Source organism: Tursiops truncatus, chromosome 20 (genome assembly GCF_011762595.2).
Source record: "Tursiops truncatus isolate mTurTru1 chromosome 20, mTurTru1.mat.Y, whole genome shotgun sequence".
NCBI lineage: Eukaryota > Metazoa > Chordata > Mammalia > Artiodactyla > Delphinidae > Tursiops > Tursiops truncatus.
Window position 1 is genome coordinate 39,641,016 of NC_047053.1, and position 139,148 is coordinate 39,780,163.

At 45.7% G+C, this 139,148-nt stretch overlaps 9 protein-coding genes, 1 long non-coding RNA gene, 1 other non-coding gene and 1 pseudogene across 40 annotated transcripts in view; 8 read left to right on the forward strand and 4 right to left on the reverse strand.

Annotated features, from left to right (window-relative positions):
- Positions 1-3,646: 3,646 nt before the first annotated feature.
- PTGES3L (prostaglandin E synthase 3 like) lies at positions 3,647-23,325 on the reverse strand. 8 transcript variants are annotated; one of them, XM_073797678.1, is made up of 18 exons: positions 22,951-23,294; positions 22,465-22,578; positions 22,278-22,344; positions 22,075-22,173; positions 18,830-18,919; positions 17,868-17,921; positions 13,350-13,484; positions 13,068-13,199; positions 11,135-11,294; positions 9,602-9,659; positions 9,039-9,195; positions 8,826-8,942; positions 8,464-8,594; positions 8,092-8,158; positions 7,812-7,903; positions 7,103-7,157; positions 5,874-5,968; positions 3,647-3,987 (listed from the first exon to the last, which is right to left on the reverse strand). In XM_073797678.1, exons 1-18 carry the CDS (start codon positions 22,956-22,958, stop codon positions 3,852-3,854), a joined length of 1,767 nt encoding a protein of 588 aa, XP_073653779.1. In that variant the 5' UTR covers positions 22,959-23,294; the 3' UTR covers positions 3,647-3,851. The 8 variants fall into 8 exon arrangements, 6 of the variants coding, with proteins under 6 accessions (XP_073653779.1, XP_073653781.1, XP_073653780.1 ...); XM_073797680.1 differs by having other exon boundaries at positions 22,465-22,625; positions 22,951-23,288; XM_073797679.1 differs by having other exon boundaries at positions 22,465-22,757; positions 22,951-23,073.
- On the forward strand, positions 13,478-15,332 carry LOC141277353 (uncharacterized). The gene is made up of 2 exons (XR_012328614.1): positions 13,478-13,761; positions 14,120-15,332. It is a non-coding gene; the product is annotated as an uncharacterized lncRNA (long non-coding RNA).
- Positions 15,211-15,282, forward strand: TRNAG-UCC (transfer RNA glycine (anticodon UCC)). The gene has a single exon. It is a non-coding gene; the product is annotated as a tRNA-Gly (tRNA).
- On the reverse strand, positions 18,926-22,067 carry LOC101333266 (large ribosomal subunit protein eL21-like; annotated as a pseudogene).
- A 127-nt stretch (positions 23,326-23,452) lies between the features above and the next one.
- Positions 23,453-31,259, forward strand: RUNDC1 (RUN domain containing 1). Of its 3 annotated transcripts, none has more exons than XM_019939441.3 (6): positions 23,453-23,983; positions 27,098-27,256; positions 28,258-28,456; positions 28,927-29,046; positions 29,439-30,340; positions 31,117-31,256. In XM_019939441.3, exons 1-5 carry the CDS (start codon positions 23,489-23,491, stop codon positions 30,302-30,304), a joined length of 1,839 nt encoding a protein of 612 aa, XP_019795000.1. In that variant the 5' UTR covers positions 23,453-23,488; the 3' UTR covers positions 30,305-30,340; positions 31,117-31,256. The 3 variants fall into 3 exon arrangements, with proteins under 3 accessions (XP_019795000.1, XP_033703789.1, XP_019794999.1); XM_033847898.2 differs by having other exon boundaries at positions 29,439-30,353; positions 31,117-31,245; XM_019939440.3 differs by having other exon boundaries at positions 29,439-31,259.
- Positions 31,260-35,487: 4,228 nt separating this feature from the next.
- RPL27 (ribosomal protein L27) lies at positions 35,488-38,086 on the forward strand. 2 transcript variants are annotated; one of them, XM_033847968.2, is made up of 5 exons: positions 35,488-35,566; positions 35,806-35,888; positions 36,852-37,021; positions 37,644-37,754; positions 37,867-38,086. In XM_033847968.2, exons 2-5 carry the CDS (start codon positions 35,808-35,810, stop codon positions 37,913-37,915), a joined length of 411 nt encoding a protein of 136 aa, XP_033703859.1. In that variant the 5' UTR covers positions 35,488-35,566; positions 35,806-35,807; the 3' UTR covers positions 37,916-38,086. The 2 variants fall into 2 exon arrangements, with proteins under 2 accessions (XP_033703859.1, XP_033703860.1); XM_033847969.2 differs by lacking the exon at positions 35,488-35,566 and adding an exon at positions 35,679-35,699.
- A 1,623-nt stretch (positions 38,087-39,709) lies between these two features.
- IFI35 (interferon induced protein 35) lies at positions 39,710-49,848 on the forward strand. Of its 2 annotated transcripts, none has more exons than XM_004312204.4 (7): positions 39,710-39,874; positions 47,991-48,080; positions 48,445-48,592; positions 48,663-48,769; positions 48,871-49,057; positions 49,153-49,259; positions 49,496-49,848. In XM_004312204.4, exons 1-7 carry the CDS (start codon positions 39,872-39,874, stop codon positions 49,685-49,687), a joined length of 834 nt encoding a protein of 277 aa, XP_004312252.1. In that variant the 5' UTR covers positions 39,710-39,871; the 3' UTR covers positions 49,688-49,848. The 2 variants fall into 2 exon arrangements, with proteins under 2 accessions (XP_004312252.1, XP_019795001.1); XM_019939442.3 differs by lacking the exon at positions 39,710-39,874 and adding an exon at positions 40,518-40,649.
- Positions 49,849-50,000: 152 nt separating this feature from the next.
- On the reverse strand, positions 50,001-56,860 carry VAT1 (vesicle amine transport 1). Of its 2 annotated transcripts, none has more exons than XM_033847931.2 (6): positions 56,396-56,860; positions 53,252-53,459; positions 52,679-52,849; positions 52,485-52,574; positions 51,685-51,926; positions 50,001-51,527 (listed from the first exon to the last, which is right to left on the reverse strand). In XM_033847931.2, the coding sequence occupies exons 1-6, from the start codon at positions 56,804-56,806 to the stop codon at positions 51,444-51,446; spliced, it is 1,206 nt and encodes a 401-aa protein (XP_033703822.1). In that variant the 5' UTR covers positions 56,807-56,860; the 3' UTR covers positions 50,001-51,443. The 2 variants fall into 2 exon arrangements, with proteins under 2 accessions (XP_033703822.1, XP_073653785.1); XM_073797684.1 differs by having other exon boundaries at positions 56,600-56,859.
- Positions 56,861-56,902: 42 nt separating this feature from the next.
- RND2 (Rho family GTPase 2) lies at positions 56,903-62,463 on the forward strand. Of its 2 annotated transcripts, XM_033847946.2 has the most exons (5): positions 57,865-59,131; positions 59,610-59,697; positions 60,512-60,621; positions 61,298-61,432; positions 61,641-62,463. In XM_033847946.2, exons 1-5 carry the CDS (start codon positions 59,030-59,032, stop codon positions 61,905-61,907), a joined length of 702 nt encoding a protein of 233 aa, XP_033703837.1. In that variant the 5' UTR covers positions 57,865-59,029; the 3' UTR covers positions 61,908-62,463. The 2 variants fall into 2 exon arrangements, with proteins under 2 accessions (XP_033703838.1, XP_033703837.1); XM_033847947.2 differs by lacking the exon at positions 61,298-61,432 and having other exon boundaries at positions 56,903-59,131.
- Positions 62,464-74,442: 11,979 nt separating this feature from the next.
- BRCA1 (BRCA1 DNA repair associated) lies at positions 74,443-138,088 on the reverse strand. Of its 12 annotated transcripts, none has more exons than XM_019939446.3 (23): positions 137,940-138,088; positions 136,557-136,669; positions 128,874-128,927; positions 120,203-120,280; positions 119,158-119,246; positions 118,002-118,141; positions 116,051-116,156; positions 115,060-115,105; positions 112,641-112,717; positions 108,101-111,505; positions 107,602-107,690; positions 101,412-101,583; positions 94,748-94,874; positions 92,924-93,111; positions 90,663-90,973; positions 88,261-88,348; positions 85,972-86,049; positions 85,439-85,479; positions 82,589-82,672; positions 78,569-78,623; positions 76,960-77,033; positions 76,521-76,581; positions 74,443-75,679 (listed from the first exon to the last, which is right to left on the reverse strand). In XM_019939446.3, the coding sequence occupies exons 2-23, from the start codon at positions 136,634-136,636 to the stop codon at positions 75,534-75,536; spliced, it is 5,589 nt and encodes a 1,862-aa protein (XP_019795005.2). In that variant the 5' UTR covers positions 136,637-136,669; positions 137,940-138,088; the 3' UTR covers positions 74,443-75,533. The 12 variants fall into 12 exon arrangements, with proteins under 12 accessions (XP_019795005.2, XP_019795007.2, XP_019795004.2 ...); XM_019939448.3 differs by lacking the exon at positions 137,940-138,088 and adding an exon at positions 137,595-137,833 and having other exon boundaries at positions 94,748-94,871; XM_019939445.3 differs by lacking the exon at positions 137,940-138,088 and adding an exon at positions 137,595-137,831.
- LOC109550589 (NADH dehydrogenase [ubiquinone] 1 alpha subcomplex subunit 6) lies at positions 95,556-95,963 on the forward strand. Its single transcript, XM_019939299.3, is given in 2 exon segments — positions 95,556-95,826; positions 95,829-95,963. Coding segments are annotated over 2 exon segments (375 nt in total). The 3' UTR covers positions 95,933-95,963.
- Positions 138,089-138,121: 33 nt separating the features above from the next.
- Positions 138,122-139,148, forward strand: part of NBR1 (NBR1 autophagy cargo receptor) — a 27,213-nt gene continuing 26,186 nt past the window's right edge. For 4 of the 6 annotated variants that reach the window (XM_073797671.1, XM_004312198.4, XM_019939455.3 and 1 more), the window contains exon 1: positions 138,616-138,767. The gene's annotated coding sequence lies outside the window, so the exon portion shown is untranslated. Of the gene's footprint in view, positions 138,419-138,615; positions 138,768-139,148 lie in introns of those variants that run through there. The other 2 variants (XM_073797672.1, XM_019939454.3) reach the window with 1 other exon arrangement.

Below are 139,148 nucleotides of genomic sequence, written 5' to 3' on the forward strand. Positions count from 1 at the left end.
CGGGTTTGATCCCTGGTAGGGGAACTAGGATCCCACAAGCCATGCAGCCAAAAAACAAACAAACAAACAACTCCCTCCTCAAAAAAAAAGAATTCCCTTGGGTCTCTGTTCAAGGGAATCCTGCCTGAGTCCTTCTCTAAGTAGGAACCCTTCTGTGAAGCAAATAATACTTCCCCGTTTCTCATCAACGATTCCATTTTGTACTGCCTAACTTTTACACTATGGTTTTGTTTTAAAACACGATGCTCATTTAATTGAGGAAAGCAAGATGCAGAGGCGTGTACATTATGTTTCAAAAGAGGGGAGATCTATACACATCTATGAAAAAAATACTGCCAGAGGATATATAAGAAATTAGTGGCTGTCTCTGGCAAGGAAAATTGGGCAGAGGCAGGGCTGGAGAAAAAAAATTTTTAAATACGTTTTTTAGGGACTTCCCTGGAGGTCCAGTTGTTAAGACTCCCTGTGTCCACTGCACGGGGCGCAGGTTTGATCCCTGGTCGGGGAACTAATATCCCGCATGCTGTGTGGTGCAGCCCAAAATTTTTAAAACACATTTTTTAATTTACTTTTAAAATTTAATTTATTTAATTAATTTATTTAAATTTATTTAAAATAAAATAAAAATACATTTTAAAAATATCTCTCGATGCCTTTCATACCCCCTCCGCAGCCTACTGATGCAACGTCAATGCCTAAATTTTGCCTCAGAAACTCAAATTTCTCTTCCCTCTGGCCACCTGCCTGCAGCCCAGCTCTCCCACTCATCCTCCTCCTGGCTCCAGCTGAAGTCTCAGACTCTGGACTTCTGTCCCTGCCAAGTAGGCTGCCTTGTGGCTTTCAGTCTTACCAGACAAGCTGTTTTAGCTTCTTTCACTTTGGGAGAAAACTAACTGGACACCGTCATTCTCTCCTTAGGAGCTCTTGACACAGGAGGAAAAAATGATTCCACACCAGAGCGGTATCCACCCTGAACTTCTATATCACATGCACATGTAAGCACATAACCTCATCCGGAGACCCAGGATTCAACCATAAGTTTGATTTATAGGACCAGCACAAACATCAAAGCTGACATGCCCTGTGAGGGAGAACACAGGGGCTATTGGGGAGAATTGGTCTATACTTTGAAATGGAATGGCACATCAAAAAATACTTGTTAAGGGCTTCCCTGGTGGCGCAGTGGTTGAGAGTCTGCCTGCCAATGCAGGGCACATGGGTTCGTGCCCCGGTCCGGGAGGATCCCACATGCCGCGGAGCGGCTGGGCCCGTGAGCCATGGCCGCTGAGCCTGTGCGTCCGGAGCCTGTGCTCCGCAACGGGAGAGGCCACAACAGTGAGAGGCCCGCGTACCAAAAAAAAAAAAAAAAAAAAAAAAAACTTGTTAAATGTGAAGCTAATCTTTTTAACTACCTTGGATGCTTATTGCCCTATGGTACTATTACTAATCATATACCCATTGGCACCTACCTTCCCTGAACCTTCTCATCTATAAAATAGTTACACTACATCAGTGGTTTCCAAATGGTGCCCTGTGGCTCCATGGGGGTACCTCAGGGCCCTCTAAGCTCCTGCAAAACTCCAAGCCTCCACTCCTTTTTCCAACCAGATCAACACAGCTTTCATCCATTTCTGAATTGGGCTGTTATATGTAAGACTCATGAAGAAAAGCTTCCTTTAAATTGAAGACAAAAGTTTGAAAGCCACTACAGTAGGTAACCACTCAATTCCATCCAGCCAAATTCTATGAAGCCACGCTCCCTGCCTGCCTCAGTTTCTCTAGCAGGAACGCAGCAGAAATTCCTCATGTGGGAATTTTACCTGAATAAAGTCCTTGTGTGAACAAGGAGACAGACATCTAATCTGAAGCTATTCACCGGTAGCTGCTGGGTTCAAGAGACGCCTCCCTTGGCCTCAATCATAGCTCCAAAATAACCTGAGGAAGCATAGGAGGTGCCTGCACACACGTCCATCCACAGCGGCACTGCCCAGGGATGCAGCTCACCTGGAGGTGGCAGAAGTGCAGCCACTCCTGCTGTTACAACCCATCCTCGATTCGCAGGTAAAGAGGAACTGAACATTAGGTAATCAAAAATACCCATTCTAGGTCATCTCCAGGAATCCAGTGTTTTCTTGAGCACTTACAGTTGAATATGTTACTTCCCAACACCACAGAGATTGAGGCACCCCCATTACTGCCACGTCACCAGTGAGGAAAGTGAAGGTTGAAAAAGCAAGATAACTCTCCCAAGTGAGTAAACAACAGAACCAGATTTTTTTTAAGTTGTATTCTTAAATTGTGAAATATAACCTCATGGAATAAATCATCAATGTAGGCTACAATGCGTAATCACAGAGCAAAGCCCGATGTTTACCTGTCACCCAAGTCAAGAAACAAAACACTGCGGGCACCCCGGAAACCACCCTCCCACCCCCATCTTGGGTCCCTTCTTCGTCCTGCTTCACTCCCCCCCAGAAGTATCAATAAATGTTGTCCTTTTAAAATCAATCCCTCGCTTTTTGTTATATAGTTCTACCACCTATAGATGCACGAAGCCAGGACTACTCAGGTCTGTGAAACTCCAGTCTATGCTCTTAACCTTGAGATAATGCTTCCTCTTGTTCTATCAGCTGCTGAAAGATGACTTTAAATCTTCCATCAACTATGGATTTGTTTCTCCTTTTAGATCTGTCAATGTCTGCTTTATGTATTTTGAGGCTGTTATTAGATACCTATAAATTTAGAACTATTTTATCTTCCTTTTATCACCACACGTCTCTCTTGGTCTCTAATAATGATTCTTTTTTTTTTTTTGGCCATGCTGTGCAGCTTGTGGGATCTTACTTCCCCCACCAGGGGTTGAACCCAGGCCACAGCAGTGAAAGCACCGAGTCCTAACCACTGGACCGCCAGGGAATTCCTTTTTTTTTTTTTCCTGGGGGGGCGGAGCCAATAATGATTCTTAAAGTGTTACAGCTTTAAACTCTCATTTACCTCATATTAATAATGCCCCCAGCTTTCTCTGGGTTAGTCTTGCCTGGTATCTTTTTCCATCCTTTTCCTGCCTCAATAGCAGACTTGGAACATCTTTCAACTATGTATTTTCGTGCCCTCTTGACCTATTTACAAAGTCATTGATACCTTTTAATTCTGAAACACAAGACTAGGAAAAGAAAATACGAGAAAACAAGGAGATGTGAGTCTAAGCCCTAAGCCAAGCCTCTGGTCTGACTCACATCTCCTTAGGCAGCTGCATTTCTACATGAAGAAAGACTGCAGCTGGGTTTAGATAAATTACTACAGTTCATCAACATAACACTCACGGATAGGGTGTGCCTAACAGGAGCTGAATTAGAAAGCTGTTTAAGACTCACAGACATGGAGAACAGACTTGTGGATGCCATAGTAGGGGTGGGGGTGGGGGGTAGGTAGGGATGGACTGGGAGTTTGGGATTAGCAGATGCAAACTATTATATATAGAATGGATAAACAACAAGGTCCTACTGTATAGCACAGGGAACTATATTCAATATCTTGTGATAAGCCATAATGGAAAATTATGAAAAAGAACATATGTAGCTGAATCACTCTACTGTACAGCAGAAATTAACACAACATTGTATATATCAACTATACTTCAATAAAATAAATTTTAAAAAATAAAGCTGTTTATTCACAAAGACACTGATCACATAAGCACACTGGAATAGACTGTATAAATTCAAATCCATCATGTAAATACACATGGTACCACAATCATTTCAAGTCAAACTATTTTATCGTCCAAGAGACTCCTTCTGTGGTCACAGGAGGCCGGCTGTCAACGGACAACCAGGGAGGCACCCGAGCCCTCACTCTTCTGCACTCTGCGTGCTGACGTAGTCCTGGAGAAGCGCCTGCACCTCTGCCCGACGGCTCATCTTGGTGGCCTTGCCCTGAAAGCGGCCTTTCTTCCCCGCTCCCTTGCCTTCTAGCACCTCAGCCACCCTGGGGAGCAGAGAGACAGTCAGGGAGGGCGTCTTTGAGGGAAAAGTCACAGGAAAACCAAGGGCAGCCCTGAGGCTTTCCCCTTGGGCTGGGGGGAGAGAAAAAGTAAATGGCTTCTAGAAATACTTGCACATGTGCACAAAGATATGGGTACCATATTTATTTAACAGCGAATAACTGGGGGCTTCCCTGGTGGCACACCGATTAAGAATCCGCCTGCCAATGCAGGGGACACGGGTTCGAGCCCTGGTCCGGGAAGACACCACATGTCACGGAGCAACTAAGCCCATGCACCACAACTACTGAGCCTGTGCTCTAGAGCCCACGGGTCACAACTACTACAGCCCATGCGCCTAGAGCCCGTGCTCTGCAACAAGAGAAGCCACCGCAATGAGAAGCCTGCGCACTGCAACAAAGAGTAGCCCCGGTTCGCCGCAACTAGAGAAAGCCCGCGCGCAGCAACGTAGACCCAACGCAGCCAAAAATAAATTAATTAATGATTATTTAAAAAAAAAAAGAGTGAATAACTGGAAACAACAGAAGTGTCTAGAAACAGGCTAAATTACGGCAACCTCCAAGGAACAGGATGAGCGTCATTAGGAGTAAAGAGCTGTAGACACAAAGGCCTGCGGGAGCAGCAGGGAAGCAACTGGGGCTGAGCGAGAAAGGTGGGCCTATGGCACTGGCCGGGCCCGTGCTATCTGAAGAAGCAGGCCCCACTCACGTCCTCGTAGATACTAACCTGCAGGAACGTCAGTCCAGTGTTGCAAGCGTGTGCCTTTTTCTCTTCCTTTTCTGAGAAAAGCTAGAACTCCCTATTTTTAAATAAAAATCTCCTAATTTTAAAATGTAGCAACTAATTTTAAAAATTTAAAGTTGTACACAGGCCAAACCAGTCTATAGGCCACAGCTGGCTGCCTGTCAGGAACCTCTGCTCTGAATACTTCTGTTTTCCTTCAGTGTTTTACAGTGAACACATATTCATCACAGCCAATCAGGACTTCAAAACCCTAAATGCCAGAAAGAATATGGTGCACTCCACCTCCATATCTAATTTAAAATAAGAAAATATAAACAATATAAGAGTAAAAAAGTCCAACACAATTCTAATTTTTCTATAATAACTACATCAATAGGTTTTTTGATTCAGTCTCAAAACCCTAATTTTTTCCCCCCAAGTTTGTCTGTGCCTCTGCTTTGCTGATGCCTTAAGCAGGTGCTTCATCTGCCTAGTGAGAATCCAGCACCTGTATTCATGTATCACTTATGAATCTCAATTTCTAAAAGAAAAAACACAAAGCACGTGAGATTTGGAGCCGAAAGTCCTGGGCTCGAGTCTCAGTTCTGCCACTTTAACCGTGAGATCTCAGGTACACAATGTGCTGTCCCTCATCTCTAAAACTGGGAATGACGGTGGTGATCATTATTTCCGCTAAGGCAACATCACATGACTGTGATGTGAATGAAAATGAGATGCAGGGGCTTCCCTGGTGGCGCAGTAGTTAAGAATCTGCCTGTCAATGCAGGGGACACGGGTTCGTGCCCCGGTCCAGGAAGATCCCACATGCCGTGGAGCGGCTAGGCCCATGCGCCACAACTACTGAGCCTGCCCATCTAGAGCCTGTGCTCTGCAACGGGAGAGGCCGCGAAGTGAGAGGTCCGCGCACCGCGATGAACAGTGGCCCCCGCTCGCCGCAACTGGAGAAAGCTCTCGCACAGAAACGAAAACCCAACACAGCCAAAAATAAATAAATAAATAAATAAATTTATTAAAAAAAAAAAAATGAGATGCAGATGCGGTGGCCCTTTGCATCCAACAAGGGTGCTATTAGTAGGTTAGGCTTACAGGCTCTTCCACCCGTGCAAAGCGGTCCACGGAAGATTACCTGGGCGCCAGGGTCTCCACAGCCTCAGCTGGCCCTGCCAGTAAGAAGAGTCCAGCACCTTTCTCTTCGCCCACAGTTAGGAACAGGAGGGTCTCCTAGGATGGAAGACAAGATGAGCCCTGACACTTAAAAGACGTGCAGTCAATCCCCCCTAAACTGCACTCTCTTCAGTCTCAGGAACAGACTTTTATCATATTGCAATATATAAAGATACCAAATCAACACAGTGTACACCTTACACAGTATTACATACCAATAACATCTCAATTAAAAGGAAAACAGGTTTTCCCTCCTAAACCACAAGTGATGTTCCTCATGAATGTAAGGCAGCCCCTCCACTCTGGGGCCCACTAGGGACAAGAAACTTTGAGAGTGGCCATAGGAACTTAGGTTGAATATTAAGAAGGGGGCAGAAGCCTGCTGACCATGACCAAGCATAGAATGTCTTTCATGATCTGACTCCCGCCAAACTCTGCAGCCTGGTCACCCCACTCCCACACCGCCCCTTGCACCCTGTGTCTGCTATCGCCAAAACCTCCGTGTTTCCCTCTGCTTGGCCACCTCGGCTCCCCTGTCTGCCGATGACTGCTAAGCAGTCTTCTAGGCCTCTCCCCTGAAGCCTCCCCAACCTTTCAGGGAATGCGCTCCTCTGCCTCTAGCACTGACTACCCTAAGTTATAAATGTCGGCATACACGGTTGTCTCCCAGACTCAAGAGTGAGCTCCTTGAGTATCAGTACTCTCTACACAGAAATAAGAGGAGAGATACACACACACTGCTTGGCCCAGAGTAGATATTCCCAAAGGTGTTTCCTGAGTGAATGCAAAAGAGAGACCTGGAAACCACTAAGCTCTGGTCAGGACCGGGACGGGTGGCTGAAGCCAGAGGCAAAGGAACACTGAACAGACGGCCTTCTAAGGGCCTAGCCGACCGCCGTATTTCTGAAATCAGCCCTCAGCACATATAAATGTGGGTGGCACGGAGGAGTTCCAGTTCTGATAAAAGGAGCTCTGAAGCTGGTAAGTGCCACAGCCCCAGAAAGGTCAATACCACTGACTGAGCTTGGCACCTAAAACAGAGCCTAGCTCAGAGTCAGTGCTGAGAAAATAGCGTTGAATGAATTTCTGTTCCCTATTCTTCATGTGTTCATGCGGAGGGACCTCAGCTAACCTGACGCCCCTCATTAGGTCTCCACCCGGGGCGGACAGAGAACCTCATGCTCCTCTTACCTCTGACCCAATCTCGTTGGCGATGATATTCATGAACTCAGAATCACCCTCCTTCCTAAAACAAAGGGCAAAGACATCAGATCCAAGTTGCAACGGGAGCTAGGAAACTGCAGGAAGCCCAGCTCCTCCTCGTGAGGCTGGCCACACTGCTGCCTTTTGTGCAGAGTCCCAGAGAAAGAGTGTGCTCTCTGAGGGCCAGCCTGGCATCTTTCTAAGCCTCGGCACGCTCTAACAAGTTTTGCGTTTGTTTCTGTCTCCCTTAAACAGGATTCACCCGGGTAAGTGGAGACCTGTTAGATGGCAAAGGAAATGAGGGAAGGCTCTAATGAAAGTTATAGTGAAGATGTTTATATCAAACCCAGGAAATCTGCAAGGCAACACACTTCTTCGGGTCTTCTCAGCCTTAAGAACACCGGGGGCGGGACTTCCCTGGTGGCGCAGTGGTTGAGAGTCCGCCTGCCGATGCAGGGGACACGGGTTCGCGCCCCGGTCCGGGAAGATCCCACATGCCGCGGAGCGGCTGGGCCCGTGAGCCATGGCCACTGAGCCTGCGCGTCCGGAGCCTGTGCTCCGCAACGGGAGAGACCACAACAGTGAGAGGCCCGCGTACCGCAAAAAAAAAAAAAGAACTCCTGGGGCGACCCGCCTCCCACTCTGCACTGTGTACAGGGGAGGGGCTGAGCCCTAAGCCTAGCACTCCTGGCCTCACCTGTGTAATGTGACCACACCTCCCCAGTCTGGGCTGTTCCTGAGGCTGTGGGCAACGTGCACAGCCAGGTCTCTGAGCAGATTCAGGTTGCTCTGAAAAGGATGCCATAACTCAGTTGACAGGTGGGGAAAGGGTAACCAGAGAGAACGTCTCTCCACCCCTCCCCTCCCCAGTCACTGCCCACTAACATGCTGCACATCCAGTCAGGTGGAGGGGCTGAGTCTGGGGAGCCTTTTCCAGGCAGAGCCCACACCCTCGCCACCCTCCAAGGATAAATCACCTTCTGCAGGAGCTTGTTGGAGTTCTGTAGCTTTTTCACTGCTTCCACATGATCCTCTGCTCCACACCTGCAAGAGGAAGGTTCATGGAGGCCTGCCCAGTTTTCCAACTGCTTTTGGTGTCAGGCATAAATCAATGGCGCCCTTCCTGATGGGACCCAGGGACATTTCCAAGGAAGCCTCAGGCTGTTGGGGAAGAGGATGTAAAGGAAGAAACCATTTTGTGTGCATCTGCTCGACCACCCAAAGCACCTTAGCATTTCTGGTTGCATCCTACCCCTAAAGATAGAGTATTCTGTCTGCCGCACAGGTGGGAAGGCTAAGCTCCGGGCTGCCCAGGCGCTGAGAAAAGGAGGCAGTGGAAGGGGGCGTACTTCAGCAGAGCTGTCAGTGCTTTCTCAGTGCTGTGACTCTTCTCCATCCACTTCAGCACCCGGTTCCCAGCCAGAAAGGTCACGTTGGTTTTGTTCTTTTTCCCCTTCTCAGAGCCCAGGATTTTAATGACCTACATGAGGCAAGGAAGTAAAACACACACACACACACACACACACAAACTGCAGCAGGTGCTGGACCCAAGGGCAGGAGAGATCAAGACCTCCCTGCTGGCTCGGAAGCAATAAGGAGTGATTTCACTCAGGACCCCTCACGTGTCCCCCTCTATCACTCTCAGCCCTGCTGTGATCCCCCACCTCCGACACCCTCTCTCCCACCCACTCAAGAGCCCTTCCTCACCTACCTGAAGGTCACTGAGATTGCTCACGTGGGTCCCACAGCACATGTTGGAATCAACGCTCTTGATGGTGACAACTCGAATAGGCCCAGCATGATCATCCGGCAAACCCCGGCCCCTCACCTGGAACGCAAGGGAGGGAGGAGGGCTGTTTGAATTTTGATGAGGAGCCCTTGGAGGGCCACTCTACAGAAGCCAGCCTGCCGGCTCTCCCCTCACCTGCTCCACACCGGGATCATCCAGGCTCAGTTCTCGCACATACACAGGCAGCCGCTCTCTGATTTTCTCATTGACACTCTGCTCAATGGCAGCTACTTGCTCCGCAGTCACAGAAGGGCTGTCCAGCTCGATGACACTCCGGAGTCGCCCTAACTCCCTGCAAGAAGAAGCAGAGTGGTCACAGGATGCTGACGGAGACAATTAACAATAGAAGGAAGTTTATCGTTTACAAAGCATGTTCATGTAAATGCTGGTATTTAATCCTCACAAAAATGTCACAAAGTAGGGACTGTCATTTCCACTTTACAGGTGAGGGGTGATAAGGAACATGATCAAGGTCATGCAAGGGATTCACCCCCTACGTCACTGAGCTTCAAAGTCCATATTCTTTTTTAAGCAAAGGGAGATGTTTCTCAGGGAAAACACAAAGTCATCCACCACCCCATCTTCGAGGGGAACAGGTGAGCACAGATTTTTATCCTTCTACCCCTGACTCACTACTAGGAAAGGAGCCAGCAGTCAGGGACCCATGCCTGACAATTAGTCTTATGCCTCTTGCTCACCATGATGTTGTCTTCAGCCCAAACAGATGATCAGCAACCGCAGTGATGAGATGCTGCCCTGAGCAGAAAGAGGAGATGGGAGAAGTGAGAAGTGATCATGAGTGACACGACCCCAATGCCAACGTCATCACAGAAATTCTACTGCTGAAGACCTGCCTGGCACTGGGTAATACTCTTGAGAGACACTTTATTGAAAACCCTCAGGAGAATTCTGCAAGAGGCTTTATGATGCCATTTCTTTTTTTTTTTTTTTTTTGCGGTACGCAGGCCTCTCACTATTGTGGCCTCTCCCGTTGTGGAGCACAGGCTCCGGACGCGCAGGCTCAGCGGCCATGGCTCACAGGCCCAGCCGCTCCGCGGCATGTGGGATCTTCCCGGACCAGGGCACGAACCCATGTCCCCTGCATTGGCAGGTGGACTCTCAACCACTGCGCCACCAGGGGAGCCCTATGATGCCATTTCTTGAATGAGGAAACCAAGGTCTAGAGAAATCAAACAACTTTCCAAGGCAACAGTAGCTCGTCAGAGGCAGGATTTGAACTCGAGTTCTAATTGTGCCAGATTCATTCACTCAACAAAAATTTATCAAGTGCCTACCACGTGCAAGGCACAGGGCTTGGCACTAGAGATGTAGCACCATCCCTGATCGATGACAGCGAGGAGGAGAAGGAATCAACTGTGAAGGCAAAGGGAACAAGACAGCCAAAGGCCTTGAAGGAGGAAAGAAGCAGGATGTGTTCAAGGAATGGAGAGAAGGCCAGCATGGCCAGGATGCAGGGAGCGGGAGGCAGGAGCACCGGGTGAGGCTGGAGCAGTAGATGAGCGCCAGCCCAGGCAGGCCTTGTGCCCCATGGCAAGACGTTTGCCTTCATCATGAGCTACAGGTAGCCTTTGAAAAGCTTTAAAGCAGGGGAGTGGCCTGATCAGCCTTTCATTTTTAAAAAATATTCTAGCTGCTTTGTGGAGAATGGGTTGCAAAGAGACAAGAATGAACATGGGGAGACTAGCCGGGAGGCTGTTACAGAGGGCTGGGGAGAGACGATGAGAGCTGGGATGAGGATGACTGTGTTGACAGTGGAAGCAGATAGAGAAGTATTTCGAAAATAAACCGACATGACTCAGATTGCCTGGCTATCCCTAAAGCAGTGTCTGAACTGACTTCCAGGATTTGAGCAACTGGGTGGATGCTGGCCATGCACTGAACACAGTGAAGGCGAAGAGAAGACCAGATCTGGGGGAGGGGGTGGCTTTTTAATTCCATTCTGGACATTTTGAGTTTAAGAAGGCTATGAGACATCTACAGATATAGATATCAAGTGGGAAGTTATAATACTTAAATCCAGCAGTTATTCTAATACTTTTACTTTAACTGCTCATTTTGCTTTTATAACATTTATCACATCTTGCCTGAACTGGAGCTGATTCTGAATATGTCTGTCTCTTCCAAAAGGTTAACTCCTAGAGGACCCAAACCACGTCTCAATCATCGTGACATTCCCACACGCAGCAACTGCCCCATCCCACCCCACCTACCTGAATGCTGCTGCATGTGGTCAAACCTCCGTTCCCAGTCCACCCGGACCTGTACCTCAGTCCCAGGGGTCAGAGGTGTCTGGGTGAAATGATCAGCCTGGGCGCCCCGGCGGGTCACTCTCAGCACAGAGATGTCATTGATTGTACCACGGTCATCAGGCTGGGGAAAGAAGTAAAAATAATCGATGGTAGCAGGTAGGGCTCACCCTAACTCCTGGATACAAAGACCCTCTAGCAGAAGTTTGTGAGAAACACACCCAGAATTTGAGATTCCCTAAGGGAGAAGAAGCAATGCCAAGTGAGGTGGTCCACTTTGCTCATGAGGGGACTCTCTCTATACTCTTCACTTGGAACATCTTTTGTTCTTCAGAACAAAATCACAGAATGAATACAAAAATTGTAACTACAGCATAAAATAGATAACTAATGAGAACCTACTGTATAGCACATGAAGCTCGAAAACAAATAAATAAATAAAATTTGAAAAAAAAATGTAACTACAGCAACGAAAATTTTAGTAAAACCCAAACAAACTTAATCCTCACTCTCATTGCCTTGGTTTAGATTTTTATCTTTCAATAGTTTCCAAACTGACCTGAATTTTTCTCCTTTCTTCCACTCTATCTTCTACACTCCTACTAGAATTAAATTCAAAAATATTCATTAAAAATATCAAATATTACAAAATATCAACTGCTTACAAGACACTGTACCTATCCAAGACTATAATGTAAATAAGACATGGTCCCTCATGGAACTGAAAAGTCTGGAGAAGAATAAAGACATGCTAACAGGCAACTGCAATATGATCTACAACATGCCATAGTTCAAAAAAGTACATTGTTTTAGAGGAGCTCAAAGAAAAGGAACCTAACAGTCTTGGGGAATCAGGGAAGACTTCCTGGAAGAGGTGATATATAAAATGAGACCTGCTATGGATACCTGAGGGCACATGTTTTCCTTCAGCAGATCAGAAAACCTCCATGCTGGGAAAAATTGGAAGTTTCTCACAATCAAGTTTACTGAATATGTTCTCTCACATCATTTCTTTGCTTAAGTACTTCCATGGCTCACCATAGCCTCCTGAAAGAAGTCCACACACCTTAACACATCCTTCAAGGCCCTCTGAACTGGCCCCCACTTACCTTTACAAAACCATCTCCAGCCTGTCATCAACACACACCAGAGGCTCCAACTATATGGGACTATTTTGCAGTTAACTAGACTTGTCAGATTCTTACAGGCCTCCCTGTTTCGGCTGGGAAAGCCTCTCCCACAATGCCCACCTTTGGTGTTATTATTCTCCTTTCCCATTTTCTCATTGGACCTTGCCCCTACCCCATCACAGCACTGATACGTCTGCCCTCTGCTGTGCTCCTTCATGGGAAACTTTTTCAGTCCATGCCAATCACCCTAATCGAATTCCTACCTCAGGTCCTTTGCACTTATTCTCCCTCCCCGGAATACTCCCCACCCCCCACCAGCACCACTAGATAATGGCAATGGCTTACCCCCTCACCTCACTTCGTTCTCGACAGAAATAACTTGCCCCCTACCTAGGAGGCCATCCCATCACTCTCTTTCCCTCGACCTTTAATTTTCTTTATAGCATTTATCATACTGATATACTACTTATCTATTCACCGTTTTGTCTGTTTTCTCCAATAAATATTCTACGTATGCAAAGACATTTTCTTGTTCAGCTTTTATCCTTAGGGCTTGAATTAGTACCCAGCATTTGTTACGGACAGATAGATAACCATTTGTTGATAAATACCTGCTGAATGAACAAATGAACTGAATTGAACTAATTTCCATCTGTATTCATTACAGCTAGGACTGAGGACCAGGAGAGCATTTCCGACCTGCTCGGAAAGAATTAGGGGCTTCCTCGGAGGGGGTAGAAGAAAAGGGGAAAGGATGGGCCTGGTACCTGTCCCCCGCCCTCGGGGAAAAGCAGCGTGTCTTCTAGCACCACGCGGAAACCGCTCAGCACTTCCTTCTTGCCGTTGCTTCCTTCGGTCTGCAGCTCCGCGGGACTGCAGGAGACCACGGTGGTGGTGAACTGGGTAAAGAGGGATGCGAGAGTAAGCCCCGACCCCAACCCTCAGCGCACCGGGACTGAATCCAGCTCGGTGCCCCCTCCACGCGGCGCCTTCTTCCCCGCACCGCCGCACCCGCTCGGAGAATCAGGTTTCCCGCCCGCCGGCCGCACCTCCCTGGCGTAGCTGTCCCGCTGACACTGGAACGCCATCGCTGCTGCCTCCCAGTACGCCGGTAACCTTGCACGCAGAAACGCCTGGCGCCGGACGGAGAGCGAAGCGGGACAATCTTCATTCCGGGCGCGTCTCTGCGCAGAAGCAAAAGGGCTAAGAACGGCGTGTGGTTTGGACAAATTTATTGAAAACGCGAAGTGCAGGCGCTCAGGGTTGCTGAGGGACTATTTTAAGACTTTGAAGAAAACCAGAAGACAAGACAGAACAAAACTGCGGCCTAAACTTGTCATAGCACTTTGTTTGGCCCCGTTGGACCCCAGGGATGTACGTAATTCGGCCCCGCGGAAGCCTGCCTGATAGAAGTGGGGATGGTACTGGCTTGGATAGACAGCAACGCCGCCCAATGGAAATGTAATGCAAGCCACATGTTAATTTTTCTTTAAAGCTCTTTTTTTTTTAATTAAATTAATTATTTATTTGGTTGCACTCGGTCTTAGTTGCGGCAGGCGGGCTCCTTAGCTGTGGCATGCGAACTCTTAGTTGCAGCATGCGTGTGGGATCTAGTTCCATGACAAGGGATAGAACCCGGCCCCCTGCATTGGGAGTACTGGGATCTTATCCACTGCGCCACCAGGGAAGTCCCTTAATAATGTTTTTATTTAAATCACCATATACAAAATATTATTTCATCATGTAATGTGTATTTTAAAATAAGTATTTTCCCCCCGTACAAGATTTTCGAAACCTGTTATGTATTTTACACTTACAGCACCTCTCAGTTCGGACTAGCAACATTTCAAGTACTCAGTAATCACGTGTGACCATTGCTACGGGATTGGACAGTGCAAATAAAGAGGTTAACAGAAGTTAACAAGTTTAACTGCAATCGGTGCCTTAAAACGTTAAATGGATTAAAAGTTAAGATTAACCTTCTGCTCTTTTAAATCAAGTAATAAAAAGCTTGAAGTTCCCAGATGTTTCAGAATATAGGGTTTTTCTGATTTTAGGCAGTAATGCAGACCATACCCATGTGTTACGTAATGTGTTCCATTTGGAACTCTGGAGCAACTCCGTATTGATATTTATGCTGAGAAATAAATACGCTAAATGGAATAAACAAAGACTATAAATAGCCTCACATCATTTTAGGTCATGTTTTGCTGCCGGATGAGTTTTGGTGTTAACTTTTTTTTTTAGGTCAGTTTTTAGAAATTTTCGGTTTTCAGAATTGTGGGCAAGGGGACATATGCTATAGAAGTTCAAGTCCCAGCTTTGCCACTTATTGTGACCTGTTTGAGCACCTATTAAGAGAAGACTTAATTATTTTACAAGGTTGATATGAAGTTCAAAATTTTTAATGAGATGATATTAAAATACTTAGTAAATTGTAAAGCACGATACAAATACAGATTTGCATTATGTTATTTTTTAAGTTTAAGAACTAATGTCAATATCAAAATGGGCAAAAGACATGGACAGAGCACATTAAAAGAAATATTAATCACTAATAAACAATGAGCCATCTCATAATTTAAAGCAAATTAAACCAGGGAATTCCCTGGCGGTCCAGTGGTTAGGATTCTGTACTCTCATTGCTGAGGGCCCGGGTTCAATCCCTGGTTGGGGAACTAAGATCCTTCAAGTCCCGCGTCATGGCCAGAAAGAAAAAAAATGAAGCAAATTAAACCAAGTATAATTTTATCTTGGCAAATATCTAAAAGGTTTTGGAGAGTGGAGCACTCTTGGTGGAAGTGAAAATTGGTATGATTTCATCTAAAAGCAACTTGGCAACAGCTTTCAAAATGTTCATCTGCTCTTTGACCTAGCAATTCTACTTCTAGAAATTTACTCTATAGGAATTCCCTGGTGGTCCAGTGGTTAGGACTTGGTGCTTCCACTGCCAGGGCCCAGGTTCAATCCCTGGTTGGGGAACTAAGATCCTGCAAGCCACGTGGTGTGGCCGGGAAAAAAAAAGAAAGAAATTTACCCTACAGATATTCTTGCCAAACATGTAAGGATCTACTTTTTTTTTTTTTTTTTTTTGTGGTACGCGGACCTCTTACTGTTGTGGCCTCTCCCGTTGCGGAGCACAGGCTCCTGACGCGCAGGCTCAGCGGCCATGGCTTACCGGCCCAGCCGCTCCACGGCATGTGGGATCTTCCTGGACTAGGGCACGAACCCGTGTCCCCTGCATCGGCAGGCGGACTCTCAACCACTGCGCCACCAGGGAAACCCAAGGATCTACTTTTTAAACTGTTCCTTGCAGCCTTGTTTGAAAACTGAAAAAGACTAACAACAACTTAAATATCCCTTGATAAGGAACCAGTTAAATTATGGAAAATATATTCAACTGAATACCATGTAGCCATAAAGAAGAGTCAGATCTATGTATACTGATTTAGAAAGAGCTCCAATATATATTAAGTGAAAAAAAGCAGGGTACAAGATGCATATTAATAGTATGATTCCCATTGTGTACACACAGACGCATTGCATTTGCCTATATGCATTAAATTTTAATATATTGATATATTGTACTGTATATAAATAATACATGATATTGCATATGTTCCAGATATGTTGTATGTTTTATATATAACTATATATAGTATTAATTATAGGTATTAAGAAATTTATAACAGGTATAAATATAGATATAAAGATCTAGACATAAATATATAAATTTATTGAAGAAATTGTTAACAGTGGTTACAGCTATTGAGGGAGTGCAAATTCTACTTTAAATTTTAGACCCTTCTATACTATTTAATTTTTTAAACTATGTCCCTATATTACTGAAATAAACTTTAGATTTAATTTTTTTTAACAAATCTCAGTACTTTACCATGAATTCAAGGGCAAAGCCTGAGTGTTGCATTTTGTTTAAGTCACAGTTTAAGTACACACTGGGCCCTCAGAAAATGTTTATGGATGAATGGGGTAGCTGATGAATAGAGTAGTAAACAGACATAGGCATTAACTAATGTAACAATTAGCTTTAAAAGTGTAAAGATAGGGCTTCCCTGGTGGCGCAGTGGTTGAGAGTCCGCCTGCCGATGCAGGGGATGCGGGTTCGTGCCCCAGTTCGGGAGGATCCCACATGCCGCGGAGCGGCTGGGCCCGTGAGCCATGGCTGCTGAGCCTGCGCATCTGGAGCCTGTGCTCCGCAACGGGAGAGGCCACAACAGTGAGAGGCCCGCGTACTGAAAAACAAAACAAAAAAAAAGTGTAAAGATATTTAAAGGAATGCTTTCTTAGTGCCAATAAATGGCCTAACTGCTTTTTAAGTGCCAAAAAAAAAAAAAAATGTAAAGATATTTCTGGAGTATGCAGGAAGCTAAGGTGGGTTTCTGGCTGGTTCTAGAGGTGGCAGTATTAGCTATACAGTGAAAGGCTGGTTTCTGCTCTGAAGATCTGGGCATGGGAAAGTTCCCCAGCTTGGTTACAAGTCTGCTCCCAATATCTTTCTTCTTCCAATCTCGACAGTAAGGGCCAGGATCTCTGACACCCACCTCTCCACTGGAGAGGAGCTATAGACAGGAAGAGGCTTGCCTCTAGGAGGAAGAAGTACAAAAAGGAAAGAGACACAGAACAGTTCCTACAGATTTATTATAAGCTATATGCTGCTTCTATGGCTTTTGCTCTTACACATACACACACACAGAGGCTCAAGTACTCCAGAAAGCCCTGATGAGTGGCCCAAACACAAAGATTGCAGCCAATTGGTAGGAAGTCAGAAGCCCCACCTGTCTACTCCTCTCCTATCCTGTCATCTGACACAGCAGCCTTAGTCAAGTGCCTAGGAAATAGAAATAAAGCATGAAGGAGGACCCTTAATAAAGAGCTTCTAGGAAAGTTCGGAGATCCCAGAGGACCCTGGCACACAGCCAAAGAGCTGAGAAAGACCCAGGACCTAGCTTGTTAGAGTGACTGGAAGATAGCCACAGCTTCCTCCCCAGCTCTGCTGTCACAGAAAGTTAATTACTTGTTGCATCCGCACTGTCAGAATCATCCTGGGGGGAAAAAAAAGACAAAAGCCCCTGTAGAGTCTGCAAAGAGTGGACATTTATGTTCACAAATGCTGCTCACTCCCTCCAGCTCTCCAGGTTTTCTTTGGTAATTTTCTGAATCACACAACTTCTTGGGAGCCTAACACGGAAGGATTTAAATTTTGTATGATAAAATAAGACACTTGTATTCAGTAAAGAGCACTGTGCCATGCATCATTTAATGCCAGAATTACAGCGTATGCTACTGGTCCTTACAGCTATAAAGATAGTCAACAGGGCCAGGTCTGCCCTAGATTGGAGAAGCAGAAGGGGAGATGGAAGGGACAAGGGTCTTACTGGGGTTTTCTAGAGCATGGAGAAGAACATTTGACCTCCTGTGTCAAATTCAGATTTGGCTAACATGCACTGAGAACCACTATGTGCTAGAGACTGGGACAGGAGCTTTCTAGTATCTTATTTTTAAGGGCTAAAAGGAAAGGGAAAGGTTAAGGAGCAGGCTTTACTTACATCCAGGTCGTCCATTGCAGGGGGAGGCCTCTTGGTCCTGACCTTCTCCAAAAGCTGGTGGGAAGAGAAAAGTAGTCACGAGAGAGAAGAGGGGCAAAGGAAGAGCAACCTGCATATTGACGGACCACAGGAAAATGGTCCCAGGCAAACAACTGCCCCAGCTTTAAAGTCCCTAATACATCACTGGAATGAACTGAAGAAAAGTAAATTGATACACCCCTTTTTAAAAAATTTTATTTTATATTGTAGTACAGTCGATTAACAATGTTGTGTTAGTTTCAGGTGTACAGCAAAGTGATTCAGTTATACCTATTCTTTTTCAAGTTCTTTTCCCATTTAGGTTATTACAGAATATTGAGCAGAGTTCCCTGTGCTATACGGTAGGTCCTTGTTGGTTATCTATTTTAATTATAGCAGTGTGTATATGAAATTGACCCCCTTTTTAAAAGGAAATTTAGACACACACATCTCCTTACTAATCCGGGTTACTATTAGTGTTTTTACAACTTGAATAAACAGCTGAAATTTGGAAACCAAATATCGTATAGCACGGTGCAATTTATTGGGGATTGGTGATTTATTTTGTGATGTGAATTTTTATACTGCGTAGTTTGAGCTTCCCATGAAGCTATCTGGCTCAGGAAAAACACACACACATACACAAAGAAAACAGAAGAGAGAACAAGAATTACAGAAAAGTAGGAAAAGCTTTTGCCAAACTTGTTCGGAACACAGGCTCTACTCTAAACAGTGAATGAATCTATGTATACAATTTCACTAGCAATATTCACTTCTCTCATCCCTACTAAATAAACATTGCACAAAACATAAAGACTATCAAACCATTGAGCAACCTGCCTGGGGAGATCATATCCCTCTGCCTAGCCCTGACGACAAGCCTCCAGAGCAATGTGTGCAGCGAGTCCCAGAGAATGATTGAGATAGGCAGAAAACAGCATTACCTCTGCGTAATGGTCCACCTGAGCCAGCTCCACTTCTTCATCCCCTTCCCAGTCTCTCCAGTTATCAAAATCCACGGACAACCACACTGGCTGCAGGAGGAAAGCACAGAGAGTCACAGGCCAGGAAGGCAGCAGCAGAAGTGCATAGATGAGTGTGGGTATGTGTGTGGGAGCATGCTTGGGGAAAAGAGGGTCAATGGGGGTATCATCTTCCCAACAGCACCCCTTTAGTTAACCCCCCTCCAGTCTGCCACGTCATCAGCAGCAGCAGCAGCAAAGATTTACCAAGAACTTACTAAGTGCCAAGCACAATGCCAGGCATTGTAGGGGATGGAAGAGCATAGAAACTCTGTCCTCCAGGAGCCAGCTGACTAGAAAGATAACACATCTAGAAAGATAACTGTATCATAAAGCATCCTAGGAGTCAACCAAGCAGCATTCCCTGGAATCAGGGACAACCCTTTGAGGCCCATATTCCAAGTTCCCACATTTAGACAGGGAAAGAAGTTATTTACTCGATCATTTAACAGGTATTTATTGAACACATACTGTGGTTGGCACTGGGATTTTTAAAATGTTCACTACACAGTCTCAGCCATCAAGAAGCAAGTAGGGGGGCTTCCCTGGTGGCACAGTGGTTGAGAGTCCGCCTGCCGATGCAGGGGACATGGGTTCGTGCCCCGGTCCGGGAAGATCCCACATGCCGCGGAGCGGCTGGGCCCGTGAGCCATGGCCGCTGAGCCTGCGCGTCCAGAGCCTGTGCTCCGCAATGGGAGAGGCCACAATAGAGAGAGGCACACGTACCGCAAAAAAAAAAAAAAGAAGCAAGTAGGGGACTTCCCTGGTGGTGCAGTAGTTAAGAATCCGCCTGCCAGTGCAGGGGATGCAGGTTCGAGCCCTGTCCGGGAAGATCCCACATGCCACGGAGCAGCTAAGCCCGAGTGCCACAACTACTGAAGCCCGTGCGCCTAGAGCCTGTGCTCTGCAACAAGAGAAGCCACTGCGATGAGAAGCCCGCGCACCGCAACAAAGAACCACTCGCCACAACTAGAGAAAGCCCGCGCGCAGCAATGAAGACCCAATGCAGCCAAAATAAGTAAATAAATTTATTTTTAAAAAAAGAAGCAAGTAGGGAAGGGAAATGTAAATAAATCATTATAATACAGTGTGGAAAGTGTGGCGGTGGGTTCTGTAGGGGATATTATAGGAAGCCAGCCTTCTTGGAGTAGCAGGGCCTTGAAGGATGAGCAGGGGTTAGGTGGGCAAAGGTAGTGGTGATGGAGACTTTCCAGGAAGAAGCCATAGCTTGAGCAAAGGTATTGAGGTGCATAATAGCCTGGTGTGTGGAAGACAGCTGCAAGCAGTTTGCTATGGCTGGAATGTGGCATTTGAGGCAGAGAGTAAAGGGGTATGAGGCTGCAGAAGGAAAGAACAGCCAAGTCATCAGCTTATACGCCATGCTATGGTCCTTAGACTCTAACCCAAATGGCAGAAGCTACAAGTTCAAATGCCTGAGAGTGTCAGGGAGATAACGAAAAGGAGTGAAGTGAAGTGGAATGCATGCCCCATTTCAAGCTCCAACTCTAGGCATTTGGGAATTTAGACCAGCGTGGCCAGAGTCTCCAGTTTCCAAGAGAAGCTGAGAATCTGGATTTTTAGGTGAAATCTCTACTTTTTTTTTTAAATTTTTATTTATGTATTTATTCATTTTTACCATCTAGATCTTTTATTTTCTTTATAGCTATCATGCCATGAATTCATAGGGAATGGGTTCCAACAGTTCAGGCTCCTTTCCATTGGTTCTCATGAAGTGTGCTTCTCTGGGTGGAGCAGGCTGGTGCTTCAGCTGAACCCAAGTACCATTCTCTTTGGCTTCCTTCTTTTTCTGATCATTTTCCTTCACACATTTCAGGAAACTATCTCGGCTCTCAAAGTGCTGAATATGCTAAATATGCACATTAATTCTCTTGGCAATAATCTTGCCCTTAACTTGTTTGTTTACAGTGATGCCAACAGCATGCTGGGTAATGCTGTAAACTTGCAATTTTGCCATGGTAACATTTGTGGGGCATTCCTTTTTGAACAGAGCCCATTCGCTTGATATCTACAATACCACCTTTCTTGTAGATTCACATGGAAGGAACAACTCCATGTTTTTTAAAAGGCCTAGGGAACATATAGTGGGTGGCCTCCTCTTTCCCTTTGTGTTGGTCATTTTGGTGAGTTACTGGAAAATGGCGGTTCCGGCTGAAAGGTGAAATCTCCACATTTTAAATAATGAATGAATGAATTAATTAATTAATGGCTGCCTTGGGTCTTTGTTGCTGCGCGCAGGCTTTCTCTAGTTGCGGCAAGCAGGGGCTACTCTTTGTTGCGGTGCGCGGGCTCTAGGCTTCAGTAGTTGTGGCATGTGGGCTCTGTAGTTGTGGCTCACGGTCTCTAGAGCGCAGGCTCAGTAGTCGTGGCGCACAGGCTTAGTTGCTCCACGGGAAGTGGGATCTTCTAGGACCAGGGCTCCAACCCATGTCCCCTGCATTGGCAGGTGGATTCTTAACCACTGAGCCATCAGGGATGTCTGAAATCTCCACATTTTTAAATGTCAGTAGCCCATCAAAATAATTTTTAACACTTTGAAGACTGCTAAAACAAATTTGAGAGGCAGATCCAGCCAGCATGCAGCCAATTTTCAACTTTTAGGGGAAAAGAAGCCACTGGAGGGTCTTAAGAGGAAAAGTGACAGGGTCAAATGTGTGTTTTATTGGTTTTTTTTTTTGCGGTGTGCGGGCCTCTCACTGTTGTGGCCTCTCCCGTTGCAGAGCACAGGCTCCGGACGCGCAGGCTCAGTGGCCATGGCTCACGGGCCTAGCCGCTCCGCGGCATGTGGGATCTTCCCAGACCGGGGCACGAACCCGTGTCCCCTGCATCGGCAGGCGGACTCTCAACCACTGCGCCACCAGGGAAGCCCCAAATGTGTGTTTTAAACAGACCATGCTGCGAGGAATGCAGAGGATGGATTGAGGGTGGTGCTGAAAATATGCAACAAACCTCACCCAGTAATGGATAAGGCCTGAATTAGGAAGAGATTAAATCATGGATTCTATTTAAGAGGTCAAATAGGCAGGACCTGGTGAGTAACTGAATGTTGCTGGGAAAGGAGCCAAGGGTGAGTCCCAGACCCAACTTGTCAACCTGGGTACACAGATAGAGAGCACAGGAGAAAAAGCGGCCACTTCCCGCACACCCACCTTGATATCCTCCTTAGTGAGTCGGGGCCAGGCCACCTTCTCCTTCCATTTCCTCACAAAGCAAGTAATGGAGCGGCCAGAGCGCTTATCTCGTGAGTCCTGCCAGATAGAGAGCATCATTCTTAGGGTCTGAGGTTTAGAATGAATCTCCATTTCCCAAGCAGCCTTCCCATCCAGCCCTTACTGCCCCACCCCACCCTTACCTTGCAGTTCACCTTGGCATAGAACTCAATCTCATTATAAAACTCCATTCCATCGGCATTCTTGCAGCTGAGGAGACAATGCAGCTAAGGAGACGAGGAGGCTGAGTGTGGAGTGTGGGGGCATTAGGAGAAGGGAAAGGTTCCCAAGAAGCCAGGCCCCGGCAGCAGTGGAGGGGGAGGGGATTACCTGAACACAATGCGGTGGTCTTCGATGAGCACGTGGACATCGGTGCTGTCCTCAACACAAAACTCCATGAACACATACTTCGGCCTGTCGTACCACAGGGTCCGAGCATGCTGCCTGAAGAGGAGTTGAGGTGGGGCTTCATAGCGGTGCGAGAGGGAAGACTGAGGGCATTTGGGAAAGGTTGGGGAAAATACAGGGACGTTTTATGCTACAGCACGGTCAAAGCGGAGCTAAATAAGACAGAAGGGGGTGGAAGGGGAGTGACGAGACTGGGGTGTGCGGTGAAGATGAACCTGAGGAGAACCGAAAGTGCGAGAGTAGAGAGGTAGGGAGTTACGGAGAACATTCAGGTCACACTTCCCCTCAGCACCCCAAGGATACAGAGACCTGGTGTCCGGGGTTCCCATGGGACCTCGCAGAACCTGGAGCGCCCAGAAAACGTGGGGAAAGGAATCTCTAGTGAAAAAGGCAACCAGAAGCACTTACCGTGCCATGGCGGCTCCCGCTGCCCCGAGGCGTTTGGAATCCGAGGCAGCGGCCGCTATCTTTAGATCCTGGGGACGCCCCCAGCAGCTGCCTCTCCTTACATGGTTGGGGAAAGGGTTTAGAAGAAGTGGGAACGTGGCCTAAGCCAAGGGATCCGCACTCCGAAGAGACTCTGGGAGAGCATAGTCCCTGCAGCCCTTCACATCTTGGGGTCTCCAGAAATACACACGTTAGGAATAGACGACCCGCCCGCCGGGATTAGAGGTCGATACACATGGAAGGGCTTGTCCCGACTTCATTCGCCTGTTTCTCCAATGCTTAGCACACTCAGTGTCCGACACACAGCAGGCGCTCAATTAAAAAAAAAAAAAAAAACTACTGGCCAGAATTAAGTCCCGAGGGAAGGCCGGCCCTGGATGACGTCTGAACTAGGTGACGTCTGGGCCCCGCCCATCCGCTCCTCTGGGTTTCCCTGCCAGCGCGCCGTTGCCATGGCAGCGGGGGGGCGCGGCTGACGTCCGGCGGCGTTTCCTGAAACATGGCGGCTCTCGAAGCGGCTGCTGAACCGGTAACGGGGGTAGCGGCCGTTGGACCAAAGGCGAAGGACGAAGAGGAGGAAGAGGAGTCGCTTCCGCCGTGCGAGGCAGTGCGCTGGGCGCCTGTGGGGGCGGTGGCAGAGGCCGGGCCCGGGGCGGCGGCGTTCTCGGAAGAGGCGGCGGCCGAGGAGCCCGGAGCGGCCCCGGGCTCCCCACCGGACTCGCCGGGCCGGACGCTGCGGCGGCTGCGGGCCGAGCGGCGGCGGCTGGACTCGGCGCTGCTCGCGCTGTCCTCGCATTTCGCGCAGGTGCAGTTCCGCCTGCGGCAGGTGGTGCGCGGGGCGCCGGCGGAGCAGCAGCGTCTCCTGAGCGAGCTCGAGGACTTTGCCTTCCGCGGCTGCCCTCACGTCCTGGGTTACGGGAGCCCAGAGGACCCCACCAGCGATGATGGCGACGGGATGCCGGGGGACCGGCCACGGTTGCGGGGCGAGGACCAGGTGAACAGCTGGGGCCGCGCCCCGAGGGATATGGGAATAGAGGAGTAGGTGGGCGGCGATGCTAACGCGGACGGAGGTAGCACTGGTGAGAAGCCGGCTCGTCTAGGTGGCTATGCGTGTCCCAGAAGAGACCAGACAGGTGTTCGGGACCTGCTGAAAGGCAAGAGGACAGAGAGGCCTGGGAAGCTGACGGTGAGAGGTGTTCACCAAAGGTGTGGGAAGAGATGCAGGTGTGATGAGGTGAGAGGCAGAAGAGGGATGAGCGAGGAGAGTGTTCAGAGGGCAACAGAGCAGCCAACTGAAACAGTGCTGCTCCCGCTCACCTTGCCGTCGCCTCAAGAACCTAAGCCCTCAGCACATTTGCTGTGAGAGTTCTCCGACCCTGGAGATGGAGAAAATTGCTTAGAGAAGAGCAAGTGAATTGAAATCCATGGAAATTTAGATGTACTCCTTGTCTGTGCTTTCCTAGAATCTAGAGAATGTCTTTGATCTTCAGACTCTTGTCTGGGTGAGAGCTTTGGTGAACAGCAAGGTCTCTTAGTAATTGTAAGAAACACAAGTCCTAATTATGTGAATTTCCTAATGCTGGTATTTTGAAACTCCTTCCCCATCCTACTTAATAACTAGGTGTTCTAAAGGAAGCCCCTTTGGTAACTGTGACAAGATTCATTCAGTTAGTCAACACTGAATGCTGAGAATTTGTATGACAGCCCCAGGGGACGTTTCCTTACAGTCTTTGAACCTCTGGAAGTGCACAATTGTAGATAGCTTGTTGGAAGAGACTCGCTGTTTTTTCTCCACCTTCTTATTAAGGTTACAACCCATATGTGGCTTTCTTCCCACTTAAATTGATTTTAACCAAGAAGACTTATCAGCAGATATTGACTTGCTTATTTTAATCTGAAATGTTTCCAGTGCAGTCCTGTGTTTACTGTTCCACCCTTCTCTCCGTATACCCACAGCTCCTTGCACAAGTCCTCAAATTGCCAGACTTTTTTTTTTTTTTTTTTTTGCGGTACGCGGGCCTCTCACTGTCGTGGCCTCTCCTGTTGCGGAGCAAAGGCTCCAGACGCGCAGGCTCAGCAGCCATGGCTCACGGGCCCAGCCGCTCCGCGGCATGTGGGATCTTCCTGGACCGGGGCACGAACCCGTGTCCCCTGCATCGGCAAGCGGACTCTCAACCACTGCGCCACCAGGGAAGCCCAAATTGCCAGACTTTTAAGGAACAGATAGGATAGAAAGAATTTCTGTGGTCAGGCCCTGTTCAGGAGTGAGGAGCACCAAAGGTTTGGTGTGGATGTGGTGCTCTTTTGGTTGTCCGTTTTTACTTTTAGAAACAGTGTACAACTTAAAAAAAAAAAAACTGTAGCGCTCAAAACACCTAATAAGCAGCTGTAATCTTGTGTGCATATATTGACACATGAACAGGTGGTGCCAAAGTGGGGACAGTTAGAACCAAACGATTTACTACTTATCAGTTCCAGTTTTTTGTTTTTTTAACCAGTATTTTCTCTCGCTTCATACTGGAAATTATTTCTGTTATTTCCTGCCTTGCACCAGAGCTCATTGTTCTCACCTAGTAAACATGTTTGCCCACACTCCAGTAAATCGCATACTCAGTAATTACCATGGCAGGTAACAGCGTTCAGCAGGCACAGTCATGAAAATGGAATCAGGATCTATGGCTGGTTTCTTTCTTCTTTGGCTTCATGATGTTGGGATGGGACACAATGAAAACAAAAACAAAGTTTTCCTAGTCCTTTCCCTTTGGGCTGGTTAGACAACTTTTTCCGTAAGAGTTCATTATTTGGAATGTGGCCTTCTGAACCTGATTGCGTTCAGTAACATACAGCAAATGTGTACTGAGAGCTTACCCTGTGCCAGACACAGTGCTAGGCCCTGGGGGTAGTCAGGGCCTTTGCCCTTAAGGAGTTCATAGACTTGGGGAGACAGAATCCTAAACAAATCATTATAATGTGACATGAGCTAGAGTAGAAGTTTGTACAAAATACAGAGGAAGTGATTGGTTCTGCCTGGGGAAATCGAGGAAACCTCTTAAAGAATAGCTAGGCCACTAAGTTGGGGAGAAGAACAGGGTTCTAAGAAAAAACCACGACACTGGGAAAGCTTTGGAGAGGCAGTATCCCCTGAGAAAAGGCTTGCTTTCATATTGAGCAAAGCTAAAGCAAGGGGATTGCTTTTTAAATAGCTAAACAAACAGTTAATTTGTTGTTTTTCATTTGTTCTCTCTCATACCTTACTTCTGGAGGCCTTGGTAAGTACCATTTTAAGATTAAATTTAATATCCTATAGACATCTAGTTTAAAATGCAGCCTTACACCTGTAAATGATTTGCTAGTTTTGCTTTGTTTTGTTTTTGATACTCAAAAAAGGCAAGGAAGAACCAGTATTTGAGAATACATTGGCAAGGCTTTACCTCTCCGAAGGGTTTTTCATCATTGAAATGTAGAAACTACTGGGTGGCCAACAGTGAGAAAAGGCGTCACTGGTCAGGGAACCTTATCGAACTTTTTTTTTTTTTTCTCAAACCTAATTACCTTCTCACCCTTATTACTTGGCTTTGAATTTTTTTCACTGCCCCAGGTACCTGTGTTTGTTTGATTTTGCAATACATTGGAGGCGCTTTGGACCTTAAGAAAACTGATACGAGTTATAAAGCCTCTCTGTACACCCTTACCTCCAGATTCTCTCGCAAAATTTGGCTGTAGCAAGTATTCGGGACTTGTTCTGTGGTAATTGGCTCTGGAGGATGGCATGTTTAATTCCAGGGAGGCTGTCTTGGCTGAGATAAATTGTGTCAATCTTAACTAGACCTGAGGGGGTGGGAAGCAATCTTAATGAAAGGCCCCATTGTACTTATATCCTATTTCCAATGAAGGATAAATACTTTCTTAAAGAAAACACGCATTTAATAAATTGCCCCGATGAAATAATTATTCTCATTTTTTAACGTGTCCCATGAATTCTGTATTTCATTCGGGTTACTTGGAAACATTTTATATTTTACTAGTCATTATTGGCTTAAGAGAATTCATAATGTGCCCTGACTTTTTCTTTTCCTGTGAAATCAACCCAAATCTTTTCCCATCTTAGAGTGAGCAGGAGAAACGGGAACATCTGGAAACCCAAAGGGAGAAGCAGAAGGAACTGATACTGCAGCTCAAAACGCAGCTCGATGACCTGGAGACGTTTGCCTATCAGGAAGGCAGTTACGACTCCCTGCCGCAGTCCGTGGTCTTGGAAAGGCAGCGGGTGAGCAGATCCAGAGGCGCCTCCTCCACTGCCTCGGGTTACCTTGTCCCTTCCAGCGTTCGCAGGACAGCCTTGTCCAGCTTGCTCACCCTCAGCCTCACTGCTGGCCCATATCAAAGGGAAATTTTGCTGCTACCTGGGACCAGTCTTTATTCACATGTGGAAACACACATGCCAAAGCTTTCTAATGTGATGATTGAGCTCTTTTTTGTTTTTTTGGTGGCTATTATTATTAATAATAGTAGTAATAAATAATAATAACAGCAATAATTTATTTCATTTGATCATTGAAACCGTTCTACTTGGGCACTTCATATGATGTAAACTAGTTTTCTCCCCCAGCACCAGTCAATAAATATTCCAGGAATCCTGACTTTAATGCTGTATTTATTAAAGCAACACCTGGGCAGACAGGTGAATCTGTTAGTCAAAACACAGTCTCAGTTACACGTTTGTCTCTCTGGAGCTGTGATGTGGCTGTTTTTCTGGCAGGGCTGGAGTTATACATTATCTGGTTTTCAAATTGTTCCTCATGTTGTCACTAGGATATTTTGGTTGTAACACGCCTGGATGTTTCATAGAGCTTTTCCTTTAGTTGCCTAGAGTAGTAAGGCAAGAAGGGATGAGAAGGACTAGAAACTAAGGGAAATCAGTATTTATTCTCTTGGAGGCCAGGGGGGAAGCTAACTATGGGGCTTTTGGGATCATCGGCCGCTTTGGATCATTTACACTGTTGTTCTCTTGAGTGAAATTTACCTGGCCTGGTAGAAAATTTGCAGTGAGAGGAGCCATTTCTGTCAGAGAGGAACCAGGGGTCCTTGTTTCTATAAGAGACGTAAAAGGCCTGTGCCCTCACCTTGATCAGCAGTTGCACCATTTTTCTCACAAATTTGATTTCCATTTAAGGGTAGAAGGGAGGCACACTAGTAAAGATTCTCCTTCTTCCTAACCCTCTCCCTGAAAATTCCAAAGGGTGTGCTCATGGCTTGTAGTCTTGATAGGTGATCATCGATGAGTTAATAAAGAAACTGGACATGAATCTGAACGAGGACCTCAGCTCACTGTCCACTGAGGAGCTTCGGCAGCGTGTGGATGTAGCCGTAGCTCAGATCGTCAACCCAGCCCGAGTGAAAGAACAGCTGGTTGAGCAGCTGAAAACTCAGATCCGAGACCTCGAGATGTTCATCAGCTTCATCCAAGGTCAGAGGAGGGATGGAAAGAGAAGGGTGGCTGGATGTCATCATAATTATATGTATTCTGAGTACTAACACCTAAAGGTGCCAGTCCTTGATGTATATGCAAGAGGTTTGATCACTCAGTAAGGGAGCCAGCATGATGGAGTAGAAAGGACATGGATTTTAAAACCAGAGAGTTAAAATCTCAGCCCTGCCCCTTACTGGCTTCGTGTCCTTCGTAGACTAATGAGGTTAGGCAGGTTCCTAACCACTTCAGTCCCGCTCTCCTCCTCCATAAAATGATGATTCATGCTTCCTTCACTCAGCAGTTATTTATTGAGCCAGCTAGTATGTGCCAGTCACTGTTCCACACGATGAAATACTATTTGTAAAAGTCTTGTCACGTGGTAGGCACTAGTAAATAGTATTTTGCCTTTAAAAATCTGCCAAAAAGAGGCTAAATAAATGTCTCCTCTTTGTAACCTCTGATTGCAGATGAAGTAGGAAGCCCATTACAGACAGGTAGTGGACACTGTGAGTGCAAGGCCAGTGGGAAGACAGGAAACGGCTCCTGCAGAACTGGCAGCAGCAGACCACCTCCAGGAAACAGCAAAAGTAAGTACAGCTTCCAGAATGCGCAAATCTATAGAGACAGAAAGTAGATTAGGGGTTGCCTAGGCTGGGGGATCGGGGAGAAGTAGGGAGTGGGAAATGCCAATGGTACACGGTTTCTTTGGGGGATGATAGTTGCCCAACTCTGTGAATATACTAAAAACCACTGAATTATACACTTTTAATGGGTAAGTTGAGTGTTATGTGAATCATATCTCAAAATAGTTATTACTAACCAAAAAAAGTAAGCCCAGCAACATCCTAGGTGGCTCTTGGCTTCATGTGGGACCCATGCTGTGGCTCAGAAGCAAGACTGGATCTCAGCTTGTGACTTGCTGACTGTCCCTCTGACCACTATGGCCTCTCACTGATGAGTCGTTGTGTTTTCTACGCAGCGAAGGCAGAAGACATGAAGAGAGTTCGGGAGACAGGGCTGCACCTGATGCGGCGAGTGCTGGCAGTGCTCCAGATCTTTGCTGTTAGCCAGTTCGGTTGCGCCACGGGCCAGATCCCGCAGACCCTGTGGCAGAGGGACCAGGCTGACAGGGACTACTCTCCCTTATTGAAGAGGCTGGAGGTGTCAGTAGACAGGGTGAAGCAGCTGGCCTTGAGGCACCAGGCGCACGACCATTTCAGCAGCTCCGCCAGCCTCCAGGACCTCTCTCTGGGAGGCAAGGATGAGCTGACCGTGGCTGTGCGGAAGGAGCTGACTGTGGCCGTGAGGGACCTGCTGGCCCATGGACTGTACGCCTCTTCACCGGGGATGAGCCTCGTCATGGCCCCCATCGCCTGTCTGCTGCCGGCCTTCTCCTCGGCCCCCGAGGCCATGCACCCCTGGGAGCTCTTTGTAAAGTACTACCACGCTAAGAACGGCCGTGCTTACGTGGAATCCCCCGCCCGGAAGCTCTCACAGTCCTTCGCCCTGCCTGTCATGGGAGGCACTGTGGTGACGCCCAAGCAGAGCCTGCTGACAGCCATCCACGTGGTGCTGACAGAGCACGACCCGTTTAAGCGCAGTGCAGACTCGGAGCTGAAGGCCTTGGTGTGCATGGCGCTGAATGAGCAGCGTCTCGTGTCCTGGGTGAACCTCATCTGCAAGTCGGGGTCGCTCATCGAGCCCCACTACCAGCCCTGGAGCTACATGGCACACACGGGCTTTGAGAGTGCCCTCAACCTGCTCAGCCGCCTTAGCAGCCTCAAGTTCAGCCTCCCTGTAGACCTGGCTGTGCGCCAGCTCAAGAACATCAAAGATGCCTTTTGATGAGAATGCCCTGGCCCCAGACCAGCATCTTGCTCAGTAAGGATAGATGGTTAGTCTTCTCGGATAAGAGCAAGAATGAGGAGGAGGGGCTAAAGACATTTTCCCTAGCCAGATGATGCAAAGTCTCTCTCCCCCATCAACTTAGCATCTCAGAAAGATATGCTGGAGATCCTCTTGTTAAAAGGTTCTGCCCTGGCGTGTAACCACGGTGTGCATGTGAGCACATATACTTGAGCCTGTTGAAAAGAAGTCAGTCATGGCACACCCTCTTCACGCCATGTCTGATTTGTAGAAAATCCGGGTTGCTGTAACCATTCTCTTCACGGTGGTGAGGGACAGCATGAGTGAGTTGTTGGTCCTGGAAGACATACAACTTAAGGCTCCTGTCAGTCAAGTTGCGAGCCATCTTCCTTCACTTGAAGCAGGTTTGAGAGAGTCCTAGGTCAGAATTCAAACTCCTTTTGTGAATACTGATGCCTCTTTCTTCCTGACCCCAAGGTCAGGGGAGGCCCTGTGTGTTCCATAGCTGCCTCTAAAACCAGGAGTGGGAATATCTGAGAACAGCATTTCTAAGGGTGTTTACCACAGTTGGTTTTTTTTTTTTTTTTTTTTTAATTTGGCTGCGCTGAGCAGCTTGCGGGATCTTAGTTCCCCGACCAGGGATTGAACCCCGGGCCCACAGCAGTGAAAGCGCCAAGTCTTAGCCACTGGACCGCCAGGGAATTCCCCAAAGTTGATTTTAATATGAGCCCTTTTTCGTGTAGAGGTAAGAACTGAAATCTGTCCCTGACCACGTGGTCCTTTCCTCACAGCCCAGATGATGGTCTTTCGGTTTTGGAGCTGGTTTACCAGGACAGCCACCGTCTGGTACCATGTCCTCTGGCGAGTAACCTTTCCTCTGCGCACCTCCCAGCTTCTCAGAAGGAAACGTGTCCAAGGTGTGTTCCACGTGTCCTGGAGGCTGGATGGTGGAGGAGGTCTGACCACGTGATCATACTACAGCGTGGGTAGGAACTGTGGCAGATCACTGGTAACAAAGAAGGGCCTTGGCATTTCCTTGTAGAACTGACTCTAGACTGGTCCTATTGGATCTCTTTTAGCCTTTTTAGTTCATATTTGCCATTCAGCTTGCATCCTGCTCTGGGACTGACCAAAAATGAGCAAAGTATATCACCTTCTGGAAAGCCAAATGGGTTCCCAACACTACTGATTTACCACCCTTCATGTATTTAATTGCCAGCTGCGCTTCGTGACTGCACTATTATGTAGTGCATTTTAACTTAATGTTTTCAGTAAGATATTATTTAAGATCTATTCTTGATAATTCATTAGAATTAGTCCTCCTTCACGTGAAACAGGATAAGTGTAAAATGTTGTGAAAAATGGTATCTGTGGTTGCTAATAAAATCATAGCATTTTGTGTAGCTTCTCTGCAAAGACCTTAGAGACTGTTGGCTTTGGTTTATAAGTCTGGGCATTGTCAGCGTATCTGATCCAGATCAGTATTTCCTTGAGCAATGCCTGGCTCCTGGCATTTCTGCCTCTTCTCTGTCCCCTGCACTGGATCAACTCAGCTTTGGTGGTGTTTCCCCCACTATCCCCCTTGAACAAATTCATGAGAAAGTGTCGTTGGCATTATCATCCCGTCTTGCCCAGACCTACAGTCCTATCCCCACAGCATATCTCACCACACATGCCACTTTAGGAACTGACGCTTGTGAATTCACTTGTCTGGATACCATTTAGGGTGGGTGATAAGTGCTCTAGTCGTATGGCATAGCCCTGGATCGCCCCAGTGTGTTTCCAGTCCTCACAAAAACTGGTATTAAGGCTTTTATGCTAACATGATGAGAAGAATTTTGTGTGTGTGCCATCCTAATTTAATTCTCACTACATGTAAGGCAGGACAATATTATCTGCATTTTATAGCTGAGGAAACTGAACTGCAGAGGTTAAATATTTTGTCCACGTTTACATGTTGGAAGAGCTGGGATTTGAACCCAAGTTGCCTGAATCCAAATCCTATGGTCTTTATACTGTTAATGTTACCTCATTGTATCATGCTGCTTCTAGATATTTTGTTCCTCTCTCTCCTTTATCCACACCCTCACTTCACCATCACTTTGTGGATGAACAGGTATTTTCCACATGCCTGCCAGAAATTTCAGCTGCCAAAGGACTAGGCTGCAGGGAGATGGGCAGATAGCCATTGCTCTGCCAAGTTCTTCATGAAACTTAGAGACATGCAGAGACAGAGACAAGCCTGCCAGCAGGCCAGCAGTCACGTAGCTGCTAGTCACTGATAACATCTGTATTATAACTGAGGACAGAGGTCTGTGCTTGGCTTGGAGTGAGGCGGACAGGATGAAGGAGGAGAGGAGGGACTGTCAGCCGAGGTCTAAGGCTATGCAAGAACAGAAGGAAAGAGAGCCGTGGATATGTATCCAATGAAAGTGCAGGGTCCATTGTATGATCTGCAAGGCATCGTTAAAGATTTCCAAGATGCTCTGCCTTCATTCATTCACTATTGAGCACCCACCAACTGCTTGGGCCAGGCTAGGTGCTCAGAACTTATCTCTGCCTGCCTTCAAGGAACACAAAGTTTAGCAAAGGAGGTAGCAAGCCAATTGGAGATTTGAGTAGCTTGTTAAAACACAAATTGCTGGGACTTCCCTGGTGGTGCAGTGGTTAAGAATCCGCCTGGCAATGCAGGGGACACAGGTTCAATCCCTGGTCTGGGAAAATCCCACATGCCACGGAGCAACTAAGCCCGTGCACCACAACCACTGAGCGTGCATGCCACGACTACTGAAGCCTGTGCTCCTAGAGCCTGTGTTCTGCAGCAAGAGAAGCCACCACAATGAGAAGCCAGAGCACCACAATGAAGAGTAGTCCCCCTGCGCGCAGCAAGGAAGACCCAATGCAGCCAAAAATAAATAATTCAAACAAACAAACAAACAAAAACAACCACAAATTGCTTGGTTCCATCCCCAGAGTTTTTTATTCAGTAACTCTGAGAATTTGCATTTCTAACAAGTTCCCATGCTTGTTATGCTGATGCTGCTGGTCTGGGGACCACACTTTGACAACCACTGATCCAAACCAACTGAAATATGTTCTATAGTAAAATGAAGTGTGGATTGGATTGCTGAGGGAGCATAGAGAAGGAAGAGATGAATTCTGCCTGGGAGAATTCTAGAGTGGCCTTGAAGGATGGATAGGATTTTGCCCAGCTACAGTGGAGGAGAATAACGAAACACGGAACGGCTTGCGTGAAGACCCTGATGCTCAGAAGGGGTCGGATCTTTGAGTAGTTGAGCTGGCTGGAACCCAGGTGGTATGTGAAGGGTGTGGAGGAGACAGGAACTTATACTGCAAGGAAGATAGGAAGGGAGTGAGAGTTCAAACTTTGGTACAGAGAGCCAGCGAAGGATTTCAGGCAGGTAAGTGGCGGACTTAAGAGTTGTGTTCAGAGAACTTTCTAAAAATAAGATCTATAGCTCATGGCTCCACACCAGACCTGAACTGGAATCTCTTCAGTTGGCAATGCATATTTAAGCATCCCAAGCAATTTTTGACCCACCCAAAGTTTTGAGGAGGGACTGGAGAAAACAAAGAACTGAAGCTGGATCAGTTAGGGAGCAGGTGTAAAAGGATAGAAAAGATTTAAAAGACATGAGGCAAAATTCACAGGATTTAGTTACTAATTTGATTTGGAGAGTTTTAGTATGTGATAAGAGTTCAAGGCAATGATAAGATTTCAGGGTTTGGTTTCTGTTTTCCAAGAGAGAAACAGCAAAAGACACAAAAGCAGATAAGGAGGGTGAAAGAAGACCATGGAGGTGGACATGGACAGGGTCGTGTGGTGCAGTGGCAAGAGCGGCTTGGGAACAGGGGAACCTTGATCTGCGCCACCAACTCCGTGACTTTGCTGCTCTAGAACTTTCCTCCCATCTTTGAGAGGACAGAGTAGACGATTTCTGAGTTCCTTTCCAACTCTACAATGTCATATTACAAATTAAAACATTTTCATTAAATATAGAAATATAAGTACATATCAGGGTGATAAACTATTGGAATGAAGTCCTGAGGGCTGCGGGGGAAATTGGTCCTTGGAGAGCCTGAAGAAGAGAAATGATGAAACCCTGATTGTTCCCACGTCTTGCCCAAGACCAATCCTATAGATTCGTCAGTGTTCAAATGAGCAAAAACTATAAGATGGTTTCTCTTTCTCTTGAACTCGGAAGACACCTAAGGACCCATCTAAAAACACTCTTCCAGTAAGTGATGGGAAATAATTCAGTTTGAGAGCCAACTAGACCTGGGTTCAAACCCAGATTTGATGATCAGAGCCTTAGGCTCTCTAAATCTCAATTTCGTCATGTCTAAATGGGAGGAAAATACCCAAGATGCAGATTCCTGAGAATTAAATAGCAGTTGACTTACCTAAAGTGCCTAGTATCTTGCCTGGCACAGAGTGGGTACTCAATTTGGTGACTGGGTAAACAGTATGGGCTCAGGAGGACTGCTTGAATCTGAGTTCCCAGCTTGATCACGTACTAGCTGTGGATTTGGGGCAAATTACTTAACCTTCCCAAACCACAGTATCTTCAACTGTGGAATGGAGATAACATTACTTATCTCTTATTGTCGTTATGAGGATCAAAAGAGATAATACACGTAAATAGATTAACTTGGCCTGACACAGCGTACAGAGCTGCTAGTATCACCATAATCGTCCTTCATCTCCCTCCTTTATTCTGGTCGGAAATGTCTCTGACATCATTAGCCTCTAAATGTTGAGGGCAAGTTCCCTTGTTTGATTGATCTTCGTCTCTTCCTTATGCGTAACTGTACACAGTTGGTACTAATAAATGTCCTATTTTGTTTCTTACTCTTCCAAAGCAAAAGAAGTAAATTTCAAACTGTGCCTCCCCCACCCGCTAGCGCCAGAGAAAGGAACTACAACCAGGGGGCAGAGGAGCAGCTGCGTCCACGTAAAAGCCTTCCGGGGGAGGCAGAACTCCTTTGCCCTTTCTACTGCTGGAGCTGCTCATAAAGTTTGATTTGAATAAAAAAACTGCCAGGCCTTCCTTTCCCTTCAAGAGCTTCTTCCGCCCTCAACACAGATTCTGAGCGCCACGCAAGAGGCGGGAAGAAGCCCGAGGGGGCGGGGCAGGAAGTGAGGTCACCCTCCCCGGGGTGAAAGGTAAGCGGAAGTGCTCTTTCTTTCTCTGCTGTAGGCCCGAGAGGTTGCTGCCGGTGAGTAGCGGCTGGGGCAGGGTATTACAATCCGCAGCCATCCGCGGACTGGGGGTTGAGTTGCGGGGTGGTGCCGGGTGCTTTTCATTCCTCGGTCTCTGACGGTTTCGTAGCGGATCCTGTCTTGAGAGCAGTACGTGCGGGCGGCCTGAGCCGAGACGCAGTGAGCGCCGCTGAAGTTCCGGGCCCACAGCCTGAGCTGGCGGGTTTCTGAGCGGCCGTTTCTCTTTTCTCTGCAGACATGGGCAAGTTCATGAAACCCGGGAAGGTGGTGCTGGTCCTGGCCGGTCGCTACTCCGGACGCAAAGCGGTCATCGTAAAGGTACCAACCTCGCGAACCTGTGCCCCTTTGTATCCCGTGAATGGGGCGGGCGGGCGACTTGGAATTCAAGACCTAGTTTGGGGGCATTACCCACTGAGCATTGCGAATGTTGGGGGGGGTTGAATGCATGAGAGCTTTTGAGAGAGAAAGACGCATAATAACAAATGCGAGTTGAATTGGACAGCTGACACCCAACGCGTTTTCTATCAGAGAGGTTTTAAGTGATACTAATGGCTGACGTTTATTGAATGCTTGCTTGGTACCTGGCACTGCCTTATAGGTGTCGTCATGTGCAATCCTTGCGGTAACTATAAGGTTACTTTCTACTGCGAAGGTTTAGAGATGTTAAGTTTAACCTGAGGTCAAACAGGTAGTAAGTTCTGCAGCTGGGACTCCGTAAAAAGAGGAGAAATTGTTACTAGTTAAAATGGTCACTTAGCGTAATCTAGCCGTTCACTGTTTGCCTTTTACCTACGTCTTTAGCCTTTTATGAGATTTTCCTAAGCTCTGGCCACATACACCACTGCTGTTGACTGTTGGGGACACCGGGGCACCCTTGGTTCCCTTTCCTCCGTCTGCCTGAGGCTGGTTTTGGAGTTAGGCAGCCAGGTTTGGAATCCTGCCTCTAACCATTCCTAGCAGTGCAATCCTGGAGGAGGTTAAGAGATGTAAAGTCCTGAGAACTAGTGCTTGGCATATAGCAATCACTTCATAATTGTTAACTGTTGTTACATTTTAAATCTCTTGCCTCCCAGGAACCCTTCCGGATTTTTCCTGGTGGGAAGGAAACCACCCTTTTCCCTGTTACTCTTTGGGCATCTAGCATAGCACTTAGAATGTCTGCTTTGTGTCGTTTTTATAATAGTGGGTCTCAGAGGCCTAGGGGTTGACGGTGTTCTTTCTATACACGCCCTACATCTAGCAAAGGGCCTCAATAGCAATAACATGTAATTGCTCACTCAGAACATTGATGACGGCACCTCAGACCGACCCTACAGCCATGCTCTGGTGGCTGGAATTGATCGCTATCCCCGCAAAGTGACAGCTGCCATGGGCAAGAAGAAAATTGCCAAGAGGTCAAAGATCAAGTCTTTCGTGAAAGTTTATAATTATAATCATCTCATGCCTACAAGGTGAGCGTTTCAAGAATGGGAATGAAAGTGACTTTTTCTAACTTTTCCCACTCTCTGCCCTGCTGAATAAGGAGACAACCTTGTAGCCGCTCCAGTGGAAGCGACATCATTTTCAATTTGTCATTTGGCCGTGGTTTCCAGTGTCGCCTCTTTAATCCATCTTGGAAGTGTTCACTTTCCTGTTGTTTTCTATTGATTTCCCTGACTTGGCAAAGCCGGATTGAAAAACCTCTTCCAAACTTGCTCTTGGTCTGTCTCTCTCCTCACCTGAAAATTCTTTGAAGTGTTGAGTAAAGGTTGTTGCATTTGTTTCCAGCCACAGTAAACACAGGCATAGAATCTGGCCTGCCTTCTTCCACTCTCAAGGATAATAGTTATTATAGGGTAGGGTAGTTGTGGGAAACTGAGAGTGAATTGTGAAGTTTTTCAGTGGCTTGAATCTATGTAAAAGAGTTTGTTAAAACTGGGCATTTCCAAAGAATATCATCAGGACTTTAGCACAGTTTTGATGATAGCTCCTGTGGAGTCAGACCTTAACGTGCCGATGTCCCAGGAGTGGGGCGGAGGGGTGAAGGCCCTGGCAGCATGTGGGCTGCTCCTACCTTCCTGCCATTGTTCCCAGGTACTCTGTGGATATCCCCTTGGACAAAACTGTTGTCAACAAGGATGTCTTCAGAGACCCTGCTCTCAAACGCAAGGCCCGACGAGAGGCCAAGGTCAAGTTTGAGGAGAGGTAAGTAGGCTTTGGTAGTGAATGCTGGAGTATGGTTTCACTGTTCTCCATGAAGACAGTTTTGTCTTCTGTGATTCCTCCCCTCATTAGTGTCCTCTTTTCCCCCCTCTAGATACAAGACCGGCAAGAACAAATGGTTCTTTCAGAAGCTGCGGTTTTAGGTCTGTCTTGTTTGAGTCATTACAAATACAAAAATACAAAAAAAAATCCACGTGTCTGCTTTCTTCTTGTTATTAGACTGGGAAAGAACATTCATACGATGAGAGACACTGGGTGGTGGATGAGGGACTGTGGGAAAATATAAAATAAAAGGTACATCTGCCTTTGTGAGACATGGGCTACTTCTGTCCATAGCCTGATAATCCTTTAATGGTCTAACTCAGTGGGTAAAATGTCATATTGAACTGTTTCCCCAAAAGAGCTACTCTGGACATTTTTAGGTGTGGAATTGTTTAAGCATCCCTGGCTTCAACCCATTACATATCTAGAGAACTGTTCCCCCACCCCCACCCCGTGTGACAACCAAAGGCCCCTCTGAGTGGACACCATCTACTTTGGATTAAGAGTCACTAACTTGAGGTGGTTTGTTAAACCGGAGTGCCAGATTTGGTAGGTCAGAATTCAGCATCTTGTCAAGTGATGTTGGTGCTGCTTGGACGAGGACCACACTGGAGAACTGCTCTAGATGGGGATGGACACCAACAATGAAGGCCTGAGCCACAGAGCAGCCATTCCTAGTGGGACCAAGGAGAGGTCCCCAAGTGGTCTGTCTAGCGGAGACAGGCAAGGAAGGGGGTGGGGCTCCGGATTGTCACCACTGTGTTACAGGAAAGGCGTTTGGCCCTTCTATAGCATTTACTGTGACTGGTGTTACTGATGAAATAGGTTCTCCAGGCAAGCTAATACTAAGTCACTAAATGGAACTAGGATTCAAATGGCCCTATTTGCCAAGCTTCACACTTGGCACACTTTCAGCTGGGGTGAGGAGTGGGGGCATGAGAAAGGGGCTCAGTAAGTTACTCTGAGTGGGAAGCCCTGGACTAGGTGAAAATAGAAAACTTATATCCTGCACTTAAGTGTGTTTTTTTTTTTTTTTTTTTTTGGCTGCGTTGGGTCTTCGTTGCTACGAGCAGGCTTTTCTCTAATTGTGGTGAGCGGGGTCTACTCTCCGTTGCAGTGCGCGAGCTTCTCATTGCGGTGACTTCTCTTTTTGGAGCACAGGCTCTAGAGCGCAGGCTCAGTAGTTGTGGTCCAGGGGCTTAGTTGCTCCGCGGTATGTGGGATCTTCTCAGACTTTTGTCCCCTGCGTTGGCAGGCAGATTCTTAACCACTGCGCCACCAGGGAAGCCCCTCACCCTTAAGTGTTCGATGTCTTCAGTAAGTCACACTCACAGTCACAAATGGAACTATATTTAAACCCTCCTTTAACTAAAAATTCAAGTTCAAATACTGTTCCAACCAGGTTTGGATACATGCATCACTTCCTAGCAATGTGACTTTGGGCAGGTTTCTGCACTTCTGTGCCTCACAAGTTTAGAATCTCATCGGGAAAATGGAACCAACTTCAAGTGGTTGTTGAGTTAATTCATGGGAAGCAGAATTGGTATTGGGCACATAACAGCTCTCAAGTGCTGGCTGTTGCTACAGCTTCTTCAACTTGATGGGGCTTTATCTGTCCTGGTTGCATTTCTCATTCAGTTATCAACATCTGCATGTTCTGGGCAACATTCTAAGCTCTTGGGAAATAGCCATTAACAAAGCAGACAAAATTCTACCAATAGGCCTGTGCTGGGATTGCTAGGTTGGGAATGAATGGCTGATTGGGGCCAGCATTCAGTTTGTAGTTGCTTGTGGGGTAACTTCCCCTGAGGCCTCACAGCTGGGGGAAGTTCGAAGACCAGGAAGCCACCCAGGGGTGGAGTATGGAAGGGCAGGGACTTTACGGAAATGAAAGTGAAAGCAAAGAGCCTGCGTAAGAACCATAAGAAGTGTCTTTCAGGCTCTGCTGGGGAGACCAAAACTCCTCAAAGTGCAAGCAAGACTTTAGTCGCGTTGGACCCTGCCAGTTTGTGCCAGCTCTGAAGCTTCAGCCCTTGCTAACTGGACCTTAGACCGTGATGGTGAGAGGAGGGTCTTGGGGGTGGGGGGAATCCAAGAGCAATGCTCCTCTTGGCCAGGAATCTACAGGTATCCCAGGGCCTGGCAGGCAACCCTCTCCCTACCCACCTCTTAGACCTGCTACAGGTCTGGGGAGTGACGGCTGGGATGACCTCTCTGCAAGGGAGTTGGTCCCCTAATCCACTGCCTCAGAGATGGTTCTATAACCTGCATCTCGGGATCGTGAATTCCTTGTGTGGATGTGCATTTTTCTGGAGAAAGAATCCATCGTTTTCATTAGATACTCAAAGGGTTCTGTGACCCCAAAAAGTTTAAGAATTGCTCCAACCTTTATCTCCTGAGATCTTCCTCAACAAGTTCCTCCCCTCCTTATATTTCCATCTAAATGTCACCTTGACCTCTCCTGAGGGCGAGGGGAAGAAGTGTTACCCTGTCTGCTGTGGTCCCCGCTTTCCCAACCCCTGACCGCCCCTGCTCGTGCTAGACTAAGCCCTCTGCGGGCTGGTCCTCTGTCTCAGCCTGTTCACCCTTGATCCTCGGTGCCCAGCACAGTGCCTGGCATACAGTAGGCGCTCAATAAACAGCTGTTGAGTGAATGAATCTCATTTCCCTAGTTTCTTCAGTATTTCTCCCTGATACTAGCCCGTCTGTTACAAATATATAGGTCTCTTGCTTGGAAATTTTTCATTTGCCCCTCAAATGTTGAAGGAAGACACAGGCTGTAGAGGCCAGCCTGCCTGGTTCCAAATCCTGGTTCCTCCAATTGTGTGGCCCTGGGTAAGTTATTAGCCTCTCTAAAGTTTACGATCTAAGCCCCATTTCCTTATCTATTTGGTGGGAATGATGGTAACACTTCCACACAAGAATACCTACCTGCCACAATTAAACTAAACAATCCCTAAAATACACAGTAAAAACTGAGCACGCTGCTTGGCACATACTGAGTGCTCAATACATGTTCATTATTGTTAATACTGCCAGTTCCCCAGTTCAGCCACCCCTCACTCCTCCCACTCTGGTAAAAGTGCTCTCTTAAAGGGCCTTTACATATTAGAAAGGAAAGAAGGAAGGTGGATTCAGGAAACTGTATTTTTTTTTATATAAATTTATTTAATTTATTTATTTTTGGCTGTGTTGGGTCTTTGTTGCTGTGCGCGGGCTTTCTCCAGCTGCGGCGAGCAGGGGCCACTCTTCGTTGCGGTGCGCGGGCCTCTCATTGCGGTGGCCTCTCGTTGCGGAGCATGTGCTCTAGGCACGCGGGCTTCAGTAGTTGTGGCATGTGGGCTCAGTAGTTGTGACTCATGGGCTCCAGAGTGCAGGTCCAGTAGTTCTGGCGCACGGGCCCAGTTGCTCCGCAGCACGTGGGATCCTCCCGGACCAGGGCTTGAACCCGTGTCCCCTGCATTGGCAGGCAGACTCCTAACCACTGCGCCACCAGGGAAGCCCAGGAAACTGTATTTTTTAAATATCACCCTAAATTCATTATTGAGAGACAGAGTCTATTAATGACATTGTGATGTCTATCTTCCCAGAATTTTTATGCATTAATAAATATCCTCATGAATTAAAACATTTTAAACCATCAGAATAGGGAATGTATAGGCAGCTTTATATTTTGCTTATTGTGAGCATTTTTTCATGTTAAATGTTCTTTATTACTGTCTTTTAATTGCTAAATATTTTATATTTAGCTGTTTCTTGTTGGACGTGTAGATTTCTTTTTTTTTCCATTGTAAACAAGGCTACTGTAATCATCCTTGTACGTGAACTGACCATCTCCTTAGGATAAGCAGGACTGTTTTTTGTTGCTCAATCTCAGCAGTCATTCTCATGCCTCCTGGCAGAAGGCTTGTTAGCAGCACTGGGCACAGCTGCGGGCTCCTCTGCCTTAAACGTGTTGTTCTTCATGCCTGCTCTCCCTCAGGTTTCACTAGCCCCTCCTCTCCATTCTCCTTGGCTGGTTCTTCCTTGTTCCCCTGATCTCTTAGTGTTGGTTGCCCCAGAAATCAGCCCTTGGACCTCTACATGTTGATCTCATTTAATTTTGTGACTTTAAGTATCTCTGCTTGGATAATTTTCAAATTTATACTCATGGCCTGGACCCCTTCCCTGGATGCCACATCATAGAGGCAACCACCACTTTATATCTCTACTGGGATGTCAGATAAGCACTTCATCCCTAATATGTTCAAAGTAAACCCCAATCTCTTCCATCCAACGTATTTCCCATCTCGGCAAATGGCTCTCCTTCCCCTCAGTTGCTCAAGCCTAACAGCTTAGTGTCATCACAGACTCGTCTCTTTCTTCCACATCCTACTTCCAATCCATCAGCAACTTGAATCAATCTAAACTCTTTTTTTTGTGTGTGTGTGGCACGCTTGCGCGGCTTGCTGGATCCTAGTTCCCCAGCCAGGGTTTGAACCCGTGTCTCCTGGAGTGGAAGTGTGGAGTCCTAACCACTGGACCGCCAGGGAATTCCCTCAATCAATCTAAACTCTTGACTACGCCTCACCACCTCCACTGCTACCACCTGATCCAGGCCATCAGCATTGCTCACATGGACACTGTCATGACCTCCTAAGTAGTCTCCCTGTTAGTGCCCTTTCCCCACATCAGTCTGTTCACACAACAGCCAAGTTATCCTGTTAGCATTTAAGCCTGCCTGCAGCCTCCCACCTCACTTTATGTGAAAGGCCCTTCATGGCCCCACTCTGTTTTCTCTGTGACTTTATCTCCCACCACTCCGCCCTCACTCGCTCTGCTCCAGCCACATTGGTCTCCTTGATGTTCCTCAAATACATACAACAAACTCCCACCTCAGGGCCTTTGCACTTGCCGCTCCCTCTGCATAAAACTTTCACCCACATATACACACGGCTGACTCCTTTATCTCCTTCAAGTATATGATCAAATATCTCAACGAGGCCTACTCTGATCACCCCAGTTAAAACTGTACTCCAACATTCTCTGTCCTCCCTTCTCTGTTTTTGTCCATAACACTTACCACTAACATACTGCAGATTTTACTTATTTATTGTGTTTATTATCTGGCTCATCCCCTAAAACGTAAACTCCACAGGAAGTTTTGTCTGTTTGGTTCACTACTGTGTCCCCAGAGCCTAGAACAGGGCCCGACACGTGGTAGATGCCTGGTAGCTGATCGTTGCATGAGTGAATAAGGAAGCAAATGAGGGAGGGGACTTCCTGTAGCCCTCCTTTTCTTTTGCCTCTGTTTCATCACTCCTCTTCCTTTGTGTCTATGATGCTACCTAATCCTGGCCCTGGCCCTGACCATGCCTTCTTTTTCTTTTCTTTTTTAACATTTATTTATTTATTTTGGCTGCACCGGGTCTTAGTTGCGGCACATGGGATCTTCGTTGCAGCATGCGGCCTCTTAATTGTGGCATGTGAACTCTTAGTTGTGGCATGCATGTGGGATCTAGTTCCCTGACAAGGGATCGAACCCAGGCCCCCTGCCTGGAACACGGAGTCTTACCCACTGGACCACCAGGGAAGTCCCCATGCCTTCTTTTTCTTCTCTGCATTCCTTTATCTTTCCTGACCCCTGACTAGGTATCTTCAAAGATCACATTTTTAAGGGCTCTGTCCCTGAATGAGTTCTTCCATCCTCTTGGCTTCTACTATTACCACATACTGTTCTAACCCAGAGTCCAAGCCACCAAGTCCTGTCCCTGACACTCTGTGTCTTCAACAGCCTTGGGTTTGACTTACTTTGGCCCATTAGGGCCAAAGTTTTTTTGTTTGTTTGGTTTTGTTTTTTGTGGGTTTTTTTGTTTTGTTTTTGGCCACACCACGTGGCTTCCAGGATCTCAGTTCCCCGGCCACGGATTGAACCCAGGCCACAGCAGTGAAAGCCTGGAATCCTAACCACCAGGCCATCAGGGAACTCCCACCATTAGTTAACCTTGATGAACCTCAGGTTCCTCAACTATCAAACGGGGATTATTAAAATACAAAACATTTAACATAGCACTCATCATATGCCGGGAACTACTTTTCCAAATAAAATTATACATAGGTAGAAATTGCTGTTCCCACTTTACAGATGAAGAAACCAAGGCACAGAGAGTTAAATAACTTGCCCATTGTCTTGGCAGTAGTAAGAGGAGCTGAATGTAAACCCCGGAGTTTTGGCCCCAGAACTTGTGCTCTTAACTGCTATATTACACTGCCTCTCAGTACTGCTATGATGAACACAGATAGCATGAGATTTTATCTTAGGGGTTGTTAGGTTCTAAACTTGGCAAGTAAGGCAGAAGAATGCATGTAGTCAAATGAACCTCAAATCATTAACTCACCCCTGAGTATCCAGAATTTACAGTCTCTCAGTGAGCTCAGTGTAAAACGGATCCCTTTTCTTTTTTCAGTTGAGTACCAGATGGATACTGGCTTGCATTTAGAGACCAAGTTATCATGTTAGTTAAGTAAATAAATAGCATGTGTAGTTGAATTCAAGTAAGTGACTACAATCAGCCTGTGTTGTCCTTAAGAAGTCTGTGATAGAGAAGTTTCAGTTGGGAGTTGGAGACAGGAGGCAGTTTTGTGATACTTAAATGGGATGGAGTCCAACTGTGCCGATCACTTAGCAGGTCCCCAGTAACTACTGGCTCTCTTCCCTTGCCTGCTGGGTCAATGACATTATACCAAATCCTTGGACACCCAAGTCTGCAACCTCAGTGTTGCATCGCCTCTCCAGTCTGTCCCCTCTGTCGCTTTAATACAGCATCCGGAGTCTGGCAGCTTTTCCTCTTGAGATGTACTCATCTGTGTGTGCTCCTTGTGCCCAGTGCCAGAGGTTCAGGTCAGCTCCTGTCACGTCTGTGAGAATTAGAGCCACAGATCTGGGCTTGTTCTCCCCACTCCCCAGTTCCTGCTGCTCCAGTTCATCCTGCCATCACTGCCAGCTTTTTTTTTTTTTTAAGTATAGTTGATTTACAATGTTAAGTTAGTTTCAGGTGTACAGCAAAGTGATCCAGTTATACATATATGTATTCTTTTTCAGATTCTTTTCCATTATAGGTTATTGCAAGATATTGAATATAGTTCCCTGTGCTATATACAGTAGGTCCTTGTTTATCTATTTTATACATAATAGTGTGCATCTGCTAATCCCAGACTCCTAATTTATCCGTCCTTCACCCCTTTTCCCCTTTGGTAACCATAAGTTTGTTTCCTATGTCTGTGAGTCTGTTTTTGTTTTGTAAATAAATTAATCTGTGTCTTTTTTTTTAGATTTCACATATAAGTGGTATCATATGGTATTTGTCTTTCTCGACTTACTTCATTTAGTATGGTAATCTCTAGGTCCATCCATTGCTGTAAATGGCATTATTTCATTCTTTTTTATGGCTGAGTAATATTCCTCTCTGTGTGTGTGTGTGTGTGTGTGTGTACACACACACACACATATATATATAACATCTTTATTCATCTGTTGATGAACAGTTAACTTGCTTCCATGTCTTGGCTATCGTAAATAGTGCTGCTATGAACATTGGGGTGCATGTGTTGTTTTGAATTAGGGTTTTCATCTTTTCCGGATATATGCCCAGGAGCAGGATTGCTGGATCATATGGGTAATTCTATTTTTAGTTTTTTAAAGAGCCTCCATACTGTACTCCATTGTGGCTGCACCAATTTACATTCCCACCAACAGTGTAGGAGAGTTCCCTTTTCTCCACACCCTCTCCAGCCTTTATTATTTATAGACTTTTTAAGGATGGCCATTCTGACTGGTGTGAGGTGATACTTCATTGTAGTATTCATTTGCATTTTTCTAATAATTAGCAATATTGAGCATCTTTTCATGTGCCTGTTGGCCACCTGTATGTCTTCTTTGAAGAAATATCTATTTAGGTCTTCTGTCCATTTTTTGATGACCGGATTGCGCTCTTTTCAACACTGTGTCCATCACCTCACTCCCCCTTTCAGAAATCTTCACCAGTTCCCCATTTTCCCACTGATAAACTCTCTGGCCTGAATTGTTTTGTTTGTTTGTTTGTTTTTCCTTGTATCCATTCACCAGTGGATGGACGTTTTTGAATGTTTTTTTTAAACTGTAATTATGAAGCTTTTAAAACTAAATTTACTTATTTATTTATTTAAAGCTATTTATTAAATAGCATTGCCAATTACTACATTTTCAAACAATATGTATAATTAGATCAAGATTTAAAGCAGAAGTAAAAAGAGGATGGATTAAAGACTGAATCCAACTTTTATTTTTCATATTTATTTAAAATCAAGCCATCTGGGCTTCCCTGGTGGCGCAGTGGTTGAGAGTCCGCCTGCCGATGCAGGGGACACGGGTTCGTGCCCCGGTCCGGGAAGATCCCACATGCTGCGGAGCAGCTGGGCCCGTGAGCCATGGCCGCTGAGCCTGCGCATCCAGAGCCTGTGCTCCGCAACGGGAGAGGCCACAACAGTGAGAGGCCCGCGTACCGCAAAAAAATAAAATAAAATAAAGCCATCTTTTTCAAATAAAAATCCAGATTTCTGGTTTCCCTTAGAAATGGGAAGATATAGGATACTGAGACCACATTCCATGTGAAAAAACTTGGCTAGAGCCGAGAAGGGGTTGTCACTTTAGTTGGGACATGCTGTCTGCAGGATGTAAGAGTCCCCACCTCTCCATATCACACTGTACCTGCTCCCCTGACTCATTGATGTCATGTAACTGACCCTGAAAGTCACTGATTATTTCTCACTACTCATTAATTGGCATTATTTGGTCAAGCCCTAGTTTTCTTCTGCTTAAAATAGAGTGAACTCACACTGAATTATTCAACACCCACTGTAATATGTTCCCGTTCTGTCATTCGTTCACTTCATTCATTCACTCACTTCATTCATTCATTCAGCACGGGTTTACTGAATGCCTGTTTTGTGCCAGGGACTCTGCTGAACACTTGGGACACAGAGATGGCCAGGACAGAGTCCCGTCCTCCCCAGTGAGCTCACACTTCCCTGAGCTGACCTTATTTATCAGGCTTCCAACCACAGGGTGAGCTCTCCATCCCACAAACAAAGGTGCATTTATTCCCATCCCTGGTGTCACTCCCCTGCCCATTTGTCAGCTCTCTCTGGATCTGCTCCAAATCACACCCAGCCTGAAAGGCTGCTTGGTACAGCAGAAAGGGTGGCAGTCATGGGACAAGCTGGGAGATGTGGGGTAAATTACTCCCCTACTCTGAGTTTGATTTCTTCACTGTAAAGCATAGACTAAGAGTCGAGAGTCAGACTGCCTAGGGCCAGATGACTTCAGGTAAGTCACTTGATCTCTCTGAGCTACTGTTGCCTCATCTGCAAAATAAGAAGAGGGTGTTTATTTCATAAGGTTGTTGCAAGACATGAGTGGTATAATCCATATAAAGGGCTTAGCACATGTTAGCTGATAGTCTTATGACATCTTGCAACTGTAAGCTCCTACTACTCCTCGAGGCCTCCCTAGTTGTGTTAACCCCTTTGGGACGGTCCCTCCTCCAAATTCCCGCTGTCCTCCACCATCAGCCTCTCCTCCACCATCAGTCGTGTGATTGTGCACTGTCTTGAGTACTGTTTGTCTGTTTGAAATATTTATTTATTTATTTTGGCTGTGCTGGGTCTTAGTTGCAGCATGCAGGATCTTCGTTGCGGCATACGGACTCTTAGTTGTGGCATGCGTGCGGGATCTAGTTCCCCGACCAGGGGTCGAACCCAGACAGGCTGCATTGGGAGTGCAGTCTTACCCACTGGACCACCAGGGAAGTCCCTTGAGTACCGTTTTATACGGGCCTAAGCGCTGGACCCTTTTCATCCACTGCCTGTGTCGTGCCCAGTACCTCATAGCAGGAGCTCAATCAGTGTTTGTTAAACTCTGGTCTCCAGGAATGACCCAGCCGTGGCTGCTGCAAAGGCTCCTGCCTTTCAGAGCAGCTGCGATGGGGGCAGCCAGGCTGGGCCAGGACAAGCCCAGGGCAAGGTAAAGGGGTTGGGCTGTTCTCGGGCTGAGCACCAACTCTGCTCCTGGAGTGTCCAGAATAGCGGCCCCCTTTCCCTGGGTCATTCATTCTCTGGAAAGGCAGGTGGATGTCTGGTTGTTCCCCTCTGCTCCAATAGGCCCTCCAAGCCCTTCAGGAGGAACAGGCCAAACTAAAGACCAGGCTACAGGAGCTGAAAAGGAAGCTCAGGGACAACCCCCAAGACAAGGTAAGCTGGGAGGGGGTATGGCCTGGTAGAAAGAGCTGGGGAGGTCTTGGTTTCACTACTGCCTCTGCCATTTCCGTGCTGTGTGACCTCGAGTGTGTTACTTGAACTCTCTGAACCTGTCTGCTGCTCTGTAAAGTGGAGCTACCTACCTCACAGGCTTGTGTGAGGACAAACTAAGATTTTGTATGTAAAGTGCCAGTACATGCTTGGACCACATTCATCCGCTTAGTTACCCAGCTCTTCTTTCAGTGTTCATCCCTGGCACTCAGCATCAGTGGCATGTAATTGGGGGTGCTTTCCTCCTGGGAGTGGGGCGCTCTCCCAACCCTGAAATCTGCATCAGCCTCTCCTCCCCCACCTCCAGATCCCATTCCCAGTGCCTGAGACCCCCCTGGTGTTCCGAGGAGACATTCAGCAGGGCAAGGAAACAACCAAGTCTGTGGTTTCTAACCTGCGGATCTGTTACCCTCTGCCTGGAGGCTCTGCTCTGGTCACCTTTGATGACCCCAATGGTGAGCTCCAGGAAACCTTGGGAGGGAGGCTGGGAGGCTTCCTAAGTACTGACCCTGCTCCCCCACCCAGTGGCCAAGCAGGTGCTGCAGCAGACGGAGCACACGATCGATGTGGAAGGGTTCCGACTGCGGGTGCAGGTCCAGCCCTTGGAGCTGCCCATGCTGACCACCATCCAGGTGACAGAATGGCAGGGCCCTGGGATCTGCACGGGGCCCCATGCACCTGGGCACAAGGGAGTGGGGTGTGCCTGGGATGACTCCCTCCTGCCTCCCCCTAGGTGTCCAGCCAGATGAATGAACAGAGAGTACTGGTCAGTGGGTTTCCTGCCGGGCTTAAGCTAAGTGAGGAGGAGCTGCTGGACAAGCTGGAGATCTTCTTTGGCAAGAGCAAGAATGGGGGTGGCGATGTGGAGACGCGGGAACTGCTGCAAGGCAGTGTCATGCTGGGCTTCGCTAAGGATACAGGTAAGGGCCTTGTCTGCGAGATGAGAGCAGAGGCACCAGGCCACAGGAGGGGGGAGCCCTTGATGCTGAAGGTCCCCCGCTCCCTGTCCCTGCAGTGGCCCAGCACCTGTGCCAGACGGGCCAGTTCACAGTGCCACTGGGTAAGCAGCAGTTCCCTCTGAGAGTCTCTCCCTACGTGAGTGGAAAGATCCAGAAGGCTGAGGTAAGTGGGAAGGTGGAAGATGGGGACTGGACCCGGTAACCTGTCTGCCTGCCAGAAACTTGCCCAAGGAAGGACCACAGCCCTGAAACCCCACTGACCTACCCGCTGCCAACCTCTCCAGGCCTCCTGCCCCCTCCCATACTCCCACGGTCGCCACCTGCCCCGACCTCTGCCCCGCCCCGACCCCCCAGCCCAACCTGCACAAGCCCTTGCCCAGCTCCTGGCTCCTTTTCCAGATCAGGTCCCTGCCAGTGCCCCACTCGGTGCTGGTGCTCAACATTCCCGATGTCCTGGATGGCCCGGAGTTACAAGACGTCCTGGAGATCCACTTCCAGAAGCCCACCCGTGGGGGTGGGGAGGTGGAAGCCGTGGCAGTCATGCCCCTGGGACAGCAGGGCCTGGCAGTCTTCACTGCCAAGTTGGGCTAGGAGCCTGCCCTGCTCATCACCCCCCGCCCCTCTGCCAAGGTTCTCAAACCAGGCTGGGGTTGGACGCATATACAGGAGAGAGAGATCATGCTGGTCAACGGCAGGAGGGACTATGAATTGTGAAACGCTGCCCCGAGAACAGTAAAAGCGCCTGCATTGCACGATCTTCTTCCTCATTTCATTTCAAGAAAGGAAACTCGATTAGGCCATGGAAGAAGGCTAGGGGGAGGGAGAAACCCTAGCCTTCCACTAGCAGCACTGGCCTTCCACAAGCTCCCCTTCCCGTCCACTATCAGAGGCAACATCCAGCACCCAGGGTTTGGCTTTTTATTGACACAAACACAAAGGCAGCTTCGGTAACCATAACGGGGTGGGTACACAAAAGTGAAAATCGCACTTCACACATTTAGGCCTCGTTCAGATGAAGAGGCTGAGCCCCTCCCCCCACCTCCCAATGGCAGTGGCTTGGGCAATCACCCGCCCTAATTCCAGATCCAAGGGCAGAGGGACTTACACCCCTAGCCCCGGGAAGTCCCCACTTTGGTTCCAGTGGCCCAGGTCCTAAACCTCCGCTTTGACCCCCTGTTCCATCTCCCCACCCCTGTAAACAAAGTTTGGGGCTGAGTCTGAAAAGCTGCCTCCCTGCTCTGAGGAGACAGTGGGCCTCCGTGACTACATGGGGAACGTGCTTCGATTTTTACTTTGGTCCCAGAACAAGAGGCAGATGGCATCGCCTCTCAGAGCTCTGGCTGGTAAGTGGCACACTTAGCTGCAAGGCTGAAAAAGCTTCCCCGCCTCTTCCGCCTCAACCACCATAGAGAAATGACAGCCCCAGAAGACAGGACATGGCACAGGCCCCCGGAGGCTAGGGGCTGGCCCCCCACACACCGGCACACACACAGATTTTTGGCAGTGCTATGGGACTGGGGAGCAGCGAAACCCCAGCTCCAGCAGAACAAGGAAGGCACTGGGGAGGACGGGGGCAGGAGGTGTGAGGCAGGGACCCCTACACACACAAGCAAGCTTTCCATTGCTAAGGCACTGAGAACAAATCCAGAGAACTCAGTGAAGAGGAGGGGGCTCCATGTCCCTCCCATAGAGTGGTGACCTAGGGCAGCAGGTCTGACTCCCGCCCCTGCTGGAAGGGGCACCCCTGCTGGAGAGTGGCAGAACCCCTGGAGGTGGGAGAAGCTGATTGTGCTCGAGAAATTGGGGACAAGAGGACGAGGCCTTACAACAAGGTGGGCGCTGGCTGGCCCGGGTTGAAGGGACACTAGGGCGACACAGGGACATGCTGGACTCACACAGATTGGCCCCATATCCTGAGCTGGCATTTCGATTCTTTGGGGAGGTGTGGGGCGGGGGCAGGAGGGCAGACGAGGCGGAGGCGGAAGCACAGGGAACAGGACGGGAAGGGATTGGCTAACCTTGGCACAAAAGCAGCACAGCGAGGCCCGGGGAAAGGGTGGGGGCAGGAAGTGGCCGGCCTCTCTCTGACCCTCCCTGTCCCCTTGGCAGGGCCCAGACATCCAAGTGGTCACTTCCCAACCTCTTCAGAGGGCAGGAAGCGGGGAGGGGGAAGCCCTGACTAAAGAGGAAGAACAGGACAGGGGAGAGGACATCACCGCAGAGACCTTGGGGGGAAAGAGGGCAGCGCATTGTGATAGAGGATGAACCGCGAGGGTCTGGTGGCCAACAGCACATGGCTTCCCAGCTTCTCTCTTCCCCGGGCCCTGAGGGTCTCCCAGCCCCCTGCCTAGTTCTCCTTCTCCGGCCCAGGCACCAGGAGGACTTTGCCCACGTTCCTCTTCTCCTGCATCTGCCTCATGGCATCCGCCACCTGGAGAGGAAGACAAGACTCTGCTCCCAGCGCCATTCGGCCCATCCAGGGAGCTGGCCTAAAGGAGTCAGCCCTCCTCCTCCCACGACTCCTCCCCTAGGGACCCCAGCCTTCACGGCTCCTATCCAGGCCCTCCCTGCAGGGCCATCACACTCACCTTCTCGAAGGGCCACACGGAGTCGATGTGGGGTTTGATGTGGCCCTGGTTGTACAGAGCCACGAGGCGGGCCACCACACCGCTGACCAGCTCCGTCTCGCCCTCCAGGTAGCCCAGGTGGAAGCCACACACGGCTCGGTTGGCCGGCAGCAGCTGCAGAGCTGTCACACTGAACTGATTCCACCATGTGCGCGCCACGGCCATCAGGTTCCGCTTGGGGCCCGTTAGCAAGTTGGCCATTCCTGAGGGACGAGGAGACACATCCTGTGAATCCAGGTGCCAGGCACATCCCTGTGTGTCTGGATCCAAGCTCATCTGCCCCCCGCGGGCCCCTTACAATTATCCATACCGGCACCCGGCAGTGACAGGAGCACCTCCCACCTGCTGGCTACCTGGCCCAGATGGACTCTAGCCGACTCAAAGATTGCTCTAAGCTTTATATACTTGTTTATTTTTGGTGTGAAGTAGTTTTTTAAATGGAAATGCAACTTGCCCAAGAAGCCCAGGAGGTAGGACAGAGGAAGGCAGACTGGTTGACACTGCATCAGGAATAATCCCCAAACAAGAACACAGAGAGAACACAGAACTTGCTATGACTCATGAATGAGAAGGCGAGTAGCTACACCCAGGAGGGAGCGATGTGAATGCAACATCCAGCACCAGGCTAACCGTGATGCTTCCCACAGAGCGCCGGAGTCTCTGTCCGTTCTGCATTCAAATGCCCCGGGCCCCTATATCCTACCCCTCAGACCCCACCCTGCTTCCCCTAACTCCCCCTCCAGCCCGGCCCACCAACTCACCATAAGTGACTACTTTGCCCATGGGTTTGAGGAGGTTGTAGCCCTTGGCCGTATCTGACCCGCCCAGAGGGTCCAGGACGATGTCCACTCCTGTCAGAAAGTAGGGGGCCCAGGAAGAGCATTAGGATTCACAGATCTGGAGACGCCCCTCCCTGTCCCATGCCATCCTAGCCCTTCCCACTCCCTGACCCCACCTTTGGGAGAGATCTTCTTGATCTCCTCTACGTAGTCAGTCGTGTGGTAGTCGATGGGGTGTGTGACTCCGCTCTCCTTCAGCACCTCATGCTTGCCGGCTGAGGCCGTTCCGAACACCATCACGTTCTCTACTGTACGGCACAGCTGCACGGCAGCCATACCCACACCCCCTAAAGCAAGACACTTTCATAAAGGGGGGATATAGAGTCGTCCAGCCACCACTCTCCATTCTCACCTCTCAAGGATCCAGCCCATCACCTTCATTTTGCCTGGGCTCATCTTGAGGCTTTCTCTCCCATCATTCCATGTCTAATTTCCAAGATTGAGAATTGGGGGGAAGGTGGCTGGGAAGGAGGGGGTGCTGGGCAAGGGCACGTTGCTATGGGTAGCACACCAGGCTGGACCTGGTGGCTGAATGCTACCACGGCAACAACACTGCAGAGGCCTCTGGGCACCATAGGCCGAGGCAGCTAGTGTTGCCATGACAACAGTCCAGACAGGCAGCAGGGAAGAGGCCCGGAAGGAGATCTGGGTGGGGTAAGGAAAAGGGATAAATGGAGGGTGCCTGTCACCTGCAGCCATGTGTACCAAGACGCTGTGGCCAGGCCGTAGGTTGCCAAAGTCAAAGAGGACCATGTAGGCTGTGATATAATTGACCAGCAACGCAGCAGCTTCTTCAAAGGTCATGGCCTCAGGCATTAGGAAGGTCTGGGCCGAAGGCACAGTCACCTCCTCCTGCCACATGCCTGACCGGATCAACACCATCACCCGGTCCCCGACCTTGAAAAATGGAAAAAGAAACTGATTCACTTTGCTGTACAGCAGAAACTAACACAACATTGTAGATCAACTATACTTTAATTAAAAAAATTAAAAAAAAGAATGGAAAAAGAGCATCATTCATTCACTCATTCATTCACCCACTGGTAATTTATGACCTTCTACTATGCACAAGGCCCTCTTCCTGGCAATGAAGTAATAGTACAAGCAGCAGCAGTACTCGTGGTAATGGTTATAATAATAACAATAGTAATAATAATATCATCAATAACAACTTATCTTTATTGACTGCTTACCAAGGCCAGGCCCTATTGTAAGTGCTCTACATATAAACGCTCAATCCTCACGTCAGCCCCCTGAGGAAGATACTATCCTTATCTCCATTTTACAGATCTTACACTTTATTATTGTGTAAGATCCCTGAATGCAAGAAGCTTACAGTTAGGGCAGCATGAAATATTGAAGAGACCAAACTGCTTAGGTTTAAAAAAAAAATGGGCTCCACTGTTTACTGACACTATGACCTTGGGCAAATAAAAATTATCTAACCTTTTTGAGCCCCAGTTTTCCTATCTGTAAAACAGGGCAGTTAATGAGGATTAAGTAGCAAAAAATCAGTGGTTTTTAGCCTAATGTCTGACACATAGTAAGAACTTCGTAGTGTTAGCTGATAATAAGGACAACAATGATGACAATATCAGAAGCAAGGAGGGGAGGTCACCAATCCATTAACTGAAGGAAGAGGGCCGTATGCTGTAAGGGCCAGACCAAAGTGCAGGTAAAGGCCTCTGAGCAGTTAGGGCTGTTACCTCAGGAGAAGGATCTGAGCCGCCATTGGGGGCTCAGAAAGAAGCTTCACCCAGAGACTGGGGGGAGGAGTGATGGCCAAGGAGAGCCACACAATCCCACCTACCAGGAAAAGGCATCCCCCCTCCCCTTCCCCATACCCTCAGCCACCTGCACAAGAGCCTCCTTGCAGGAGGGAAAGGGAGCAAAGGAAGCAGAACCTTCCCCTCCAGTTTAACAACTGGGGTCAAGGGGAGGATAGGGGAAAGGGGTCAGTCTCCAGAGGAAGGCCTCTCATGGTCCTCTGAAGAGCATGGAGAGGGAGGTGTGGGTGCTGTTCCAGGACAATCCGAGTCTGTCTTGGTCCCTGCCAGGAATGATGGGAATTCTGTACATTAACGAGACTTGGGATCCATGGGGCAGGGGGATGGGACTCCCACACATACCCTTTTTCATGTCCACACTCCATTGAGGAGGAGTACTGAGGGCAGAGTAGGACCCTTCTCTGCAAGCACTGGCCTGAGACGAGGTCTGAGCAATGGAAGCATCCCACCCCAGGACTCAGGACTAGTGGACTCAGAAATAACCCAGGAGAGCTGGGGAAAGTGTAGTGGTCAGTCCAGGTGGTGGCCAGTCGCAGATTTGGCCCAGAACAAGGTCCACTTACCCAGGCTAATGCTCACCCCTCAGCCCATTACAGGGCAGGCCCATGACCCTTCCCCAGCCCAGATATCAGGAGGGAGCGGGGGCTCTCCCCTCCGAATCCAGCCTCTTACATCATATTCTTACCCTGGACAGGATATCCTGTATTTACGAAGCGGAAAGTGTGGGGAGAAGAGGTTAGGTGGTTGGCCTTCAGCAGTAACATGAACTATTACTCCCCCAACCAAAAAAAAAAAAAAAAAAAATTCTTCTTAGCACCTTCTTAGAGTAGGATTATTTAGAAGTCAGTGGAAAGGGTGGGGCCAGAGCTGATTCCACAGAGAAGCCCCTTAAGGAGGAAGAAGACGTATGCCTGTACAATAAATCCAAAAATTCCAGCTCTGAGCTCTGGCCGCAGGTCTGACAAGAAGAAAGTCTGCATTTGATGAGTCTCTCTTGCAGGGGCCAGATTTGAAAAGAAACCCCTAAACAAATGACGTGCAAAGGCCTCACCCCAAGTCTCTCAAAAAGTTGACCATTTGAAACTCTCCGGTGCCTGGGGCTGTCGCCAAGATTAATGATAAACAAAAAGGAGTCACAGACCGGCAGAGCTGGGCCAACCTGCTCCCGGTGCCACACCCCCCTCCCCAGCCCAAATGGGCACCGGCCCGGTTTCTCAGTAGAGGGTCCTCTACGAGAAGACAGAGGTGGGTTCCGCCCAAAGTTCCCAAGGGCAGCCCGGGGTCGTGGTCCGCTGGCTGAGTCACCGGAGGAGGAGACAGTGCAGTCACGGGAGACAGAGAGCCCAAGACAAAGATCCAGACACCCAGTCTCGCCCCCCACCCCACCCCACCCCGTCCCCACTCTCACCCCCACCCACCCCCGATCAGACTGGCAGTATAAGGCCGGTGCGCGGGAGGAAGGGGTGGCAGACTCCCTCTCCTCCATGATGGGCGTGCCTGTCTCTAAGGCCCTGCTCTGGGAGGGGCCGCCTCACACCCCCACAGACCACGGGGCTGCATGTGACTAGGGCTCTGGCACGGCCCTGCGCCCCCGCCCAACCCCGACTATATAGCTCTTCAGGCTCCCTCGCGGGAAAAAGGTACCGACCGTCACTCAGAGTCACAGACCACAATTACCCGCGGAGTGTTTAGTGGGCAGGGGTACAGGATAGGTTTCACGGGTGGTGGGAGGGGGCCTTAAAGGTCATTGTGCGCATGCGCATAGGCTCCTTATTGTTTCCCCACCCACCCAGCACCAGCACCGTTTCGGGGCGGCGGCCACAATTAAAATGTTTGGGGAGGGGACAATTACTTCATCTCAACCTCCCACCCCCAAATATAAATCCAGTTTTCCAGGAGCCTCAGAGCGCAGGCTCCTTTCCTACGTCTTCCATGCCCGTCTACCCGGGTTCGTGCCAGTTTTCCCCGTGCGCCCGCCCACTCGTGCCCCACTGCCCCGTGGCCCGCGCAGCCTCTCCCTGCCCTGCCCTGCACTGGCCCGCTCACCTTGCGGTCGTTAACTCCCTCTCCCACAGCGATCACCACGCCCGCGCCCTCCATGCCTGGAGTGAGGGGCAGCGGCGGCAGCCGGTCGTACAGCCCCTGCCGGGCCATAAGGTCGGCGAAGTTGAGCCCGCAGGCCTTGACGCGCAGCGTCAGCTGGCCGGTCCCGGGGGCCGGGGGAGCGGCCGGCCGGGTCTGCAACTTCACCTTGTCGTAGCCACCGAAGCCGGTGAGCACCAGGCAGCGCAGCGGCGGCGGCGAAGGGGCGACGGGCCCCTCGGAGGCCGCGGGTGGCTGGGCGTCGCCGGCTGCCTCCTCCGCCTTCGGAAGCTGCGAAGAGGCATCTTCTCCAGCCTCTGCCTCGGCCACCGCCACCACGGTGGCCGCCTCGGCTACCTCTCTCTCGGCGGACATGGCTGGGACGCTCGACGTGCGCGCACAGCTGGACCGAGAGTGCACCGCTGGGGAAGGCGGGGCGCGAGTCAGGACTTGCTAAGGCTGCCGACTCGGAGCGGGCGGGGCGGGGCGCCGGGACGGGGGCGGGGCCTCGAGCGCGGACTTAAAGGGCCAGGGCCACCGTGCAGGTGCGGCGCGAGCGCGAGAAGTGGAGAGGAGGCGCTTATTGGGTACGGGCCCACGCGAGGTCCTTCTTGGGATCATGAAGGCTGCGAGTTAATTTACTTATTTATTCATAATAATTAAGCTAAAAATATATTAAGGGACAGTCTGAAGGACGATCCCAAAACCTGAGCTTACATCAGATGTGGGGAGCCAGCCACCTGTGGAGCGGAACCCAACCGAGTTGTTCCTCAGGCTCTGACACGACCCATATGAGACCCATTCTTTGCTTGCAGTGGCAAACTTGGAGCAGGGTGACCGAGCCATCTGACTTTGTTAAAGCTCTGTACTTCAATTGTCCTTTCTGTAAAATGGTGATGGTGTTGCTTGCTCTAATTAATCTAATTAATCTTCGGATGCTGTGCTCATCTGCTTTGACATTAGCCGACCAGAAACACTGGACAGTGTCCTCAAGAAGGTGGGAGCCTAGGGAAGCAGGACGGCTAGACCGACGGGGACCAGAAAACACATGGGCCAGGAGGAGGGAATTACAGCTGAGCATGGCCGTCAGGGAGAGTGTGTGTGAAGCTCTCACCCTCCCCAATCCCCCCCTGACTTCCTGGAAATCAGTCCTCAGAGCTGGATATGGCATCTGGGGGAGATGGGGGACAACAGGGAGGAGTACTCAAGGGACTTCTCGTCCACCCTCCCCATCTCCTTGGGTGTGGGAGCCCCAGATGGAGGGGATAGGAATGCTGCTGCTGGAGCTCAGGAAAGCCCTGTGGTCTCCTCTCCAGGCCCCTATCTCCATGAGAAAAGCCCATGGTGAATGGACAGAAGTCGGCTAAGGCAGCCCCAGTTCCCAGGGAGGGGAAGGGAGGGCGGGATTGGTCTGTTCCCAGGAGCAAATTTGGGAAAGGGGATGGCAGACCCTTCATGGCCACTGAGGTAGAAGCAGGGCCCCACCCCTGCCCTCTCCTCCCTTCCCTTCTCCCACACCCTTCCTGCTTTCAGCCCAAGCCCACCACTCTCACCTCCTTGCTTACTTACACGGGAGAGCCCAGAGAGGTGCATGGTAAAGATAAAATTAAATCGAGTATCCTCTATTTAAAGAAGCGCTTTTAAACGGTAAAAGATGCTATGCAAATGCAAAACAGAGGTTTGATTATTGTTAGACTCCGAATCAAGCCTGAAATCACTTTAGAGCTTGTCTCTGGCTCCAGAAGGGCTGTCACCCTGGGCAGTTCTATCTTCCTCTTCTTTGTCCCCGTCTCCGTCTCCCCGAAGCATCCACCAGAGGACGCAGCTTCCCCAAAACTTTCCACCCTGCGCTTGGCTGGAGAAACTCTGTCCTTGCTTCCCAGATCGCCCGGGCCCGCGGTTAAATCACCGCAGCCCCAGGCCAGGCCGTCCGTTGCCATGGTAACGGAAAGCCAGGGCGTCACCATTGTCCGGGTGGGTGTGTTGGAGTCCTTGCCTATACATCCCCAAGACTCCCTGCCGGGACTTTAGAGTGGGGGAGGGAGACCGAACCAAAAAGACGCCCTTTTTCCCCCTACCTTCTCGCGCCCCCTTCTGTTCAGAAAGTGGATGGCTTCCCCCGCGCGTGTCCGCACTAGCACACCGGCGTTCACGCGTGGTACGCAGAAGGCCCAAGCCTCGCACTTGTGCAGCTCCCACCCTACCCCTCAGAACTTTCCCCGAACTCTGCCCCTCCCCCATCGCTAAGGAAGTCAACTCAGTCTAATAACCCGGTTCAGCACTTCCCAAACCCGCAGGGGCCCACTAGACCAAACCCGCGCGCTAGAACCCTTCTCCTGAGCCCCCGTTTCCCCGGGGCTCCGCCTCGCTCCTCTGGGCCCCGCCCCCAGGCAGTGCGGGGCGGGAGGCGGGGCCGGGGGCGCGGCCGCCGGGCTGGGGGCGGGGCGCAGGGGGGGCCGAGGCCCCGGGCGGGGGCTCGGCGCGGGCCCGAGAGATGCCGGTGTCGGCGGCCCGAGCGGCTGCAGCTGCAGCGGCGGGGGAGGCGGCAGCGGAGCCCGGGAGGGGGGCTGCGCGGGGGGCCGGCGCGTAGCCGGGACTATGGAGGGGCAGAGCGGTCGCTGCAAGATCGTGGTGGTGGGGGACGCGGAGTGCGGCAAGACGGCGCTGCTGCAGGTGTTCGCCAAGGACGCCTACCCCGGGGTGAGGAACCGGCGTCTTGGGAGGGGGGCGCTGAGGCCGCGGGGGTGGGTGACTGGGGCCTGGGGGACGGACGGAAATGGGTGCTGGGGTAACCAGGGATCAGAGAGAGGGGCTTGGAGGACTGGGGAAAGCGTTGGGGTTTCTGAAAGGACTGCAGAGGTTTTGGGTGGGAGGCATTGGGGAGCAGGGTGAGATGAATGGGGTTTGGGAGAACCGGAGGATCCCGGAGGGGGCGCTAGGGGAATGTCGGGGGTCTTGGGCATTGGAGAGGGGAAGAACTAGGGCCTGAAAGGACCGGGAGGGGGTCCGGGAGCCTAGCAGAGATTCCGCTGAGGCAGCTGCTCCCGGGATCTCCCCTTTGCCCAACACCGGACCAACTTGTGTCCTCGGGCTGGGCTGCACGGGGTGTAGGAATGAGGAGGGCATTTGTCTGGGGTGAGCACTGGAGGATCTCATCTTGAGCCATTCGTGTCTGCAGAGTTATGTCCCCACCGTGTTTGAGAACTACACCGCGAGCTTTGAGATCGACAAGCGCCGCATTGAGCTCAACATGTGGGACACTTCAGGTAGCCAAGTCCCTCGGGGTCACCCTGACTTCCAAGGCCCCCACCCTGCTCCCTCCCTGGACTAGACCCTTAGGCTCCAGGTCAACCCAGCCCATCCATCCTATTCTAGGAGGAAGGAAAATTAATTTTCTGCTTAAAGCCAGGAAAACTAGGCAGAGCTTTCAGAGACACATAGAAACCTTGTCCTGAAGGAGAAAGCCCAGTGTCCCATCCCCGCAGCTCGATTCTGCATACCTGGGAAAGTTGGGAAGGAATGGCTTTTATTTTGGAACATGTTTCTTAGGAGATAGGCCTGGGTTTAGGAAAGACATTTAGAATTTCTTTTGGGGGCAGGAAACTGCTTCTCTAGACTGAACTATAGAAATCTGAGATCAAGTCCCGGGAGGGTGGGAGGGCTCTGCCCCTGCCCCTTCCCCTACAAAAAGGGAGGAATTTTTTGTTTTGTTTTAAATTTTTACTTGGCTCCCCTGGAGAGCTTTAGAAAATGTCTGTCAAAGCCCAGAAGGCGCATGCAAAATTTTGTGAGAATGTTGAGAGATTTCATGAGCTTCTCAAAGACTCAGAAAAGATTAAGAATGATTACTTTTAGAGAACCCCCTAGGGAAGTGGAGAGCTGTTTTCTGCCATCTAACCTCCCCTCTGTCTACTCCCTTCCTTGGAGAAACACAGACTCCTTGATGGGTATTAATACCTGCTCTTTTCCATTCTCTGCTCAGAATCCCTTGACCAGGATTGCTAAGGTCTCCCATTCCCTTCCAGGCCTTCTGCACACTCAGGACCCTCGTCTGTCCCCTCCCTCCCTGTCTTCTCTCAGGTTCCTCTTACTACGATAATGTCCGGCCTCTGGCCTATCCTGATTCGGATGCTGTGCTCATCTGCTTCGACATTAGCCGACCAGAAACACTGGACAGTGTCCTCAAGAAGGTGGGAGCCTAGGGAAGCAGGACAGCTAGACTGAGGGGGACCAGAAAACACATGGGCCAGGAGGAGGGAATTACAGCTGAGCATGGCCGTCAGGGAGAGTGTGTGTGAAGCTCTCACCCTCCCCAATCCCCCCCTGACTTCCTGGAAATCAGTCCTCAGAGCTGGATATGGCATCTGGGGGAGATGGGGGACAACAGGGAGGAGTACTCAAGGGACTTCTCGTCCACCCTCCCCATCTCCTTGGGTGTGGGAGCCCCAGATGGAGGGGATAGGAATGCTGCTGCTGGAGCTCAGGAAAGCCCTGTGGTCTCCTCTCCAGGCCCCTATCTCCATGAGAAAAGCCCATGGTGAATGGACAGAAGTCGGCTAAGGCAGCCCCAGTTCCCAGGGAGGGGAAGGGAGGGCGGGACTGGTCTGTTCCCAGGAGCAAATTTGGGAAAGGGGATGGCAGACCCTTCATGGCCACTAAGGTAGAAGCAGGGCCCCACCCCTGCCCTCTCCTCCCTTCCCTTCTCCCACACCCTTCCTGCTTTCAGCCCAAGCCCACCACTCTCACTTCCTTGCTTACTTACATGGGAGAGCCCAGAGAGGTGCATGGTTTCTGCATGCTGTGAGCAAGGATTCACCCTGTGCTGCCTTCTACCCCTGCATAACTCTGTTTTCTTCCTCGAAATAGTGGCAAGGGGAGACTCAGGAGTTTTGCCCCAATGCCAAGGTTGTGCTGGTTGGCTGTAAACTAGACATGCGGACCGACCTGGCCACACTGAGGGAGCTGTCCAAGCAGAGGCTTATCCCTGTTACACATGAACAGGTGGGACCCTTGATCTCTGACCTAGTCCCAGCCTAGACCTCTCACCTCTGCCCCTCTCAGCCTCTGATTTGAAAACACCCTATTTGGCTAATCCCTTGCCCTGGCCTCTGACCTGATCCCTTGACCACCCCCTGCCCTCAGCTTCCTTGCCCCTTGCTGAGCTGCAGGCTAAGCCCTGTAACTCTCTCCACTCACTCCATCCTTCCAGGGCACTGTGCTGGCCAAGCAGGTGGGGGCCGTGTCCTACGTGGAGTGCTCCTCCCGGTCCTCTGAGCGCAGCGTCAGAGATGTCTTCCACGTGGCCACAGTGGCCTCCCTCGGCCGGGGCCATAGGCAGCTGCGCCGTACTGACTCACGCCGGGGACTTCAGCGATCTACTCAGCTGGCAGGACGGCCGGACCGGGGAAACGGGAATGGGACCGGAAACGAGGGCGAGATACACAAGGATAGAGCCAAGAGCTGCAACCTCATGTGAAGGGCCCCGTGGGCAGACTGAGGAGGGAAGGTGTAGGCACAGTTGTCCCCCTGCTGGCCCCCGGCCTCCTGACCTCCTGACTCTGGCTGGGACTTTAGGGTGGGCGAGTGAGCAGTTCTCCTGGGCAGGGAAGCTGGAGGCAGAAGGGTACCGCCATTCCCCACATCCTCATTCAGCTCCTCTCCAAGGCAAGTTGAGGGAACTAGCAGAACAGGCATCTGGGCTGGGAGCTGGGATGGGGCCAGGGGGTTGGGGAAGCTGGCATCAAGCGGTGACCTTGGTTGAGTCTCAGTATATGAAGGGTGCCTTCCCTCCCCACCTTCAGTTCCCATATCCTGGTCCTGGCTTCCTTCCCCAAGGAAAGTGTCCATTCTCTGACCTTCCCTCTTCCTCTCCTCTCACTTCTACAGCTGTTCTCACTCATCCTAACCTCCAGGCAACATGCACTAAATTAAAAAGCAAGTTGAGAAGCCTCTCCCCCAATTTACCCACCAGTCTTAGCTCCCTCCCTCCCTTCCCCCAAGAGTCCCCAAATAAAGCCCATGTCCATGGAAAACGACTGTGGCTTTAGTTTTGTTGCTTTCTAAGAAAACAATCTACCAGTCTCTAGCAGCAGGAGGGAAAGTTAGACTTCAGTAAGAACTTCCCTGTCGATGCCCACAGACGGAGCAGAGGAAAAAGCTATGGGTTGGATCAGCAGTGTCCTTTTCGGAGCCAGAGGCGGGAGAGAGAGATATCTTGGGAATATTCATGTCAGTTAATGAGCCAGACGATCCTAAAGCTGTTAGGGGGTTTTAAAGTGGACTGATGTGCAATTCATTACTCAGCCCAACTGGGGCCCCTGCTAATGTGGGAAGGATCCGGCTGAAGTGGTCCAGGCCGCTTGCTCACCATGTCCAGCCCCAACTTGGAATCTGCTGGTGCCCTGGGAGCTGTGGGTGTAGGGAGGGCACCAAAAGCCTCCACATCAGGGTGACCCTGTACAGAGTGGTTTCCCAAGGGAACAGTAGTTTGATTCTGGGGTCTCCTTGGAGGCTGGGGCAGGGGCTCTCTCCCTCTTTCCATCCTGAGCTCCTTGATGATTTTGGAGGGAGCACAAGATGTGAGTTGAGGGTCACACCTCCCCAACCCCCTACAGAAGGAAAGACGGTGGAGGGGCCGGCCAGAGCACTTGTTGTCTGGAAAGACAGTGCTGGTCTGTTTTCTCCGGAGTCTGGTTTCACATTGTCCTGTATTCCCTCCCTGGCTCTGATCCCACTGGCCTCTTTTCGGTGACATTCTCCCCCAGGAACCATCCGTGGCTCTCCCCTCCCCCAGCCCCAGCCAGTTCTTCAGACACACTCTGGGAGAGAACACAGACCTTACCCTCCCATCTGCTGGGATCCCCACCTAATTCACAGCCCATCTTTCCCTCATTCATTCAGCAAATGTGTACTGAGCACCAACTGTGTGCCAGACACTGGCTTGGGATTCTGAAAGGACCAGTCTCTGTGCTCTGGAGGCCAGCCCGGTGGGGAAGAGAGGTACCCCAGGTGTGATGGTTCCCTGGTTGTGGAAGCTCCTTACAGCCTCAGAAGCCCATCCTCTGAGCCAGGTCCTTGAGGGTTGAAGAGGAGTTTGCCAGGCAGGGAAGGGGCGGGAAAGGCACTCTGAGCAGAGGGTACAGCATGTGCAAACACGTGGAGATGAGGAAGAGCATGGCACCACTGGGGCTGCCATGGCAGGGAGGGCGGAAGACAAGGCTAGGAAGGTACAGGGAGGCCGCTGCAGGGCCCACAAGGGAACCAGGGCTTCATGCGGAGGATGTGAGGCAGCATGAGGGATTTCAAGCAGAGAATGAAGGGACCAGATTTGGTTTTTGGATAGATGGTTATCTGGATGAGGTGATGGGGGGCTGGGGTGGGGGTGGGGTGGGGGGCGCAGGGAGGGTGTCTAGGGGGTTTGGCTCTGTGATGTGTCATTTAAAATAGCATCTCCCTCGGGACTTCCCTGGCGGTTCAGTGGTTAAGACTCTGTGCTTCCACTGCAGGGGGCACGGGTTCAGTCCCTGGTCAGGTAACTAAGATCCTGCATGCCAGGCAGTGTGGCCAAAAAAGAAACAAACAAATAAAATAGCTTCTCCCTTCTCTATGCCAGGGCCCAGTCTTGAGAGGAAAGGAAATCCCCACCCACTCCTGCCTCATCAAACACTCCTTATCCTCCCTCTTCCTCCAAGACCCTGTCCTGGTCCATCTCAGCCAATCTCCTCAAGGATTCTGGGACAGCTTCAAAGGCACCGGGCACCCTACCCTCTTAAACTGAGACCTGGTTAGGGGCTGACTCCAGCATCCTCTGCAAGGATACTGAGTCCTGGATTGAGGGTGCTGGAGAGCGCTGGGGCTCAGCTAGGTGGACCTCAGTCTGGTCCCAGAGGCCTGACCCTTCCCCCACAGGGGCCTGATATACCACTGTCTTGGGATTTTGTCTGTGGCTTCTCATCTCCACTTTGAACTTTGGTACAAACCAGGCTCAAAGTACGGAGTGTTTGCACCCCCTCTCTTCTCCCAACCTCCCTCTCCTGCCATGCTCAGGGAATGCAAACACATTTCAGTATTTGCCTAAAACAAACATAATTAGGAAGATAAATCAGCTGGAGGAACCCCTAAAGTTTATAATACATTTCCAGTACCACCGGGAACAGATATTGGTCCCCTCTGCAGGTCTGGGTTGCCAGACGTTTTATTTCCTCTACAGAGGGGTCTGTGCCTCTGGGCTGAGGAGCCCAAAGGGTGAGAGGAGGGAATGGGGCTGTTCCTAGATCCTCAAAGGCCCCTGCAGGCTGGAAGGAGGGGACCTTCCCCTCACCCCAGATGCAGGAGTCAGACCCAGCTTCCTCCTCTGCAGCTGTTTCCCCCACAAATTGGACACCCCTTTGGGAAACAATGTAGCCTCGTTAATCATTTAATGAAATAAACAACTAATCACATTGTGTTGCTGCCAGTGTTTCTTAACCTCAGCAGTCAGCCTGCCCTGGAGGGAGGAGGCGGAAGGAAGGAATGGGGTAGGGGCGGGGACTTGGTCTAACACCTGAAATGCTTCCGCTGACAGAGGGTCATCCCCTTATGACTCCAGCCTTTCCAGGAGGGACAGTCATGAAAAGCGCTTAATATTTGGAGGCAGAGGTCCGAGGGCCTGGGTCCTAGCTCTGCTGCTTCCTCCCTGGGGAGCCTTTAGTGAGGCCCTGCAGGCATCTGAACCTCAGTTTTCATACTTGGAAAAGGGAGCTGATTGCCACATCTGCCTCACTGTGTTGCTGAGGAGGATTCAGAGAGGAGAAAGGATGTAGAAAAGTTGTTTGAGCCTTTAAAGGGGGCTGAACTGATACCGACCTTTATTTTTTACAACTTGCACATCCAGGCTTGAGTGCCTCTGAACTGGGCCTGATGGAATAAGGAAAGGCTTCTTGGAGAGGGCCTCTTGGGATTCAGACTGGAGGAAGGCCAGAAGACAGGAAGGGGCAGGTCAGGTGTCTCGTCCCCATACCTATCCTGAGGGCTAGAGAGAGAGGTCTAGTGACTCCTCCAAAGGACATCTTTTGGTCCCCCATTTTTCTGAACTCCCCCATTACCTTTTCTGAAGTCTGGGTGAGGGCACCAGGTTGCCATAGTGACCCCACTCCAGATACACGCAGACTGGTCCTGCAGGCTGTGGGAGGTGGGGGGAAGGGGTCATGTCCCGCAGGTTCCTGGTGGACACCAGGACCCTGGCAGGCAGTCCTGGTACAGCTGTCCCCTACACTACTCTCTCTTCCCCAGGAAAGGGGTTCAGCTCTTCTGAGTATCCCCCCCTCCCTCTCTGCCAACAAAGGAGTTTCTTCTACACAGTGCAGCCCCTCTCCCCCCTTTCCCCCTTTCAGCTGGGTTCCCAGGTCTCTCTCCATTTCTAGCCAATCCCCAACTCCCTCTCCTCAAGGCTGGGGGTGAGGGTCAGAGAGAGGGGAGGCACCAGGTCCAGGCATGTGGGGTGATTCCCAAGCAGCTACCCCCGCCTGCAGCCAAAGAGACAAGAGGGACACGTACATAAGTGCCCCTCCCCCCAAGAAAATGCCTCTGCTGTTGACTCCTAAATAACAGATGTCTGTCTGCATATTAATGAGATTGGACGAATAATTGGTGAGTTTTTCATTCAGTGTCAGAATGAACCCAGAGGCCTTATGTTCATGCACACAGACACCCACTCACTGACTCTCCCCTTCCCCCAGAGCACAATGAGACAGAGGCAGTGGCTGGCAAGCTTGAACCACAAAGGGGAGGGGCAGACAGGGAAGTGGGAGGGGGCGTCAGCAGGAGGGAGACTGCCACCGTCTGGGTCTGTCAGGTTTCTCCCTCTTGACTGCTATCTCCCCAGTCCCCCACTCCCACCAGGGGCAAAAGCTTGCATTTGTGCGATTTCACCACCATGCAGAAGGGGCCCAGAGGAAGGTGGGAGCCTGAAGGTAGGGAGGGGGGAGGCAGGTGCTGCCCAGAGGGGAGCAACAAAGCAGTGGCCTCCTTCAGCAAGGTTGTTGCCTCCCATGAGCCTGGAATCAGGGGGCCCTTACCCTGCTTAGCCCCTGCGCCAGGGTGTGAGGTGGTTTTTGAATCAGATAGCTGCCATCTGCCAGCTGGGTGCTCCTGTGCAAATTACCCAACCTCTCTGAGCCTCTCATTTTCCCGTCTCCAAGAACACCACCTTGCAAGACTGAAAGGAAGAAATGAGATAAAATGTGTCATGTGTCTGTCTTAGTGCCTGGTTTACAATATTTGTACATATTTGTACATATTTTTTTATTTGTACATATTGTACATATTTTTACATATTTGTTTTCTCCCCACCTATCCCTAAAACACACCAAGACAGTTTCAAAATTGCTGCCTCTCCTTCCAGACACACGCTCCTTAGGGCAGGGGCGAATTAGAAGTTTAGTAATTATCGCGGCTGCCTAGAAACCTGGGGGTAAAGATACAGAGAGGAGCAGGAACAGAGAAAGAGATTAGATATACAGAGGAGAGAGAAGTGATGGAACCCAAGGCCTGGAACAGAAGGATAGACCACAGAGACACAGAGACGCAAGCTGGGAATGGAGAAGGTACTGCAAGCAGTGGAGTGAGCCCTGGAGTGAGAGTCTAGAATCTACACTGTGGATTCCGGAAGCCCCGGCTCTGCCATGCTCGCTGTTTGACCTTAGCAAGTCTCATCCTCTCTTAGCATCTTAGTCTCCTCATCTGTAAAATGAGGGGTTGATTTGCCCTCTGGGTCCCTTCGCACTGTGTGGGAACAGGAGTCCCAGTGGCAGCGGGTTGGTGGGGGGAGCAGGGGAGAGGAGGCGGGATCGCCCCCGCCCCCCCCCCCCCCAGCAACTTACTGTGGCCCATCGGTCACTCTTGCTCTGTGTCCTCCCTCCCTTGGTAAATAGATCTGCTGCGCCAGCAAACAACTGTCCATTGTGTCCTAATGAGGGACGAGCAGGGAAAACCAATCACTTATGATGCAAATGAGCGGCGGCTGCGGCCTCCTTGCTTTCACTGAGTGCCTCTCTTCAGCGCTGCCCCAGTTGGGCCTTTCTCCTTAGCCCCAGTTCCCATCTGGTCCTGGAGGAGGAGGGGGCAGGCCCAGACTGCCCTTCCCATTGTCCTTCATTGCCACTCCCAGCAAGGGGGCTCTACCCTCACAGCTTCCAGGAGGCCCAGCTTCTCTCCCCACCCCCACAGAGCTCCCAGGGCAGCTCGGTTTTTGTTTTTAATTAAGGTGAAATTCACATAACATAAAATTAACCATTTTAAGGTGTACAGTTCCGTGGTATTTAGTGCATTCACACTGTTGTGCAACCACCACCCCTCTGGGCGTGGGTGTCATGCCCTTCTGCCCATCTCCACACCCTACAAGCTCCAGTGGCACAGGGAAGCTGCGGAGGCCTCAGCAAAGGGTCGAGGAGTAATGGAGGTTGGTGTTGGGCTAAAGGCTGAGAAAAGCCCAGAGCTGGCCTGGGGTGAAGAGGACAAGGCCTGCTCTTTAGAATGGAGCCCAGGGAGAAAGCTCGGGCTTTGGTGGGAAGGGGAAGATCATCACTGCTTTCCCCAGCACAGCCCTGGGGCCACATCTTTAGGAAATGGCCTCTTGAATTGCTGTAGAGATTTTTCTTCCTTAATTTTTCTGACATTTGGTTGGAAACCAGAGGAGGTTCCAGCACAAATCTTGGCTTCCATGGCTGTCAGAGTCTCTGGGCACTTGGGGATGGCCCCACCAGCAGGCGTCTCACCTCTGCAGCTGTGGATGCCGTGAGACGGCCCCCAAAGCCCTTTGCCTCCAGGAGAGACCTCTCCTCACCAAGCTCCAGGCTTCACCAAGGGAAGATTTTCTGCCCACTTGGCACTAGCTTATTGCAGAAGTCCTATAGCCTAACAGCTGGGAAGACCCACATAAATTGTAATTTGAGTTTCTCTTGCCATTTGGTTTTAGATTGTTTTCAAAAGATGGCAAACATCTGATTACCTGTGTGTCTGTGTTACCTCTGGATTCACCTCTTTTTCCCTCCTCCCTAATCTGGGACATGTAGTAATGCTTTAAACAAACAAACAAAAAAACCCCACAAAAACTCTTGGAATTAACCAGTGCCAACTGCTGCAGTATTGCAGAGAAAAAACTTTACAGGGTCACAAACTTTCTTTTATCTTCCCTGGCCCCTACCCGCACTCAACTGGATTCCACACTCCCTCTCTCAGACAAGACACAGCCCAGACACCATAATGAGAGCATTTTCATCTGTGTTCTAATGAATAGCGAGTCCTGGGCTAGTCAGCTCCAGGTCTGCCATCAATTCACTGGGTGACCTTTGACCAGGCCCTGGACCTCAGTTTTGTTTTTGCTTTTGTTTTTTTTGCTGTGTGGCTCGGCTCGCGGGATCTTAGTTCCCCAAACAGGAACTGGACCCAGGCCCTTCGCAGTGGAAAGCATGCCAAGTCCCAACCACCGGACTGCCAGGGAATTCCCATGGACCTCAGTTTTATTACCTATAAAATGGGGATAACAATCTCTACCCTAGTGATCTCCTAGGGAACAAGCAAGGAGAGAGAAATAATGGTTGTGCCAGGGCTTTGAACTTGCAAAGAGATTATCATGAGCATCCTAATTATTTCTCCAGTGATGATGGCATAGCAGTTTATCTATCTTGAGTATCTAGCCTGGAGGAGGCCCTGCTGGAGGACACATGGAGAGAGGAAACACCTTCTCTGTCTGCGTGGGTGCTGGTTTGATTCATCACAAAGCAGTAGGCTTCTAGATAGGCGAAAGAGAATCAAGGAGGAAATCTGTAGGTGTGGGCTTAGAAGAGGAAGAGTGATTCTTGGATGTTTAGATCTCTCGTACTGCTTTTGGAGTAAATTTGGGTACTAGAAAAATGGGTGGGAGGGATTGAAGGGAATTAGCACTCTCAGTGGCAGAACGTGGCTTGTTTTCCAGGACTAAAGTTCTTGAGGGTGGGGCTAGCAGCTGGATAAGGCCTTTACTCAATGAGTCCATTCATTCATTCTTTAACTGTTGCATTCAGCAAATATTCATTGAGTACCCATCAGGGTGTCTGCCAGGAACAGAGCTGGGTTATAACAAAGATAAAATGATACTAATCCTACCCATAAGGACCTTCTAGTCAAATAGTGACAATAGAGTATGTGCAAAATAACTTACTGAGGGAAGAAAGTATCATAAATAAAGCAAAGCTTCTGGGATGCTCAGAGCGGGGAGATTCTGGCCTGGAAGTGGGGAGGGCTCTGTGGAGGAGGTGGGGTGGGCAGTATTTGGGCCTGCAGAGTTGGCAGAGCAGGACTCACTGAGGATAAGACAGAGTGTGAGCAAAATCTGTGGGTCCCCATATTTGGTGGCCAGGGTGCCTGAAAGGAAACAGCAGGTGAGGCACTGGTGAGGATGGATTTCGGCTTAGAAGGGACAGCCTGGGGAGACTGGCTGGGTCAGAGAAATAGATCCTTAGAAGATTCTCCCAAATCTTCTTCTGGATCCTCCCCCTAATTCTGCTAGCTGGGGGCTCTTAACTGGGACTTCTGGAATCTCCCGGCTTTTCACCTGGCCAAATCCTACCCAAGAGCCAGCTTGAGATGCTTTGCCCCTTATACTAAGCCAGTGGTTCTCAAACTTGAGCTTGTTTCTCGGAATCACAGATTGCTGGCCCCATGTCCGGCTTCTGATCAGTAGGTCTGAAGTGAGCCCCTGGAATTTGCTATCTAACAAGCTCCTAGACTATGTCGTTAGCCCCCACTTCCATTCCCCATCAGGGGACCATGCTTTGAGAATCACTGCGTTAAGCTGTACGTCAAAACTGCCTTAGCATTCTGGGTGCTGACACTAAGTCTCAAAGCTCTTGTTTGTCGGCCCCCATAATATGGAGGCGTGAGGTGCCTCCACAGCAGGCAGAGCCCACCACACAGCCCACAAGGGGCTTCTGAACCAGAAGACACAATTCTGCAAGGGTTATCGGTGGCCTCCTTGCTCCACCCATTGAATAGTGAGCTCCTCCTCCCTCCCTTCCACAACCCTAGCATACAGAGTCCACTACGAAACCGGGCACGTAGTGGCCCCGTCAGTCATTAACCTTGTTGTTATCACCTCCTAGGACTGGTTCCCAGCACAGTTTAGCCTCACACAAATCTTGTTTGCATCAAAGTCTTGCCACCTCCTTTTGTGGTGTGATCTTGGGCAAGTTGCCTGACCTCTCGAAGTGCCATTTCCCTTACTGGTAAGTTGGGAATAGTGCCTGGCACTGAGGAGTGTGGCACGTGACAGTCGCTTATGATTATTATTGTTGTTGCTCCTGAGAGCTGGCAAGATCGATGGTCCACAGACCCCATTTCTCTTCCTTTTTAATTGAGTCATCTCCCACCTGCCTCCTGTTTTGCCCTCCTTGGGCCTTCCCTGTCATCACTCCGTGTCTCCCTGCCTTTCTCCCTCCAGGCCAGCTTTCCATCCTCCCCTCACAGGGCCCGCTGGTGGCCGACTCTCGCTGGGTAAGGATTGTCTGTACCTTGATCTCCATCAGTCAATAAAGGTAAATTACAAAATCATTTGTTTTACTTGTTCTCATTACCTGGAGGGCTGTCTGAAATTGCCTTTCTTTGGAAAGCCACATTTGCATATCTCTATGCTGGAGTCAAAAGCTACAGCTGTGGTTTCACTGCAATTTAAATATTAATAAAACCTCCTAAACCTCTAGCTGTTGTTTTAAGCAGTCTGGCTCTTCTCCTAGGTTGCTAATATAATTTAATCTTTGTCCTTTGCTTTGTATTTGTTTAAAGAGCCATTCTGGAGTCAACTGGAGCTAGCTGCTGCAACTTTGTAGATAAGAACCACTCACCAGCTTGGGAACCTTAGTTTTCCTTAACAGGCCCAAGATCTTCCTAGAGACAAAAGATAGACAGTAGGTAACATTTTATACCAATTAGCAGCCCCTTACACTAAGCCAGTGGTTCTCAAACCTGAGCTTGCTTCAGAATCACAGACTGCTGGGCTCTTCCCCTAGTTGTGATTCAGTAGTTCTGGAGTGAGGCCCTGGAATCTGCATATCTAACAGGTTTTGCCTGCCCCCACCCCCTCCACCCCATTCCCCATCAGGGGACCATGGTTTGAGAATCACTGTCCTAACCTGCCTTATCATTCTGGGTCCCTGAAACTAGGTCTCCAGAGCTCTTGTTTGCTGGCCCCCATAATGTGCAGGGAGTCTCTCCTGTTTTCCATTTCTTCTAGCCCCTCAAACCATTACTTAGATTTTCCTGATCGTTGAGACTCATTTCAGGATCTGCTTCCTCCTGCACCTCCCTAATCCGTGCTCTCCACAGTTCTCAATTTTCTCTCCAGTTCTCCTTAATTTTCTATTTGCCCAGATCCATTTCTTTAATTTTCTCCTTGGTATGGGCAGATTTAAAGCCTGTTGGAGGGAGCTAGGCAGCCCTGAAGTACGGTACAGGGGCCTCTGGCTCAGCCATCTCACAGCCGTTGATAAGCAAGCTCCCAGAGTCCCTGGCCAGTGAGCTCCATTCTCTCTCAGGTTCTGCGGGTAGATCTGCAGTTCCCCCTCACCCGGCCCTGCTCTCCTCACTGCCTGCCTCTGGGGCTGCCCTTATCTGCTCCTCGCAGCCTTCACAGGATACACTCTGGGCAGCCTGGCTCCTTCCACTCCAACCCCCCAACACTGATTCCTTTCTTCTTCCCCCGCATGTTTTTGAGCCGATACTTTGTGGATGATCCTGGTTGCACTTTTTGGGAGGGAGATAATCTAGGAGCTCTTCTCTAGGCCCCCCTCCCTGCACCTGCATGATAACCCCTCCTCTTCTCCTTCTTTCCAGCTTCTTTGCAGAAGTTCATTTCGTGAAATGAGATAAAGACAGTACAGGAACTAGTTCCCAAAATGCAGCTGTGCCCAGAAAGGGCTGAAGACTGTGGGATGGAAAAGTGGGAGGATATCTTAAAGCCAGAGGTCAAAAAAGCAGGTAGCTTTACTCCATCTTCAGATAGGACTCTTAAGCTCTGCCAATCATCCTGAGGCCAGGGCCAGAAGCTGACTTCCGGGAGAGGTTATGCAGAGCTGGAAAAACAGACTGGGTGGACATTTGTTGGGAGACCTTGAGAGACAATTACAGAAAACTTCTAAATGTGTCTTAGTTGTCTCTGCTTTCACCCAGGATTCCTGGGAAGGCAGGATGTGCTACATAGATGTTGTTTTTTCTATTAACCCATCAGTGATGGGGGCAGCAGGATGAGGCCTAGCTTACCCCCAGGGTCCAGTAAGCCATGGCTTGTCACTGGAAATGAGACATTTTTGACCGAAGACTGGGAAGCACTTGCTTCTTGCCTGCCTTTACGGACTCCCTGCTAGGTGGACAGGAAGCTGGCGTGGGCCCGAGAGAGGTCACACAGTGGGCAAGGCTGAACTGGCAGGTCCTGACAGCTGAAAGATAAGAAACCCTAAGCTGGAAAGCTGGATGGGAGTGGACAAAACAAGTAGCTGCGATCCAAGCCTGTAAATCCCCTTGCCTAGGGCTGCTTTCCCAGGGAGAACGGCCACTTGGAGGCAGGAACTTTCTACCGCCTCCCACCACAGGCCATAAAGCCAGAGTGCTAGTTCCCCTCCCAGTCCACTCCTCTCCCCAAATTCCCTTGAGGCTTGAACCAGTGCCTTCTGACCTGGGGTCAGTGACGGATGCAGGTGGAAAGCTGAATGATGGGATGGAAGGGGCATGGGTTTGGATCTTCGCATTGTCATTTATTAGCTGTGCAAACTCTGAGCAAAATCCTGTATTTCCAGTTCCTATTCTTCAAATGAGGTGACAAATACCCACTTCACAGAGCTGTGATGAAGACTAAACGATATGAAAATGTAATAACGGCAGTTAGTCCCATTTTCTCTACTTCTCCCCTCACCTACCCACCACCCTCCTTACAAGGAAGGCAGTATTGAATTGTGCAAGGATTTCATCCTCTTTGCCTCAAAGAGAATTCCAATCTCTGAACAGAGTAAAGACCAACAAAAGATGATACAGACTGTTATCAGTGGATTAAGCATGTTAAACGGGAGTGGTTGTCAGAATTCCAAAGACGTCCTCCCTAGATTTCTGGCCCCGGGCGTTATTCAATCAAACAGTAAGCTAGGTAATGCTGTGAAGGGACTTTGCAACTGTAATTATGGTTCTGGACCTTAGGATAGGGAGATCACCCTGGATTACCTGGTGGGCACAATCTCACCACTTGAGCCCTTAAAAACAGAAATTTCTTTGACAGGAGTTACAGAGATGAGGCAGAAGGGGAAGTCAGAGAAATTCCAAAAGTGAGACGGATTTGATCAGCCATTGCTGGCTTTGAAGATGGAGGTATGGGGTCATGAGTCCAGAATGTGGGTGGCCTCTAGAAGCTAAGGATGACCTCTGGCCGACAGCCAGCAAGGAAACAGAGAGCTTAGTCCTAGGAGTGCAAGGAACAATTCGGACAACATGAAATGAGCTTGGAAACAGATTCATCCCCAGAGCCTCCAAGAAGGAACACAGGCCTGCCCTGCTGGCACCTTGATTTTGGTCTTATGAGACCCGAAACATAATAAATGGATGTAGTTTTAAGCCACTAGATTTGTGACAATTTGTTATGGCAGCAATAGAAAACAAATATAAAAAGGGTTTTTTTTTGTGGTACGCGGGCCTCTCACTGTTGTGGCCTCTCCCGTTGCGGGGCACAGGCTCCGGACACGCAGGCTCAGCGGCCATGGCTCACGGGCCCAGCCGCTCTGCGGCATGTGGGATCTTCCCGGACCGGGGCACGAACCTGTGTCCCCTGCATCGGCAGGCAGACTCTCAACCACTGCGCCACCAGGGAAGCCCTATAATGTTTTGAAGTCCCCTTGATAACCCTAGGAAGTAGGTACTATTATCATCCCCGTTTTACAGATGAGGAGATGAAAGTACAGTGAGAAAAGGCTCTGAGAAAGTCTGCAGGTGTGAGCCTTCAGAACAGTCATACTCGGTGGAAGTGTTTGCTACCAAGTTTATTTCCAGGTGAAAAGCACATTTACAAAACATATTTTGTACAATCAAGTCTTTACTGCCTGCACACACTGGGGGGCTAAGGAAGACCTAGTCCTTCCAACAGCTATAAACAGTCCTGGATAATGAGTTTATGAAAAACACTTTCTCTTCCTTCAGCAAACAAAATTATTTATGAATCTGTACAGTTCAGCAATAGGGAGCAAAGGGAAAAAAATTACCTCAAGGAAAGCAAACAGCTCCTTTCCTGGTGGGATCCATCATCTTACAGACATGAAATATTCATATCAGAGATCTTATATTTCAAGAGGAATGGGTTACATATCAGAGCTACAACAAAAAACATTTTATTTGTCACTAATGGGGAATTAGAAGATTCTCTTTGGACATCAGAATTCTTGAAAAGATTCTGCTGTTTCAGAGCACATGAGTGCTAAGAAATTCTTTAGAAGCCCAGCAACTATAGCCCAGACTTTTGGAGATCAGGGTCAGCAAGACTCCCCTCTCCTCTAATTAACCCTCAAATTTCATATTATATCCATTACCGCCTCTGGATTTCCTCCCCAATGCTCCACTCCAACACTTGAGAGCTGTCCAAGGACTGTTCTGATTATAAGTCACAGCACAGATCCCCAAGTACTCACCTTCCATTGAAGGATCTGACTCCTGGACTTTAAGAACACAAGGGTTTTGGGAAACAAATTTAGGGAAACCAGCTTTTCTCCTGAGACCAACCACTCTGCCTCCAGCTCGAAGCCGACAGCCCCAGGACGAGGAATAAGGCTGATAAATAATGAATCAGCATCTTGCTCAATTGGTGGGGTTTAAATGGTTTTAAATTCTTTTCAGGTGAAAAGTTGCCACAATTTTGTGCTCATGGCAGATTTCAAAGGGAGACTTGAAGCAGAAAATCTTTAAGGGACCCTTGCAGAGCCAGAAGTTCTTTTCAGGCTGATGTACATAAAATATTTAGGAATCGGGGCTGTGGAAGGACTGAAGAGGCCTTTCCCTGGGCCTGGAAAAAGGTCATTTCTTAAGCTCATTCTTGAGGTCCTGCAGAGATGGGCCCTATCCCCTATATACATGGCAGGCTGGAATCAGCAGCAGCTCTGGGGACCTGGGGTATCAGGTAGGTGTCCAGCTCCTGGCACTGGTAGAGGGCTACGCTGTCCAATACCCACTCTCGGGTCACCACAGGTGCTTCACACATCTGCCCGATGACTGGAGACAGAGAACACAAGCAGAGATTAGTGTCAATTCACATTTCCCCAGACCAGACTGTAGTCAATCTACTCGGGGCAACCAGTTGGATGAGTTCTTAGAGTGACTTAGGCAGGAGCAATATCACTGATCTTCAGCAGTGCTTCAGGACATAAAAAGCCTGAGGACTGACTGCTGGTGAAAGCCTATAGCCTCTGGCAACTTTATTAACATGAGCTCCAATCTGTTAAAGGAAAAGTCACCAGAGAGAGCAAAACAGCATTGCAATTTAATGACGTGGAAACATGTTTGCCATATCTTAAGTGAAAAAGCAAAACAGTGTGATGAGCATGATCACATTTGTATAAAATATATGTGTGTACATACATACACAACCAGGCCTGGTAGAATTTTCTGGTGATCATCTCCAAGTGGTGGGATTGCTGGGATTATTTTGCTGTGTTTGTGCTCATTTATATTTTATGTGATGAATTTTCATATTTAAGCACATCCCCCCCTCCCGGAAACAGTTCATGCAGTACTTTTATAATGCAAAACAAACAACAAAAAAGTTTTAAAAGGACATTTTAGCCATTCATTCAACAAATATTTATTGAGCACCTAGAATGTGCTGAGAACTACATTAATGAAGCACTGGGTGACCTGTGTTGAATCAAACTCTTCCCACCCCATATGACGCAGATACGTGCCTATGGCCTTCCGGAGCCCCACACAGGTGCACCATCCACTCCAGTTGATCTAAACAGGACATTTAGGCCTAAAATCACCACAGTAATCTGCACGCTTAACCTGGGTCCTCTACCCCATACTCCTCTGGATGAAGGCTTACAGCAAGACTCACCATGGAAGCCACCGCCCTCTGTCCAGGCATCTGGCTGCACGACCACAACTGGTTGAGTACCCTGTACCCCCAGAAAGGAAACAGCATTGAGGGTATCAGAGCAGGACTTTTGCGACAGTCACTTCACCATTTCTTGATAGCTTGCTGAAGCACACTACTCTGGGGGCAACCATGCAAAGGAGGGGGAAGGGCACATGTCAAAAAGGAAGGGTCAGAGGGAAAGAGCCTTCCCTGGGTCTGTTTAGTATTTGTAGCTCTCAAGCCCTTACTTATCCCTTACAGATGGAGTCTTCTGGCACAGGTACGTGGGCAGAGAAGGGTGAGGGTGAAGTGAGGCTTCCAAGGCTACACTGGGGGGTTCATAGGGACTGAAAGGTGCTGCCTCGCTCAATCTCAGGACAGAACAGTGTCCTCCCCCGACAGGGCACCAAACACTTACCTGGCTGAGGGTGAATGATGAGGGCTCCTTCACCACAGAAGCCCCACACAGATGCACCATCCACTCTAGCTGATCTAAATAAGACATTTAGACCTAAAATCACCACAGTAATCTACATATTTAACTGGGCTCTCTACCCCACGCTCCTCTGGATGAAGGCTTACAGCAAGACTTCTCAGTGGAAGAGTCCCTGTTTCTCTGCTCCAAAGGGACGGAAAGGCCTTAAACTACAAATTCTAAGTCAATTTGCTACGGATATGCTACCTACTTTGGTTATCAGTCCCCATAAGGCCACTTGGTAGATAAGGTCTGAAAGTCAAATGAAAGAAAGAAAAAAAAAATCGAAGATCTCATTTCCATTAATTTGCTAAACTGCTGGCTAAGACACTGTGAAAAACTACCTACCCACCATCCCTCCTTCCTTGCCTAATTCTGTGTTGGTGATTGATAATCACAGCCACTGACAGCACCATACTTGGTGGTAATTATTGTAAATGTCAAGAGATAGGAAGATAATTCATTCAGTCAAGAGAAAATACAAGTCATCCTGGACAGAGACTCAGCACGTCAGTGGGGAAAGGCTATATGCTGAGCTGGAATCAAATCACTTGAAAAAATCAGAAGAGATGTTCCACTTGGACCTGGAAAAGCAGCAGAACTGACCACTGGGTGGCTCCTGGTCACCTCTGGGTCTCTTTACCATCAGCCCGTTTCTGAGGATTGCTGAGGTGCTCCTGTTTGGCTGAGTGAACCGAGGTCAATTAACTTACCTCCAAAATGACAGCTGCTAGAGACCCTCGTTCTCATTATACCAAAGTACAAAAACCCTGAGAAACCTTTGAGTGGCGCTTGGAAATTTCATGAACACCCAATCAATAACCAATACAGAATCAAAATTACTTTGCCAGGTTCTTTTGCTGCCACTCATCTGTCCCTGACCAGATGCCAAGGCTGACTTCGGGGGAGTAAGAGGACCTGATCCTGGGGGCAGAAGTGGGTACAGAGGAAAAGGTGGGTAGCCTTTGTCTGGAAAAGAACGAACCAAATCTAGGCACACCCCAGGGCCTCAGTGCCTCACAACTTCCGAGCTGAGCCACATAGCACTCCTCAACATAACATCACATTCAGTGTCAAATTTAATTAGAAAATGTTCATCAAGAGTCTCCCTCTGCTCTGGGCCTATGTGGGGCCCCAGGCCCACAGGGCTTATGCAGCTGTTGTGCTCTCATCTCTGTATCAAATGGAGATGGTTTAGGAGGAGCAGAATTCCTTCTTGACATTTACAAACCCAAAAGGTATCTTCTCCCTAACTTATTATTTCCCCCCTTTCTTAGACCAAAGGGCAGTAAAAGCAGCTCTACCCCACTGAGCACAGAACATATTGTGTCCTAGATCCTAACTCTTCACTGCCTTCTAGCTCTTGAGAAGGGGCACAGGGCTAGTTTTTTTTGCCATGGGCTAATGTTTTGGTGTGGTTTTGTCTGACAAGTGCTAGAGAAATAGAATAACCTCTGGAATATCTCACCCATATGAGCAAACCCCCATTAAGATGATGACGTAGGGGAAAGGCTGGTGCTGGATTCGGCAGTTCTCCCAGTCAGTCTCTTACCTGTGGGCATATTGGTAAACGGTCCATAGCAACAGATTTCTAAGCCCTTGAAGATCTGGGAGAAGAGAGGGACAGAGGGGTGGAGAGAAAGAAACATTAGTTATAAAAGATATGGGTTTTTATAAAAAGCAATATAGAGACTCTCAAAAATGAAGAACTTTCCTTTTTTTAAAAAAATTTTAAAATTTTTATTGGATTATAGTTGATTTACAGTGTTGTGTTAGTTTCAGGTGTACGGCAAAGCGAATCAGTTATACATTTATATATATATATCCACTTTTTTTTTTTTTTAAGATTCTTTTCCCATATAGGCCATTACGGAGTATTGAGTAAAGTTCCCTGGGCTATACAGCAGGTTCTTATTAGCTGTCTATTTTATATATAGTAGTGTGTATATGTCAGTCCCAATTTCCCAATTTATCCTTCCCCCGACTTACCCCCTGGTAACCATAAGTTTGTTTTCTATATCTGTGACTACTTCTGTTTTGTAAATAGTTCATTTGTACCCCTCCCTTTTTTTACGATTCTACATATAAGCGATATCATAAGAACTTTCCTTTTCTTTTCTTTACCACCTGATAATTTCTGCTGCTACTTCCCAGAGACAATCAGCCCAATGTCCAAAACACTGATGGATTTTAGACTTTTTTTCATGTGTGTATGTATCTGATCTACCCTATAGTCATACTTTGTCATTCAAGGGCTGGGCATCCCACCTTGCCACCAATCAGGTCCAGGCTCTTCCCTGATGACCTCTGCAGGTAATTTTACTTCTCGTTAGAGACAAGAAGAAAAAAATTGGTCCTCCTTTATGTTTAATAAAAGGCTTGGATGGCAAGAGATTCAAACTATCAGCTGAAGTTTGATGTTTATCCAGATTTGATATATACATCAATACTAACCCTGACCCTAACTGGCAGAGAGGTCTATGTTTATTTTAGTGTACCTGCTTCTTTTCTCCTGGCCCCAGAACATCTGTTCCTGCCTTCACACTGCTCTACGAATGGCCCTTGTTCCTTCAGCAACCTAAGTTGTTTTTAATCTAGAAGGGAAGCCTGGTTGTGCCTCTCCTCACTGAGCTTACTGCCTAAATTTTCAGGAGACACAGATCACAATGCACCTTGCAGGTACCTCTTCCACTTAGAGTGCTCAACAGACTGTTCGAAAGATCTTTCTGTTTTGGTGGAAATATTCTATATTTGCTTTAATAAGGTGGCCAGGAGTCACATGTGGCTAATGAGCACTTGAAATGTGGTTAGGGTGAGTGAGGAACTCAACTTCCTATTTTATTTAATTTTCGTTAATTACAATGTAAACAGCTTTGTGGCTGGTGGCTACTCTGTTGGACAGGCAAATTCTTACACATGCTTTGGCATGAATTCTTAGGGAAGGACTTGGGTATCCTTTCAAAGAACAAATCTAACTTTGTGTCAGTTGGCTGGATACATACCATTTAGGTAACCTTTGTTCTCTTGACCCTTTTTCTTTCTCCCCATTCTACTAAAATGAAAATTGTCTAGGCCTAGAACTCACCTCCCTTCAAATAAGAGAGACTGGGGTAGAGAAAAATCAGGAAGCTAAAAATACAAGATGGCCTTTTAGCAAATGCCCACTCCCCCCCCCATCCCATTTCAATCTCAGTCAGAGGAACAAGGACAGACAGCAGGACAAGTCTGTTTCTGTTGTATGTGACAGCCTCCACCTGTGCCATTCTCACTATCTGTATGAATAAACTGCATCTCCAACCTGTTGGCAGGATCTAGATGCTCATAATGCTAAAAGTTCTCCTCAGGTGGCCAGCTGGAGCCAAATGTTGACACAAAAAGTACAAAAGATAAAGAATTTTTTAAAAATTTTATTTATTTTTGGCTGCGTTGGGTCTTCGTTGCTGTGCGGGCTTTTCTCTGGTTGCAGCGAGCGGGGGCTACTCTTCGTTGTGGTGCGCGGGCTTCTCATTGCGGTGGCTTCTCTTGTTGCGGGGCATGGGCTCTAGGCATGTGGGCTACCATAGTTGTGGCAGGTGGGCTCTAGAGCTCAGGCTAAGTAGTTGTGGCGCAAGGGCTTAATTGCTCCACAGCATGTGGGATCTTCCCGGACCAGGGCTCGAACCCGTGTCCCCTGCACTGGCAAGCAGATTCTTAACCACTGTGCCACCAGGGAAGCCCAAGATTAGGAATTTTTACATCCAGGCTGACACTCACTGATGAGGATGTCTAGTTATGAGATCAGAAATTTGAAGTTTCACCTCTACAAATACATTTCTCTTCCACAAGAGAACGCTACAGTGACACGTGGTGTTTTCAGAATGACACTACTTTGACCAGGCACGTTCCACAACCGCCACCCCAAATGCAGGGCGAAACTCCAAATGCCGGAACTTCCTTTCAAGGAGGGAAGAATCTGGTGCTGATTCTGCCTTGTATCCAGTGGAATAAAACATAGGACTGGCTCACACAGAGCTCCCCTCAGGTGCAGGCAGAAGGAGAAACAGGGCCAGCAGCTTTTCTTGGCATCTAGAAGTTACTTGATAGGCTCAGAGGGTGAGGGTGGGCTGACCCCAAGGGTTCAGAGCTCCAGGGCTTGATTCGTGATCATCTCCCAAAGCAGTTTTCCTTAGAAAATCATCTCTGTTGGTTCTCTCTCAAGTTCTATAAAGGAACAGGAGGTGCTCCGTATGTGGATGTTCTGACATGCCCAGTGGTACACACTTGAAAAAGGAAGAAATGCAGACCAGGAGCATAAGCACTCAGCCAGTGACCCAAGAGCAGCCAACTCAGGCCTGACAGGCTGGTGTGAAATCTTGCCTGGATTTCTCCTTGAGAGAACAACATAATTTTGGCTACATCATCTGTTACAGTATGATCTGGGGAAGAAGGTCACTGAATCTTCCTGGGCCTCTAGTCTTTCATTTGTAAAGTTGTTAGAATAATCAATTTTTCTCCTGGGTGAAAACTTCTATAATGTGCCAGGAAACTATGGTATTGTCATTAAGAGCTCAGATTCTGGAGGGAGACTGGTTCTAGTTGGGTTCAGCTCCTAGTTGGGTTCACAACTAGCTGTGTGAGCTTGGGCAATTTACTCAACCTCTTTGATCCTTAATTTTCTCATCTATAAAATAGGCATAATTATAGTACACGCTTCCCAGGGTTGCTGTAAAATTGTTAACTAGTTAAGATAGGGTCGAGTGTTTGGAGCAGTCCCTGGATATAGTGAACATTACACAGATGTCAGCTATTGATTATCAATCACTTTCTCTTCTGTGCTTCCACAGACAGCCTGGGTACATCCCCCTCACAGCACTTACCACACTGCTGTAGAGAAAGACACCATCGTGAAGTAGAAAGAGCAAAGGTTTTAGATTCACATCTGTCTCAAATCCCAGCTCTGCCATTTATCAGCTAAGATTTGCACCCTAGAATGAAACCCAAATTATATAACTTCTCTAAACCTCTAAGCTCCCTCATTCATAAATCGGATAATAGAGTTGGCCCACTGGCCTACTGTATCCAACAAGTTCCGCATCCGCAGATTCAACTAAACTGCCAATGGAAAATATTTGAAAAAAAAACTGCCAATGGAAAATATTTGAAAAAAAAATTTTTCTTCCAGAAAGTTCCAAAAAGCAAAACTTGAATCTGCTTTTTGGCAACTATTTACATAGCATTTATACTGTACTAGGTCTTAGAATTAATCTAGAGTTGATTTAAAGTATATGGGAGGATGTTACATGCAAATGCTATACCATTTTATAAAAGGGACCTGAGCATCTTTGGATTTTGGTATCTGCAGGGGGTCCTGGTACCAATCCCCCAAGGGTACTGAGGAATGACTGTACTTATTTACTCTGCTGTTCCGGAAGAACTAAAAAAACTATATGAATGCACCTACTTGGTATTCTAGCAGTGTAAGGGGCCATCTTGTAAGGCCCCTTACAAGATGAATGAGACCATCTCCACGAAGTGGGCAGGAATGCAGAGGGGTGGGTAGGTTTTTTGCCAACATGGGGGAGGAGGGCTTTACCTTTCTGTCCTGGGATTCTCTTGCTCGCTTTGGGCCTTGATGGTTTCTTCCATTGACAACATCGCCTCTGACTTCAAAATCATGCTGAAAGAAACCAAGCCCAAACCACAGGGGTCAGAGAAAGAGAAGCCTCCTTCAATGGAAACAGAGGAGATACATCATATTTAAGGAATCAGATATTGCCAGGCAGTTTTGAACCCTATCTCCCCCAAATCATCTTTTCTGGTGGACTGCATGAAATGACCAGCATCTCAGCTGCTGAAATCAATTCATTGAAGCAAATCTTTGTGGGCAGAAACTAACAATTGGCTTTTCACCTCACTGGGACTTAACGTATTTTAATTTGCAACATCTATCTCCTCTCAGAACATTCACTTAGCATTTAAACTGCTAATACTGTGCTGTTATAAAGATAACTGGAGAATTCCTGATCTCTTAAATTAATGTGTATTACCACCTAAAGAAATAAGGGTTTCTCAGATTTCCATTGAGAGATTTACAGTTAATGAAACCAAAATAATAAAATATACATTTAATACTGAAGAAAGTAAGAGGCTTTTCATAATCACTATTTGGACTAGCCAAGGCTGGGGGAATAAAGAATAATAGGATTAGGGAGGTTAGAGGTTTGGGGAGAATTCTGGGGAAGAATGCTTAGAAACAATTCTTACTGAAACTCAGATTGCAGGGGAGACCACATCTGTTGCCAAGAGAATTAGGAAGAATAATAAAGTCATGGGTATAACCACAGGTTGTTATTAGGTGAAAGAACTCTTAATATTTCCTAGTCACGTGAGTGAGAAGAGTCTGGTGATAAACATGTCATCTATTTGAAGATGACCCTCAAATTTATAGACCTGATTGTACCCCTGTGCCTACTAACCTCTCTACCCGGAGGTCTCCTATAAATCCCCAAATCCATGCACCTAAAACAGAGCTCTTGATTCTACTCCTGCCTCCTGCTCCCCGGCCTCCCAGGATGCTCCTCCCCCATGTCTTCCTTATCTAATTAACATCACTAACATCCACTTCATTGTTCAGGCCAAAAATCTAAGCATTACCCCAATTCCTGTCTTTACCTCATCTTCCAATTTAACCTATTAGTAAGTCCTATCTTCCAAACATCTCAAACCAAATTCTTCTTACCATCTCCAGGTCTCATTACCCTATGAATAAAATTCAAATTCCTTACCACGACTTACACCAAATCCTACCTGATCTGGCCCTTGTCTATGACCTTCTCCAACCCCTTGTCTAACCTCTGCTGCCTACATATGATTCACCAATTACAACTCTCTGGCTATACTGGCCTGTTTTTCTTTAATAAACCAAGCTCATTCCCATCTTAAGACCTTTATGCTTGCTGCTATTCTGCCTATACCATTGTTCCCTACATTTTTTTTTGTTTGTTTTTTAAAATTTTTATTTATTATTTTTATTTATTTATTTTATTTTTGGCTGCATTGGGTCTTTGTTGCTCCACGCGGGCTTTCTCTAGTTGCGGAGAGCAGGGGCTACTCTTCATTGCGGTGTGCAGGCTTCTCATTGCAGTGGCTTCTCTTGTTGCGGAGCGTGGGCTCTAGGCGCGCAGGCTCAGTAGTTGTGGCGCACGGGCTCAGCTGCTCCGCAGCATGTGGGATCTTCCCGGACTAGGGTTCGAACCCGTGTCCCCTGCATTGGCAGGTGGACTCTCAACCGCTGAGCCACCAGGGAAGCCCCCTACATTTTTCAAGGCCAATTCTTTCTTGTCTTTTAGGTCTCAGCTCAAGCTTTTCAGAAAGCCTTCTGGGGTCTCCTTACCTAAATAGTCAACCTCTGTCCCCGGCCAACCGCCAGTCTGTTGTTCTATATATTTCTTCATAGTGTTTATTGGTATTTTAAACACATATTTATTTATTATGCATCTCCCCTCCACAGAACATGAATCCCACCACAGCAGGGAACTATCAGTCTTATTTACTGCTGTATCCCTGGTGCCCAGCACATAGTAGGCTCCCAATAATATAAGTCACTGAATGAAACCAACAGAAACATCAATTAATTAATTATGAATATGCTGACTAGTGCATAATAGTTTAAAACTGCTTTCGCTAATTTTATTTTGCCTGATCTGTTGTCACCAGCAGCTCTAAGATGGCTGTTCTAAAATTATTCCTCCTCCTACGCTCTATCTTATTTACCTCTCGCTGGTCTCAGTATCAAAGAGTAAAATAAAATCTCTTTGAAGGAATCAGATTTCTAAGCAGATACATTTGCATATTAATATGAAGGATTCTTTTCAACTGTGAAAGAGTTTTCTACAAAGGTGTATGTGTGTAAGATTTAGGTGGGTCTGTTTCTCTCTAGTTGTGGCGCTCAGGCTCACTAGTTGCAGCACACAGGCTTAGTCGCCCCGCCGCATGTGGGATCTTAGTCCCCCAACCAGGGATCGAACCTGCATCCCCTGTACTGGAAGGCGGATTCTTAACCACTGGACCACCCGGGAAGTCCCTGCTTGCATAACTCTTTTTTTTTTTTTTTGGCGGTACGCAGGCCTCTCACTGTTGTGGCCTCTCCCGTTGCGGAGCACAGCCTCCAGACGCGCAGGCTCAGCGGCCATGACTCACGGGCTCAGCAGCTCCGCGGCATGTGGGATCTTCCCGGACCGGGGCACAAACCCGTGTCCCCTGCATCGGCAGGCGGACTCTCAACCACTGCGCCACCAGGGAAGCCCTCGCATAACTCTTGATGATCCACATCATCAAGGAAAATCTTCAGAAAGTAGTGCAAGGCAGGAAGCAGATAAATTTTCGTGACTCAGTATGACTCAATGGCACCAAGTCTTTCTGATTAGTTTGTAAAAGTACCTACCTCATCCAGCATCTTTCTTTCTTTAATAGACTGGGTCACCCCTAAAGAGATCACAGAAAAGATAGGTCACACAAGAGCAGAAGACCTCCCTTCATGGGGGTAGATGGTGCAGTGATTCACATAAGTGTGTGGGAGAAATAACACTGAATAGAGGTCCTCTCTCTATAAAGCCACAGCTCCTTAATAGATTTCCTTCTGGAGACACCGTTGATGATTAATTTAAACATTATAAAAGTGCCTGCTGCACATGGATTTCTGCCTACCATTAAATAAATCCCTAGTTCATATGCTAACATTACCAGGAGCAGATTAGGTCCTATTAGTTATAAAAAGAAATACATTTTCCCCCACATCACTAGCTATCTGAACAAAGAGCTATGCATTAAAGATAAAGCTAGTTTAGTGTTACCACTAAAGACCTTTTCGTAATTCAGATTCAGCATCAGCAAAAATCTTAGGTGTTAAAATGTTAGGTGTCAAAATGCAATTCTGAGGTGTTAAAGGGAGGATGGGAGAAATTATATGGTACTTACAGAAATAGCTAACTACCCATTTTCCTCCTGCAATTCCCAGAAAATATTTCAGTGTCCGTTCACACACAAACTCAGCATCTGCAGAATGGAAAACATCCAAAGGATTAGAAGTTGAAAACAAAATCAGGAAGGGCTGCCATAAGAAGCTAGAGCGCCCCGCTCCTTATGCTACTTGAGATCAATCTGGATTGATGATTCCAACACCCCTGGTGATAGACTCAGAGGCTGGAAGCACCCTTAATTCTAACCAGCAGGTGTGGATCTTTGGAAGTCTGGAGAAGGCTGATACGAAGTTAAGACCACAGGAAGTGTCTGCCCTATCTTCTAGATGCCAAGGCCAGCTAAAGATGTCTGTCAGCGTGCTCAGGGAACTACCCATGTCGGTAGTATTGATACACGTGGACGGGCAAGATCTATTTTACTGGATGACGACATGTGAAAGGAAAAGAAAACAGTGTTGTTGAAATCCTAAATTTGAAATGTCAATGATGAATTTTCACTCCCAGAACTTCTACTTGGGGAATCCTAACCCCTAATTCTTAATTCCCTTGCAAGGCATAAAAATATAGTATTTTCATAGTTTTTCTCTTTTCAATGTATTTCAGCAAGCAAGAATCACTTCTGCTTATTTTTTAGTGTTTTTTTTTGTTTTGTTTTGTTTTTTTTGCGGTACGCGGGCCTCTTGCTGTTGTGGTCTCTCCCGTTGCAGAGCACAGGCTCTGGACGCGCAGGCTCAGCGGCCATGGCTCATGGGCCTAGCCGCTCCGCGGCATGTGGGATCTTCCCGGACCGGGGCATGAGCCCGCGTCCCCTGCATTGGCAGGCGGACTCTCAACCGCTACGCCACCAGGGAAGCCCCTCTTCACAATTTTTAAAGCTTTTTGTTTAACTGTTGTGAAGGTTGACTTAATAATATGCTTTAAACTCAGAAATCTTAGCTCATTTTTAGTTTTAAAGTAGCAAGTGTATTGCCTTTGAGTTTAAACACTGAACTACTTTAGATTTAATTTGTATTTTAAAGTTTTCTTTTCACCTATCAGCAGCCTTGATCCAAACCCATAGCTTAAGATATATTCAAGTTTAATGACATTCATCTCTAAAACAGTTTAGTTCATGGTAACTTGTTTTGGCATCGGATTCCTGTGAGCATTATCCCCTGACCCTGTAGTATGAGCTTTACACAGTAGAAACCTAAGCTCTTAGAAGTTCTAAGGCAGCATGTGCCTGCCAAGAAGTCTGGACCCTGTGCTCAAGAACCTTCAGCTGTATGAACAGAAACACCCTGGAGAGGACCAGGGAGTCCATTTTGTTAGGAAGGTTTTAAGAGTTGAGCTTCAATCTGTATCTTCTGTGTGCCATAGGCACCAGTCTTTGCTTTCTGGAGCCCATGAGTGAACCTAACTCCTCCTCCAGATAACAACTCTTCAGATATTTCAAGACACTTGTCTTGTTCCCTTAAGTCTTCCCATTCCTTCATTTGTCCTTCAAATGACATTGCTTTGAATTCCTTTTCCCCATTCTCTTCATCTACCTCTGGATAAACACTCTCCAGTTGTCAGGGACCAGCATGAAAAGAAAGCATGGTGCTCAAAACAGAGCACACACCTTCCAGGTGTTCGCTCCAGTGGGGGTGGGGTAGGGTGTCGGGATCATCACCTCACTTGCTCTGGACATTAGGCTTGTATCAATAAGGCCCAATTTCAAATGAGCTTTGTTAGCAGTCCTGAAATGTTTACTCAGATTTAGCTTACAGTCAACTAAAAGCCTCTGAGGTCTCCCTTGTCATCACACAAGTCATACTTAAGATTTAAAAAGGGGAAGGTGTAGGACAAATGAATTTTTCCCTTCACTTTTTTCTTTTTCATATGCTAGGCTATCTCAGAGCTGATAACTGGACTTGTTTCCTGTAAAACTCTCAACCACACTCAAACTAGGTGTTGGAGTGAGGTCATGGAGCTAGCTAGGGTTTCCAACCACCCAGATTCCCCTCTTTGCCCCATTTGTTCCTCCAGGACTCGGGCTCTGCCTTCCCAGAAAGCCCTCACACAGTGTAGTCCAGGCAGGGTGGACTAGGAGAAGTGATTCATCATTCTGGCTCATCACTCTCCAATCTTAACACAAAATAAAAGGGGGTCAGGAAATAGCAAAACTATTATTTTTCTTTCATCAAGCAATAACTGATTGACTATTGGAAGACGGTCACCCATGCTATGCTTAACAAACACGCCCATTTCTTCATGTAGTTTTATGCAACAGATGCAGCATATTCTGTAAAGGTTCTTGGTGTACCTGTTTTCATAATGACATGAGTAGTCTCTTCAGTAATTAGATTAGTTAAAGTGATGTGATGTTTTCTGGCAAACTTGTGCACAAGCACCTGAAATCAAATCAAATATCACATTATAATAAATTACATCTAGAACACAGCTTGAGTATTAGTTATCCCAGCTTTGAACCTCCATTTTTCTCACAAAAGGTACATCCTTTTTATTCTAATATGAAGTTTCAAAATAAATAGTAATTTAATAAAAATTATGTACAAATCAGAGGAAGAAACTCTAAAATAGTCTGTGCTAACAGACATGGAATTATAACCAAGGATTCAAAATAATATTAATTTTCCTTTTAATAACAGATACCATTTGATTCCCTAAGACAGTTTCTTTGCAGAGTGACACCCTACTATACTATAATTTAGATTTATCAGCCTACACTTTATAAGCTGAGAGGTAACTTGCCTATACAGAAAGTTATGCTCAGATATGTCACTTAAGAACAAGATTCAACCTGCTGACAGTTTTAAAACGTTCAAGTCAAGATGCTTCTAAAGGTCAGTACAAAAACTATCAATTCCTCTTAAGGAGAAGGATTGGAAGAGACTCATATTCTTCCCCAAAGAAATCTAGAGTCTTCTAGCTATTATCTATCAACCAAATAAAAACTCAATAGGCAGTAAAAGAAATTAACCAGATCCATTATAGACACATTTGACATAATCAGCAGCTACTGCTTGGTAAATCACTTTGTTTACCAACGGCCATCATTTACTAGCCATCACCACCCACGCCAGTATTTCCATCATTTACTAGTCATCACCACCCACGCCAGTATTTATGTGCCCCACGAGATTGCAATGGAGGGTGGGCTGTCTTTCTTTCATGCTGCCTCACTCCATACTGCCACAGGGCACTGAAAAAGGCAAGCTGGAGAAGCTAATGACATCCTCCCCCCACCCCACCCCCGGCTTTTGCCACTGCCCTTTGCCAGGATCATTAGCAATTCTGAACTGATTAATTGCTGAAATCCCGCCTTGAAACAGCGTTCAGTTAGAAGAGCAACTGCTGAAAAGATCATCTTAATATAGGCTTCGGAATTAATCATGCGTAATACAGTCAGCAGCTTTCATGATAAATTTACCACACTTCGGCAAGTCTGAATAGAGCTGAAAAGTTTTCTTCTTTGCTTGTTTAGAGACAACATGTACCCAAGCCACTTAGAGTCTCATTTGCAGTTCAGGATTGCCCATGGCAAGAAAGATTAGATCATTTTAGCCTTCTCGGAAAAGCTGATCTCACAAAACAAAGGAATAAGGAACGCTAATTTTCAGTGAATAAATGGGAATTTTAGATGTGTTGGCAAAAGATCAAGAGCAGTATAAACAGACATAGGTATGAATTTTTAGAGCAAATAGCTGTTCTGGGCACATGGTTGTGAGATGAGAATTCTGGCATTATTGATGAGAATTTATTCATTGTATCTACTAGGGTAGACAAGGCTTACTTTGCCCTTTTAGTAGTGGGACACATCTGGTCACAGAGGTCATGCTGAGCTGCTAACCTATAGAGAAGCTAGGATGAGAAATGGTTTCTATTCCAGGAAGGATATATTAAGAAAGATACTTAAGAATGCCTGAATCATTTCTCAGTGTGCAATAAATAGCATCCACTATTGAATCTGTTTGATACTCTGGTGTGTTATCATGGTTTTAAAGAAATCTTCACTCAATTAATGATTAATTAATGGTGATTAATTAAGGGGAGATAAATTTCCTATGATGTCTGAAATCTATGCTCAATCCAAGCAGAAACAAAGTTTCAGTGGTCTTAATATTTTAATGGGTATTTTTCCACAGCACAAAACAACTCCTGTTTCTAGCAGGAGATGTCAAAATCCTAACAGGGATGGGTTATTGTAGGGTAGAACTGACAGGGCAAGCTACTGGATAACAGTGTTACAAGCCAGGATAAAGATAAATAAACACTGGAGAAATGCCACTATCTGGCCATGTACTTGGAACCAGTTTAAATTTAGTTAATCATGCTGGCAAGTTCACTCAGATGTGAACAAAGGTGGGGAAAAGATGCCTTCTGGGGAGTAGAGCTATACCTCCTTGCTTTTTTAGATAGAAAGAAAATTAAAATAAAAAAGCTCTGGATTATACTCAAAACCATAACCTTTCTGCTAATATTTAATAATTATTTCCTTTACTAAATACATACAAAATAATCCATGCTATAGCTTTATCTAGGTATAAGTTTTCAGAAATTAGTAATGGAAATTAAATTACATAGTAATGAGCTCGTTTGCCAGATTTCTTCCTATAGGTTATTCACAGCTAGTACCCATTTAAAGCCATTGCGGTATGTCAACGAAGGCTCAGTCATTAGGGAAATACATATGGATACACTCACAAATTCTTTTGGGGTCAAGCCTGATGCCACCATAGAAATTCTTTTGTTGCCTCTTTGTGTTGAAGGTATCAACTCTGGCTTCTCCCTGCTCACACTTTCTTCCCTCACATTACACCCTGCAGTATAAGTAGTATGAGCTGCAGCCGGACTCCTGGGAGATTCTTCTGCTTGAAATTGGGGTAATTTCAGTGCAGAGGCTGAGGGTGACATGCTGCAGACATGAGCTGGCTCTGGGGCTCTGTCTTCACAGGGATCAGACTCAGGGTCATCAGAGAAGAGGCTGATTCCAGATTCTAGGTAAGGGGTTCCCTCTGAAAGGAATGAGGAAAGAAATTTAATATATATGACAGTGAATTCTGAATTATAACATCTAGTCTCTGCTAAAAATTAAAAAGACAGATTAAGTTAAGAGAAAAATGGGTACATTAATAACACTGTTGGTAGATGTGCAAAGCAGCTTAACTTTTCTAAAGCAAATTTGGTATTATGTAGCAACAGCCTTGTGTGTTTATACTTGCAGTCAACAATTCTAGTTTTAGAAATGTATCCTAAGGACATAAAAGAGGTCTGTAAAAGTGTAGTCATAGGAATGTTCACTGCAACATTGTTTATAACAGTAAGGTTTTAGAAACAAACTAAATGTACATTGAGATTAAATAAATTATGCCACATCCATTCCAATGAACTACTCTTCACCTGTTACATTTAATTACAATAAAATGGAGAAATGCACACACTCATGTTTGTTGTAGCATTATGCACAATAGCCAAGAGGTGGAGGCAACCCAAATGTCTGTCATTGGATAAATGGATGAAGAAAATGTGAGATATGTATATATCTATATCTATCTACACACACAGTGGTTTTAAAAAAGCTACCAACATGGATGAACCTTGAGGACAGTATGCTATATGAAAAAAGTCAGTCACAAAAGGACAAATACTGCATAATTCCACTTACATGAGTTATCTAGAGTATCTAAACTCTTAGAAAGTAGAATGCTGACTCCCAGGGGATAGGGGGAGGGGGAAATGGGGAGTTGCTATTTAATGGGTACAGAATTTCAGTTTTACAGGATGAACAAATTTTAGAGATCTATTGCACAATAATGGGAGTATACTTAACATTACTGAGCTCTTAAAAATGGTTGAGGTAAATTTTGTTTTTTTACCACAATTAAAAATAAAATTAAAAATTAAAAAAAGATACCATTGATTTTTAAGATGCTACCCTATTTCAGTTTTAACATGAAATATGTTTGCATCTTAGATATTAAATGCAATATTATAAGAAAGCCTGCTTTCTATAATTTCTGTCGTTTAGTTCTTAGGGGATGGTTTTGATTCTAATGTATACTTCTTTAAAAAATTTTTATTTTATATTGGAGTATAGTTGATTTACAATGTTGTGTTAGTTTCAGGTGTACAGCAAAGTGATTCAGTTATACTCAAATGTATACTTTAATTTTTGGGCTGCTTGTGAATATTTTGGCACTTCCTATATCACTGAAACTCTAAAAAAAAAATACCAAATACAAATAGTTGACTAAATACAATCAAAATGATTTTTGTTTCTTCATCCATGATGATATCATTAACTTTTTCACTTAATAAATCATCAGATATCATTACCAAATTAAAAACAGACCATCCCTGAAACATTTTAGAAAATGTCACTCCATCAGCAAGTAAGCACAGCTAAGTAGAATGTATGAGATTCCTAAAATGACCCTAGTGAACATGGCCAAAAATATTTAGTTGTCTAAGAGCACCTTTTATGATAATGTGTTTTTCAGGATTAATTTAAAACTTTCTTTACTGATTAAAACCTTGATTTACAAGCAATAAAGCACACCATTCAGTTACAGTGATTTATAAGGCATAAAATATATAGTAATTTATATTCATTAATTCATAAAACAAGAGCTTACTTTAGAGATTTGACTCATTTTTCAATAAAGGACAAGCCTAAAACTTTACCCTAGGGCCCTAGAACTCTTATCTAACAGTTGAAGTAAAATATTTAGAGAGCACCAAGACTCTCCCATCCTCAAAACTGTTAGAGTTAAACCAATATAGACCGATTAACAGCGGCAGTAATGTTCAACTTGGATTAACATTCAAGCTAGTTTTCTAATGGGTTTAAGTATAACAGATGCGTTCATGATAGACTACCACATTTGAAAGCTGATTCATCAGAATATCTTTAGGTTAAGAGTAAAATAAAAGTGTTTTCTCCATCAGAGCAGATAAAATATTACCTAGATCTTGTCTTGGCAAAGACGACTGCTCCATTAAATCCTGGGCCTCAGACTCTGTCAGCTGTTGCTCCTCCACATCAACAGCCTCAAGCTCCTTTTGAGGTGGGCAGTTTCTGCTCTGAAGACTCCTTGAGTGGCTGTGCATATACCAACTATTATCTGACAACTGCGATTTAGAAGGGGAAGACCTAGAAAAAAGGATGAAAGGAGAAAACCATCACTGTAGCTTGTGAAAGGACTAATCATACTTCCCAGGCAGCCAAGGCATAAGTGAAAGAGCTCACTGTCAGAGATCGGGAATGACTAGCAAGAGAGAACACAAGAGATGGCTAGGAGTCTGGATTCACGATGTCTGCCAACATGTCAGGGCTGACATATAACATCTCTCCTTAGGGTCTGGCCTGAGGCAGTATATCTCCTAGCTATTTAAAAGCATGTCAGCAAATTTCACCAAATTATCCACTGCCACTCACTCAAATTCTATACACTATTTCAAATGAATGTATGAGAATCAGCTCTCTCATGAAAATAAGTTGATTAATTTTGACATTGCTACACTCATTCTTTCTACCCAATTTTAGCAGAATTCATAGAATCATCCCTACCTCCTACCTTTTCAATGTCCAAAGTCATTCTAAAAATAAAAGCCAGCTATAATATATTGTTAGAAGAGCACATGCACACAGTAATTCCTCTACTCTTTCAGGTGTTTAGAACTTTGCTGAATACGATACTTATCAACAGATTTAAAGGACCTCAGAGATCAGATAACTGATTCAAACAATTATTGGATATTTAGTATGAGTCAGGCACTAAAGCTAGGCTCCACGGATTAAAGATGAGCAAGACCTGAACTGTTCCTCACGCAGTCTAGTAGAGGAAGTTCAATCAATGTGTAGGTTTTTAATAGAAGTCTCTACAGGGTATACTGGGGTGGGGGAAGAGGAAGAGGAATATTTCATCTGAATATTAAACAGGTGGTTAGCTCAATCGGTTAAAGCACAGTAATGAGGTCATTACCTCTAATCATGGGTTTAGGGCCTATGGAGGTCAAGTCTTTTCATTCTCTATCACAGCCATCAGGCCATTATCACAGCCTCAAAAATATATCCTCAGTCCAATCCAAGATGCTTGGAAAAGATGGTGTGATTAGATTATTGACAACTTGTCACTATTTCCAGAGAGATAAGTGAAAATATACATACACTTGGTAGAAACGCAATAAATATGAATTCCTTTTCCTTTCTAGAGTCATGAGATGTGTGACTCTATCAGTTCTGAGACTCTATCCTGAACTATCAATTTGGAATAATAGTCCAGAACTTGTCCTTTTACTTTCACTGTGTTTTTATAAAGATCAAATGAAGAAGTAGATACAGTATTTTTAAAACTATAAAGTGTTACATAGTCTTATATCAATAGTGATGTGAACAACATCCTTGGAAGATATTCTGAATATTTACTGGGGTAAATCAATAGCTAAACTTTTTCTAGGAAGGCAAAAACTTCAATTAGGGCAAGGGCGGCCTTGGAGAAGTCTACCATCAGCCTCCAGGCCTGCTGAGGTTTTAGTTCTGTATTTTATTCTGACTTTGAAAAGGGACAGATCTACTGTCCATTTCTCATGTTGTAGCTCATGCCTTGTACAGGTCCAAAGAGCCTACATACAATTAAACAAAAGCAATGTCCTAGGGCAATGAGAGGTTAGATATGTCCGTGTACAAAAAACTAGAGAAAGTATGGTGAAAAAAAAATTAACACTAAAAGTTTAATGTAAGTACAGGTGTTACTTAGCTACCAAACTTGACATTTATTACTTCTTACCTTTCCATTCCTGGTTCTTTACTTTTACTGGTGGAAGTATCCGGAGATACTTGAAACTTGTCAGCAGAAAGGCTTTCTGGATTCTGGCTTATAGGATATTCACTACTTTTCTCTGAAGTTAATACTGCTTTAAATGGAATGAGAAAACAAAGAAATCTACTTTACTGCTTTGTCCTGATGGTGATAATTCAGGTGAGAATATCATTTTTTTTCAAAAGCAGCAATCTGTGACAATCAAATTGGTTTTTTAAAAAAATAATTAATTTATTTATTTTTGGCTGAGTTGGGTCTTTGTTGCTGTGCTTTCTCTAGTTGAGGCACAGGCTCGGTAGCTGTGGCACCCGGGCCTAATTGCTCCGCGGAATGTGGGATCTTCCTGGCCCAAGGGTTTGAACTCATGTCCCTTGCGTTGGCAGGCGAATTCTTAACCACTGCACCACCAGGGAAGTCCCAATTAGATTGGTTTTTAAACAGGTATATCAGACAGAATTCTATAAACACAAGTGATACAGCACCAAATGGAACTCAATGACTAAAAAATAATAACAACAATAAAAGGAACACTTTAAAACTGGGTAAATAAAGATACCCAGCTGAGACAAGGCTGAAAAAATAATATATTTATATTTTTTGGCCCTGAATGATAAGGACATAAGAATAGGAAATGAATTTTTATCTCTGCAGCAAACTAAATTATACTCAAATCACCTCAGACAACAGGGAAGAGAAAGTACTGGAAAGCACAAAGCATACTCCCTTTTCCATCCCTATTGCCTCCACATCAAAGACTGTATAGGGCTTTAGCAAGATGAGTGGCCTCCGCCCGGCTGCTGCTGCAGCCAGCACCTCGCTGAAGCCCATTTTCAATCGGGACATGAACGAGGCTAAGCGAAGGCTGCGTGAGCTCTACGGCGCCTGGTATCAGGAGGTGCCGAACACTGTGCATTTATTCCAGCTAGACATCTTTGTGAAACAGGGACGGGATAAAGTCCGAGAAATGTTTATGAAGAATGCCCACGTCATAGACCCCAAGGTGGCTGATCTTCTGGTCATTAAGGGAAAGATGGAACTGGAAGAAACGAAGTGTGGAAGCAGCGGACACAGGTCATGCGGTTTTTCCATGAAACAGAAGCACCAAGGCCAAAGGATTTCCTGTCCAAGTTCTACGTTGGGCATGACCTGTGACATCACTCAATATTAAGGTGCATGTCGATATTTAAATATTTTAGAGCACAAATAAACTCAATATATGATAAAAAAAAAAGATTGTATAGGATGGGGGTTTGAGTTTTTGCATGTGTGTGGAAACAAGGGAGGGGTCAGATGAGAAAGAAAAAAGAGGTGACATTTTGCTTCACATTTTCAATTACTAAGAAAATAATAAACCGAAAAACCAATACAAACGAAAAAACAAGGTGCCGACTGATAAGGAACCTGGAAGTAATACATGGAACTAATGATGAACTGGCACAAGAAAGGAAAAAACACAGAACAGACCCAAGGCAAAGTTTTAGCACGTTAGTACATCCTTTTTATTTATTAATTCCTCCAAATGTATTAGTGTGCCACTGCTTTCTAGGAAGTGGCTTAAAGGCAGAAATATTTAAAAAGCAAAAACAAATACTTAAAAATTGCACGTCTTCTATCCATTACAAAGTCACTGATGACTATAATTTATTTTGAGCTTTTATTAGAAAAGCGAAAATCCATAAATAAAGGCAGAAAAATTTAAACAAAAGGCTGTATTAATTAAACTATTTTTTTAAGACACTGGGTAGCCTGGGGGGAAATAATCATTGATTTCCTGAGTTAATCCTCAAATACATTATTTATAGTTTCCTTTATAGTCTTCTCTTCTGGACCTGTGAGTTTCTAGGAACACAAGAACCCTGCCTGGAGCTACTGTAAGGTGCTGAAATAAAGAAGGGTCTAACCATGCACCAGCAGGTTTTTCTTCCAACTGGAATGTAAAGTTTTTAATATAGGCATCATTTCCCCCCTAAATACAAGGTGATCACTGATAAAAGGTAATGTGCAATGTCTAAGGAATCACACCAAACAGAATTATTTTTTTAATTAAAAAAACTTATTAAAGTATAGTTGATTTACAATGTTGTTAGTTTCCAGTGTACAGCAAAGTGACAGAATGAACTATTGGAAAGGGCTTTTTTATTTTTTTAAGTGGAAGGGTGGGGAGGGAAAGGCCTCAGACACAAAAATAGATATTAAAAAGGTCATTCTACCACCTGGACATTTAACATACAAGTTCCTCTTTTCACTACAATGGGGCCCAAGCTACAAAGAAAATAAGCTAACCTGAGTTAGGACTCAATAACTCAATAGTACCTAAAAAATACAAGGAAAAACTTTTCTGCTCTTCTTTTTCCTTAATCTTTATTTCATAGATGCAGTGATCCAGAGCCCAAGTACTGGAACAGTACTGTAGTCCCCCCGAAATCATTCCTTCATCTGTGGGTCTTAATATGTTATATTCTTCATGGGTAGGGAATACGGGCCAGACCAAACATTTAATAAATTTACTGACTGCCTATTAGGTGCTAATAAGCATTGTTGAAAAGTATTGGGAAGAATCAAAGAGAAAGACATTGAAAAGGAGGAAAGAGATATTGAGAAATGATAAACTATAAGCTTTCAGGAATGAACGTACTGTAGGGCAGAAAAGCTCAGATGTGTCTGAAAATCGTTTCAGCTGTAATGGACTACGATGTTACAAATGCTAATGTTTGCTTTATGAATGACAGGTAATTCAGGAGGAAAAAAACAAAACAAAAATAAAAACAAAGTGCCTGATATGAAATAGCTTTACCTGCAGAGGGAGGTACACATCATTCGTAATGGGTAAGAATACACGTTTGCTCAAAAATATTATGCAGGCTTGGGAATGACCCTTAGGCAAACAGTAGGGCAGATCTAGGCTGAGGGCAGGACATCTGATGTAAAGATCCTGGAAAAGGAGCTTTCATCATCATTAAGAATACAGATTCTTAAAAAATAAAAACTGGGGCTTCCCTGGTGGCGCAGTGGTTGAGAATTTGCCTGCCAATGCGGGGGACACGGGTTCGAGCCCTGGTCTGGGAAGATCCCACATGCCGCAGAGTAACTAGGCCCGTGAGCCACAACTACTGAGCCTGCGCGTCTGGAGCCTGTGCTCCGCAACAAGAGAGGCCGCGATAGTGAGAAGCCTGTGCACCGCGATGAAGAGTGGCCCCCGCTTCCTGCAACTAGAGAAAGCCCTCCCACAAAAACGAAGACCCAACACAGCTAAAAATAAATAAAAATAATAATAAAATAAAAATAAATTAAAAAATAAAAACTGGTGAAATATGATTAAGTCTAGAGTTTCGCTTATTACTAGTAATGTGCCAATGTTGGTTTCTTCGTTCTGACAAAATTACCATGGTAATGTAAGATGACAACATTAGGGGAAACTGAAACTAGGTAAGAGGTAGAGTTCTTGTAGGAACTCTCTGTACTATCATTGCTGCTTTTCTGTAAATCTAGAGTTATTCAAAAATAAAACATTTATTTAAATAATAAGTCATTTTAGTACAGCTGAAGGTAAACAAAACTCCTTTTCCCAGGATTAAGAAGTTTGCTTGAATTTCAGTTAGACTCACACCAATTTAAGAGGGAAAAAGGCACAAAACTTGAGCTGCTATTAAGTAGATGCTCAAATTGTTTCAGAAATAAAGCCACAAAATTCCAGAATCCATACCCAGAAATTTTCTTTCAGTAACTCTAGAGTGGGCTTCAGAGTTTTAATCATGTGAATTAAAATATTTATTGAGCGCCTACTGTGTTCCAGGCTCAGGTGTAAGGGTTCTCTGCCCAGATGGAGCCTACATTCTAGTGGGAGGTAAGGAGGAACTCTAAACAACATGCAAAACAAATTCGATATTGTTAAAAGTTAAGGGCCGGGCTTCCCTGGTGGTGCAGTGGTTGAGAGTCCGCCTGCCGTTGCAGGGGACACGGGTTCGTGCCCCGGTCTGGGAAGATCCCACATGCTGCGGAGCAGCTGTGCCCGTGAGCCATGGCCGCTAAGCCTGCACGTCCGGAGCCTGTTGCTCCGCAACGGGAGAGGCCACAACAGTGAGAGGCCCGCGTACCGGAAAAAAAAAAAAAAAAAAAGTTAAGGGCCTTCCCTGGTGGCACAGTGGTTAAGAATCCACCTGCCAATGCAGGGGACACAGGTTCAAGCCCTGGTCCGGGAAGATCCCACAAGCTGTGGAGCAACTAAGCCCATGTGCCACAACTACTGAGCCTGTACTCTAGAGCCTGTGAGCCACAACTACTGAAGCCTGTGCACCTACAGCCTGTGCTCTGTAACAAGAGAAGCAATTGCAATGTGAAGCCTGCACCCCAATGAAGAGTAGCCTCCGCTCACCGCAACTAGAGAAAGCCCGAGCCCAGCAACGAAGACCCAACGCAGCCAAAAATAAATTAAAAAAAAAAAAAAAGGTTAATAAGGGCTATTGAAAAAATGTAACAGTATAACAGGGTAAAGCGGGGCTGGAAAAGTCAGAGACTTAAAAATTACAATAAAAAATACCGTGGTTGGGCTTCCCTTGTGGCGCAGTGGTTGAGTCTGCCTGCCGATACAGGGGACACGGGTTCGTGCCCCGGTCCGGAAAGATCCCACATGCCGCAGAGCGGCTAGGCCCGTGAGCCATGGCCACTGAGCCTGCGCGTCCAGAGCCTGTGCTCCGCAAAGGGAGAGGCCACAGCAGTGAGAGGCCCGCGTACCGCAAAAAACAAAAAAAACAAAAAAAAAAACCATGGTTATAGGTGATCTCCTTGAGAAGTAGCATTTGAGCAATTTGAAAAACATATTCAAGTTGTGCAAATATAAGTGGGCATGGCAGACACTCTCTGTGGAGTTGGGAGAGGGGACACTTTTTTTTGTTTTTTGTTTTTTTTTTTTTGCGGTACGCGGGCTTCTCACTGTTGTGGCCTCTCCCGTTGCAGAGCACAGGCTCCGGACGCGCAGGCTCAGCGGCCATGGCTCACGGGCCCAGCCGCCCCGCAGCATGTGGGATCTTCCCGGACCGGGGCACGAACCCGTGTCCCCTGCATCGGCAGGCGGACTCTCAACCACTGCGCCACCAGGGAAGCCCGGGACACTTTTTTTTTAAATGGAGAAATTCTCATAAGCCTCTCCTCCCTCCTCTCAACATTTACCCACCTACCTCAAAACTCTGAGGATGTTATAATTTCATGAGAAAGTAGACCAATGAGTAAGTTTACCACAAAGGATAGAGTAAAGGCTCTTTCATAAAAAAAAAGTTTTATATAGAAATTCAGAAGAAATTTTCAGAGTTTTTCAAATCCATAGTAAAATAGAATATATAAAAGTATAGCACTTATGAAAAAAGAAAAGCCACAAAGAAACATTTTGTGTACAGATCTTCAGGAAAAAATACGCCCCCCAACAAAGATGAGATAGTAGATTCACACATATATTCAAAGCCAGACAATAACATTTTATATCTGGTGCATTAAAATTGAAAGTCTAGTCTGTTTTTAGATTGAAGGTGGTGAAAGCACCAACAAGAATTGTGATGGTGGTGAGACTTGGGGCTACTTTATCTGGGAGATGAACTAAATGAAGATAGTTACAAAGAATGCATTTAAGGAAATACATTTTGAACCACTGCCATAGCAACAGAGTTCCTAGCTTCTCATGCATGAGCTACTTACTGTTTCTCTCTGAACATAAAAACACTACAAGGCACACTCCGGGACCAACGCCACTCTCTTGAATAATTAAGAGTAGAGTTCCTAGAAAGACTCAAAGGAAGGCCCTTTGGCCCCCTGTAGGCCTGAGGAAGGGAGGGAGAACGAAGAAGGGACTTTAACACTAAGTTAGCTGGGTAGCTAGCACTCTGGGAGTGCTAGTTCCTGAGCACCAGCTCTCTCCTGGAACCCAGGCCTATGCCTAGCCTCTCACGCGTGTCTGTATTTGCCCGTTTAAAACCCTGCCTGATGTGTTGTTTTTCATAGGCTTTTTCCAGTTAAAACTCAAATTTTCATCTCACTTTCCTTCCTTTATGCCAGGTTATTTCTCAGCTCGGTGCTCACTTCTTATAGGGAGTCAGCTCAGAGCAGCTCCACCTGCCCAGTTACTCCAAATGCCTCGTCTTGTTGATAACAATCATGTTGTTATAAAGCACCTGTCTCTGCCACATAATTGGGCTTTCTGTGGATCAAGGTGCAGTTCCTGAAGTATACATAGACGTCTCTCTCTATAAACCAGAAAGTGATTAAATAGGGCTTCGTGACCTGACACCAGTGCTATAAGAAACATGTCTGAGTGGTTTTTTTATAAGCTTTCTAAAATGATGGGGTTACCTGTTTCCAATCTGCCCCATGACACTCAGCTTCCTGTGGGCGCCCCATAGCATTTGCTTACTGTGGGTACTCAGATGACGATGCTTACTGACTGTCTTGGGCCCTCTGAATGGTAAATTAGTTGTAAGCAGGGACTAGAAGCAAGGCTCTAAGATTTCCCAAGGAGTGACTCGGCAAATATATGCTGAGCAAAGATATAAAATGTTGGAGCTGGGTCCATACTTTTCAGAAAGAGATAAAGGCTTAGGGAGGGAAGAATTTTGCTTAAGGTAACAGTTTGGCCAATATTACAAACCTTTTTCTGATGTGTTTTGTTCCAGATTTAGCAGGTCCTCAGAGGCACAAGAATCGGCTATGAGGGAAGGGGAGCTGTGAGAAGGCTGGCTCCCGTGCTGCTCTAACACAGCTTCCAGTTCGGCCATTTCCTGCTGGATCTTTAGCAGGTTATCTTGCATGGTATCCCTCTGCTGCAGACACGAGAAACGACACCAAGAAAGTTATACTCTTTTAGAAACTTGCCAGAGAACAAGAATATGTTACACCAATTAATTTTACCGTGGGACTTGAAATCACTTTGTATGGAATTATAAGTTCTGCCTGACCACCTTTTTTAAAATTTATTTATTTATCTATTTATTTATCTATGGCTGCGTTGGGTCTTCGTTGCTGCACGTGGTCTTTCTTTAGTTGCGTTGAGCAGGGGTTACTCTTCCTTGTGGTGAGCGGGCTTCTCATTGTGGCAGCTTCTCATTGCAGAGCACGGGCTCTAAGCGCCCGGGCTTCAGTAGTTGTGGCACGTGGGCTCAGTAGTTGTGGCACGCGGGCTCTGGAGCGCAGGCTCAGTCATTGTGGTGCATGGGCTTAGTTGCTCCACGGTATGTGGGATCTTCCTGGACCACAGCTCAAACCCGTGTCCCCTGCATTGGCAGGCAGATTCTTAACCACTGCGCCACCAGGGAAGCCCTGAGCACCTTTTAATCTGACCATATTCATGCAGTTAATGCCCATGAAATTATTTCAGAAAGATGTTAGAAGGGGAGAAAAAATTCCTCAAACTCTCCCAAATAGGCTTGTTTTATTGTGATGTCCTTTTGAAGTTGGTTATTTTCTTTTAAAGCTAGGGAGTGAAAAAATAAGGTACTTAAAACACTTTTGGTATTTAAAATTAGCATGATTCTGTTAACATCTTCCAAAGGCTGCATTTCAAAAATTTGGTATTGTGGCACTCATAAGAGATTTGGGTTAGTCCATATAAAAATGTCTAATCTCTGGCTTGTGAGGTCACTTCCTTTTCTGGGATTCTTTGAACATTTAGTTTCTAACAGAACAAGCAAAGAGCTAATTCATTAATTTATCTATTTATTCATTCAACAACTATTTGTTGACCGCCTATTATGTGTCAGGCACTGGGGATAGAGCCCTAGAATGGTGCTGCCATTCTAGATGGGGACGGGGTACCTAGAGATCGCTGCAGAGAAGAACCGGCTATATGGAAGGATCCAGCAGAAGGAGCCCTCAGAAAGCCTGTAAGGCCAGTTATTGTTCTCAATTCAAGATAATGGGCTCCTCTTGCTTATGAGGCTCCTGATGTTTATTTCTCCATATGAAGAAGAAATCTGCTAAGTCTAAGGTTTTTGATAAGCCAAGTATTTCGTAAGTAAGGAGCTCTCCAAAATATACATTTCTTCACTACTTTTAGAAGGAGCATGTATGGTTGCCAGCAAACCCTGGGGAAACAGATTGTTTCACCCTGTTTCTTCTGATCCTCGCAAATGACTTTGCCCTCTACTAAAAACAAGCCATCTACTTTCTCCTGCTACACTGAGTTCACAGTTTTTAGGAGGTTTTTATGACTGGGAAATGCATTCCCTGCTCCACTAAGGCTTCCACTACTACCCTGAGACTGCTTTGTTGCCAATGTCCACAGCAGCACCATTGCCACCACGTGGTGTCTTGTGAGTAGTTCCATTACTGATCAAATCCTAGCCAAGGGCTCACCTCAGTAAATCTGGAATGAAACCAGGATACCTGATAAGCTTCAAGGAGCTCTATCAGTCACTACTGCCACAACCATCACATCTAACTTTTGTGGCCATTAAATAGGTTAGAAAATCGGAAAAGTAATGGGAGAATTATAGGTACATAACTTTCCTTTGGGTTCTCCCAAAGCAGTTACTTTATAACTTGGACAAATTCCCCTGCAGGCAATTGGCCTGATACATTTGGGAGACTAAACCCAAATTGGTTACCAAGTTTTCTTGATTCTAATTCTTGTGTTTCTTGAATTAGTCCTACTTTTCTTTTCTATTCCCACTGTGCTACTCTGATATCTACTTTTAATACAGCTAAAGTTCCCTAAAAGCCATGTTTATCATGTCTCTTTTTCCATTAGGAGCTTAGTTGTATACAACTGCTCATATAAAAAGTTAACACTTTCTGAATACTGTATAATTATTACTCGTTATTGATCTCATGATAAATTCCAAATTCCTAAGCACAGCATTCAAAAGGGCCTTCACGGGCTTCGCTGGTGGCGCACTGGTTAAGAATCCGCCTGCCAATGCAGGGGACATGGGTTCGAGCCCTGGTCCGGGAAGATCCCACATGCCGCGGAGCAAGTAAGCCCGCGTGCCACAACTACTGAGCCTGCACTCTAGAGCCCGTGAGCCACAACTACTGAAGCCTGCGTGCCAGAACTACTGAAGCCTGCACACCTAGAGCCTGTGCTCTGCAATAAGAGAAGCCACCGCAATGAGAAGCCCACGCACCACAACGAAGAGTAGCCCCCGCTCGCCGCAACTAGAGAAAGCCCGCGTGCAGCAACTAAGACCCAACTCAGCCCAAAATCAATCAATCAATCAAAAGGGCCGCCACACTCTGATCTTATCTCTTGTTTCTCCCCAAAACCACCACGTATGCCCTGTTTTCCAGTCACATGGGACAACTTTGTGTTTCCTGGGCATGATTTCACGCCTCCGTGCCTTTGCCTTGATTTACTGCCTCTCTTCTCTTTCCACCTGGAAAAAATTCTCATCTTTTAAGGTCCAGCTTGAATATCTCCTTCAGAAGTCCCCACCAATAGTACATCTCCTGTCAGGAACAGATGACCCCTCAGTGCTTCATTTATACTGCTAGTGCATTAGTATACCGAAGTGGAATGTTCCTCCCAGATGGATGGAATCCTTCCTTAATCATTTTTGTATCCCTAACACCCAGCAGGCAGTAAGCATTTAGTAAATGTTTAATACAGAAATGAATTAATGAATAAATATAGTTAATCAGTCTTTGATAAAGCACAGATACTAATGATACCAAATTAGGATTTATCTCCTATATATGTCTCCCCAGTTCTGTGTAAACAGACCTTGGGAAAAGATCCCACTTCAATCATTTTGCTTGTTGGAGCTACTCTAGATTTAAGTTAGCCCTGAAATCTGACTTTGGCTCTGTTTTGGGTAGATGCTTGACAAAAACAGGTTATAAAATGAATCTTGAACAAATAGACATATATCTCTGGGAACAAGATCAGAAATATAGAAAACAAGGAGGTAGTTTATTGAATGTCAAATATTATACAATATGGCTAAGGCAGATGGAATCAGAAACCGAACACTACAACTCTAAAACACAAGGGATAAAAAGGTGAAAGTCACATTGACAGAGCCCCAAATCCACACTGAGAAAGGATCATAGTAATTGCAAACAGAGAAAAGGCCTCCTAGGGAATTCCCTGGCGGTCTAGTGGTTAGGACTCTGCACTTCCGCCACAGGAGGCACAGGTTTGATCCCTGGCTGGGGAACTAAGATCCTGCAAGCTGTGCAGCACAGCCAAAAAAGAAAAAAAAAGAAAAGGACTCCAAAATCTTTTCATTAATTTAGTCACCATGGCAATCCTGCAGAAGTGGAGAATACAGGTGACAATTCAGGCACAGAACAGGCAGTGGTCTCAGAGTTTCTTCCTGACTCCAGCAGGCTTCAGTCCTGGAGGGATTTGCTCTGTGTTGAAAACAGGCAGTAGAAGACAAGCCCTCTATCTATAGTCCTCATAGCAATGCCAAGACTCAGAAGTTTAGAACTGGATACTACCCAGTGTTGGCAAAGGTATAGGAAAATGGGAGCTACCAAGTACCACAGGGGCTAGAAGAGCACAGCTTGGTTCAATCTTTCTAAAGGACAATTTAATAACATGTACCAAACAGAAAAATTCCAGTCCTAGGAATTTATACTAAGGAAGTCATTGGGGATGTGGGCAAATATTTAGTTATCAAGATAATACTACAGGGACTTCCCTAGTGGCGCAGTGGATAAGACTCTGCACTTCCAATGCAGGGGGCCTGGGTTTGATCCCTGGTCAGGGAACTAGATCCCACATGCATGCCACAAATAAGAGTTCGCACACCACAACTAAGGAGCCCGTGTGCTGCAACTAAGGAGCCGGCAAGCTGCAACTAAGGAGCCCGCCTGCTGCAACTAAGACCCAGTGCAACCAAATAAATTTTTTTTAAGATAATAATACAGTGCTGTACATGATAGCAAACTGTGTCTCTTGCCCTGAAACCCTCATATTCAGCAATAGGTTGAATAAATCATGGTGTACACAAGGAAAGAATACTATATAGTAGTTAAAAATAAATTCATTGAAGAAAATTTAGTGACATAGTAAAAACAATGTAGGTATGTAGAGTACCATCTGAATGTTTTTTAAAGATAAGGTATACACACACACACCCCCCCCGTGTACAATAAGAAGAAAGAATATATACCAATAAGTTAATAGTAATGATTTTTAATGCATAGAATTTAATTTTAAAAATAATTAATACAAGTTCATGGTATAAAATTCAAGGCACAAAAGGATATTCAGAGAAAAGTAAGGCTTCCTCCTTCTCCTTCTCCCAATCATCTATTTCCCCACCTGAAGGCAACAACTATTACCTATCTTTTGTATATCATACCAGAGATAAATGTTAACATTTACCAAACCAATCTCTCTTTTTTTTTAAGTTTTGGTTGTGTTGGGTCTTACTTGGGGCATGCAGGATCTTTCATTGTGGCAAGTGGGCTCTCTAGCTGTGCTGCGCAAGCTCAGCAGTAGCGGCGCACAGGCTTAGTTGCTCTGCAGCATGTGGGATCTTAGTTCACCAACAGGGATGGAACCCGTGCCCCTGCAGTGGAAGCACGGAGTCTTAACCACTGGACTGTCAGGGATGATTTTTATTTACCTGTATTTTCTAAGTTTTTTATGATGCACATATACAATATTATAAGACTATCGGTTTTTCTCAGTTTTATCTAATCTGGAATTTCAGGAAGTTCAGGAAAAAATGTCACTTTTTGCTAGCAGCTGAAGGTGTATTTAAGGTTTAGGTGAGAAAAAGAAGTCATGGCAGGATGATTCAAGGTGGTCCAGGTATCTCCATTTTAAGAATGTACATACTATAGTTCAGAGATGATAAGTAAATTGCCTAGAGTAACACAGCCAGGTACAGAACTCTCACCATTACCACCAGCAACCACTGTGTCAATATTCTAAAAAAATAAGTTGAGGGTCTCCCCTGGTGGTCCAGTGGTTAAGACTCTGCGCTCCCAATGCAGGGGGCCTGGGTTCGATCCCTGGTCACGGAACTAGATCCCACTTGCTGCAACTAGAAAATCCCACATGGCACAACTAAAGACCTGGCGCAACGGAAGGAAGGAAGGGAGGAAGGAAGGAAGGAAGGGAGAAAAAAAAGCTGAATGAGCCTGAAGTTTTGAATGTGAGAACTTAGAAAATTTTGGTGCCACTCCTACAACATAAAAATTAGGAGACAGAGCCAGGTTCTGTGAGGAATATGATGTTAATTTTTAGATGCTGTGGTAGAGAATGCTTTTTCTAGGAGACTGTTCTGCCTGGAGTACTGAAATATTCATGTTACCAAATGCTGTAGATATGACAAAGCTGTTACCCCCCTCACAAGTCACCAAAATATTGGATATTGACCACTAGGAGCAAGAAGTAACATTGTGTACTTTTTAAAGAAAAAAGATGACTTACAGGCACTGAAGAACAAATAACTATACGATTTAAAAAGAAAAAACAAAAAGAAGTATCCACCAAACAGTGAAAGGCCAGACAGTGTCTAACAGGAAGAGAACTCTGTAGGTGTCAATTTGGTACTGAGAAGAAACACACCCCTCTATTTGATACAGTAGTGCTTTCATACGTGTTTTTGCTATAGGGCAAATGGGTTTTGAAGGTTTCACTTATTCATTAAATTCAGTATTTAGTGTTCTGCAGTGAGCATGTTGGTACGTACATGTGTGTATGTGTGTGTATGAAGTAGGAGGTAATGTGTTCCATCTCGGTGCTTACAATCCAATTTGAGGAGACAAGGTCCCACACACAACTGTTATACCATTAATTCTAAGAGGTTATATAAGCAAATGTAAGAATGCGGGATGCATAGCACTGAGAACACCACACACACATCCCCATGTGCTTTTACCTGAGTGGTTAAGATATCGCTCTGAGAGGACAGCCCCAAACAGTCTTCAGAGAGGCTTGTTTCACTCTCATACTCGGATGCTGCTTCACCTTAAATGATAATAAAAATAGATTAAGATGTAAAAACAGACAGCCAATACTCCAACTTGCAGTACCTGTTTCTTCTCATTGACAGGACAAACTTCACTTTCATGTCACACAAAATGATTACACTCTTTGTTTAGGGACACCAGATTTCCTCTTAGGAATCGTAAGGATGAAAACCAGAAGCAAGTCCACCAATAATTAGGGCATTAAATCTCATTCAAATAGAAAAGATGTTCTAGCTGAGTAAAGGACTTTTGAGGAAAAGCACCTTGGGAGGAACATGTTTAAAGTTTAAGAAGCAGTTACTTTCATTGTACTTGGAAACTCGTAAAATGTGCTCCCCCAAAGGCATAAACATTTAGTTCATTTCTATAAAATAGACGGGGGCAAACACAAAAACCTGGTTCCAATACCTAAGTCTGAATCCACACTCTGCTCTTCTTGGTGATTATCCTCTTCCCAGCCAGTTTCCCTTTCGTCATCATCTGAAACCAATTCCTTGTCACTCAGAACTTCCTGGTTGTCAGACTGATGCCCCACTTGTTTGGAAAGAGGATCAAACATCAAGAAAGGATCCTGGGTGTTTGTATTAGCGGTCAAGTCTTCCACTGCACTGCACCGTGAAGAAAATAAGCTATCAGAACATCTCGCTTCCTCATGAAGGTGATGTTCCTCGGATGCCTTTGCCGATGTTACGTGGTCACTACAGTCATTTAAACTATTCTTCAATGATATTAGGTTCTCCTCTGTTTCCTTAGATAGACCCTCTGTGGCAACAGCATTATGTCTGGTAGATGGAGACAGTGTATTGGTTACTTTACCAAATAAGTGTTGGAAGCAAGGAAGCTCTTCATCCTCACTAGACACATTCTCTTCTGAGGACTCAGCCCCTCTTTCGTGACCCTGAACCAAAGATGTATGATGGGCTAAAGGGCCAGGGCTCCTTCTGAATTCTCCTTTTTGGACACTTTTGCTAAAAACAGCAGATCTTTCCTCAATGTCACTTTCAGCAAAGTTGCTTTCCTTTATTTTGTCATCATTTAACAACTCATCAGGTGTCTCAGAACAAACCTGAGAAGCATGGCTTCTTCCCATAGGTTGTTCTAGGTTATCTGGATTTAGACATGGGGAGAAATCTTCATTAACAGCCTGAAGTGTGCCTTCATTTTCTCCTTGCCTTTTTATTTCAGGAAGTTGACAGTTACTTACAGGAAGACTTTGCTTATAGACTTCGGGTTGCATAAGACCTAATCTGAGCGAAGCACTTAATTTAGGTCCTCTGTTTCTATCTAGTTTTGCTTGAATGTTTTCACCACTGGAACCTACTTCATTAATACTAGAGCCTACTTCATTAGTACTGGAACCTACTTCATTAATACTGCTTGAGTTGACTTCTTTAAAAGTGCTTTCTCGACTGTTATTTTGGCTAATTGTGCGTACTGTACTTTGAACGATGCTCTCGTTTTCCATTGCTCTTTCAGGTGACATTACAGGTTCCTCAAACTTTTCCTCTGACAGGTTTTTCTTACATATAGTTTTAACAGATGACCTGATGGGAGAAAGTGATGGTATAAGATATGGGTTGTGTGAAATCCCATGTTTATTTGCAATAATGAGCTCAGTTTTGTTGCCTCTGAACTGTGATGACTGACAAAGCCTAGTTACTCTTTCTGGGCTACGTTTGGCATGATCGCTCGGCTTCTTATCTTTTTGACCAGCGACAGGGAAGTCCACAGTTGTATTAATTGCCCACACATGCTTGATTTTAGACTCACTCTTTCCCTGATTTTCTTCTTTTTGTCTGCATTCAAGAGGGACTCTTGGACTTTGTTCCCTTAAGGACCCAGAGTGGGCACAGACTGTTGCACATTCCTTTTCTGGATTTGAAAACAGAGCAAACGTCTGACGCTTTGAAACCTTGAACATATTCTGCAAATACTGTGTATCAAGTTCACTCTCTTCCATTTCTATGCTCGCCTTCTGAATGTGGTTAACGTCATGTCCCAGTGGATCCTGAAAGTCCTCTGTGTCGTTTCTAATATCTTTAGAACAACCAGGGATAAGTTCCTTGGGGCTTTCAATTGCTGCACACAGACTCACATGTTGATTTGGTGCTGTCTTTGCCTTCCCTAGGGTGTCAGCTTCCAGTAATGAGATACTATCCTGAGTGCCATAATCAGTATCAGGTACCAAGGAAATACTGGTACTCTCTACAGCTCTTTCAATTTGCAAACCTTTTCCTCTACTTAATGTCAGATCTTTGGGGTCTTTGGTATTATTTGACACTTGAATTGTTCCTAGGCTCTCCTCTCTTTGAAGGCTAGGATTAACAAACTCTTGAAGTTTATTAGAACCAGAACAGTGAGTAAAAAAAACAGGTATGTTTGTTAAATTTAGTTCTGGGTAAGTGTCACTGGCAAGTCTCTTAGTTATTTGTTTGTGTGGCTTGTCACTCTTCTTGGCTCCAGTTGTAGGTTCTTTATCTCCCATGAATTGAAGCTTTTTGCCGTGCCTGACTGGCATTTGGCTGGAATGTTTTTTCTTCATCTCTTCACTGCTAGAACAACTATCAATTTGTAGTTCAGTATGATGAGGTGGGCTTGGGTTTCTACTGACTGCTAGTTCAAGTGCATGAATGTTCCTGGTAGAGGACTTCCTCCTCAGCCTATTTTTAGGTGCTTTTGAACTATGGATATTCAATTCTAGTTCCATATTGCTTATACTGCTGCTTATAGGTTCAGCCTTAGTTCTGAAAGCAGATTCTTTTTCCAATGATTCTGTTAGGTTAGCGTTTTTCTCTTTCTGAACATAACCACCTTTCATTTCAGTCTCATGACCATTACTAGTAATATTTATCCCATGACCATTCTGCTCTGTTTGGTCAGTTCCCTCAATTATTTTTTCAGGAGTCTTTGGAAGAACTGCCAAATCGACTTTCTTGATAAAATCCTCAGGATGAAGGCCTGATGTACTTCTCCTTTTACGCTTTAGTTTTTTTGTGAGGGGGCGCTCTTGTGTTATCTGAGGTTCTACAGTAGATGCTCCTATAATTAGATCTTCAGCTATGCGGCTCAAGTTAGGGAGGCTTGTCTTCCTCTGATAGGTTTTCCCAAATATTTTATCTTCAATATTACTCTCTACTGGTTTGGAGTGGACTCTTTCATGTATTAAAGCACCATGAGGATCACTGGCCATTAAGTCTATTTTCTCTGAAGAACCCAAATATCCATCAACTTCCTTTGGAACTTCCACTGCACGAGCTACTTCAGTGTTTGATTCAAATGCCCCATCACGTGAGTCGTAAGAAGTTAGCATTTCGTCACTTCTGGAAAACCATTCATTAACTCTCTGTATGCTGCTATTCAGTGTTATCCAAGGAAACTCTTGGGAATCTCTAGGACTGTCAGAGGAGGCAGGTTTCTGCTTATTCAGTTCTTTTCTCCCATATAGGGGATCAGCATTCAGAACTACCTTTTTCTCTGTACTGGGAGTCTGCCTATCATTACATGTGTCCTTACTTTCAGCCCATCTGCTCTGTTGGCTCTTTCCTAAGACAAGCTGTTTGCTTTTATTACAGAATTCAGCCTTTTCTACATTCATTCTGTCTTTAGTGAGTAATAAACTGCTGTTTTCATGCTGTAATGAGCTGGCATGAGTATCTGTGCCACATGGCTCCACATGCAAGTTTGAAACAAAAATACCCTGATACTTTTCTGGATGCTTCTCAGTTTCATGCTTCTCAGTGGTGGTCAAATCTTTATTACTGAATTGATGATGTTCAGCCTTTGTTATGTCCTTCTCAGAAAACTCACAAGCAGCTGGAAAAAAAAAACAAGGTGCTTAAAAACTGAATTATTATGAAAAAAATAGGTACTTAATACAACTTGGTTGAGGGGGAATGAAGGAACTGGCTATTCTTAGAGAAACCTCAACTATCAAGTGTACTGAAGACGTAGCTCATACTCTTCTGCTCAATTCCTATGTATCTAGACTCTCATTATTTCCACTCAAAATAATTAGAGTTTTAATTTCAGAATTCTCCCTACTCATAAACCATACCTCCTATTTTGCTAAACTCTAACAGTGAATTAAAAGCACAGTTTGAGACTCACAGACATGGAGAACAGACATGTGGTTGCTAAGGGGGAGGGAAGGTGGGGGAGAGATGAAGGGGGAGTTTGGGGTTAGCAGATGCAAACTAGTATATATAGAATGGATAAATAATACGATCCTACTGTATAGCACACGGAACTATATTCAATATCCTGTGATAAACCATAATGGAAAATAATATTACAAAACATGTATATATGTGTAAAACTGAATCACTTTGCTGTACAGCAGAAAACACAATATTGTAAATCAACTCTACTTCAATCAAAAAAAAAGAGCACAGTTTGGGCATCAGACATATAGTGCTTCTGTTCTATCTTCAGACTCATACTCCCTCTATCTAAATACCAGTATGCAAAGTATGAAATAAAAACACAGCAGTTAAAAGTAAAGGCAGGGCTTCCCTGGTGGCGCAGTGGTTGAGGGTCCGCCTGCCGACGCAGGGGACACGGGTTCATGCCCCGGTCTGGGAAGATCCCACATGCCGTGGAGCGGCTGGGCCCGTGAGCCATGGCCGCTGAGCCTGCGCGTCCGGAGCCTGTGCTCCGCAACAGGAGAGGCCACAACAGTGAGAGGCCCGCGTACCGCAAAAAAGAAAAAAAAAAAAAAAAAAAAAAGTAAAGGCAACAACCAATTACATAGGGTACTATTATAACCATATCAGTCTAGTGTCATTGTCAGGCTGTACCATGACATCTGAGAAAGAACGATATTCTAACTCTGCCAAGAAATGTTGTGAATTATAAACGTCCCAAATGGTTCTTCAGAATAATCTAATTACAGTACCGCATCTACCTATTCTTTCTTTAGTGCCCGTTAAGTTGGAAGACTTGTCATTACCCTTTTTTGCACGATTCAAACTGGCTTCAGCCTTGGCTCCTTGAGGGGTGATTTCTAACAATTCATGGTCTCCTACACTATAGGGAAAAGACAGAAGCCTTAGTGAGAAACAGTGGTTTATATGCGCAAATAGCTGTCACATGATCAAGTATTTTAGCTCCTCTAGGTAGGGTTGCAATAAGGGTTATCAATTTGATTCACTTTTTGAAATCTGTGCTTTAGTAACTTCTAGTCAAAATGAAACGGTCAAAGACTGAGAACATACAGTCACAAAAATCACAGCAGTAACATAGAACATTGCTTTATGGACATACAAATGAGAACTAAAATTTAAATGATGGCCAAATAATAGCTAAAAGACAGTAAAGAGAAAACCAACAAAACTTAAAATATATCTTAATGAGAATACAAGTACAAAGTTATCTAAACAAAGGGAGCACTGGGATGGAACAAACATTCCAATAGAATGCAAAAGCACACCACTTTGCAGCACTGCCTTCTGTGCTTCTTTCCAGGCTAAAAACCATTTTCTCCCAATTGAGAGATCAGGAAAAAGTAATTTGCAAACAAAATCTGATTGGCAATGACACCATCACAGATCTTAGGGTCAAGCAATAATTCCTAACGAAAGCAATTTGACAACCCAGTTGGGGGCTGCTTGTAGATTATGGTTTAATTTATGTAGACAAAGTTTGAGTTACAGATGGAATTAAGGAACAGAGGAAGGAAAGAACTGAAAACTGAGTACTCTAATGTTTTCAACAGCCACAATTATCACTGAGTCAACACTATCATACACGACGAACTAAGCTAGGGCACAACCATCTGCTGGAAGCAAGTCTGTGCATAGTTCTACTGTTACTTTAAACTCTTTCAAACTCTTTACTAAGAAACCAACCAGCGAAGCAAAAAGGATATTTTCTGGACTTCCCTGGTGGTGCAATGGTTAAGAATCTGCCTGCCGAAGACCTAAATAGACATTTCTCCAAAGAAGATATACAAACTGCCAACAAACACATGAAAGAATGCTCAACATCATTAATCATTAGAGAAATGAAAATCAAAACTACAATGAGGTATCATCTCACGCCAGTCAGAATGGCCATCATCAAAAAATCTACAAACAATAAATGCTGGAGAGGGTGTGGAGAAAAGGGAACACTTGTGCACTGCTGGTGGGAATGTGAATTGGTACAGCCACTATGGAGAACAGTATGGAGGTTCCTTAAAAAACTACAAATAGAACTACGATATGACCCAGCAATCCCACTACTGGGCATATACCCTGAGAAAACCATAATTCAAAAAGAGTCATGTACCAAAATGTTCATTGCAGCTCTATTTACAATAGCCCAGAGATGGAAACAACCTAAGTACCCATCATCGGATGAATGGATAAAGAAGATGTGGCACATATATACAATGGAATATTACTCAGCCATAAAAAGAAACAAAATTGAGCTATTTGTAACAAGGTGGATGGACCTAGAGTCTGTCATACAGAGTGAAGTAAGTCAGAAAGAGAAAGACAAATACCATATGCTAACACATATATATGGAATTTAAGAAAAAAAAATGTCATGAAGAACCTAGGGGTAAGACAGGAATAAAGACACAGACCTACTAGAGAATGGACTTGAGGATATGGAGAGAGGGAAGGGTAAGCTGTGACAAAGCGAGAGAGAGGCATGGACATATATACACTACCAAACGTAAGGTAGATAGCTAGTGGGAAGCAGCTGCATAGCACAGGGAGATCAGCTCAGTGTTTTGTGACTGCCTGGAGGGGTGGGATAGGGAGGGTGGGAGGGAGGGAGACGCAAGAGGAAAAAGATATGGGAACATATGTATATGTATAACTGATTCACTTTGTTATAAAGCAGAAACTAACACACCATTGTAAAGCAATTATACCCCAATAAAGATGTTACAAAAAAAGAATCCGCCTGCCAATGCAGGGGACACGGGTTCGAGCCCTGGTCCGGGAAGATCCCACATGCCACTGAGCAGCTAAGCCCGTGTGCCACAACTGTTGAGCCTGTGCTCTAGAGCCCGCGAGCCACAACTACTGAACCCGTATGCCACAACTACTGAAGCCTGCGCACCTAGAGCCCGTGCTCTGCAACAAGAGAAGCCACCGCCATGAGAAGCCCGCGCACTGCACTGAAGAGTAGCCCCCGCTCGCAGCAACTAGAGAAAGTCCGTGCGCAGCAACAAAGAACCAATGCAACCAAAAACAAACAAACAAATAAATATTTTAAAAAAGGATATTTTCTCAGCTATAAAATGAGGAGATTAAAGTAGATGGTCTTTAAGGTCTATTCCAATGCCATGATTCTAACCTAAAGAAATATCAATCCTTAATATTAACTAGATACAAAAATGCCAGCTTCATAGAAAAAGGCTCTCTTTGACTCACCTGAAATAACTGGCCTTATTAACTGTATCTTCAGAAGAATCAGATCCTAAAAAAATTCCCCAAATACCCCCAAATAACAAATCAATAAAAGGATTTTTATTGAAAGGCTTAAACTCAAAAAATACACTTGTTGCAAAACATATCTTCAAGAAATATTTACTGAGCACCCACTACATGGCAGACACAATGATACATGTCAGGCAATACAGAGAAGTGGTCATAAGCACAGGTTTGAATCATGACCCTTTCACTTACTAGCTTTACAACCTTGGCAAAATTTCTTAACCTCTCTGTGCCTTAATTCCCTCATCTGTAAAATAAGTATAATAGTAGTAATCATCTCAGGTTTGTCATGCATCTTAAATGAGTTACACAAGTAAAACACACCAGTGCGTGCACTACAGTAGGTGCTCCTAAATATTCTCTCCTATAATTATTTTGATTATTTTTATGAGGCAATACCTGTTGTCTAGGAACTTATGATCTTAAAAGGGGAAAAGACACAAGAAATTTTGAAAGAATATGACACGTGCTATGTCAAACATTAGTGCTTGGGAGCTCAAAGGAGGGCCGTTCTTTCCAATTATAAATATACTCTAAACGATAAGACATAGAGAGACCTGCTTGAACTGAGCTCAGCTGTTCTTAAGTCTTTCTCGTCTAGTACAAGTTATCTTAGATCCCTCCAAATGCTGTAGCCCACTCATCACATTCTTTCTTAGCCCTACTCTCCATATTTCCAAAGTATATTTACACATACTTAAAACCAGACACCCTTTCTTTTGCTCTCTTTACAAAGGAAGGTTCTTCAAGGTGAGACCTGCATCTTTTACATTATTTATAACACATCATAAGGCTAGTAAAATTATTTTATTTTCACTTCCCAGAGCTCCCTGCCACTGTATAAATTGTGACCACGGTTTTTGGTAAAACTCCTACACAAGGAATCCAGCAACTATTATTCTAAACTTACAAAATCTGAGACTCTTACCCAATTCAATGTAGACGGACTTATTCTGAGGTTGTATCTGCTGCTTTGTCCTCAGAGATCTCACAATTCCAAGGTTAGAGAGCTGGACACTAAGACTGGTTTCCTGCTAAGCAGTAAAGAATGATCAACAAATTGTTGGCCAGTTCTGTGCTTTTTTTTTCTTAACAGAAACTCAAAGCCATGGACAAAACAAATAGACCATTATCAATTAGCTAACATTTATGACACCTCAGAAAAAACATTTCGCAGACTACACACCAGAATGTATGAGTTTTGTGTGCTTTGAATACTTTTCCCCTCTCTCTGTTGTTCTAAATTTTTCTAAAATAAATATGTATTATCTGTGTAATATTTTTAAAGATAAGGAAAGCATTTTTTTTCTTTTTGATTTTGTTTTTGTCTTTCTTTCTTTTTTATTTATTTATTTAGTTTTGGCTGCATTGGGTCTTCGTTGCTGCGCTCGGGCTTTCTCTAGGTGCGGTGCACGGGGGCTACATGGGCTACTCTTCGTTGCGTGTGCAGGCTTCTCATTGTGGCGGCTTCTCCTGTTGCGGAGCACGGGCTCTAGGCACGGGGGCTTCAGTAGTTGTGGCATGTGGGCTCAGTAGTTGTGGCTCACAGGCTCTAGAGCACAGGCTCAGTAGTTGTGGCTCACAGGCTCTGGAGAGCAGGCTCAGTAGTTGTGGTGCACCGGCTTAGTTACTCCGCGGAATGTGGGATCTTCCCGGACCAGAGCTCAAACCCGTGTCCCCTGCATTGGCAGGTGGGTTCTTAACCACCGCACCACCAGGGAAGCCCCAAAGTAAATTTTTAAAAAGGATAAATGAAAATAAAGAAAACCCAGCAATGGGCTTCCCTGGTGGCGCAGTGGTTGAGAGTCTGCCTGCCGATGGAGGGGACACGGGTTTGTGCCCCGGTCCGGGAAGATCCCACATGCCGTGGAGCAGCTGGGCCCGTGAGACATGGCCGCTGAGCCTGCGCGTCCAGAGCCTGTGCTCCGCAACGGGTGAGGCCACCACAGTGAGAGGCCCGTGTACTGCAAAAAAAAAAAAAGAAAACCCAGCAAGCCTAAGAATATTCAGTACAGGAGAGAATATTTAGAAACGGGACCTTACTCTGTTGAAGCTTTCCTTCTTCTTTTTAAGCCCTTCAACATCTACCGAAAAGTGAATGCTGGTACTATGAGAACTTCTTTTTTTTTAATTAATTAATTTATTTATTTATTTTTGGCTGCATTGGGTCTTTGCTGCGCGTGGGCTTTCTCTAGTTGTAGTGAGCGGGGGCCACTCTTCGCTGTGGTGCCCTGGCTCCTCATTGCGGTGGCTCCTCCTGTTGTGAAGCACAGGCTCTAGGCTCGCGGGCTCTAGAGTGCAGGCTCAGTAGTTGTGGCTCACTGGCTTAGTTGCTCCACAGCATGTGGGATCTTCCCAGACCCGGGCTCGAACCCATGTCCCCTGCATTGACAGGCAGACTCATACCCACTGCGCCAGAGAACTATCATTTTTAAGATCTTCATTATTCATTCACATATGAATAACAGCGCAAATCTCTGCATTTTCTTTGACAATTACACTTTTAACTTGAAGCAATTTTCAAATGTTAAAAACCGATTTTTTTTTTCCAGGCAACTTTTCAGAGGAAATAAAACAGAAGATATGTCCTTGTCCCTGGAGAACTGCCATAAGATGGTTATTTTAAAAACTAGCAAGCTGACCATCAGTGTCCTTGTGTCTATCTTAGACAGATATGAAGAAAAATACGTTCATCAGAATGAACAAAGCACTAAAACCGGGGACCTTCTCTCGTCTCCTCTAACTCTTGTTTGGCCACTTAATTTACCAACTTCCCTTGTTTACTGACTTTTTCTGTAAATCCATAAGCATCTAGCACACTCACCAACTCACAGTGCTCAATAAAGAGATGTTATCAGAATACACAAAAATGGCCTTACCAAGGTAGGATTTTCAGGTTCACTCTGTTGAAGTTTTTTGGCCCGGTTTCGGTAGCCCATACTTTGAATGATAGAAACTTCCTCCTTTAGATGCTCAGAAGAGTTATTTTCCTTTTTTGAAAAGTTATAACTGTTTGCAACTGTGAATTACAAAGGAAAACATTATTTTTGCAGTTAGAAAAAAATATTAATTGTAAGCAAAGAACCAAGAGAAAGCCTGTGTATGCTCTTTGTTGTACAATATTAAAACAATGCATTAGGGCTCCCCTGGTGGCGCGGTGGTTGAGAGTCCGCCTGCCGATGCAGGGGACACGGGTTCGTGCCCTGGTCCGGGAGGATCCCACATGCCGCGGAGTGGCTGGGCCCGTGAGCCATGGCCGCTGAGCCTGCGCGTCCGAAGCCTGTGCTCCGTAACGGGAGAGGCCACAACAGTGAGAGGCCCGTGTACCGCAAAAAAACAAAAACAATGCATTAAAGGTTGCCTATACTTTTTTAAAAAATGAACTTCAGAAGTTCTACTCCTAGGAAACGAACACATAGACCAAAGTTATTTCTACTCCTTTTTTTCCTACCTTAATACTAACAAATTTGCCTATTAATACCATATTTCACTGAAACTAAAATACCAGTGATATAAAATGCACCATTATTTTCTGTACCACTAAGAAAGAAAACACTAAATTAAACAATGACACACCATTAATGGTAAACTGCTCCCAATTCTGGAGATGTGCAAATAAAAAACGTGCATATTAGGATGGATAAAATAAGGTGTGAGACCAGTGGGAATGATTTAAAAAATAGATTACAGGGGCTTCCCTGGTGGCGCAGTGGTTGAGAGTCCGCCTGCTAATGCAGGGGACACGGGTTCGTGCCCTGGTCCGGGAAGATCCCACATGCCGCGAAGCGGCTGGGCCCGTGAGCCATGGCCGCTGAGCCTGCGCGTCCGGAGCCTATGCTCCGCAACGGGAGAGGCCACAACAGTGAGAGGCCCACGAACCGGAAGGAAAAAAAAAAAAAAAAGATTACAGATAAAGAGCTAAAGTTAACCTAGACCAAAAGGTCTTACCACCTATTCAAATAAAATAATTCCACCAACTTCCATTTTAATAGATGGCCACTTGAGCATTGGCCCCTGGGGTTATGCAACACTTACTCTGCAATCCTGTGTCAAGCTCAAAAGCATGAATGATCTTCAATAGCTCTTCAACAAGCTGACTAAATCTTGTACTTTCTTGTAGGCTTCTGAAAGTAAATTGTTTGAAAGACACACTTAGCAAAAGATTACCAACTTTTTAAGGACACTAAAATAAGGAAAGACATGTGAACAAATAAAAAAAGAAGTAGCAACAGTTAAAAAAAAAACTATATGGAAACAACAGAGCTATTAGTGACATTACACTAATCAAAACATCACTGACAGCAGAATAAACCACATAGCATATTGATTGTTTTTATAATTATTTTTGGCCATTCAAACTTACCAAAAGCCTATAATTATCTAAAATAATAGTACTTTGAATCCACAGTAGATATAAATCCACTGCATAGAGAACTTATTATTCTTAACATCTGAATCCCATCTACCCAAAGTGCCACTTCTAGCTCTCAGGGATTTCTGCCAAATGATGATTACATTATTTCAAAATCACAGATAGATAACAATGTCCAAAGAGAGATTTTGGTTTAGGACAGTTGTAGGACAATATAATTTATTTATTCATTTACATATCTGAGTGACTACTATGTGTCAAACATTGGAAAAACAGTGTTGACTGAGACAAAGCCAGTGCCCTAATAGAACTTACATCCTGGCCAGAGGGACACACAATGTATAAATGCATTGCGTATGTGTTTGTGTAAATAAGTAGAAATATACGCAAGGAAGAAAAATAAAAGCAGGATCAGGACAATGGGGGCAGGGTGGTACAGTCCTATATTAGATAAGACTGCAAGTTCTTGCATCATATAGAAGGATTAGAAAAAGGCAATGAATTGCTAGTACCTGTGTAAGGCAGATGTACTGTAAAATTTTCAGAAAAATGACTTTAGAAATAATTTACCCTGTCAGCTAAACACCCTTTTTTATATATTTTTCTACTGATGAGTGGTTTGATAGGAATACCAGCTATGTTATTAAGGAATTTCTACTTTTTCCTGTTGTTGTCACTTCCAACCTCCCAACTACCCAAATTATATACCTTTTGGTTATATGATTCTTACACAAAGGACACTGTGAAGGCCCTTTCTTCTGGTTGAGAAGTTTCAGCATACAAAATCTATACATTTTAAAGAATGAAAAGAACAACTCAAGTTACATTTTTTTTTTTGCAGAGAGAATATTCAAAAAGCAAGTAGCCATGAAAAGATAGTCTCACAACTGCCCTTAAGAGCCATTTTAAAGGTAATGGCAGGTGAATTACAACCAATGACCTTCTTTAATTGTTTTTAGATGCTGTAAAATCAGAAAACAGACTATATAAGCAAAGATCTATGAAAACTGAACTTACATGCATATGGCTTACTATTATGATCAAATAAAACTTATTAAAAGTTAATATGGCATATTTAATGATATACTCATAATTATTTCATGCTGCATAATCAGACATAAATGGTAAGTGGTTCAAGTAAAATGATTATAATTAGTTTAAAAACTCAGCACCTCAATACAAAAGTTACAGTAATCAAGACAGCATGATACTAGCATAAGGATAAACATATACATAAATGGAATAGAATGAGAGTACAAACATACATCTATGCTATTGTTGATTTTCAACAATAGCACCAAGACAATTAAATGGAAAAGGAATAATCTTATCAACAAATAGTGCTGGGACAGCTAGACATCCACATGCAAAAAAATGAAGATAGACTCTTACCTCACACAATACAGAAAAATTAACTCAAAATGGATCACAGAACTAAATGTAAGAACTAAAACTATAAATGTCTGTGACCATGGGTTAAGCTATGATTTCATAAATAAATAAATGGCAAAAACACAAGCAACCAAAGAAAAAATGGGTACACTAGACTACATCAAACTTAAAAACTTTGGTGCTACAAATAATACTATGAAGAAAGTGAAGGGACAATCCACAGAATGAGAGAAAATATCTGCTAATCATATATCTGATAAGGGACTTGTATCCAGAATATATGAAGAACTCTTAAAATTCAATAAAAAAGAAATAACCCAATTTAAAAATGGGCAAAGGATATGAAGAACTATATTTTCCAAAGGAGATATACAAATGGTCAATAAGCACAGGAAAAGATGCTCGATATCATTTGTCATTAGGAAAAAGGAAATCAAAGCCACAATGAGATGCCACTTCATGCCCACTATGATGGCCCTAATTAAAAAGACAGATAATAATAAGTATTGGCGAAGATGTGGAGCAACTGAAATCCTCATTCATTGATGGTGGAAATATAAAACAACGCAGTCACTTCGGAAAACTGTTCGGCAGTTCCTCAGGATGTTAAACAAAGAGTTACCATAAGACTCTGCAATTCTACTCCTAGGTTTCTTTCCAGGAGAAATGAAAACGTAAGTCCACATAAAACTTGTACACAGGACTTCCCTGGTGGCACAGTGGTTGAGACTCTGCCTGCTGATACAGGGGACATGGGTTTGAGCCCTGGTCCAGGAAGATCCCACATGCCACAGAGCAACTAACCCCGTGCGCCACAACTACTGAGCCCACATGCCACAACTACTGAAGCCCAGGCGCCTAGAGCCCATGCTCCGCAATGAGAAGCCACCGCAATGAGAAGCCCATGCGCCGCAACGAAGAGTAGCCCCCCCCCACTCACCACAACTAGAGAAAGCCCACGCACAGCAACGAAGACCCAACGCAGCCATAAATAAATACATAAAATAAAATAAAATGAAATAAAATAAAAAACAAAACAAAACCCCTCAAGGCTGGAAGAGAACATGCTCCTTTTTATATTCACAATGCCCAACAGAGTATCTGGCATAACCACACTGCTCACTAGACATCTAAGGAATGAAGGAGGCTCATTCAGGGTTTTAGAATGGCTTTGGATAAAGAACAATTTTGTTGTTTGTCTCAGATGCTGAATATGGCTAAGAAGACTTGAAGATCATATGCAACATGTTCAGAGTCAGCTTCCTTTTTTTTTTTAATAAATATTTTAACATTTATTTATTTAGGCTGCGCCGGGTCTTAGCTGCAGCATGCGGGCTTCTTAGCTGCAGCATGTGGGCTTCTTAGCTGCAGCATGCTGACTCTTAGTTGTGGCATGCGGACCCTTAGTTCTGGAATGCATGAGGAATTCTAGTTCCTCAACCAGGGATCGAACCCGGGCCCCCTGCATTGGAAGCACGGAGTTTTACCCACTGAACCACCAGGGAAGTCCTGAGTCAGCTTCCTTAAGAAAGGAAAATACTGCTCCCATTGGCTGGTGGTGTCCATGAAAATCAACATTCCCTTAGGAAGAAGACAAAAGAAGACTCAAAAGAGAGGTAGAATGGAAAAAAGGGAAGAGGGCAGAAATAGCTGTGGTGATGATTATTAAAAGCAGTGATTCACACTGATACAACCAATATTTACTACATGTCCAGTATTGTTCTAGATGCAAGAAATTCAGTGGAAAAGGAAAACAAAATCCCTGCTATCATAAAGGACATAATATTATGGCAAGGGAGGTGACTGGGGAAGGGAGTAGAGAAGATACCGACATTGAAGAGAGCCAGGAAAGAAGATTTAGGGAGCTGAAAAGGCAGTGGGAATGGTGAGCCAGCAGACACTTAGAGAGCACTTTTTACTGGCCAGGTCCTTTAACATGCATTGTTCTCTCTGTCTACACAACCCTGAAGTATTACCTTCATTTTACAGTAGAGACTTGTCCCAGATCATACAGTAATCAAGTAACTAGTAAAGGTGATATTGGATCTAGAATTGAACTGTAGCAAAGCCCATGGTTTTTCCACCAGAGAAAGTAAATGTAGGTAGGTTTGGTCAAGGAGACCCAGGGGTCCTTCTTCACTTATATAGTTGCTTGAACTACCACATTGCACTTGACAACAATTCTATAGTTTAGGGGACGGGGGTATCAAAAAGCTACCTGCTCTGTATATAAAGCCCATTTAAACATTTATTTATTTATTTGGTGGTGCTGGGTCTTAGTTGTGGCATGGGGGATCTTCGTTGCCATGTGCAGGACCTCTGTTGCGGCATGTGGTATCTTTAGTTGCAGCATGCGGGAGGCATGCGGGATCTAGTTCCCTGACCAGGGATCGAACCTGGGCCCCCTGCATTGGGAGCACAGAGTCCTAACCACTGGACCCAGAGAAGTCCCATAAAGTCCATAAAGAGCCACAAAATAGAGGCTACCACTCCTTGAGAAGATGCAAATACTACCTGCACTCTACCATAATGGCTCTAGGAGGCATCAATGCATCACACTGGCAAATGGTACAATTCAACAATTCAGAGTAGAGGTAGTGATTAGGTAATTCCCTAAACATAGTACTGCAGAATACAGCAGCTAAGATATTGCGTGATAAGCCAAGCTATAGATGTTGCAGCCTGTACAATAATTACATAAGTAACACAGGAGAACCAGATACGTAGAAATCAACCAAGATATTATGAGTTCCAATCTTTCTTTATGCTAGAAAAAGAACAGACTCATAAAGGTTATTAACTAAACTCAAAAGAGAAAATGAACTTGTACATGACTTGAAAAGACTGAGCTAAGGAAAATACTGACAGATCAACAGAACAGTGGCATGTTTTTCAGGGCTCAGAAGAATTTATTAAACTCTGTTTTAGAGCCCTGGGTAATCTATGTGATGCACTAATTAAATGAAAACATATATACAAGTTCTACATAAGGTTCTTAGTGAAAAGGTCTAAGAAAAGTTTTGGGATTCTTGGGTTTCTAAAGCCCAATGGTTAAGGAAAGGCAATACATTTTTAAAGAAAATGCAGTATGCTTTCTAAAGGGCAGCTTCAGCTTTTTAAGAAAATGCTGATGGAGAATAGTAAAATCACAGTGCCACAAACAATCTTGGGGGACTTTTCAGAGTACTCATTTTTGAGCACATCTACACCCTGCACAGTTTAACAAGTTATGGAAACTCATCTAATTTTGAGTTGCTTGTCCAAGTCTATCCTGGCAGGAAGCAATGAATTAATAGTTCTAACTATAGGCAAAATAAAGGCAAGCTGACATTTGGCTACCTTCAGTTATACTGGGTGCCCTGGCTTACTATCAACAGAGCTAAGATAATAGACAAATACGGTATCTTGTTAAAGGAAATAAAGACCCTGAGAGCTCCACAGCTTAGCATCTCAGCATCCACTTATGTTGCTGGTCCCACCAAACCTTGTCAGTTTGTATAAATAAGGTTCTGTTTTCTTTTCTTTTAAATTTTATTTATTTTTGGCTGTGTTGGGTCTTTGTTGCTGTGCGCAGGCTTTCTCTAATTGTGGCAAGCGGGGGCTACTCTTCGTTGCAGTACATGGGCTTCTCATTGCGGTGGCTTCTCTTGTTGCGGAGCACGGGCTCTAGGCGTGTAGGCTTCAGTAATTGTGGCACATGGGCTCAGTAGTCGTGGCGCATGGGCTTACTTGCTCCATGGCATGTGTGATCTTCCCAGACCAGGGCTCAAACCCGTGTGCCCTGCATTGGCAGGCCGATTCTTAACCACTGCGCCACCAGAGAAGTCCTAAGGCTCTGGGTTTTTTTTTGTTTTTTTTTTTTGCAGTATGCGGGCCTCTCACTATTGTGGCCTCTCCAGTTGCGGAGCACAGACTCCGGACGTACAGGCTCAGCGGCCGTGGCTCACGGGCCTAGCCACTCCGCGGCATGTGGGATCTTCCCGGACCGGGGCACGAACCCGTGTCCCCTGCATCGGCAGGCGGACTCTCAACCACTGTGCCACCAGGGAAGCCCCAAGGCTCTGTTTTTTTAATCAAACCTCTGGTTTGTACTTTAGTTCCAACAATTAAGAAGCTATCTTTTTTTCTTTTTTTAAATTTTTATTGGAGTAGAGTTGATTTACAGTGTTGTGTTAGTTTCAGGTGTACAGTAAAGTAAATCAGTTATACATATATCCACTCTTTTTTAGATTCTTTTCCCATATAGGCCATTACAGAGTATTGAGTAGAGTTCCCTGTGCTATACAGTAGGTCCTTATTAGTTATCTATTTTATATATAGTAGTGTGTATATGTCAAGCCCAATCTTCCAATTTATCCCTCCCCGACCAAGAAGCTATCTTGAGCTCTTCATCTGGAAGATTCTGCCTAGTTTCCTTGCCCAGTATCCCAGTCCCCTGAGTCAAGGCTCTTGTCTCCTAGGGATGAGAATCTTACCACTAACCCTCAGCCTCCTATGGCTGGGTCCCTGCTACTTTTCTTGCCTTATAACTACCACCCTGAACTTCTCATTTCTGCTGCTAGACTCCTGAGAGACTATGTTCAATCTACTTGCTAGATTATCCATCTCTTGCCTATTTCTGGACCTCTGACATACCGACCTACTACTAGATTACAGAATTCCCTGGTGTCATGATCTAATGTATCCAGCCGTGAAACGTCCCCAACACTGATTCACCACTTATCTGGATCTCCTCAGTTAAATGACCCCAAGACTTGCCTTATTTGGTCTATCTGGTCTTTAAACCTCAGCCTTCCTTGGTCTAGTCCCTCTTAGTATCCTCCATATAAGTGTATAGAAAGGTTATCATTCCAGAGCACCGCTTCTCAAACTTTAATGTACATAAGAATCTCCTGGGGATCCTGTTAAAATGCAGATTCTGATTCAGCAGGTTTGGGGTAGGGCTGAGATTCTAGGAAGTTCCCATGTGATGTGGTTGCTACAGACCCATGAGTCCCACTTTGAGTAGTTAGTTTCTAGAGCTGTGTTGTCCAATACAGCTGCCACATGTGGCTATTGAGCACTTGAAACATGGCTAGTCCGAGCTAAAATGTACGGTAAGTATGGAAAAACACAAGCTTTCAGAGACTTACTACAAAAAAAGAATGTCAAGGGCTTCCCTGGTGGCGCAGTGGTTGAGAGTCTGCCTGCCAATGCAGGGGACACGGGTTCGTGGCCCGGTCTGGGAAGATCCCACATGCCGCGGAGCAGCTAGGACCGTGCGCCATGGCCGCTGAGCCTGCACGTCCAGAGCCTGTGCTCCGCAACGGGAGAGGCCACAACAGTGAGAGGCCCGCGTACAGCAAAAAAAAAGAATGTCAAATATCTCATTAATGTTTTTATATTGTATTTTGAAATGATAAAATTTTAGCCATAATTGGGTTAAAAATATACAACTATATTAATTTCACCTTTAAAAAAACCTTTTGGTAATGTGGCTACTAGAAAATTTAGGTTAGATTTATATGGCTCAGATTATATCTCTTTGGACAATGTGGTCTAGATCTTTCAAAAAGTATTACACATTACATCTGTTGTTTGGAAACTGCAAGCTAATGCATGAACGGCCTAAGTAATATTTTCTAAACTGGTACCATTGTACTTTTTGTATATCTCATGAAAGATTTCAGAACTACAGGCTTACTCCAGTCAATAAAGCTGCGTTATTGTTAGCAATGAGAGTCCACCTTGAGAAAATACAATTAATGCTTGGGGGCATTTTTCTGAACTTTCTTATCATATAGATCAAGGTGTTATTCAGACTATAAAGGTATTACAGAAGATATTTCATGAAAAAGTTGATCTATCACACAGGCATTATACTAAACTTTTAATTCTAACTTATCACTTAAAATATGGCTGGCTAGGGCTTCCCTGGTGGCGCAGTGGTTGAGAGTCTGCCTGCCGATGCGGGGGACACGGGTTCGTGCCCTGGTCCGGGAGGATCCCACGTGCCGCGGAGCGGCTGGCTCCGTGAGCCATGGCCGCTGAGCCTGTGCGTCCGGAGCCTGTGCTCCGCAACGGGAGAGACCACAACAGTGAGAGGCCCGCGTACCGCAAAAAAAATATATATATATATGGCTGGCTATTCTGCTTTTCCTATCCTCCATGTTAGGAATTGCAAGCCTTTTTCACTCTCCTCCAGTTGCCAACTTTAACCTTCTCAATCTCAACAGATGTCTTTACCTCCAACTTCACTGAATAACAACTATTTCTCTTTCTAGCATCCATTTTCTAGTTCCAATCCCTCTGCCTCCTCTTGGATCTTTCTCTCTTGCAAATATCTCCCCTCTGAGGGTTCCTTCCTTTTGTAATACAACTTCTCTATATATATGAAAAGTTAGTTTCTTTTTCCTGAACATATTCTTTCTTCTCTTCATACCTTTGCTCATATTATTTCCTCTCCCTGTAAAACTGCCTTCTTCCACAAGCTCTCAAAGTAATGAATGTTCATAATTTAATCTCTTCTTTACACACTATAATACCATATATTCATTATTCAAGGTGACAGGAAAGCATACAGTACATTTCAGAAAGATTCTTGTCAAGAAACAGTGAAAGTCCCAGCATTTAAAAGGTTAGTCTTCAGCTATCTGTAACCTTTTAAATAGGGGGACTTTAAAATTTTGTTTTATAAAGGTATTGATCTACAAAGAAAATGGCCCTATACCACAGACAGTTTGAGAAGCTTCCCTCTAGAGGCCACAAAACTAAAAATTCTTGAAGGAGAGATAAAGCCGTGCTGCCATGACACCTGACCAGGAAGAAGGGCCTGAAGAATGAGAAGGAAATTGTTGGGAACAGATCTAGGCCAGTGGGGTGACCTGGAAAAGGGGTGAGAGACAGTGGAAATGGGCTCTGGATCCTTGTTGGGACAGATAAATAGCAAAAAGGTAAAATTCAGAGGAAGGAAGGGGCTGGCCAGCTGGCAGACTTGTGCTCAAAGGATTTCCCTCCAAAGGGAACAGGTTTCCTCCAGCTTCAGCCAGCCCTCATTATCCTTAATGCAGAAGCTTTTCATGTTTTTTAGGTTACAGAAACGTTCCAAGCTGATGAAAATTATGAACTGTCTTCCCAGAAAACTGCACAGGCCCATAGTTTTTAATACAATTGAACTTAAAATTCAATATAATTCTAGGAAATTCATGAAAACCATTCATGAATCCCAAGTTACAAACTCTTGAATCTAAAAATTCCTTAGAGGATACATAAAAAATTGATAATTGTGGTTTTTTTCTGGGGAGGGAAGGGAGAGGCAGGGGTTTGAGGTAGGAGGGAAAAATATTTTGCATCATATATGCTAGTAAACTCATTACCATTGACATGGCTTACCTTTTCAATTAAAAAGAAAAAAATGCTTAAAAAGAAATAAGTTGGCATTCAGGGCGAGCCTCAGTCATAGCTTAACATCAAGGAAAGGAAAAAACCCCCTGTTCCACAACATTATCTACCAAACTTTTTCTGAAATTCTTCCATCAAGAAACATATCCATTTCAAAGGGCAAAATCCTTAAAAATGTAAATATAACTTGAATCATTGGTATGAATGAATTTCAGCCTAAATATAAACTGATATCAGGTCCTTTCCTATTTTCACAAGGATTATGAAGCAGGTAAACACTGAACCTTAGAGGGCAGAGAGCAGAAGGACATGCAGAAATGAACAGAAAGGAGAAACTGGGACAGTTGAAACATAATTTGCTTATTTCGTAACTGCTTGCAATCTGCTTTCACCCATGGACACAAAAAACAAACAGCTGTTCAAAGTGATTTCATATCCCACTAGATAAATATGCCAATATTTTACCACAAACTATGGCTACAAAAACTTACGATTCTTTTTCACATAATTGAAGAAGCTAAAGCTTTAATAAAGCTAGGTGTTTCCTGTGTTATGAAGGATAAGCACAAAAGCTAATAACGGAGCCACATAAAACATTCAAACTTACTTGCAAAATATGTGATCACACTTTGTGGAAACAGGCTCTTTGATCAACTCCAGACTAGAAGGGTAGGGGAAAAAAAAAGAAAATAAAAGAAATGAGGTTCAATAATTCATTTAAAAGTAAATGAATAAATGAATTCTTAATAAAGAAGTTCAACTTTAAGCTGCTATAACTGAGTCAAAGTAAGGCTTTAAGTTCATTCAATAAATATTTATTAAATGTCTGCTGTACTAGGAACCAAAAATACAGCAGAGAATATGATCCTTACCCTCAATGAGCTTTCAGACATCAAAACAGAATATATCATTCTTTTCTATATTCTATGTTATCTTTAGCATTTAAAAAATTAGCTGATATTATTTCATATTAGTTTTCACTGATACCTTTTTTGAGCTATCATTGTGGGTGCACATCCTATATGTTAACTAAACTTTAAGCTCCACAAAGACAAAAACTTCTTGTATTTCTTTTGAATTCCCTCATAGCACTTCTTTGGCATGTGATTGCCTTTTTATTTTTTCTTTCTTTTTTTTTTTTTTTTTTTTTTTGCGGTACGCAGGCCTCTCACTGTTGTGGCCTCTCTCGTTGTGGAGCACAGGCTCGGGACGTGCAGGCTCAGCGGCCATGGCTCACGGGTCCAGCCGCTCTGCAGCATGTGGGATCTTCCCGGACCGGGGCACGAACCCATGTCCCCTGCATCGGCAGGCAGACTCTCAACCACTGCGCCACCAGGGAAGCCCCTACTTTTTATTTCTTAATATGGAAGGCTTAAAGCATTTACACAAATAAAACAGTAAAATGAACTCCATGTACCATAACCCAATTTCAGCAATTATCAGCTCACAGCCAATTTATTTCATCCATACCAAAATCCACTCAAAGGCAAGATTATTTTAAAATAAATCCCAGGGGATTTCCCTGGTGGTCCTGGGAGTAAGACTCCACACTCCCAATGCAGGGGGCCCACGTTCAATCCCTGGTGGGGGAACTAGATCCCACATGCATGCCGCGACTAAGAACCTGCATGCTGCAACTAAAAAGATCCCGCATGCCACAACGAAGATCCCATGTGCCGCAACTAAGCCCCGACGCAGCCAAAATAAATTAAATAAATATTTTAAAAAATCCCAGCTGTCATAGCATTTCATCTATAAATATTGCAAAATATATCTTTCAAAGATAAAGACTTTTTTAGTTTAACCATGAAACCATTATTACTCCTAAAAAATAATTTCCCTAGGGCTTCCCTGGTGGCGCAGTGGTTGAGAGTCCGCCTGCCGATGCTGGGGACACGGGTTCGTGCCCCAGTCCGGGAAGATCCCACATGCTGTGTAGCGGCCTGGCCTGTGAGCCATGGCCGCTGAGCCTGTGCATCCGGAGTCTGTGCTCCACAACGGGAGGGGCCACAACAGTGAGAGGCCCGCGTACCGCAAAAAAAAAAAATAATAATAATAATAATAATAATTTCCCTAGTATCATCTAATATACAACTAATGTTCCAATTTCCCTCACTGTCTCATAAAAATTTAATAATTAAATTCATTTAAATCAGGATCCAAATAAGATCCACACATTGCATTTGGTTGATATATCTCAAGTCTCTTTTACAGATTTCTCTTTTTTTACCTCGTCATTTAAAAAACTACGTCATTTGACCTCCAGAATTTCCCACATTCTAGATTTTGCTGATTATAACCCTATGATGTGGTTTAACTTGTCTCTCTAACCTCTATTTCCTATAAACTAGACCTACAGGCAGAGTCAAAATTGGGTTCAATTTTTTGGCAAGAACACTTTACAGATGGTTCTGTGTACTTTTATTACATCACTTCAGGAGGTACATGATGTTTGGTTTGTGATTACTTTGTAAGAACAGTGTAATAAGTACTCACTGAAAAAATTTAGAAAATAATAAACTTAGAAAAATATTAAAATCTCCAGAAAAGAAAATACATCACTCAAATTCTCATCCCTACCCATCTAACCACAAAATCTCAAGGCCCTCCTGAGATTAATTCATTTACTAATATAACAAGTATTTATTGTGCATCTACTATGTGCAAGCACTGCTCTTGGAGATGCAAATACAGCAGCAAACAAAATAAAGCCTGCCCTCACAGAACTTACATTCTAGTTGTGGTAGGCAGTTGATTGAGAAACAAACATATATGGGAATAAGTGCTAAAAAGAAAAATAAAGCAAGGTAAGGGGACAGGAAGTGCAGTGTGTGGGGAGAAGGGTATATACAGGGTAGTCAGGAAAGGCCTCACTGAGAAGGTGACACTGGCAGACAGCTGAGCAATGTGAGGAAACAAGCTGTGCAACAGTTGGGGGAAGAACATTCCAGCAGAGGGAGCAGAAAAGACAGACTCTGAGCAGGACCATGTCCAGGGTTTTTGAAGGACACCGAGTAGGCCAAGGTCTAGGATGAATAATCAAGGGGGAGGTACTAGTAGAAGAGGTCAGAGAGGTAGGTGGGAGCCTGAGCACGCAGGAACCTACAGGCTATTTTAAGTCTTCAGTGTTTATTCTGAATGAGAGTTCCAGAAACTGATTCTTGGTAAAGTTCAGGCAAGACATCAAAGAACAGGTAACCTGTGTATGTGATAGGAATGTGGTTCATTAAATGTTTAACTCTTTAGAAAAGGATCACAAGAAAAGCTGGGGGACAATAGCCTCCTTATGAAGGGTTTGGTAACACAACTCTCGCAATCATGGGGTTTCTGACGCAGCACAGGGCAATGAAAAGAAAAATACCAGAGTAAGTCAGAAGACTGGGTTTCTACTACAGTTCTCTTTGTTAGCAGAGTGACCTCAGGCCAACCACTCTACCTGAACCTCAGTTTCCTTCTCGGTCACCCACTCTACCAGTCTCTTGAGGCTATTCTGAGAATAAAATTAAATGCTACTTGGGAAAATGTTTACAACCTGAGATGACTTGTACCAATGTTAGTATTATTATTGGGACTGAAAGTGATTTTAAAAAGAAAAACAAAGAAAACTCTGATTTGTTAGTAAATCACTATTCCTCAGATAGGCTAGACAGCAAAAGAAATTCTCAGTAAAAGAGAAGTTGGATTTAGCTATGATACCAGATGGCTTTCATTCTCACCACTGACTCAATTCTGAGATAATTATATTTCAGTATAGTAATTAAAAACCAAGCTATACAAACATACTGTAAACACAAACTTTGAACAGATGAAAACTCCAATACATAAAAAAGTAATTACTGTTGAAGGAAAAGCTTGAAGAGAGAATGGGAATGAAAAGAAAAAAATTAAAATGTTCTCTTCTAGGTCCTGATGAAAGTAAATGTTTACTATAAAAGTGATTCAGGGACTTCCCTGGTGGCATAGTGGTTAAGAATCCACCTGCCAATGCAGGGGACATGGGTTCGAGTCCTGGTCCGGGAAGATCCCACATGCTACAGAGCAACTAGGCCCGTGCGCCACAACTACTGAGCTTGTGCTCTAGAGCCCGCGAGCCACAACTACTGAAGCCCATGTGCCTGGAGCCCGTGCTTCACAACAAGAGAAGCCACCACAATGAGAAGCCGCACACTGCAATGAAGAGTAATCCCTGCTTGCTGCAACTAGAGAAAGCCAGCACGCAGCAACGAAGACCCAACGCAGCCAAAAATAAATAAATTAATTAATTAAAAAAATAAAAATAGGGCTTCCCTGGTGGCGCAGTGGTTAAGAATCAGCCTGCCAGTACAGGGGAAACAGGTTCAAGCCCTGGTCCGGGAAAATCCCACATGCCGCGGAGCAGCTAAGCCCGTGCACCACAACTACTGAGCCTGCGCTCTAGAGCCCATAAACCACAACTACTGAAGCCTGTGTGCCTAGAGCCCGTGCTCCACAACAAGAGAAGCCACCGCAATGAGAAGCCCGCGCACCACAATGAAGAGTAGCCCACACTCGCCGCAACTAGAGAAAGCCCGCGCAGCAACAAAGACCCAACGCAGCCAAAAATAAATAAATAAATTTATATTGAAAATAAATAAATAAAAATAAAATAAAAGTGACTCAAATATTTTAAACTTTTGAAACCAGGAAATATTTTAGGTCTACTGCATATTTATATTTAGAGCTTCCAACATGGTAAGTGATTGGAGAAAGAAGCTAGGTTAGGTTCAAAAAACAACCACCACCCACTGGGGTACACATTTCAGCAAACTCTTCGAAAGTCAAAGAATTTGTATATTCACGTGTAAAGAGTCAGAACTACCAGTTATCAGAAATAAATGCCAATAATGACTCAGGGGCCAGGAGAAGGAATTTTAGCTTGAGACCTCAAAGAAGCTGGAAACCTACCCTATAGTTACCATAAATAACATTGTTTCCATTCACAGTCAGGAATCATTTAAGACATTAACTGCAAATTGTACTGTTCTAGGCAATGTTAAAAAAAAAAAAAGTGAACTAGGTATGAGTTTAAGGTTTAACAACCAGGCAGAACAGTCTTAGTTTAAAAACCAGGTCTATTTCTAATAGAAAACAGATTGAGGACTTCCTTGATGGCACAGTGGTTGAGAATCCGCCTGCCAGTTCAGGGGACATGGGTTTGATCCCTGGTCCGGGAGGATCCCACATGCTGTGGAGCAACTAAGCCCGTGCGTCACAACTACTAAGCCTGTGCTCTAGAGCCCGCGAGCCACAACTATGGAGCCCACATGCCACAACTACTGAAGCCTGCATGCTCTAGGGCCTGTGCTCCACAACAAGAAAAGCCACTGCAATGATAAGCCCGTGCACCGCAAGGAAGAGCAGCCCCCGCTCACCACAGCTAGAGAAAGCCTGCGCACAGCAACCAAGACCCAACACAGCCAAAAGAAAACAAAAACAGATTGAAAAAATAAATAAATATGGAGCTGGAAAATACACAGCAGTTGACTTAAAATAAAAATTTAACATTAACTTTCATTCTCACATCTTTAATTTTTATGTATCTGAGTTTTTTTTGGTTTTTTTTTTTTTGCGGTATGCGGGCCTCTCGCTGTCGTGGCCTCTCCCATTGCGGAGCACAGGCTCCAGACGCGCAGGCTCAGCGGCCATGGCTCACGGGCCCAGCCGCTCCGCGGCATGTGGGATCCTCCCGCACCGGGGCATAAACCCGTGTCCCCCGCATCGGCAGGCAGACTCTCAACCACTGCGCCACCAGGGAGTCCCCTGTATCTGAGTTTTTTTATTTGATAGTTTACTTTGCCAGAATGAGAAAGAACATTACATTATTATGACTGAGTCCCATGGAAATGTAAAATAAATGGACCCAAATGCCATACTATTAAGGACTTTTTGATCACTCTTTGTAATCATCATGAGTAAGTTTTATGCTTTTTCAAAAGCAATTTTTTTTCCAATTGTCATTTCCTGCTTGCCTGGCTCTGATGTTTCGTAAATTAGGCTGTAAAGCTCATTTAGCTTTGGTTCTTGTTTAGCTGAAATGTTGAGAGGCAGGGGAGCAGAAGGTAGGTTACTTACAAATCTTGTTTCTCTCTGAAAACACAACTTGCATTTTTTAAAATCTTATTTGACTCCAAGTATGAAAAACAACTTTCATGAAGCACAAAGCAAAGGTAAAACTTTTCAGTTTACTTTTTGAATAATACCCACCACTATCACCATGTTAAAAACCACTAAATTATCAAAGAACCAATTTAGTTTATTACTTAATACCTTCAACAAATGTTTACTGAGTGGCTACTATGTCCCAGATACTGTTCTAACTACTGAAGATAAGAAGTAAATAAAACAAATAAAAACCTCTGCCCATGGGAGTTTATATTCTGTGGGGGTTGAGAAAAAGGATAAATAAATTATACAGAATGTCAGATAGTTTTAAGTTATGTAAAAAATAAGCATTATGGAAACATAGGGGGATAAGGGATGTGTTGAGGGTTGGAGTGTTACAATTTTAAATTGGGATCGTCTGCCTCTTTGAAAGATGGTATTTCAATCAAGATTTGTGAGCCATGCAATTACCAGGGGAAGAATGTTGCAGGCAGAGGGTGTAGCAAGCATAAAAGCTCAGGGGCAGGAGAATATGTCGCATGTCTGAAGAGCAGCGAAGAGGCCAGAATGACCAGAATTAAGAGAACAGAGGGAAGAGGGTAGTCAGTAATCCTCCTAAATTGCCTTTCTGGCTTTTTACCAAGAAATTCTGAGGTATGGTTTTTAATTTATTTTATAGATTTAAGAGATACCATTGAGGTCAGCTAGTGACTACCTGGGGTTCATAACCTTTGTTGTACCATGGACCCCCTTTGGCAGTTGGTAAAGCTCATGAACCCCTTTCTTAGAGCAATGCTTTTAAATATATAAAATACAAAATATAAAATTACATAAGAAACTAATTATATAAGAATACAGTTCTATCTATAGGCCTCCAAGGGTCATGGAGGGTCAGCAAGTTAAGAGCTCCCGAATCCACACAAGATAACTTTCTGGGGTGATGGAAACGTTCTATATCATTCATTCATTCATTCATTTATGGCTGTGTTGGGTCTTCGTTGCTGTGCGCAGGCTTTCTCTAGTTGCAGCGAGTGGGGGTTATTCTTTGTTGCGGTGCGTGGGCTTCTCATTGTGGTGGCTTCTCTTGTTGCGGAGCACAGGCTCTAGGCGCATGGACTCAGTAGTTGTGGCACGTGGGCTCAGCAGTTGTGCCTTGCGGGCTCTAGAGCTCAGGCTCAGTAGTTGTAGCGCATGGGCTTAGTTGTCTGCGGCTTGTGGGATCTTCCTCGGCCAGGGCTCGAACCTGTGTCCCTTGCCTTGGTAGGCAGATTCTTAACCACTGTGCCACCAGGGAAGCCCGGAAATGTTCTATATCTTGACTGGGTTACTCAGATATATATACACTTGCCCAAACTCATAGACTTGTACACTTAAGCTCTCTGCATTTCACTGTATGTAAATTACACCTCAATCTAAAAAAACCTTTACTACTCTAGTCCCCTCCTTATTTTGTAGATGAAGGAAACAAAGGCTCACTCAAAAAGTCTAAGAGGGGCGAGGGGCAGTATAGGGGTGGGGGGTGAGAGGTACAAACTATTAGGTGTAAGATAGGCTACGAGGATGTATTATACAACATGAGGAATATAGCCAATATTTTATAATAACTGTAAATGGAGAGTAACGTTTAAAAATTGTATAAAAAATAAAAATTTTTAAATAAGTGAATAAATCTGGGGGGTGGGGTCAAAGAAACTTGCTAAAGGCTTTGAGGACTCACAGTATTCTTATTTAAATATAGTACAGGGCTAGTTTCAACCAAAGGTTCTCCCAAGACCTACCCACTCACTGACACCAAGCATTTGTGATTTTATTTTGCCATTATTAACTATGTCCATTCCAAGTGATCAAGCTGGTTGTAGAGATGGATGAAATGCCCAAACGCCACTTAAGCCAAACCAGAGCCTTGCCCCAATGTACAGCCAATCAAGACAGTCTGTGGACATTCAAGACAGGGGACTGTGTGTGTTGAGGTGACACAGAGGGAAGGTTAGAGTGGAGAAAAAGGAGTAATTTCTTATATTCCTAAAGCTCTTCATTTAAGAAAAGCAGCAACTTTAATAGCTTAATCTTAATGAACATTATAATTTTTTCTCCTTTCTATCTACGGTCAATTCTATTCATTTGCATCGGATATAAGGAAGAATCTCAAATTAATAAACTCTTGACTTACCAGATTGGACACTCTAAGATTTTCTGCATAGCATTAAGGACATTTTGTACTTCTTCAACGTGATTCGCAGAAAAATCCATTTCTTCCTGTTCCCATGAACTTTAACACATGAACTTAAATATATATGTAAATAAATCACGTTAAAAGGTTTAAAAGCTTGATTTCATTAAGTGCCACTTAAAATTGGAATGCTTTAGTATCAGATCAACCATAGAACTAATGACAAAAACCTTATTTTAAAAAAATTCTACAAGTTTTTTTGTAATTAAGACCATTTAAATTCTCTATTTTTTCACATCTAGCCTCCAATCACTTCCTTTTGGTCTTTTCCTTTCTCCAAGAACGGGAAAGCCACAGTGGGGTGACTGACTGGGTGAGTGGTGGTAGCCACCTAATTCTCCAATCATCCCGGCTGTTTTCTTTTTCTCGCTTAAAATCAAAATCAACACCAACCAATGCTCCCCACCCCTGTCCTTCCCCAGTGTTTTCCCACTGGCCTGCACTCATCTCAGGATCCTCCTCAGGCACATCCATGCCAGCAGCGTATATGCCAAGGGAGGCTCGCCCCTCTACTTCCTTCTTGTCCCTTCTCAGAAACGCATATGAATCCAGTTCTTAACGGCTCTCCCTCCCACAAAATTCTGTTTCCTCCTCTTCCCAGACACATTCCTGCACCCCGCTTTCCCTCTGGGTCTCCATCTCACATATACCAGCCCATCTTTGTATACCATGATGTCCCCCTCAAGACCCATTCCAGTTTCCACCATCAGGATTCCCCCTCGGAGACACCCTGCCCCCTCCCTTATCTTCAGCGCCTCCCCCCGACCCCGTGACCCACAAATTACCCCCCTCCCCACGATTTCCCCAGATTCAACGTCTTAGGCTTCTCAGGTTCCATCTTCCGCCCGCCCCTTGGCAGATAACACCCATCTTGCTCGCCTTCAGGAGTTACCTCTCCCCTGCTGTCTCCACACCTGTTTACTGCCTGTCCCCCGGAGCACCCTGTAGGCCCCTCTCCCTTCCCCAGGGTTCTCTCACATTTATCCAGAGCAAAGCGTCTGTGGTTCCCGGGCCCAGAGGCCCACTTCTCTGAAAAAACCCCCCGGACCGCCCTTGGTCAGGAACGCTCACACCGCGCAGTCGCAGTTTCAATTAATCTGTAATTCCCGCGCTTTCCTTTTGCCACGGAAACCGGCCGCTGCGCCTAGCGAGAGCCTCTCAGAACGCGAGAACGAAACACGTTACGGAAGGGCGGAACAGAAAGAGCTGAGCCTCTCGGGGTTCCTGATTGGTCACCCATTCTTTCCCTGAGTTACGTAATTAGAAAGAGACGGGAGAGAACGAATTCTGCTCGAGTTTTCTAACAGGCGCCTGACCCCTTACCTCTACGCTTCCAGGTGCGGCTTATTATGTCACAGTGATTGCTGTACTAGGGTCGGAATCGCTACCTGAGGCCCGAATATGAGCGCAAGATAGTGCCTAAAAGAGTCGAAGGAAGAGGGCCCATTCCCTCACCCTTTCCGTCGCAATGGAAGTCTCCAGTTTTGGTAAATAAAAGGGCTGTGGGGGGAAAACTACGATTTCCAGCATGCATTGCGGATCGAAAGGCCTTGGCCACAGTGTCCCTTGGAAACTGTAGTCTTATGGAGAGGAACTTCCGACACTGGAAGCGGGCACGAGTCTCGCGACAGCCCAGTTGACAAATTGAAGAGCTCCGCCCGCTTATGCACGTCAACAGATATGGATTGGAGTGTTATGTTTTAGTATCTTGAGAGCGGATAATAGGCTAAAGAACCTACAAATCCGAGGAAGACTACAATTCCCATCCATCCCCGCGAGTCTCCGGCAAGTCGTCCTCTAAGGTCGGTGACCTAACTAAGGTCCGGCGCAGCTTTTACCTGGGAAGGGGAAATCGGCCCACGGCTGCGCACTCGTAGTTCCGCCCCTTTGCCCCAGTGTTTGTTGTTGTTGTGAGGTTCTGGCTGCTCCTGACCCGCCTCCGCCAACTCATCTTCGACCAATCAGTGGGGTGGTAGTTTTGAGGGACAAGTGGTAGGAACCAATCATCTTGTCGGAAACTCAGAGACGCAGGGGACTAGGCCCTGTGTCTCTCCGCCATGTTAGATTCACCCCGCAGGGATAGCCCGAGAGCTGGCTGCGGACGGTTCTTGCACTGGCCTCGGGCAGGCGCCCCCCGGGGGCGGGAAGCTGGTAAGGAAGCAGTTGCGGTTACCTAGGGGTGGTGTCACGTCGCACTGAGAGGGCTTGGGGAAGTTCAAGGGAGGAAACCTGCAAAGAAGAGGGGCGACTTTTTCCGTGTCTGGGGCCAGCCGATCTTTTCAGTGACCGGATGGGAGAGCAGTTCGTGTTCCGAGGGGCCAAGGGGGCGGATACCACCGGAGGGATGGCGGGTCCGTGGCTTAGAACGCCTGGCTTCTGCTGAAGGACGCCGAGACTCCCCAGCACAAAGAGGGCCTAGGCAAAGAAAACGAGAGAGAGTCTTCAGGGGTTGGTGATACTGTCTTGGGGACATGGAGTGCCAGGAAAAGTTAAGTGGAAGACTAGGATGAAGTTTCCAAGGAAAAAAAAAAT

What these genes read in the sequence shown, in the direction of transcription:
- BRCA1 (XM_019939446.3), bottom strand. Translation starts at nt 136,636, where the DNA reads ATGGATTTTTCTGCGAATCACGTTGAAGAAGTACAAAATGTCCTTAAT. An exon ending in AACCTGAAAATCCTACCTTG is followed by an intron (nt 116,157 to 118,001) that starts GTAAGGCCATTT and finishes TTTACTGCTTAG; the next exon opens with CAGGAAACCAGTCTTAGTGT. An exon ending in AAAGAAAGATGCTGGATGAG is followed by an intron (nt 82,673 to 85,438) that starts GTAGGTACTTTT and finishes GGTTTCTTTCAG; the next exon opens with CATGATTTTGAAGTCAGAGG.
- IFI35 (XM_019939442.3), top strand. Translation starts at nt 40,572, where the DNA reads ATGTTGAAGGAAGACACAGGCTGTAGAGGCCAGCCTGCCTGGTTCCAA. An exon ending in GGGCTTCGCTAAGGATACAG is followed by an intron (nt 49,058 to 49,152) that starts GTAAGGGCCTTG and finishes CTGTCCCTGCAG; the next exon opens with TGGCCCAGCACCTGTGCCAG. An exon ending in GAAAGATCCAGAAGGCTGAG is followed by an intron (nt 49,260 to 49,495) that starts GTAAGTGGGAAG and finishes CTCCTTTTCCAG; the next exon opens with ATCAGGTCCCTGCCAGTGCC.
- VAT1 (XM_033847931.2), bottom strand. Translation starts at nt 56,806, where the DNA reads ATGTCCGCCGAGAGAGAGGTAGCCGAGGCGGCCACCGTGGTGGCGGTG. An exon ending in CTTGGTACACATGGCTGCAG is followed by an intron (nt 52,850 to 53,251) that starts GTGACAGGCACC and finishes GTCTTGCTTTAG; the next exon opens with GGGGTGTGGGTATGGCTGCC. An exon ending in GGGCAAAGTAGTCACTTATG is followed by an intron (nt 51,927 to 52,484) that starts GTGAGTTGGTGG and finishes CTCGTCCCTCAG; the next exon opens with GAATGGCCAACTTGCTAACG.
- RND2 (XM_033847946.2), top strand. Translation starts at nt 59,030, where the DNA reads ATGGAGGGGCAGAGCGGTCGCTGCAAGATCGTGGTGGTGGGGGACGCG. An exon ending in CCAAGGACGCCTACCCCGGG is followed by an intron (nt 59,132 to 59,609) that starts GTGAGGAACCGG and finishes TCGTGTCTGCAG; the next exon opens with AGTTATGTCCCCACCGTGTT. An exon ending in TGGACAGTGTCCTCAAGAAG is followed by an intron (nt 60,622 to 61,297) that starts GTGGGAGCCTAG and finishes TCCTCGAAATAG; the next exon opens with TGGCAAGGGGAGACTCAGGA.
- PTGES3L (XM_073797678.1), bottom strand. An exon ending in CCAACAAGCTCCTGCAGAAG is followed by an intron (nt 7,904 to 8,091) that starts GTGATTTATCCT and finishes CATCCTTTTCAG; the next exon opens with AGCAACCTGAATCTGCTCAG. An exon ending in GGTGTGGTCACATTACACAG is followed by an intron (nt 7,158 to 7,811) that starts GTGAGGCCAGGA and finishes CCTTTGTTTTAG; the next exon opens with GAAGGAGGGTGATTCTGAGT.
- RUNDC1 (XM_019939440.3), top strand. Translation starts at nt 23,489, where the DNA reads ATGGCGGCTCTCGAAGCGGCTGCTGAACCGGTAACGGGGGTAGCGGCC. An exon ending in TGGTCTTGGAAAGGCAGCGG is followed by an intron (nt 27,257 to 28,257) that starts GTGAGCAGATCC and finishes TAGTCTTGATAG; the next exon opens with GTGATCATCGATGAGTTAAT. An exon ending in GTTCATCAGCTTCATCCAAG is followed by an intron (nt 28,457 to 28,926) that starts GTCAGAGGAGGG and finishes CTCTGATTGCAG; the next exon opens with ATGAAGTAGGAAGCCCATTA.
- RPL27 (XM_033847968.2), top strand. Translation starts at nt 35,808, where the DNA reads ATGGGCAAGTTCATGAAACCCGGGAAGGTGGTGCTGGTCCTGGCCGGT. An exon ending in AATCATCTCATGCCTACAAG is followed by an intron (nt 37,022 to 37,643) that starts GTGAGCGTTTCA and finishes CATTGTTCCCAG; the next exon opens with GTACTCTGTGGATATCCCCT. An exon ending in AAGGTCAAGTTTGAGGAGAG is followed by an intron (nt 37,755 to 37,866) that starts GTAAGTAGGCTT and finishes TCCCCCCTCTAG; the next exon opens with ATACAAGACCGGCAAGAACA.